At 37.7% G+C, this 121,896-nt stretch overlaps 17 protein-coding genes across 24 annotated transcripts in view; 8 read left to right on the top strand and 9 right to left on the bottom strand.

The window, feature by feature from the left end:
• Nucleotides 1–13,474, top strand: part of LOC114522835 (WD repeat-containing protein 49-like) — a 14,374-nt gene extending 900 nt beyond the window's left edge. Inside the window, exons 2-30 of the mRNA XM_028543590.1 lie at nt 23–113; nt 275–487; nt 573–607; nt 1,627–1,696; nt 1,996–2,049; nt 2,179–2,287; nt 2,520–2,607; nt 3,310–3,443; nt 6,554–6,652; nt 7,120–7,222; nt 7,357–7,421; nt 7,759–7,907; nt 8,233–8,370; nt 8,487–8,582; nt 8,676–8,744; nt 9,075–9,170; nt 9,264–9,379; nt 9,497–9,569; nt 9,640–9,810; nt 9,908–10,024; nt 10,105–10,224; nt 10,543–10,603; nt 10,776–10,913; nt 11,088–11,239; nt 11,348–11,419; nt 11,530–11,668; nt 11,802–11,923; nt 12,254–12,398; nt 12,967–13,474. Of these exons, the coding sequence (XP_028399391.1) occupies nt 23–113; nt 275–487; nt 573–607; nt 1,627–1,696; nt 1,996–2,049; nt 2,179–2,287; nt 2,520–2,607; nt 3,310–3,443; nt 6,554–6,652; nt 7,120–7,222; nt 7,357–7,421; nt 7,759–7,907; nt 8,233–8,370; nt 8,487–8,582; nt 8,676–8,744; nt 9,075–9,170; nt 9,264–9,379; nt 9,497–9,569; nt 9,640–9,810; nt 9,908–10,024; nt 10,105–10,224; nt 10,543–10,603; nt 10,776–10,913; nt 11,088–11,239; nt 11,348–11,419; nt 11,530–11,668; nt 11,802–11,923; nt 12,254–12,398; nt 12,967–13,199 (3,268 nt within the window). The 3' untranslated portion in view covers nt 13,200–13,474. The remainder of the gene's footprint in view (nt 1–22; nt 114–274; nt 488–572; nt 608–1,626; nt 1,697–1,995; nt 2,050–2,178; nt 2,288–2,519; nt 2,608–3,309; nt 3,444–6,553; nt 6,653–7,119; nt 7,223–7,356; nt 7,422–7,758; nt 7,908–8,232; nt 8,371–8,486; nt 8,583–8,675; nt 8,745–9,074; nt 9,171–9,263; nt 9,380–9,496; nt 9,570–9,639; nt 9,811–9,907; nt 10,025–10,104; nt 10,225–10,542; nt 10,604–10,775; nt 10,914–11,087; nt 11,240–11,347; nt 11,420–11,529; nt 11,669–11,801; nt 11,924–12,253; nt 12,399–12,966) is intronic.
• A 5,758-nt stretch (nt 13,475–19,232) lies between these two features.
• LOC114522861 (solute carrier family 25 member 44-like) lies at nt 19,233–20,863 on the top strand. The gene is made up of 2 exons (XM_028543630.1): nt 19,233–20,383; nt 20,647–20,863. The coding sequence occupies exons 1-2, from the start codon at nt 19,673–19,675 to the stop codon at nt 20,848–20,850; spliced, it is 915 nt and encodes a 304-aa protein (XP_028399431.1). The 5' UTR covers nt 19,233–19,672; the 3' UTR covers nt 20,851–20,863.
• A 347-nt stretch (nt 20,864–21,210) lies between these two features.
• On the bottom strand, nt 21,211–22,498 carry LOC114522862 (U6 snRNA-associated Sm-like protein LSm7). The gene is made up of 4 exons (XM_028543631.1): nt 22,477–22,498; nt 22,263–22,353; nt 21,832–21,903; nt 21,211–21,742 (listed from the first exon to the last, which is right to left on the bottom strand). Exons 1-4 carry the CDS (start codon nt 22,483–22,485, stop codon nt 21,606–21,608), a joined length of 309 nt encoding a protein of 102 aa, XP_028399432.1. The 5' UTR covers nt 22,486–22,498; the 3' UTR covers nt 21,211–21,605.
• A 216-nt stretch (nt 22,499–22,714) lies between these two features.
• Nucleotides 22,715–24,413, top strand: LOC114522936. The gene is made up of 4 exons (XM_028543721.1): nt 22,715–22,918; nt 23,737–23,860; nt 23,942–24,019; nt 24,109–24,413. The coding sequence occupies exons 1-4, from the start codon at nt 22,854–22,856 to the stop codon at nt 24,151–24,153; spliced, it is 312 nt and encodes a 103-aa protein (XP_028399522.1). The 5' UTR covers nt 22,715–22,853; the 3' UTR covers nt 24,154–24,413.
• Nucleotides 24,414–24,485: 72 nt separating this feature from the next.
• Nucleotides 24,486–27,342, bottom strand: LOC114522935 (tripartite motif containing 13-like). The gene is made up of 4 exons (XM_028543720.1): nt 27,261–27,342; nt 26,687–26,879; nt 25,737–26,384; nt 24,486–25,339 (listed from the first exon to the last, which is right to left on the bottom strand). Exons 2-4 carry the CDS (start codon nt 26,870–26,872, stop codon nt 24,533–24,535), a joined length of 1,641 nt encoding a protein of 546 aa, XP_028399521.1. The 5' UTR covers nt 26,873–26,879; nt 27,261–27,342; the 3' UTR covers nt 24,486–24,532.
• Nucleotides 27,343–42,669: 15,327 nt separating this feature from the next.
• LOC114522934 (tripartite motif-containing protein 3-like) lies at nt 42,670–46,295 on the bottom strand. Its single transcript, XM_028543719.1, has 4 exons — nt 46,206–46,295; nt 45,071–45,282; nt 44,141–44,755; nt 42,670–43,822 (listed from the first exon to the last, which is right to left on the bottom strand). Exons 2-4 carry the CDS (start codon nt 45,260–45,262, stop codon nt 42,950–42,952), a joined length of 1,680 nt encoding a protein of 559 aa, XP_028399520.1. The 5' UTR covers nt 45,263–45,282; nt 46,206–46,295; the 3' UTR covers nt 42,670–42,949.
• Nucleotides 46,296–46,771: 476 nt separating this feature from the next.
• Nucleotides 46,772–52,075, bottom strand: LOC114522868 (putative tripartite motif-containing protein 75). Its single transcript, XM_028543636.1, has 4 exons — nt 51,889–52,075; nt 49,636–49,824; nt 48,643–49,272; nt 46,772–48,214 (listed from the first exon to the last, which is right to left on the bottom strand). The coding sequence occupies exons 2-4, from the start codon at nt 49,819–49,821 to the stop codon at nt 47,417–47,419; spliced, it is 1,614 nt and encodes a 537-aa protein (XP_028399437.1). The 5' UTR covers nt 49,822–49,824; nt 51,889–52,075; the 3' UTR covers nt 46,772–47,416.
• Nucleotides 52,076–52,450: 375 nt separating this feature from the next.
• LOC114522877 (chromatin target of PRMT1 protein-like) lies at nt 52,451–54,099 on the top strand. Of its 2 annotated transcripts, none has more exons than XM_028543651.1 (3): nt 52,451–52,579; nt 53,073–53,146; nt 53,244–54,099. In XM_028543651.1, exons 2-3 carry the CDS (start codon nt 53,082–53,084, stop codon nt 53,860–53,862), a joined length of 684 nt encoding a protein of 227 aa, XP_028399452.1. In that variant the 5' UTR covers nt 52,451–52,579; nt 53,073–53,081; the 3' UTR covers nt 53,863–54,099. The 2 variants fall into 2 exon arrangements, with proteins under 2 accessions (XP_028399452.1, XP_028399451.1); XM_028543650.1 differs by having other exon boundaries at nt 52,451–52,575.
• A 643-nt stretch (nt 54,100–54,742) lies between these two features.
• LOC114522884 (thioredoxin-like protein 1) lies at nt 54,743–57,156 on the top strand. Its single transcript, XM_028543659.1, has 9 exons — nt 54,743–54,854; nt 55,191–55,287; nt 55,365–55,532; nt 55,620–55,745; nt 55,831–55,900; nt 56,090–56,183; nt 56,315–56,393; nt 56,486–56,590; nt 56,966–57,156. Exons 1-9 carry the CDS (start codon nt 54,748–54,750, stop codon nt 56,996–56,998), a joined length of 879 nt encoding a protein of 292 aa, XP_028399460.1. The 5' UTR covers nt 54,743–54,747; the 3' UTR covers nt 56,999–57,156.
• A 2,480-nt stretch (nt 57,157–59,636) lies between these two features.
• On the bottom strand, nt 59,637–63,151 carry LOC114522873. Its single transcript, XM_028543645.1, has 3 exons — nt 62,842–63,151; nt 61,780–61,884; nt 59,637–61,090 (listed from the first exon to the last, which is right to left on the bottom strand). Exons 1-3 carry the CDS (start codon nt 62,851–62,853, stop codon nt 60,563–60,565), a joined length of 645 nt encoding a protein of 214 aa, XP_028399446.1. The 5' UTR covers nt 62,854–63,151; the 3' UTR covers nt 59,637–60,562.
• A 1,032-nt stretch (nt 63,152–64,183) lies between these two features.
• LOC114522882 lies at nt 64,184–70,250 on the bottom strand. Of its 4 annotated transcripts, none has more exons than XR_003686955.1 (3): nt 69,681–70,250; nt 65,247–65,471; nt 64,184–64,942 (listed from the first exon to the last, which is right to left on the bottom strand). XR_003686955.1 is itself a non-coding variant. In XM_028543656.1 (3 exons), the coding sequence occupies exons 1-3, from the start codon at nt 69,420–69,422 to the stop codon at nt 64,415–64,417; spliced, it is 606 nt and encodes a 201-aa protein (XP_028399457.1). In that variant the 5' UTR covers nt 69,423–70,250; the 3' UTR covers nt 64,184–64,414. The 4 variants fall into 4 exon arrangements, 2 of the variants coding, with proteins under 2 accessions (XP_028399457.1, XP_028399456.1); XR_003686954.1 differs by lacking the exon at nt 69,681–70,250 and adding an exon at nt 66,649–66,780; XM_028543656.1 differs by having other exon boundaries at nt 64,184–64,812; nt 65,378–65,471; nt 69,309–70,250.
• Nucleotides 70,251–72,535: 2,285 nt separating this feature from the next.
• LOC114522957 (putative beta-lactamase HcpE) lies at nt 72,536–79,300 on the top strand. Of its 2 annotated transcripts, none has more exons than XM_028543741.1 (3): nt 72,536–72,754; nt 73,344–73,433; nt 77,233–79,300. In XM_028543741.1, the coding sequence occupies exon 3, from the start codon at nt 77,266–77,268 to the stop codon at nt 78,961–78,963; it is 1,698 nt and encodes a 565-aa protein (XP_028399542.1). In that variant the 5' UTR covers nt 72,536–72,754; nt 73,344–73,433; nt 77,233–77,265; the 3' UTR covers nt 78,964–79,300. The 2 variants fall into 2 exon arrangements, with proteins under 2 accessions (XP_028399542.1, XP_028399543.1); XM_028543742.1 differs by lacking the exon at nt 72,536–72,754 and adding an exon at nt 72,822–73,007.
• Nucleotides 79,221–85,076, bottom strand: LOC114522959 (protein arginine N-methyltransferase 3-like). 3 transcript variants are annotated; one of them, XM_028543745.1, is made up of 19 exons: nt 84,986–85,076; nt 84,537–84,740; nt 84,366–84,415; nt 84,142–84,244; nt 82,658–82,714; nt 82,478–82,514; nt 82,286–82,363; nt 82,101–82,145; nt 81,912–82,011; nt 81,556–81,743; nt 81,243–81,315; nt 81,131–81,157; nt 80,923–81,001; nt 80,603–80,692; nt 80,214–80,311; nt 79,989–80,075; nt 79,717–79,767; nt 79,529–79,616; nt 79,221–79,441 (listed from the first exon to the last, which is right to left on the bottom strand). In XM_028543745.1, exons 2-19 carry the CDS (start codon nt 84,691–84,693, stop codon nt 79,314–79,316), a joined length of 1,536 nt encoding a protein of 511 aa, XP_028399546.1. In that variant the 5' UTR covers nt 84,694–84,740; nt 84,986–85,076; the 3' UTR covers nt 79,221–79,313. The 3 variants fall into 3 exon arrangements, with proteins under 3 accessions (XP_028399546.1, XP_028399544.1, XP_028399545.1); XM_028543743.1 differs by having other exon boundaries at nt 84,537–84,754; XM_028543744.1 differs by having other exon boundaries at nt 84,537–84,701; nt 84,986–85,072.
• Nucleotides 85,046–92,368, top strand: LOC114522961 (ankyrin repeat and MYND domain-containing protein 2-like). The gene is made up of 12 exons (XM_028543748.1): nt 85,046–85,204; nt 85,280–85,344; nt 87,342–87,449; nt 87,538–87,568; nt 87,968–88,066; nt 88,481–88,555; nt 88,663–88,748; nt 89,223–89,440; nt 90,193–90,328; nt 90,501–90,556; nt 90,654–90,726; nt 91,727–92,368. Exons 1-12 carry the CDS (start codon nt 85,147–85,149, stop codon nt 91,826–91,828), a joined length of 1,107 nt encoding a protein of 368 aa, XP_028399549.1. The 5' UTR covers nt 85,046–85,146; the 3' UTR covers nt 91,829–92,368.
• Nucleotides 92,369–94,080: 1,712 nt separating this feature from the next.
• LOC114522960 (cytoplasmic polyadenylation element-binding protein 1-like) lies at nt 94,081–105,313 on the top strand. The gene is made up of 10 exons (XM_028543747.1): nt 94,081–94,280; nt 94,979–95,063; nt 95,207–95,364; nt 96,554–96,938; nt 97,423–97,539; nt 98,198–98,287; nt 99,557–99,684; nt 100,860–101,058; nt 102,380–102,474; nt 103,043–105,313. The coding sequence occupies exons 1-10, from the start codon at nt 94,266–94,268 to the stop codon at nt 103,253–103,255; spliced, it is 1,485 nt and encodes a 494-aa protein (XP_028399548.1). The 5' UTR covers nt 94,081–94,265; the 3' UTR covers nt 103,256–105,313.
• A 441-nt stretch (nt 105,314–105,754) lies between these two features.
• LOC114522896 (lisH domain-containing protein FOPNL-like) lies at nt 105,755–108,271 on the bottom strand. Its single transcript, XM_028543675.1, has 6 exons — nt 108,235–108,271; nt 107,908–107,996; nt 107,555–107,663; nt 107,392–107,476; nt 107,106–107,218; nt 105,755–105,986 (listed from the first exon to the last, which is right to left on the bottom strand). Exons 1-6 carry the CDS (start codon nt 108,260–108,262, stop codon nt 105,925–105,927), a joined length of 486 nt encoding a protein of 161 aa, XP_028399476.1. The 5' UTR covers nt 108,263–108,271; the 3' UTR covers nt 105,755–105,924.
• An 881-nt stretch (nt 108,272–109,152) lies between these two features.
• Nucleotides 109,153–121,547, bottom strand: LOC114522901 (DNA-binding protein Rfx5-like). The gene is made up of 12 exons (XM_028543679.1): nt 121,150–121,547; nt 114,328–114,361; nt 113,771–113,865; nt 113,437–113,493; nt 113,061–113,252; nt 112,860–112,950; nt 112,401–112,627; nt 112,040–112,244; nt 111,326–111,836; nt 110,815–110,940; nt 110,359–110,575; nt 109,153–110,029 (listed from the first exon to the last, which is right to left on the bottom strand). Exons 1-12 carry the CDS (start codon nt 121,251–121,253, stop codon nt 109,336–109,338), a joined length of 2,553 nt encoding a protein of 850 aa, XP_028399480.1. The 5' UTR covers nt 121,254–121,547; the 3' UTR covers nt 109,153–109,335.
• Nucleotides 121,548–121,896: the final 349 nt, after the last annotated feature.

The raw sequence follows: 121,896 nt of genomic DNA on the forward strand, positions 1-121,896 counted from the left end.
TTATTAATTGTTTATTTTCTAGAAATAAGGCCAATGTAACAAGCTTTGGCAAATTGAAATTGCTTAGCAGATTAACTATAAAGGAACTCAGAAGAATACAAAAATCATTCCCTGTATGTTCATATGCAATTCTATATTCATCAGTTTAATATATTAAATTTATGAAAATGCTCATGTTAACTGGGATTTTGCAAACAGAATGAGTAAGGCATCCCCTGCTCCATTCTCCAACTCCAGTAACCACCTTAGTTACATAGTCCCTTCCATTTGCAAGATAACTCTGCTGGATACGGTGGAACCAAAACGAGACGTGGAACAATTTTGTGAGCTGTTGTCTGGCATTGTGAGCGATGGAAGTGAGGCTGAATATCGGGAGCTGTTTGACATCATTGATACGGATAAAGAGGGCTTTGTGGACTGGGATAAGTTTTGCTCTCACATGCAACGTGACTATCAGGAGAAAGATGACAGACTGAAAACTACCCAGGTTGGTTGGTGAATGGAAAATATTCAATGCAAAGAAGTGTGATCTGAATCAGAAATATCTGCACTGATTTCTTGCTTTGTTCTAGGTTCCACAGTGGAGGGAAATGAAATATATCAATAGGTAATTTGATGTAAAAATTGTTTGCAATTCATCCACTCATGAATCATATTGAAAATTGCCATTGAAGTTGTTCCAAGTCTTTAGCAAGAAGATAAACACTCTAAGTCAATTTTTTTAAATTATTAGATTTTTTACATAAATCTTTTTATATTTAGCCTTAAGTCTTAAAATTTCAACAACAAATAGCATTTTTCAACAGCTTCACATTTATATATAGCACAATGTCAATGCCAAGAGTCTTGTAAAGAGCATGTTTCTCCGCAAAACAAACACGCCAGCGTACTGTATGTATATAAAATTTTGAGAAATTAATAAGTGTTAAAAGCACATTACAAAACAAACACTGTATTTTGTAAATCTATCATTAAACCAGGCACAGATTCAAAAACAAATCACCTGTTTTTGGGCCGCAATGGTTTCCATTTTGGTCTTGAAGCTAGATGACCATTGACATGTTTTCGATTCCTTTTTCGGCTTTGAATTTTCACATTCGCTACAAATGCATAACTCACTTGCACTTGGTGGGACAGACGTTTTGGAATGCCAATGATAAAAAACAGTTGTAAAAACTATTCGAAATTATCGAAAATTGAAACTTTAACTTGTTGAAACGTCGTCAACACGTTTTGCAAGCCGTGAACATTACGCTTTTATGAATTCGCTTTTTTTGTCGATCCACGTCTTTTTTGGGCGCCGTTCTGACTCGCCAGCCTTTTCTTCTTGCCGCCATTCGCGCCACGGCGCCACTCGTGCCTTCTTGGCGCCACTCGTGCCTTCTAGGCGCCATGTACGCTTTTTGGCGCCATTTAAGCATATTATTTTATCCACGCTATTACTAAAGTCTATAGCAGGAAAAAGCATGCATACTAAATAACTAAAATCACTAGAATTTCAAAGTTTGGTTGTGGATGCGAATAAATAGCCCGAGAAAGAATATACTGAATAATATAGCCATGTAAACCTTTAAAATTTTGTGCACCATCGCATTTTCTTTCATTGAATTTTCTCAAACCTTTTAGTCCACATAAGGAGAGTATTCAAAAGATAACAATGTTAATGAATCCCCCGAGATATGTCACCGTTAGTAAGGTAAGTTAGGTAGGTCAAACAGTCGAACCTGCGCTTAAGATCTTCCTTAGGAAATTAATTGGGAGTTTCCACTGGTAGTAACAATGTCTAATGTACATAATCAAGTCTTTGTGTTCAACTGCTGCCCCATGCAAACGTATCATTGAAATACATAGAACACATAAGAAGTTTAATTGTAATAAATTCAGCTTGCCCGGTTGGTGATTCAGAGTGGCAACATCACATATACATTCAATATACACACCTGAGTCTAGCTTTGCATTATCACTATAATAAAATCATTTTATACCTTATACCAGGAGGGTGTCGCTGTTATTTGGAACCTAAATATGAAACCATTTAGAACAAACCGGGTGAGTACTAGCAAGGTGGTGGTCGAGTTTGATGTTGCTTCACAACCGTTTCATTACATTTCTTCGACGCTTTTACCTAATCTTTAAGGTAATGAAAATTTAGTAGTTGAAGAACGATTGTTTTTCCAGGTTGCCACAGAACAAGATGAAGTCAAGCAAAGAGATCTGTGGATCACTGATTTCATTCCAATGCAGAACACTTATAAGTTGGTGCTAGCTTTAACGAGCAAAGAAATTGGTAAGCGTTAGTGCTATAATATTGTTTCATCATCCCTTTTGCGTTCAACGTATCTGAAATCCTAAATCATGTTGCCATTTCTATCCACGCAGGCAGTGTGCATGTTTAGTTTAGGCAATTTTCCCCCGAGACTTGTATGATGTGCCTGTTGTTTTCAACTTGGACTGATTTGTAGGTACGAGAAGATTGGAAATATAACAATAATAAATCTACTATTTTCCGTTCATTTCAGCAATTTATGATTTGAGTTCGAAGTCGGAGTTTCTATGTCAATATCGGATACGTGGCTTGAAATCCACTCCAATCTCGTTGAATTTCTGGTGAGTTTTCTCTTCATAATTTTGGCTGCATGTTTACATGTGCAAAACTCCCTAGCCTGCAACGCAGACTATATATTGGGGTATATATAGTCTGTGTTGCAGGCTAAAAACTCCCCGGCTAAGGTCGAGCTGTAACAAACCTTATTCCCAAGGCATTTTCGTTTTTGTCCGAGCTGTAACGTTTTTTTTGTCGCAATAATGTGACTGTTCGTCCCAGAAGATTTGACACTGAACTATATATTAGTTGATCGCACTGTATTGTGCCTAACGAAGGGCCTGGTATTGTATTACAGAGTAACTTTTTACATCGATAAATTCAAATTTATGACCGTGGCTAGAGACTTAATTGTGTGTGTATATGTGTGTGGAGGGTGTATATTCATATATTCGCTTAAGCCCGACTGATTTTATTTTACGCTATAGTTCCTACGGTATATAAACATGAATATATGAATATATGCAATCATGTGTAGGACATGTGTGTGTGTGTGTGTGTGTATGTGTGGAGCTGAAAGGGCCGAGGTAACCCCCATATCCCTATAGGAAGCGAGAGATTGGCGATCATTCTGTCACCGCGAGTGATGACTTCACTGCCCATTATTTCAAGTTTCGACAACTTTGTCCTGACAGTGTTCCACCTTAACTATCATAAAAGGAATCCAATTAAACAACGGTGTTGATTTTGTTAACATAACTCTATAGGTCTAATCCTGAGCAACCGAACGAGTCGATTCTGGTATTTGGTGACGTGGCCGGCTGTGTTCATGCTCTGATATTTTGTGAATCTACCATATCTTTGTTTGACCGACCATCTCAGGCTAATGCCAACCAACAAGGTATGATTTTGGGTTCATGAAAGTTAATCTTAAATCTTCCCTCCTATGTTGTATATCTCTACTTCTGTAATAGATTAGATAGTGCTTCGTCTTAGAATACCGCGTTAAAAATCAATTTTCTTAAAAAACCAAAGTCTTACCGTGTAAAAATATTTTAAATCACCTCGTGAGTAACAGAAACAAGAACAAGCTAGCATATAGTTACGCGATCAGTTAAAATACAAAGCTCGACTAATATGAATTCTTGCAGGTAAAAAACAGTTATACAAACGCATTCGATAAAAACCATGAACATATCAAATTAAGTATATATATGATCTCGGGCAAACCTTCCTGAGAATGATATACTGTATATTCTATTTCTGTGAACTAAATGTGTTCGACAAATACAAATATGGACTGACTTCCACAATGAAATTGATGGAATGAATCAAGTATTTTTTTCCTGTCGTTTTATTTGACCCCGTCAAAATCGTCCACATTTAAGCAGTCATTTCAGTTATTTGTTTGTGACTAATTGCGATCGACCTGTATAGAATTATACCCAAAAAATATAACAACAAAGCAATTTTTTCCCGTTTTTATTTTGAAGGTAAATCAGTTATATTCATTAATCAATTAAACGCGTTATCATTGAATGTATATATGCTGTGATCATTAAGTATATCTTGAGTCTAAATCAGATGAAGTCTACACTAGATATTTGGAGTTTCCTTTGTATTTTCGATTACTGAAAAAACGTAGTCCATTAAAACAGTTCGGATCGTTTTAAAAATGGGCATAAACCTTCCAAGATATGTGATTGGGGCTGCAACTCCAGACGCAAAATTTTCCATTGACCCAAGCATGTACCTTGGCTGTACGATCTCCTCGTGACCAGCTGACGGTCGCTCTACCAGTCCCAGATCCAATACTTAGGCCTCCTGAGCTGTGATCACGCGCACTTAAGGTGACATACTTGGCATTGGAGGGTACAGGGTAGTAGAAATCTCGCTTCTTTCCCCAAACACCGTCGCTTTTGATATTCCCTTCGCCTATTGGTGTACTCCTTGCTTGTACTTGGATGGTCCCCACGATGTAGAGCAGCAAAACCACGGCAATGATAGACTTCTCAACCATTTTTCCAGACGATGCACAAAATTGATGGAAAATTTCTTCGATATAACTTGACTGATTCTTTTGCAGACTCACTGTAGCCAAAGATGACCAAACAATTGAACGAAAAAATCTTACCGGTTCTTAAGTAAGCGTGCATTGCGCATTTCGTGAACAACATGCAGTACATTGCTAAAACGGAACACGAATATAGGTAATTCACAAAAGAATCGGAAATCCTTTTCATCCCGTGTTCCTTCCTTAAATAAATATTTGTGTTATTCATTGCATTTCCAGAATACCGCTCGGGAACGTGCACGAATACAAACCTAGGATTAGGACTTGATGTCGGTCAATGTTGTAGGTTGGGGTTTTTAGATATTATGTAGTAAAACTTATAAGGATCTTTTATATAATAAGGGCTGCAGCGGTTCTTTACTCCAGTCGGTCTGCGGTAAGCGTCAAGATATTTGTATTGCCAGTTACTGTATGTCTTGACACTATAATGTTGTCTGTGACTCAGTATCAAGAAAAGCAATATTGGAAATAATGCTTGCTGTCCAGCTCGCTAACCAAACATTTCCAAACTTTTAGAGCGTTCCAAATTTTAAAAGTCGATTGATGATAGCAATACCGTAGTCCCTCGCTAACTCGAACTCCCAAGGGGAAAGAAAAATTGTTCGAGTTACCGGGGTTCGAGTTAACCAGAGTTGGTGTCAGATTACGTTTAATATAAGTAATACAATAAGGTATAAAATCCAATCGAATCATTCTTCAAGAGATATGCTACCAATATGAATGGTCACCGAGATTGGACGACGTTTTAAAATTAAAAAGAACGAAAGAATACAAAAGGAACTAAAAAAGCTAGATCAATAACGGTGTGGCACTACAGGAGATCTTTTAAAATTTAAAATCAATTATACATTTATACACGGATTAACTTGTTGTTATTTCGATAGTTTCCAGTTGTCAAAATGCTACTGATCTTCTCACATTTTAAAGTTTGCTGATCTATATGATTCGAAACCAAAGTTCGAGTTAATTAACCAGATATATTTGATCAAGGGAAAACAAAATTTGTTCGAATTAGCGGGGAGTTCGAGTACTTTAAGCGAGTTCGAGTTAAGCGCGGAGTAAATTACTAAAAACACTGTCAAATTCAGGGGGAATTGGATTTAGTTCGAGTTAAGCGAGTTCGAGTTAGCGGGGGACTACTGTTCTAGTTAAATTTCAGGGCGTTCAGTAATTGGTGGAGGGGGTGTGGAGCTGTCACAGTCACATCCAGTTAAATCAATGCAGTCGGTCTCAAACTGATTGTGAAAATACCATGACCGTGGTTGATTCACAGAGGCCGCTAGCTAATTAAACTTTAGCCCCATTTACACTACACTGGATTTATTGGCACGGCACGGCTAAAATGGGTACCCGTGCCCACTTCATCCGTGCCCGGCCTTCGTTTTGGTAGCCTGAGCACTAGCAAATTTGGGCACGGGTACCCATTTTAGCCGTGCCGTGCCGATAAATTGACTGTAGTGTAAACGGGGCTTTTACTTCATGTTGCGAGCGAAATTAGAGTACCGCCACAGTCATTTGGACTCTTGTGTTTAAACCGCTTCTTGTGAGAGGGAGGCCGAATCAAACCATATGTCACTGAACTATTTCACCATAGTTTTTGAGACAGCCCAGGTATATTTGTATATGCATGTCGATCGCAATTCGCGCCTGTATTCACCTTTCGCTCAAATTCATTTATTGTGAGATCTCAATTGCGGTGATTTAGTACATTAAGTACCTCTAGTTAAGACAAGTTCGATATGCAACTCTTGAAATGATCACTTACCCCATTTTTTCCCTCCCCCGTCTGAGACACTTTTTGAGGAGGTCACTGCCGTTAGGCAGATGATGTTTGGTCGTCTTTTTTATTCAATTCCGTGGCTCCTATTTATCGCCCTGCAACTACAGAAATCATCTGCGTAAACAGCGCCCATGCAACTAGTGTTAAATCATTTTAGACATCACCTTAATTGTGGACATCGACGATATCGTCAAGGGTCATTATAAAAACTGCCGCTATGCCTACCATAATGGACACACGGAATGGACCAGGCAAGGTAAACGAAATCTCAGGCAAGGCAACGTTTAGTGAGAAGTCTAGTCTATATGCAAATGAAATTGGAAAGAATTTGACAATCCTTCCTCTTTGTAATTTCTCATATCTTAATATAATATACTTTTCCTTAATTTATATTTCCCATTTTAAGAAATTAAATTAACACAGCGTATCCTTACGACCTTCACAAGAAACCTTGATTAAAAACATGCCATGCTAGGGTTTCGACAGGACGAAAAATTGCCCGTATTTGTTTGTTTTATTACTGCTCATGCAAGGAATTCTGACCACTAAATACCCCATACATATAGGCAACGAAACTTGCTTGACGAAGTTTCGTGCATGAAAGGAACGTGCGAGGATAGATATCTTCGTCCGCGTGTGTGTGTGTGGATATACAGAAGCAGGTACAGAGAGAGATTCGTTCATGATGGAGGTGCTCATAAGTCGTCTTATTTTACTTGACAGTGATGTACACGAGTTTGTTGGATTGTTTTATATCATGTGCGACGAACTACAAGAACGCTCTTGTCTTGGGATGGATGGAGAAGACTAAATGCACTATGAGAACGTATGGCTCATATCTTTTGAATTCTCCCAGAAAATCATATATTCCCGTCTACCAGATCAGCACCTGCCTGCAATACTGTAAATCATTGAGGATATCTCAGTTTGATTTTCATCTTTTAACTTTTATATTTCCAGGACCGTGTTCAAAATCTCACAAGGTGTTAACGCTTTTGATTACAACGAAAAATTGAACCTAATAGGTACTGTAGCCCCGTTTACACTACACTCAATTTATTGGTACGGCACGGCTCGAATTGGTACCCGTGCCTATACCATCCGTGCCCGGCCTTTGTTTTAGTAGCCTGAGCACTAGTAAAATGGGCACTGGTACCCATTTTAGCCGTGCCGTGCCAATAAGTTAAGTGTAGTGTAAACGGGGCTTGTGCTGGGACGTTTTTGCTTTACTGCGAATAATAGCTAACACGATTTGTCTTGTCGGGAGAGGTGTGATGTGTTTCCTCAAGTAGACTGGCACCAAAGCTAATTAGCTATTTCCAGTACGTTGAGTGAGTACATTGATATTTTTCTCCCCGCTAGCCACGGCAGGAGTGAATCATCACGTGCTTCTATGGAATCCCTACGTCATTTCCAAGGCAGTCGGAGTGCTTCGTGGTCACATGCAAAGTGTCGTTGCTGTCAAGTTTATTGAGTCACGTGGACAGACGATCAGCCTTTCCAAGGACAAGGCATGGCTCTAAACATATTTAGTACTTTAAAACTAGGCTTTGCAAATTACAATCCAATGTGCATTTTGTATGATGTTGGCACACAAGAAGCAATTGAATATGTTAATCATGCAGCGATTCACGATCTGTGATGAGTTCTTCTTTGTTTACGGTTTTGAAATTAGCGTTGTCGTTTGGTAAGCCAGTCAGTCGTTGGTTTGTCCGTCAAGCAGCTATTATTAGTAGGCAATCCGGTAGTCCAAAACGGTCGTACAAAATGCTAGTCGTATGTGAGATAATGCATGGCAGGAAACTCTGATGATAGTTTTTTTTCTATAACTCCAAGGTCCTCCGTGTCTGGGATACTCACTTACAAGTCTGTCTCCAACGTCTGTCCGGTGTCTTTCCTAAAGGACCAGAGGTCTCGACTGTGATGTTCTTTGATGAAGAGAGAAGTACCTTATTGACTGCTTTCAATCACCGTGTAAGTCCAATCACGTTAAATCTTCGTTTTGTACGATTTGGTGTTTCACCTGTGCTTCTCTCGAGCAAACTAGAAATTTTACCTTGAAAATTTCACTCTCACTGCTTCCGTCTTAGCTTTCAATGATGGTTATGAAACCAGAGGTGAAGGATCGTATTGTAAGTCACGATCATCCAGTGATTGCTGCGATCTATAACAGGAAATTCAACCAAGTAAGGCACGGTTAATTTTTGTAGTCACTCAATTCCTCCTTTGTTTGGACAAATGGGTCGTCAAGACAATGTTGCTTTTATTTTGTGTCTTAGGTTGTGAGCGCTTGTGTAGGTTCAGTTGTCACAATGTGGATGATTGATACTGGACAGAAGGTTAAACAGGTATGATAGATAACATGGTAATGGCGCTGTGGTATACGGTATTTGTGTGGCATGGTATATAAATATATTATGGTATGGTATGGTATGGTAAATGGTTTTCGTGGAATGATTTGATATATGTTGTGCATAGTATGTGACTATGCATTCTTATGATATTTTATGGTTTTGTACAATATGCATATGTGGTATGGTATGTTATAGTGTTGTGATTTATAAGTGGTGTGGTATGGTTTAGTATGCCTGTATGGTATGTCGAGATGTGGTATACCATTTGCATATGGTATATTGGTATGCTTTGGTATGAACCTATGAATATTTTTACCACTGTAGTTTAAGAATGTCCACGGGGAATCTGAAATAACAACGATAACACAAGATGCCAGTGAAACGAGACTTTTCACAGGAAGTGCAGATGGAACGGTCAAGGTATGCATAAATCATTCAAGTGTTACAGTCACTGCATCTCTTTGGACGTTATTTGTAAATTCCCCACCCCCCCAAAAATTTCCAATCATGTAGATTTGGGATTTCAACGGACATTGCCATCACGTATTAGTGGTTGGAGATGGTCATCCTTGCGACATCACCGAGGTTTTACCCTTAAAACGAATGATCTTAGTTGTTGGCTGGGACAGGTACGTTCAAGTCGATTTCTGCTGTCAACGGGTTCATTGATAATTTTTAAATTTAATTTTATGGACCATTTCAGTCAAACTTTACTACCAAATACTCGGTATTTTCTTTCAACTTAGAACGTTGTGTGTGTTTCGAGACAACCAGCTGACGTCGTACTATGTCCACCCGTCTGATTGGAAAGGACGACAGGTAATTTTAGGGCAAGAGCTTTTTCTCCTAAACTTGCTAAAACCTAACTGGGGTTATTCTCTCTCCTCAGGAGCACCAGGACGACATTCAGTGCATGGCGTTTACTGGACCGCACACCCTCGCCACGGCCAGTTACGATGGGGAACTGGTGCTCTGGAACACGAGTTCTGAACAAGCATTCAGGCATCTCAATTGTAAGGCACGCAAGGCCGCGCGTAACAACAGACGGTTGAGAAGACTGGTAAGATGTTTGAGAGAAATTTGGCGAAGACAATACAGAGGGAAGATACAAAAAAGCTTGTATCTTTTAAAATAAATTTTATCTTTTTCCGTTATAGGAACAAAGTGGTAGTGCATTGCAAAGATCACGTGATACACCCCAGGTTGCCTTGACACCAAATGACGCCATCCGAGATGACGTGTCAAGTGTGTCTGCTACCGCAGAGGATGGTCAGGTAAATTATCAATAGTCACATAGATGAAAACGAAAACTGGTTTTTACTTGGTGAACACATTGTCTTTTTTTCACCTGCAGGATGAAAACGAGGCAAATCTCGGTTACTTTGTGAACAAATTAATATTCCTTGACAACCGTCCACCTTCTTCCGCTCCTGACAAAGATGTAAATCTCGTGTCGTGTGGTGCAAGCGGCTGGGTATGTCTCACTGATCTGTTAATAAAGCTGGATAGCTTTCTTATCATTCACTGACGCTATGTTATTCATCGTCAGACAAAGAAACGGCTTTCATTACTAAGACATTCCTAGTATATTTTATTTCATGCTCTTCCAATATGCATCAAGCGTTCGCTTGGAATGGAAGTTCTCATTTTTTATGGACAGGTTGTAGGACACTTTTACAACATTTTGAGTGATAGTTAAAATCTAAATCAGTCGTTTATCTAATCACAGGTCGCTTTGACGAGTTAGAGCAAGATATCAATTATAAACGCCATTCCTATTTTTGTATGCCAGGTTCGTTTCTGGAACACAAATCGCTATGTGCTTGTTGGCGAGTTCATTGCTCACGAACAAGGTAAGAGTAACCAGGAGTCCGGGCGTTTAACGACGGAATATATCCTAGGGATTACGCGTACGTCAATGTTGTATCAAGGATGACCTGAATAACGTCAGTTTTGTAAATATATTTCCACCAACAATTTGTTGCATCACAGAATCATCTACTAATCTTCTTATATCTTCTACAGCTGGCGCGATCACAATGGCCGTTGATACAAGTTGTCGTTACTTGGCAACGGGCGATGGCGACGGATTTGTCAAAGTTTGGCGCATTTCCGAGTACATCGTTGATATCAACGATGAACTACCTCTAACCAAAAAGCCACGTAAGCCAAGTATTTTTAAGTACGATCGAGGAAGTGAAATATTGAACTCACAATGCTTTATGTATAAACTGTGACCAATGTTTTAGTGGCCTGACATGTACCCCCACCTCTTACCTTGGGGAAATGGGGGAGGGTGACAGCTTAAAATACAAATCATGTCTCAATTGTTTTTAGCTTTGCATAAACAATTTCAACCTCATTTCGACTCCATTACAAGCATCGAGATTCTTGAAAGATTTGACAGAATGTTATTGCTCTCTTCGTCGAGCGATTGCTCCGTTGCATTATGGGATATCCATGGTAGACAACTCGGTGTGTTTGGCCAGGTAATGTCCTCACATCACTCTATACTCATGGATAGATTAAATCTCATATCATGATAAATCTGCCATTGACGTCGTTTAAATGGAAGGTAAATTGTATTTTATACCCAGGAGGAACATTGGAAAATAGACGACTTGCCGATTGATTTACCTGAAAGTGACAATGAGATTGACTCGGCCGAGGTAATAAATATTCACGAAGCACGCGTTGTAAGCGTTGTAGCCATCCCAACCGTTGTAACATTTGAGGCAATTTCGTATATCCAATCTTTTCCGTCCTAAATTTATTCCAGGACGATGATGATGAGTTTGACGTCGTGGACAAGAACGATGCCTTTCATGGAACCAAAGAACATTCAGGTCTCGAGGTAAAAATTCCTGAAACGTGGGACCCAAATTTCACCGTGTCAACTTGGGACCACAGCATATTGGGTAAATATTGTGTCTACAAATGCAAACCTTTGAATTGAATCCAATCCTTCCAACAGCTTGTTCATTAACTTGGAGGACTTTTCAAGAAGTCTGATATGGACATTCTCAGAATTTGCTTTTCTCTCGTCCCCAGGCAAAGCATACAGCGAACCGCGAAAGCAAAAACGTCAGCGTCAGCAACCTCAGACGAGAGAAAATAAACCAATTGATCGTCAACAAGAAAAGCACTGTGTTCCAACTGGATTATCCTACAGTGTAAGTAGAAATAGGATTACTCAATACCAGGATTGATAAAGTTGATAAAGTTCTGTTTACCATTGTGAGGTAAACTTTTAAATTGGTCCCTTTAATGTTTCCAACAACATATCAGTTGTCTATAGATATTCCAACTGTGAGAGTATCCTCGTAACTGTACAATCTCTAGGTATTATGCGACTTCAAAGTCAATCTATTGTAAGTCATGAGTTTTTTCGACGCCAGTTTTTAACGTAGAGTATCGACACTCACAGAGTGGTTTTTAAAAGCTCCATACTTCCTCTCTTAGCCTGCAAGAAGGCTTAACGCTGATTATTTGTTAAATTGTAGACTTTGGAAACGAAAGAGCTGTCATCGGTTCAAAGTCTTAATAAACCTGACTTTGTCAGCAATCCCTCGAAATATTTCAGTGACGACTTTATGAGCAGCCGAAGAGGGTCACCGATTGTTGATGTTACACAACCTATTACTGAAAGTAAGCCACTAAGATTCCACTACCAGGTACCCCCTGGGGGCGGTTGTTCGAAAGGTGTTTAGCTTAAACGGTGGATAAGCAAAAGGTTAAAAATACTCTCATAGATTTTGTGAATGACTGAACCTGCATCATGCATTAAATATGTACTTCCATATTTTAGCTCATTTGTCCAATAAATAGATAATTTTGTTTTCCATTTTTAACTTATGCACCGTTTAAGCCAAATGCCTTCCAAACAACCGGCCCCAGGCGAGTAAAATCGTTTGCCGTTAGTCGGAGTAAAATACTGCACGACCTGGCACTTTGCAATGCATGGGTGGTAAATTTGTCCGCTGTAAGACGGAATTTAGTTGGAGATACCTGCGTGCCTCAAACAACGGTGAAATAAGTATTGCCATAATTTGCTAACGCTTTGCGTGTTGTAACTGTTTTTCTTTGTGAGTTGTAACAAGGGGCGATTATATGACAGTACTTCCCCCATATTCCAAATGAGTTTATGATATAAACAACACAAAACCAGTTTATTTTCACAAGTAACCTTTCTCAATTTTCTACTCTGTTTTTTCAGCTATAAGCATGCGTTATGACGAGAAAAACTTGTTCCCAAAATACATCCTCGAGATGGAAGCGAAGATGAAAGCAACACACGCGATAGCCTCGCGTGGGTCGCGCGCGAACACACGTGCAGGTGCGAGTACTCGATCCAAGCCCTCGCCTTCGCAAGATGCTGGAAAAACAGTACATTTTAAACCTCAAAGAAGGAAGCTATCACCACACACGGAAACACCCATCGAAGATTGAGAAACATAAAGTTTCTCCGAAACTCAGAAATTGTTTAACTGTACATATGAATATGGTATTATAATCTCCACGGTATAAGAAATATATACAGTGGGCCTACACAAGTTTGTACGTATAGATGTTCGTAATATAATACATAGATTAACTTATTTTTATTGGACATACATAGCACCATTTCCAACATCTAAAATATGTCACCTGCTCATCATAATTATTATAATTTATGCTGAATTTGGTATTTTACCGCAGAATAAAGATTGCGGGCGTTTGCATAATTTTGGCATTCCATTCTCGATTTTGTAGCGTCGAAACTCTCAAGTTCTGCATATTTTTGCAATCATTTTAATGTCGAATTTTCTTTGAAATTTGTGGTTTAAATTTGCTTTTAAACCAAAATACGAGATAAACAACGTTCTGGCAAAACGCTAGGTGAGTTTTAGAATGTATTTTCGCTGCAATTTGGTTGTTCTTTGCGACGTATAGCGCATAAATATGAATCTAGCTTTTTGTTTATCTAATTTTGGTACATATTTCTTAACGTATGTAAGTTGCAACACTCTTTGAAGTTAGGAACGTTGTTTTTTATCAGTCTTAACTTCTATACAGTCCTAATGTTGTGGGAGATTTTAAGATATCGTCTTTAAGGTTTTAATTTCTGTGGGTTTCTACACTAAAGAAACTTCGTAGGCCTACTGTTCAAACATGTATTGTGGTCAATACGAATGCATCTTTAATTCATAGATGTGATAACTCTGATGTGATTTGATAGTCCTTTGTTATACATTTTATTAACACTGTGTTTTAGGGCACACAGTTTTGTAGTCAGCTAAAACAACATATATTGGCAAAATTTAACACTGAATTTTCAAAAACCTACGATTTATATATTTGATCGCTGTTGTGAAATTAATTGCCTCACAATTGCCGTAATTAGCGCAAGTAATCTTTACCGAGTTATTTCTTTATGTTTTATAGTCTTACATATAAAATGAAGTTTTACTTGGCTCTAACAGTCTTCTCACTAGTTGTCTATGAAGGTAAATGACCATTTTTTTTAAATTTTTGAAATTATTATTAAAATTATTTGAAGTGGTCTCAATTTCCTATACCAGCAGATGTAGGTACATTAACTCTTGTGTTGAATAAACATATATTTGTTTGTTTAGGGCTGGCACTCAGTTGCTATACATGTGTGAATGGAAGGTTAGACGAGTGTCTGAAAAGCAACCAGACTTGTGTTAAAGGTATGGATAAATGTTTTAGCATGCAAAAAGAAGCATTAGATGGTGGCTATCGTTACACCAAAATGTGCGCCGATGAATGGTATTGTGAACGAAATGATGCAGCATGCGATGACCTGGACGAACCAGAATATAGTTACATGGAATGCAATGTTGGCTGTTGTACAGACCACCTCTGCAATGGTGCAGAAGGTAACCTATTTCGATACTCGTTATGGTTAATACCGGCCATACTGGTTGCTGGGTACCAACTACTACAATTTGTTTAACATTGAGTTTCGTAAATAGCTGTTGTTGGAAAGAAATGTTATGTGACTGACAAAATCAGATAGTTGTTCAGATTTATATCATTCGTAAGAACTGCTTGTATCAATTATATATTTGTACAGTTAGAATAACGTTAGATGCACACTTAGTTTTGTATCTGTATAAATGTATTGAGCTAACTCATTCAATTTAACATTTATCGCTACGTAGACATATTGAGTAAAAAATACTGGAATCAATTTTCCTAAAGGATTTGTGAAAAGGAAAATGTAATAGGAGTGTTTCAATGGCCATTGAAAGAAAACATTGGTGCATAAGATGCCTGATTTTTGAGGCATTTATATGAATTGCATGTGATATGTGAATCTTCAATGGATATCACAGAAATACAACTTAATCATACACTAAATGAGAGTTCAACACTGAACTCTGAGTAAGTTGAAAAAAAACTATCCTAAAAGCCTAAAGATAGAGTGATGTCTTCAGTTAGAATATGAAATGGACAAAAATGAATTTTTGCAACATTTTAGAAGACTTTCTCATTTGTGGATTACCGTATCTTATTATTACTATTACAGTACTGCTTCACTTGTTAATATCATAATTTGAAACTGGATTATAATATAATTTTGTAACATTTTAAGAAGGGGGTGTCACTGGCAGTGTTTTTTTTTCATTTATAACAATTTATATTAGCTTTCCACAAGTTATTTATATCCGGCAAATATTCACAAAACATCTGCTATGCGGCAATATTTTCAAAACATCTGCTGGTATTGTTCTAAAAGAGTTGGATCACTTGGATATCATAAGATTCCTACCAGGTTTTTCCCGCGAACAGGGGAGGGCCTGGGACGAGTTGCGTCACGAGTTGCACATCTACGTCATAAAAAATGTCATGATCAATAAACCTAATAAGTCCTCACGCTGACACCAACTTTTTCGTCATTTCGACACCTGGCACAGACTTGACGAAGACCAAATCGAGCAACGTGCACAAAATTCGTAAAAACTACATTTCAACAACCAACCAAAATATACACTTACAACTGTGACTACGTTTCTAGTGTCAATCAAAAATTTTGTTTTTACTAGTATTTATAAATTCGTGCAATTTAGTGTGATCTCTAAGATTGATTGTTTTGTTATCAAAAGCTATTACGAATATAAAATCACCTCGGACAATTCAATATACGCTTGTTTTGTTTGAAAGTCGCCAAGGTTTTGTGCTAAATGAACATATAATGAGTAAATACATAACAATTCACGAGTAATTTTACTATTATCGATACACTCCATTACGGTTACTTGCGTGTAGAAAACTGGTAAACATTGGTAGTTAAGGTCAAAAGTAAAAATGCGACGCATTGAGCAAAATCTCGGCGAGAAACGCGTGCTCTTGGGATCTCTTGACAGGAAAAACAACTTGAGGCTCGCTTATCAAAGACTCAACCTCGAAGAGAAAGCGTTTATTTCGTCGACACAATTTAATCGAAGGCAGTTGTTGAGCAGGCAAACTAAACTCCGTCAATTGCAAAGTCGCGAACAAGCAGCCAACAAAGGTTCGAGTCTCGAAACACGAATAAAAACAAGTACAAGCTTTCCTGGATTAACCAGGACGAATGAGGGTGCGAGTCGCGGATATTTTAACAGCTTAACACAGCCATATTCCAGAAATGTATTACCAAGTGTGGCAAAGCCGGGAAATAGGGAGAATAATTCGCTCGGGAAAGATAGTCATGGCAAGCAAGGAAGGCTGCATTCCAGCCAAAGGCACTCATTCGGACATAACAAAGTGTCCGATCATTCCGATGGGGCCCTCGATGATATTCCAACTGAGAAACGATGTGAAACAAATGTTCAGTCAGGACAGAAAGAAATGAAAGTTGAGAAGACTGTAAAATCGGGCCAAGCCGGGGTAAATGTTGACGATATTCTTGCGTATTCTTCAAGATACAGAAGGAAAGCCGAAAAATCTCCGGGGAAAAGTTCCACAGACCATGAGGACGGTGTTAGCACTGGAAGCATCGTTGAAAAACAAGCTTTTTGGAAGGGCGATTTTGAACTTTCCACATCGATCGATACGGACTCATTTAACACAACAAGGAGCGACGAACGCGAAAATATGAACTCGATCAAACACAACCAAAGTTTTGAGAAGAATTTTAGCGACGTGAAAAACCGTCCAGGTTATAAAACTAACGACAGCAGTCTGCGTTTATCGTCGGAGAAGATCGAGACCGGCAAAGAATCTGGGCCAGGTGGAAATGTAACGAGAGTAGCGTCTTTCAACAATGGCAAACAGTTATCGAGAGATGATTATCTGAAGGAGTCAAATAGTTTATCCGAGATTCAGTTGATCGCGTTCTCTTCAACTTTGGAGGACCACCCAGTTCAAAAAACCTCTGGTCTAGATGATGATTCCTCGGGCGTTGTTGCTTCAGAATGCACCAGTGGCCAGGTAATTCCACTAGTCTCGCGAACTCCTTCGTGGCACCTGACCGAAGCCCTTCCGGCATTGGGAAGAATTCGACGCGGTAGTTTTTGCGACGTGAAAACTTTCACCTCGGGAAAAGTTTTGGATCTGCTCTCCTCATGCGAGATTCCAGGCGCCGAGAAGAAAAACAGCAAGAACTTGTTGGACGTCGAGGATGAAAACTTGAAGTATTGCAGGTATCTGAGGTCTGTGACACCCGAAGGGGCTGTCGGTGAAGACGGGGATTTGTTGGACATACCTTTAAAGTATCGTCCTTCGAAGAATATTATCATCGGACACACTAAAGTTAGCCCACAGTTTAAGGACTGAGGAAACATGGTAGTCGCTGACACTTGTAGTTGTGAATTTTTTTTACTTTTGAAAATTATATTTTGCTTTTTGTGTATTGGGCCCACCTACACGCAAGGTCGCAAATGTGATAATAATTCAATGTTCAGTAAATCCCAAATACACGAATTTAGTCCTTGAGATTAGGTTAGGATTAGACTTAAACTATCAATCATAAACCTAATCCTAACCCTAATCTTAGGAATTCCTAAATTCGTGTATTTTGGATTTACTGAACACGGAATTATAATCCCAGAATCAACAAAGTGAACAAACGTGGTCCGCCATCTAGGGTGGCGTGAGCGTGTTGAGCTGTCTGAGCATTGAACTTTCAATGATTCTAAGACCAATTACGGCGAATCCTTTAAGTCTTTAAAATTACAACAGGTAATGTAAGACCCATTACAACATTATCCGTCGCATCATAGGTGTGTTAGTTGCAAAAGCTATGAACTATGTTTATGGCAACATTATTTTGCAAAGGCGAAATCCGCGCCATTCTCAGTTGCACGATTGGATTAAAGCGTAAGATCTCGTATAGCCGAAAGAGAAAAAAGTCCGGTACTACAACCAGATACGGCCTTCTACCATTTTCATTTGGGTTTGGGACAAAAGTTAGAATTTTACAAGTCTCTTTAGGGCATGCAACCTCAGTTAAGGTAACCTTCAACATTCGCAAAGTCTCCACCTATAACCAGTTTCAATGGATAAAAATGAAATAAAGAAATTTCAGGAAGCAGTTATACAATATATATAATATAATCAATAGTAATACAACAGGTATGTAATACTTCTTTTTTAAATATAATGACATTGGGAATCTAGGCAAAAGTCAGTAGCATTCCATTTAATGGTATGAAACCATAATTATGTCATATAAAAGTTCTTTGTTAACATTGTTCTGTGGCATTTATCATTCAAGTCACAGTTTTCAATTCCGTTGATTGTCATTTACTAGCACTCTTGTATTTTTCCTTCAGTTGATTTATTGTTTTATCTGAGAGTTCTTTTAAAGCTCCTGGTGTTTCATGTAAGCCATGAAAGATTTTTTTCACCCCTTTATTCCAGGTCTCTTTGAAAACATCAGGCCTTGATTGCTTAAACAGAAGTAATGAAAACATTAGTAAAAGAAACTGGGGTCTAAACCCACCAAACCCTGGGTAGCATATAGGGCATTTAACTATACAGTTTGGTAGCAATGTTACTATCTTCTCATTCAAAGACTGCTGGAAACCTGAGCCTGCTGTAATGGGAAGGATTGCTGTACTTTTTAAAGGAATTGGTCCAGGCCTTATTTTGGGAAATATTGCAGTTTTCAAGGAAGTATCACTTGGATCTTTACTTGGAGACACACTCAGGTACCCAGCAATAACCGTATTTACACTAGTATACATGCTTTATAGTCGGCCAGTCCTGTGCATCTGATATTGTACCTCTTGATTGCTTGGTATGTATGCAGTCATAAAATCTTTCTCCTCTGCAAATCTTGCCATATGAGGTGGTCTCCATGGACCGTGTGTTATTCGTATTGTTACGTAAACTAAGCTTCCCGCAACGGCTGATTTCACCAGAAACTTCACTACTCGACCTGCCATTTTGTTTTTACTTTACTACATTCCATCCTTTACGTGGCGTTAACATCCTTATTCCTATTGAATTCCCGCAATATCCGAACACAAATTCCTCAGGAATAGATTTCCTTTGGGAAGAGAAACAAGCTTTAATACGACAAAGAACCTTCTGTGACCTTTGGGGGAGGGGGTTTACTTTATTGTTTGTGTCTAGAACAGGTTTAGAATGACAGAATTCTGGCCTAAACGAGATTAGTGGATTAGTGGAAAATGCTTTTAATTTTCACACATAATTTTCTTGGAAAATTCCTCACGTGAGGAAGTAAGGTTCAAAGGTTGGCTTCGTCCTTAGTCTCCTGCTCTTACTAAATGCTTATTTATGTTCATATTTACGAAAAAATGCCAGCGTAGCGGACTGGTTGTTTATTTCGTTTTTATTTATGTATACCGAAGGCAAAAATAATATATTTTGCTAGCATGAATAATTATTTACCACGAAAAATCGACATAACCTACAACATAACGATGTTTTGAAGATTTATGAACATTTAAAACCGCCGTAAAATCGAAATGCCAGAACCGGTGAAGATTATCGAGTGGCAACATTTGGACAAGAAGAAATTCTATGTCTTTGGACCGACTTTGTTTTTCGGCATACGAGCTGTGCTGTACCCACCGAATTTGATTAAAACAAGACTACAAGTCCAGAGGAAGCGCTCCATGTACAAAGGAACCTTCGATGCCTTTAGGAATATTGTTAAACAGGAAGGCATTCGCGGTTTGTATAAAGGCTATTTGGTTAGTAATTTTTCTTTGCTCTCCGGACAATGCTACATCACAACCTATGAGTTATTGCGGCAAAAAACTTCATATTACACCGATAATCTGGCCCTTCGTGGCTTTTTCGCCGGAGCATGCGCATCCATTGTCGGTCAGACCATTATGGTCCCGGTTGATATAATTTCACAGTTTCTTATGGTACAAGGGCAAGGACAGTGCTCAAGTACTTACAAACCAAAGGGTGCTGGGATGGTTGTCAAGCAAATTTGGGAGAATCAAGGTATAAGAGGGTTCTATAGGGGATATGGAATATCGTTGATGACCTATGCTCCGACTAGCGGTGTATGGTGGGCCTCGTACGGTCAATATCTTGGCATTGTGGGTAGCTTGGTGCCAAATGGCACAGCACCTATTGTGGTGCAAGGAATCGCAGGACCATTGGCTGGACTAACTGCTGCCACAGCAGTCAATCCATTAGATGTGTTACGAACTCGATTACAGGTAAGCTGTAAAAAGTATCAAATTATAAGAAAACTAATTTTGACAGAGACTTGTGATGATTCATTGTAACCTATTCACTGCTAATGATATATCAAGTAAAACATACAATATGCATCTATTTGAAAGTAAAGTTTGCCTGGTGATGAACAGAATGTCAAAGTATTTTAAGTTTGCTTACTGGCATACAAATTCTATTCTTTTTCTGTTCATTTTCTTTGATAATTCCACATCTGGCACTCTTTCAATTTTAAATGTATGTTTAGGTTGGAGGAGGAAGCTCAGTTGTGGCTGTACTAAAAGATCTTCTTCGAGAAGAGGGTTTCATCATGGGATTGAGCAAAGGTCTTACTGCAAGAATTACAACAATGATGCCGTCAAGCTTTTTAATTACACTAGGATACGAAACAATTAAAAGATTAAGCTTAAGAAGTGATCTTGTGGAATCGGGGGAATTTAAGATTAGGTGATGATGCACACAATGGGATAATTTAGGGTAATATAATCAATTTGTACACACCAGTTTGTAATATACCAAATAATTTTAATGCTGTATTAGTCTATATTTTTCTGAGGTACACATACAAATGTAAATAATTCCTCTTTTCAACAAGCAATGTTTGTGACAAGCTTGTCAACAATTTGTAAAAATAATTTAATTTTATTAAATTGCTATACAAGGATGTCACTCATAAATTGTTGACTAAAATGACAATAACTGGTGGTTAAAATACTGTAGCAACTTCCTCATTTATTTTATGCTACCAAACACATTGAATTGAGGCAATTCTGCTACTGAAGAATTGAGGTTTTAGAGAATGTTGAATTATTAGCCAAAATATATTTACAATAATTGATTTATAACATGTCTGTGTTATTTTATTGCATATACAGTAGTAATATTCACTGAGGAAGAGTTGCAATGATCATGTTTTTCTCAACCAATAAGTTTGATTAACACAACAGTTAGTTGGTAGTATGCACACAACAGCAAATGAAGAGAATTTTCCACCATGCTGAATTTTTCTACTTCCTGCGCGACAAAAAGTAGAAAAATTCTATGGCTATAACGCTGATTAGATGAAAAAATCCAGTTCCTTCAAATACTTCAGTCTATGATGAAGTATAGTCTACATATGCACAACAACATTGGATCTTTTTACACCAAATGTTAAAAGATTAAGAAATATTTGAGTGTCTCTTGTTGCATTGCAATCTGTTTGTGCTACTCTTGTTGCAAAAATGGATTTGCAATTGCTTCCATTCCATCCACTGGACAAACAAGCACCACCGAAGTTCCTCTGCAGACAACAAGTCCTAGCGGTCGAGTATCATCGGATAGCTTGAATGGATCATCAGGATCTGCAAAAGAATATCTGACTTAAAGTTTTTGCACTATGTGTGTCATTGTGTGAGGACAGTGAGGTACAGACATGTATTCTTATCTTCACCTCGCAAATATTCTGTTGTTCCATCCAACACAAGGTTAAGCAATGGGTCGAACCCCTTCAGCACACCAGTGGCTATAAAAGGAAAATAAAGAACATTAAGATGCAATAATGTCTACGTAGTTATGTTGCTGTAACTCAGCACAGCAGCCATCATTTTTCTTCTTAAAATATGTTCAGTGGTTTAAGCCAGTCAAGTCATTTTAAACATTGGTCAGTGTTTTTGACAGCCTTTTTTTGCTGAGACAGCCCCTAGAAATTCTTTATTTGTCTCAGAAGTTTATCACGTTCGAATCAGAATTTCATTATTTCAACCCTCTAAAAGTTATGCTGACATCAGCAAAAATTATCTGCGTGAAAATTGCAGAATGTTGAACGTTACAAATATAAATAGACAGTCTGTTAGGACTACTTTATCATCGTTTAAAACGTACCTTCTCGCCCCCCTTGGAACTTTACGCGAATTGGTTTATCCAAAAACTTTGATAAATCAAAAATACTCTCTTTCTTCTTCTTATCACCTCCCTATTTTAAAAATAACATTTATCAACTCAACCAGTCAGTTAAAATTTCTAAGAAATCGCGTATTTTCACGGATTTTAGGATGATTTTGTACAAAATTGTTCAAAATTCGCAAAACGTGCTTACCGTCGCCATATTGGATTTTGGAGTGGAGCTTAGTCTCCCATCATGCTCGGTTGTATTTCCACTCTGAAATCTAAAACTTTTTTGTCAATTGCTTTCTAAACTTTCAAATCATTCTTTAAAGATCACAGGGTTTCTTTCCTGGATTTCCATAGCTCAAACCAGTAATTTAAATATGGAACCAATCATGCCGCTAAGTCTTATTTCACTCAATTCTGTTGATCTATTCGTCCTTTTTATAAAAAGTTCTTAAATGAAAGTTCTCTATATCGAAAGTGGAAGTGTTGGTGACCTTGGGGGGATGACCTTTGTATGCAGAGCTCGTGACAAAAAGCTATGACGCCGAATGTAAACAGAAACTTTTAAAAATTGTCTTTGCCATGGAAATGTTTCAAAAGAAGTGGCTTAGAAAAGAAATTGAACTAAATCAAAGACACGAGGATATGTAAGTTGAACTGAATCAAGTGCTTTATATTTACGTTATTCCAATAAAGATTTGGACATCAAATCGTAAAATTTCATAGTAGATTACTAGATTTACTAGAACTCGTATTAAAAATCAATGAAGCCATTCATATCTATAGGGGTGATAGGGCGAGCTATTTTGAGGGCCTTTTGGACTTTCTTAACACAGAATTTCATGGCAAATGTTCCATCGCGTTTCTAGCTATTTTGAAGGCTTTTCAACTTTGTAACACAATATTTTATGGAAAAAATTTTCATAAGAAAGAATCTCTGGATTGTTTCAATTTTCGTTTTGGAAATATTGTTTAATATATTTTAAAGACATTGGAGGATTTAATTGTTACAGCTAAATCGGGTGCTCTGATCCCTGCAATTTTGCGACGTTGCTGTGAATATTGCAATATATTTATTTGCTGGTTAATTGCCTAAACAAGTTCTACTGGAAGTTGCAAGTTACAAGTTGTCATTCTCATAGGGACCTCGTTGATTTCGATATTTTCATTTTATATTTTTGCTGCCAAGAATAGTTCACTATATTAGTTCTTTGGCAGTGAAAATGATCTGTGGAAATATTAAAATCAACAAATTTGCCATGAAATTGCAAGCTTGCGACTTGTAGGTTCCAGAATCCATGATTATTGCAATACTTTTTGCAATGTTGCATAATTGTGGGACATAGATAATGAATACACAGCAAGCTCTAACAACCATCAGTTGTTAATGAGGCATAGTGCAATAAATAGCCAATTTTGACAAAATAAGACATGGTACTTATCATGAAACCTGTTTTTTGTTCAGATTAGCAGAACGAGAGGAATTATTGAGTCAGAACAAAATCCAGCTTTATAATCATGGAGATAAACTTAAAAAACTTTCAAACGATTTGGAAATGGCAAGAAAAAGAAACAATAAATTGAGAGAAGTATGTTCCCCTGTGGATTTTGCATTACATGTTCAAAATTAAATGTTGATGTCAAAATTAAACAAATGTATATTTTTTTAGGAAATAGAGCTGTTTGAAAAAGACATGCAAACTCAGCAAAAACAACATGGGGTCAATTCAGAGTTGGAAGTTTTGAAAGTCAGTTAAATTGCAGTTTTCCTTAGTTTAAACATTAACGATTTATTGTCCTAGCCATTACCAATCTGTTGTTGTTTTCCAATCTTCAGGCAAGGTATTGGGAAATGGTCATGAGGGAATTGTCATCACTGTGAAAAGTTAAGCAGTGAACATTATGTGGAAATTGCTACCATATCTCTGGTGATCAAAGGAAGCAAGCTGATTGCTATTACCTTAAAATAGGTTGGTTTACAGTATATACAGCATAACATCCGAGGGATAATACTACAGCTTATAGCTAGTTAGGGTTACGAGACATTGCAAAATCAATTTATTATCAATTTCTCCAAAAACAAGTCAAACATGAGTCTATACATATATAGCTAGGTCATTATAAGGAATACAAATCAAACAATTTACATTAAAGAGATATCTACATGTTAACTCCATTGTTTTCACAGACTATTGGTTAAGTATCTCTAATCTGCTTTAAATAAAATGGTGCACATACCTATAAATTCATGTTGCATTCATTTACAATATACAACATGACTCTACACATTCTGTCAAGTGTCCATCAATGCTCACAATAGTGATTTTACTACAACTAACTATGTTTGATGGGGGCAGAAGGAAGTATGGATGAACTTCATAGTTGTGAGGATTGTCAAATCCTATTGTATCAGGTTGGTAGCCATCTGGTGAAACAGACAACTTTCTGGCACTGCAGTCCAACTCCACCAGTACATTTGTTTCTGTACTAGTACTGGTTAATGCTGAATCATACGTAACAACCTTACCACGACCTTTGAAGCCAACGCATATACCAATGCTTAAACCATCAGGACAACCAACCACTTTAATTTTCCATGAATGTTTTCCCATTCTGAAGCCTGGATTTCCAATAATGGCTTCGTTTTTTGAGCTTTTTGTTTTCACACCAAATCCATTGTCCTCAAATGTAACAAAGGGATTGTTCATTCTAGCCAAGTTTTTGATGTAAAGCTTTGCAACGACTGGCTTCTCAATGCCAACTTGTTCACCAGGTGCATTTGGTACAACAGGCCTTGGAGAGGCAGTACTGTAATTACGATGTAATTTATTTGATGGGCCTGGCTCATTTGCTGGAATAGGAGATGTTGACGTTGCATGTCCTGCATGTTTTGATGTTGGCCTCTCTTCTCTGACCAGCTTTTCCTCTTCTGCAGCAGAGCTTTCATCACACAACACAACATTTCCGAAATTTGAAATGACATCATTCATTAGCGAGTCCGTTGCTTGAAATAGTAAAGCACGGACATCAACATGTGACACCAACTCCTGAGGTTCAGTTAGAAACATCTGTTGCAAATGAAATAAATATTTGCCATCATTAGTCACAAGCTTTAGTTTTTTAGGCCTAGAGATGAAAAGCTTGTTTAAAATATGTTTTTGAAGTTTTATGGGAATGGATTGTGTGGTGTTATACAACTGGTGGACTGAAAAAATATCAATATACTTTTTCACGAAGCCATTATCAAATATCTGCTTCCACTTCCAAATTTTTCAGCAATTTCCAGAGTGATATTAGGTCTTTTAGTATGAGCAAATATGAGTGATAAGCTATGAATGCTGAGATCTATATGTGCCCTTATGTGAACATTCGTAACTTATCAACTTGTTCACTGCTACCAAAAGAAAAAACTTGCACATAGGTGCAGCAAAGATTACAAGGAAGGAGGCCTTACTATATCCTTACCTTAACTTGTATGTATTTTTGTAAAAATAGTGCAGAGTCATTGACGTCAATAATTTTGTTACAAAATTCAATTGTGTTTTCAATTTTGGCTTGTTCTATACGGACACGATCTACCTCCGAAGCCACACAATCATCATTTTTCAACTGCATATCAACTACTTGGTTGGTTAATGCATCTCGTCTCTTTTCGAGATTTTCAATTTGCTTTCCAAAAGTTTCCAATATTTCATTTGTGACACTTGCACTGTTAAGGGATTGTTTCTCTCTCATATCTTCAAGAACGACACCATGTTTTATGACAGAGGGCAACTGTTCTTCCTTTTTCCGCACAAATTCTTTGATGTTTTCTCTGAACTCTTTTGCGACCACGTCAATACTTTCATATAAATGCTGGGTGCAAGTACCCCACTTTGAAATGCACTCAAAACATATCAATTTAAAGCAATTTTGACAGAACAGTTCACATTCTTTTCCTGTATGATCCTTGCAAGTAGTTTGATTAGCTAAACAAGCTTGGGTTGCATCCGTTGGAGAATTCTCAGACAGACCTTCATCATTTGGAACAGCACAGGTCATGGAGTTAAACACATCAACTATTTCGTTTAGCTGAAAGTTTCGATTCAAGTTGGAGACATCACCATCTGGAACCTGGAATGGATAATATGATATATTAGTAGCTTTAATACTCATACCACTAAAGTTAATCTGAGTGTCTGTCTACTGCAGCATGCTATATAAACTATTGGTATGCCGATCCACCAACAATTGTAGCAACCTTGCACTGAAGGCTATGTGCACAATTGCAATTTCAGAACTGAGGCCAGAATAGGCCAGGACAGAATAGGCCAATCAGAGTTGGGTATTTCTGTGTTTTAACTAGGTTTTAACTATGCAAAGTGTAGTTAATTTGTTTTATACAACCGGCCCCTGATTTGTGGTAACAGCCATACCTCAAAGTCTTCCCTGCAATGTGGGCATGTCAGCTTTGCTTGAGGTGTCACCAAACCTTGTAAACATTCCTTGCAGTAGGAATGGACACAAGGCAGTGCTCTTGCATCCCGAAAAGGTCCCAGACATATTGAACATGTCACCAACTCGGCGAGATCTGAGACGGGACTTGATGGTTTTTCAGCCATATGAAATCTGAAAAGAGAAGCATTTGAGTTTTGGGAGTGCATTTCTGTAACGTCTTATTATACTTGTATCTTAATGGAAATAGGTCTGAAGGATTACACTTGAAATATTCTTTAAAGAACTACGCCAAATCTAAGCATAATAACTTGTAAATATTGTTGCGTAAACGAATACAGAAACGATATAAAGTCGCTATAAGATTTGGGAGAGATGACGTAATCGACAACACAACATGTTCCATCATGACTTGTTTGAAAATCATATCGTAGATCAAAACGTTCAAATCTCAGAGTGTTTATAGTTCCACTAGCAATTCGAAATTATAAAGAATACCTATCTTATTAGTTGTTCTTTGTATATATATATATACATGCATCATCAAGTACCTACCTTTGCCAAGCGACCAAATTTATAGGTCATAATTTCGCGTATCGTTTTATTATAATATTGAAATATGGGGATCTATGTGCGGGGGGGAAAGTCCACTGTTTGGGGTGAAGGCCGTGAAGCACTGTGGTCAAACTATGAGCAGACTACCAAAACGCCTCATTACTCCGCCTGCGTATGCGCAGCGGAGTCTTAAAATGCCATGGTCTTTTTGCGTCCGCTGTCCATAAGGACTGCGGAACGCTTAGTCATCACGCAGAGGCTAGACGGGGTTTATGGCAAATTATAAATGCAAAATATCTGAGCATGCGCGAAACGGATGGGGGAACCGCAGGCGCCCTAAAAACGTCATATGCTCACGTGATGACCGCAATTTCCGGTACGATCTGATCTGCTAATTTTGTCGACAAGTTCTGAGCAAACTGCCAAAGACAAGTTCGCAAAATTCGATTTGATTTGGCCGTTTTTTGCTGGTAAACGTCGCCCTACTTCATCTCATTCAAGGTACGCTAACCAGTTTCACCTTAGGCTTAGCTGTATTTATCTATAAATGTGTTGACCTTGAGGGCCGAGGCTTGTCTCAAAGTCGACGAGGTGACATGCAGTTTGTTAAGCACGCTTTTTGTTTTGTCTTTTAGTGCGATTCTCGTCGAGTCATCGCAGCAACAAACTCACTGGGGCCTTGTGTCTGCACTGACTCGTTTGTCAGGCAATTGCGTGTTGTATCGCAATCGAAAAATCTATAAACTAAACGGGGCCTTGTGTCTGCACTGACTCGTTTGTCAGGCAATTGCGTGTTGTATCGCAATCGAAAAAGCCATAAACTGGGACCTTGTGTCCGCAAAAAAATTGCTAAAAACTTGCTAAAAACTTGCTAAAAACTTGCTAAAAACTTGCTACAAAATTGCCAAAAAGTATACAAAAATATTCATCTGAAACTGGATAACAAATCAAACAAAAGACAGTCTGCACAAAACTACTGACAGTCACGTGACATCATACTAGACATGGGAGTGTCAATTGAACAATATCGAGCAAGAGTTGGTTCTCATGCAAACTTTGTGAGACAAAGAGAAGTGTCCAGACGTCTGACAGGTACTTTCTGGAACACAATGTTGATGATGTTTTATTTAAATGTATTTTACTTCCCAACATTAAAGCAAATAAATGAACAATACAGTAGATCAAATGAACCAGTAATTTGGTTTATCAAAATGGTCTGTTATCACCAAGTGTATGTGCCTGGTTTACTAAGATTGTCAAATGATGTGGAAACAAACCCAGGACCTACAGTATATGACATTGTTGATGCAACAAAAACTGTGTGTGCTGATTTTAGCCAAGGTTGTGAAGTCAGATTTGGACAAAATGCAGGAAAGCAATGTGTTGCTATGTCCTTGACTGCAATAATCTTCAGCCAAATACAAGATGTTACAACCTGGGATACAGAATTATTAAACACAATTTTAATTAATGGCAATGACCTTTATACATGTATATCCAATTCAGTGAATAAAGACTTGTTGCTATTGACTGATGTGCCTGAAATGGTTTCTGTTAATGACATAATCTATAATTTACAATACAGTGAGTCATATGCTGGTGATGTATTCATGGCATGCAATAGTCGACCATATTTCACACTTCTAAGTGCATTAAATAACATATTCCTATTTTCTGAGCTAACATACAGTTTTGCCCTGCTTACTATTGGTTGCAATACTGTGGCAATATTGAAAGTTGCAGATGGGTCTTTTAGAATCTTTGATTCTCATGCTAGAAATTTGTTTGGTGTTCCTAATGAATTTGGAAAATGTATTTTAATCACAATTAACAATATTCAAGATCTAGTTGTATATTTTCAGACTCTTTCACCTGGAGGTGTTACACCATTTGAGGTCAAAGGTGTTCAGTTTACTTCAATGTGCTCACTTCATAGTGAACATGTAAGAAGGGGAAACCCCGGGTTAAACAACCCTGCAACAAATGATGAAATGTCAAAAAAACAAAAGTATGCTAAACATAAACAAGTAGGTGAAAGTAGTGAGGCAAGAGAAAAAAGGTTATCAAGCCAAAGGGCATATAATAAACGTAAAAGAGAAAATGAAACAAATGAACAGAGAGAGAAAAGATTAGCGGCAAAAAAAATGTACAGGGAATATAAACAGAAGAATGAAACTGTAGAAGAAAGAGAGAACAGGCTTGGAGCAAGAAGACAGTATCAAAAATGTAAAAAGAACAATGAAACTGTTGAACAAAGAGAGACTAGGCTTGCAGCACAGAGAGAACAACGAAGGAAACAGAAGCAGAAAAATAGGCGAAATAATAAAAAATGTCATCATGTTGACATTAGTGATTTGATAACACAATTCCACAAAACTGTGTCAGAAGGGCCATTATATATTTGTACATGTTGTGATCAATCATGGTACAAGCACAGTGTTCAACGTGCAAATAACCTGCGACTGAACAATATCAACATGTCTAATCATTTACAAGGAAAGTTAAGTGTTAATGGTGAAGAATGGATTTGTAGATCATGTAATGACTATCTACGTAGAAATAAAGTACCTCCATGCGCAGTGTCAAATGGGATGAAATTTCCTGCCATACCTGAGTTTTTTGATCTAAATGAATTAGAATGTAGACTTGTGGCTCCAAGGTTGGCATTTCAAAAAATTATGCAAGCACCAAGAGGTAAACAATTCAAGATTAATGGTAATGTGGTGAATGTGCCAGCTGATGTGACAAATACTGTCAATATGTTGCCTAGGTTACCTCATGACACAGGTACAATTAAAATTAATTTGAAAAGGCGTTTACAATACAAAAGTTCAGCATTATCTTTAAATGTGAGACCGCAAAAAGTTTTACAGGCAGCTGCGTGGCTTGCAAACAACAGCACCCTGTATAAGGAACAAGGCATAACTTTAGATTCTAATTGGGCAAAGCACTATGCAGATAGTCTACAAAATACTTGTCCAAGTGATGGCAGCCACAATACACAAGATAGTGACACTAATAAAACAAACAATGATAACTGAGGGAGAAGCAGAAATACCTGCTGGAGTAACTGATAGTATGCTTACTGCCACAGATTTTCTTAGTGACCATGAAAGGGAAGGTTTATAGTATTGCACCTGGGGAAGGCAACAGACCAATGAGCATATTTAGAGACCAATATTGTGAAGAACTGGCATATCCTGGTATTTTCCTAGGCCAAAAACGACCAAGCGATAAAGACAGATTAGTCAGTGCATATTACAGTGAAATATGTAAATCTGAATTAAGACGGTCAGACCGCAGGGCTGCTATGTGTGTAGAAAATATATTCTTTAAAACCAAAAAGCTCCAAATGAAAATTCTGTTAGGAAAATCCCAAATTGCATTGAGAAAATGTAAATCTGGCAATCAAGCCATAACAGCAGGTCAATTGAAGCAAAGAGGAAGCCTAGAGAACCTTATCCACCATGATGAAGGTTACAAATTTTTGAGAGGATTACGAGGTTCACCACCCTATTTTGAAAAAGCAAAAAAAGATTTATTTGCAATGATTCGCCAACTGGGTCCCGCAACATTGTTTTGTAGCTTCTCGTCTGCTGAAACTAAGTGGAACCATTTATTAAGAATACTTGGCAAACTGGTTGACCACAAAAACTACAGTGATGATGAACTTGACAATTTAGAGTGGAATGATAAATGCAGGTTAATTCAAAGTGACCCTGTAACATGTGCTAGACACTTTGACTTCCAATTTAATACATTCTTAAGACAATTTCTGATTAGCAGCACTGCACCTTTAGGAAAAATCAAAGATTGGTTTTATAGAGTTGAATATCAACAACGGGGGTCACCTCATATACATATGTTGATATGGCTTGAAAATGCACCAGTGTTTGGAGTCAGTGAGGATAAGGATGTAGCTGCATTTATCGACCAAATTATCACATGCCGGAAACCTGATTATGACCCAGGACTGCTTGATTTAGTTAATCGACAGATGCATAGACACTCCCATACATGTAAGAAGAATAACAAAAATGTTTGTAGATTTAATTATCCTCAGCCACCTATGAGGTCAACTTCAATATTACACCCACTTGAAGACACATTTTCTGAAAATCACAAAAAATCTCTTAAGCAACAATGGAAGGATATTACGACAAAACTCAATGATTTGAAAGATGGACAAGATGTGACATTTGGAGTTTCTCCAAGAATTGAGTATCACAGAAGAAAATTACCTTTTGGCTTTACGTTCATCGCTGAATTGTCCCACAATATTTTTAAAAAGAGAACCAAATGAACTAAGGGTTAATAATTACAACCCAGCATGCCTTAAAGCATGGAGAGCCAATATGGACATCCAGTTTGTCCTTGATGTATATGCTTGTGCCATGTATATTGTGTCCTACATTTCTAAAGCACAGAAAGGTATGAGTGAGTTATTGCGCAAAGCATGTGAAGAAGCAAGAGAAGGCAATGCTAGTATAAAGCAACAAGTACGAGACATTGGTAACAAATTCCTTAACAGTGTTGAGATCAGTGCTCAAGAAGCAGTTTATGTCACCTTACAATTACCAATGAGAAAAGCTTCTCGTAGTGTGATTTTATTCCCACTTCACCTCCAGAAGAAAGAGTTCACCTGTTGAAACCATTGAGTGAAATTGAGCATATGGAGGATGACTCAGAAGAAATTCATGCAGGGGGTCTTTTAAAACGATATGTTGAACGACCACACTCAGTTGAAAATGTTACTCTAGCTGACTGGGCAGCTTGGTATGATTCTTGTGGCTCAAAACCATATAAACCAAAAAAATCATCTAAACTTGATATTGATTGTCTACCAGAAGAAACATTAGATGATGAGAATAATGATGATGAGTTATGTGATGATATTAACATAGAAGTATTGAAAGGCAGCAATAAACCTAAGAAAAGACAAACAGCTCGAATCATCAGAAGTGCATGGTTTAACAAAGAAGCTCACCCAGAGAAACATTATCGTGAATTAATTATGCTTTTCACCCACTGGCGAAATGAAGATACAGATTTAATGAGAAACTACTCTTCCTATGAAGATCATTATTTAGCCAGAGTTGATGAAATAGCTGAACAAATGAGTCAATATGCGGTCTGCGGGGATGATTTAAATGACATTCAAAGCAGGTTAAATGAAAATGATGATGATGATGAGTTTTGTAACATTGCACCAGTTACGCAGCATAATGAACTGCAAGATCAAAATGAAGGTGATGTTGATTTACACCCTGATCTAAATGAACAATATGATTTATCAGGTGATCTTGGTATTCCATCAACCTCAGTAACTAGTGAGCCACTTGTGTTGAATGAAATGCAGGATGATGAATACAGAACAATGGTACAATCATTGAATAAAGAGCAAAAAGAATTCTTTTATCATGCTTTAAATCTCATTAAAACATCAGATAAGCCATTTTATTGTTTCTTAAGTGGTGGAGGAGGAGTTGGAAAATCTCATCTAACAAGATCAGTTTATCAAGCTGCTCTCAAATTCTATAACACACGTGCTGGGCAAGATTTCCATCAAGTTAAAATACTTTTATTAGCTCCAACTGGTAAAGCTGCATACCTTATTAATGGCAACACAATACATAGCACCCTGGCAATACCAGCTAGCCAATCACTTAAACATTATAAACCATTGGATTCAAGCCGATTGAATACATTACGGACTCAATTAGGTGGAGTCAACTAATATTACTTGATGAAATTTCAATGGTTGGAAATAACATGTTTACAGTGCAGATAAACAATCGCTTAAAAGACATCAAAGGTAGCAAGGAAGATTTCGGAGGCGTTTCATAATTGCAATTGGCGACTTGTTTCAATTACCACCTGTATTTGACGGTTACATTTTTAATGATATCCAAAATTCAGAATATAGCATACTGTCACCTAATCTGTGGAATAAACACTTTAAAATGTTTGAATTAACTGAGATTATGAGACAAAGAGAAAGCAAAGCATTTGCAGAAATTTTAAACCGATTAAGGGAAGGGAATCATACAGAAGATGATATTGCAAAGATAAAAGAAAGATGTGTAACTGAGGCTGACTGTCCACCAGATGCTCCTCGACTGTATATCAGAAATGACAATGTTGATGAGTACAACCAAGAAGTTTATGACAGAGCTACTGGCAACAAATATAGCATAAAGGCACAAGATAGTGTTATTGGAGCAAACACTGCGGAATTAAGAGACAAAATTTTGAATCAAGTAATGAAAATGACTTTGCGAAACACTAAACAGCTTGCCAGAAACTTACAACTCGCTGAAGGTTTAAGAACAGAGATGGTCTTGAATGTAAGAACTGATGATGGTCTCACAAATGGAGCTGGTAATATTATTAAATTAATACAGTTGCATCAAGCTAACAGACCATCTGGTATAGTATGGGCTGAGTTTGATCATGAAGATGTTGGCAAAAAAACCAGACAGGAAAACAGACACCTTTATGTGCAAGGTATTGAACGTTCATGGACACCAATCAAACCTGTTACAGCTCAATTTGCTGTTGGTAGAAATAAGGCTGCTCAAGTTGTGAGGAAACAGTTTCCATTAAGATTAGCTGCTGCAAAAACTATACATAAAAGCCAAGGAAGTACTATGTCTGAAATTGTTGTTAATCTCGACACAAAGAGAGCATTCTCGCATATCCATTATGTTGCACTGAGTAGAGTAACCTCATTAGATGGTTTATATGTCACTGACCTGTGTGAGAATAAAATAGCAGTCGATGCCAAAGTTGTTGCTGAGATGACAAAACGAACAGATAAATCTTTGAAACTCTGTTACACCCCATTTTATAACCTTGACCAATCTGCCTTGAAGATCTGTCATTTAAACGCGCGTTCTCTGCATAAACACATTAATGATGTCCGTAAAGACTTTAATTACTGTAATGTTGATATAGCAGTATTTACAGAAACGCGATTTAGTCCATTTGATGAGGATGAAATGTACACAATAGATGGCTTCGAACTATTCCGAAATGACGCCATGTTTAATCAACGCACAAACACAAGAGGCTATGGAGGTACAGCAGTGTACAGCAAAGTACCATATGTTCCAGGATATCCCTATTGTCACAACATGAATGGTATCGAGTTCACAGTGATCAAGGTTGCCAGCAGAGCTGATACTACCATCATTGCAGTTTATCGTTCACCAAAAGTTCCTATCAGAGACTTATGCTTAGCTTTGACAACCATTTTGAATGAGCATGCATCACTACAGAATATTGTGATCGGAGATTTCAATGTCAACTGGTTAGTGGACACAGAACGACAACCGCTCTACAACGTCATGGTAAGAGACAATGCTCATAGACAGTTGATATGTGATGTTACAACAGACAATCAAACGCTAATTGATCAAATATTTACAAATATTTCCGAGTCTGAAACAGAATCAGGTATTCTTGAAACATATTTTAGTGACCATAAGGCAATCTGGGTTTCCCACAAACCAAGGTATTAGACTTTAGACAATTATAATTACTGTTATGTAATACGTCTAATATATTCAAGACATATTACTTTTGCAAAAAAACAATGCAAACAACTTAAAAGTGAACTTAGTTATGAAATCATACAAACTATGCTATGCTATGAGAATATACAGTATAATATGTTAATTGTTATTTGGAATAGAGATTTTGGATCATTTTGATCATTGCAGTTCATATAAACAAACATAACAGAAATAATATACACAGCTCTTACTAAATTTATTGTAGTTTCATGAGTTACTTGTATGTATGCGATAATTAATGCAAAACTGTGATAAGTGCAGCCATACAGCCATATACTACACCTTATATTACATGGTGGTGGTTAATGGAGGGGGGTTAGTTTTCAAAAAAGCCAATAACTTTCTATGTTGTTGGTTTCATTTGTAAAACAAACATGCTCTCCCCTTCCATTAGCCACCAAAACCTTGCATGCATGACTACAATAGGACTAGGCCCAATTCTTGAAAATGATGTAAAATATTGTACACTCTGATATGCCCCGTCATTTTCAAGAGTTAACAGTAACAATGATTTTAGTAATATAATTCTATCCCAATTCTGTTATATGATCATATCAATAGTAACAAAATAATAACTGAAAAGCTCCTGCCATGTCTGGTTGTTGCATGTATTCCAAGAAATAATTAAGGTTTGTATACTGTCCTATGGTATTACTTGCATTAATTTACCAAGTACATCATTATTCATTGTTACTATGTTGTAGTTCTTCCATCTAGCATGCCTATTATTAACAATAATCTGTAATTCTGTTGTTTTTTCAGGATTAAAATCATTGGCCATTGAAATCTTGCCTGAGAGTCGAATGAAAATATGTACAACCCATGTACTGCACATCCAAAATTGACCATACTGGTATAACTAGCTTCTGTACTGGAGAGTCAACATCAATTATTATACTGACATACAATTCAATAATGGGTCCCATGGAGAGAAGTTTGTTAAAGACATGCTACAGGGATTATTCTATCCATTGGTGAGACTAAAGTACATTATATGCTTGACAATATCATTATACTGTACTTATACTGGATTAGTCATCAACTGCTATGCACTATGGGTGTGGTGGACCAATACACAAAATCATTACAACTGGTACCTACTGTAGTCTGCAGTATATTGCTGGTTCATGCACCCTGGCCCAACTCCTTCACGCTAGGAACTCATGGTATGTGGGCACTGGTGTGCATGCAACTGAACCTCCAACAACAATGATTGTACCAGCTTTAGCAATCAGCACAGGAAAAGCCTGGATTGTCACACAACAATGACATTGGACATTTTATTGAATATATATAAGCACTTGGAAGCTTGACTTGGAATATGGGATTTTATTTCTGAATGGATTTCAAAATAATGAAGATAACCATGCCATTGGCTTATTCTACTTGATTATTTTCATTTATCTGATGATGGTCTTCTACTGGAAACATCACCTGTTTATAACATCACTCCTCTTTCACCTTTGGTTGGAACACTCTCCATGCACCACGATGTTTTGGACAAGTCAATGAAGTCATGTTCAAGCAACAGTGTGGAAGCTATAGTACTTTGAAATGTGTAATCCATCTTCGATCGATATCTTCAAATGGAAAACATTGACTCTCAAAGCAGATGGACGAAGAGTATAAATTCAAGACATATTACCACACACCAGACTGACACTCATGAGACTAATTATTTATTACCTCTAATATAGTACTCATGTAATATTTTAGCTTAAGTAATTCACAATGCATAGATCCCATAGCATTCATTTTCTTAAACAATGCATTCATTGCATCATTATGTGCATCCATAGATCATAAAACATTTTGCTACTGTCAAACAGAAACACATCAACAAAAAATATTATTTTCATCTTTATTTAATGTTTAATATCAACCATTCATTACCTTTATGTAACAATAACTATTAACAAATTGCAAAGTATAAGTTATTAGCTAACTAAAACTTATTGAATAACTAGTAATTTTAATATTTGTGACTACAAATTCCATGTGATGAATCAAGTTGTGCCTATACTGTATACAGTAATATTGTCATACCAAGTCAATATAGAAACGAAAACACAACTTACAGTACCTATTATTACTTTCCATGGTGCAACTCTTTTTCATGAACAAAAAACGTGTTTACATAATATTAACAAAACCGTCCCTACGCCAGGCAAATCTAAGACCCTAGGCTACCCTCATTGACAATACCACCTTTTCTTCTACAGAAACAGTGAATTTCACTCTATCAATTAACAACAGGGTTTCGGTTATCATATCTTCAGACAACTTTTTAACACTTTCTTTTACGTTGTAATCATCTTTCTCAGAGACTGACTTAAACATCTCATCTATGACTGCTTCAGAACAGAAAAATCTACCCTTGATTTCTCCTTCCTCTGCTATAATAACATTTGCTGTAACAACTGACACCAAACTTCCGCTAAGCATACTTAATTTACAACATTTACACTTTATGAACTTATCACTGCAATGAACCAACTTACTTTTACAATTTACGCATAAAAACGCTTTATTAACTTCTACGCCCACAATGTTGCCAACAAATAAACTGGTTTCTTTCTCATTCGGCACAAGCTCCATTGCTGCCTTCACGATCTCCTCCTCTATACTCATCTTTTCATCGGGCAATTCTACTATGGTAGAACCAGTGTTAGTATTCAGACATTTGCTTCTATACAAGGCAACTTTGACATCTTTGAACTTGTGCACTTTTTCCACGATAACATGGGCAATAAGATCTTCCCACACCGTCAATTCAATTGACCCAGACGCATCTGCCACTACCAGATCGCATTTTCTTAGCTTCTTTCCATACGCATTCGAGAAAATAGTTGTCACTTCTGACTTGTGCAGAACAACAGCTTTCAGTGAAACCACTTCTCCTTCTTTTCCTTCCTCCAAAATACTCGCAACGTCAAGAAACTTCGAATTATGGTCCTTCCACGGGAAGGAAACATTCTTGGCATCTTCGACTTTCGAATACTTTTCCAACTTGTACTCCGTTCCCTCTGCAAACTTTCGTTTTTGTGGACTGACTTGTACTAACCGCACTGGCGACTTGTCATCTTCCTTGCGTTTGAGGTTGTTTCTTTTCTCGGGAGAAAAGCACACCACGCGTCGGCTTTCGTCCCTCTCTTGCACGACAAAATGGAAGTACCTTCCAGCAGTTTTAGCTGGCATTGCCAGATCGGAAACCCGATGGACGAAGCCTTCTACATCCACTTTTTTAGCTGCCATGTTGATAAAGCACGTGCAATTTGCAAAAAAAAACAGCCGAAGGCCGAATCGCGAAAAATCGTCCCAGTGTCCTAACACGGCCGCGCGGCCGGAAATAGGTCATGTTTCAGGGCCATAATATATCATCGCGCATGTGACGAAAACGTCTCATGTGGAACCAAATATTTCCACTAGGATTTCCACTAGGCGAAAATTTTCGACCGAAGTTGGTTTCTATTGTCAAAATTCAATAGATCATAAATTAGTTCCACTTGAATGCTTCTGAGACAAAGGAAATTTTCGTTTCGATCGAAAAATTTCGCCTAGTGGAAATCTGCCTTTATATAGGTCTCTCCGTTGTGCGCCCAACGTCTGAAATTGTATCCCTTTGATATTAACTCTACTTCTGCTCCTTATCCATTAGGCCGGCCTTACACGGTCCCACTTTTCGCTCAATATACAATTATAATAGAATATCCGAAAAAAAATTATAATCTATAGACACTCAACGGACTCAGCACCAGAAGGCCAAGAACCTTTAGCTCGACAAGCCTAACATTGCACGCCTCATCAAATATTGTAAACTAGAGGAACTTTCTCATTAAATATTCGATCTAGTTACGCAGGGACGTATCCAGCCCGAAATGAGTAGGGTACAACTGACTTTTAACAATAAACCAGACAAAGTAGTACAATGCGGTGCCCCTTGCTGAGGCCTGTTGCCTGATGGCTTCACTACAGTTTTAATATGCAGCTATGTTGCCCACAATGTGGTTGTGAACGTTCATATACCATGGGCTCACCATGAAAATCAAATTTTCCTATTAATAATTGTCAGTTTTTCCTGTATCGCCAATAGACGGTTCATACATACTCTACTTGTGAAAAAGAAATGAAAAAGATGGCGATATTTATGGCACAGAATTATAGCGACATTTAACCAGAATGCATTGCGAGCATCTGCCTGTATGCCTGTTGCTGTAGTTTAATAATCATTTATATTTAATAAAGGGAAAGGTCACTTTTTCTATTGGGAATTTAATAATTAAATATTACTGCATATAAAATTTGGTGTATTGATGACATGATCAGTACAAGAGTATGAGAAGCAAAAATTTTAATTTCATACAGTAAAACACATTTCAACTTTACTATAAGCCACGTCCTTAATTAGTGCGAATGCAGTAATTATTTACAATGAAAAAAATAGTTGATAAAAAATAATACCTGTAATATGAACTGCTGAAAATAACGGGCAGAATCAACCTATTATTAAATATTACCCTCATCAGATGATTTTACTCACTGCCAGGAAAACTGTCAGTGAAATGTGAACTATGTACAAACAATAGTAGACTATTAGTAACAGCATACATGATATGCATCACAGGTGGTTAATACATGTAGGAATTGATGATATGATTCCCCAAATTAAAGTCTACTATATGAGAAAACAATGATTATAGTGACTATTGTGGCTATACTAGGAGGTTTAAGTGCAGGGGTTTGTGCTTTGCCTCATAACTCCTACAATAAGGACCTGTGTACTGTATTTAAATCAGGATTTATACTTCTTGGGAATGTATAGTGTCACCATAATGATAATACAGTAGTATATAATAATTCATTTTAAATTAGAATCAGTATGATATGTATTCCTATTTCTAACAAAAAATTATTACAGTTTAACAGAAAACATTACCAGAATATTGGATGAAATTGTTAAAATGACATTATAAGTCTAGTACAAACAAAAATTTGTCGCATGAAATTCTTCATTTACTTGTCTATTTGTATAATCTTCAGCAATATCACTTTCATCATCATGCTTGTCGACGTTCAATGCACGATGCCGATGGACACTTCTGCAGCCGATCGCTGTAATCTGTAGGCGTACAAAACTTGATTGCCCAAAGACAAACTAATTGCATTACACATAAGCGAAATCAGAGCTTTTTTGGCCGCAAAAATGAACTTTCCAAAATAGTGGTTTGTTTACGTGCACTGGTTCAGAAGCATGTATTTCAGCACGAAAGCAACGATTCCATATCCCCGAGTGCTTCCTCTATCTCTTATTGTACATCTACGATCCTCCAGATTCCCCCCAAAATCCGAGCCCACGGTAACTGGTCTGATCAAAATCCGAGCCCACGGTAGACGTCTGATGCGTTGTAACTTATACAATTTTGCATGTGCAAGCGGTAAATACCTATCGAAGTTGGTCGGACGGACGGACGAACGAACGAACGAACAAAAACCGAGCAATTATAATGCGGTGCTAGGGCACCGCAATTACAGAAAAATCCGTAGATAATCTTTCATTGTGAATGCCTGATTCAAAACAGACTTTGCACGCGTGATTTAATAATTAAAATATCACTATGCATTCCTATAACTTCCCACTACTGAGAAACGTTTTATTTCCTTATTAATTTCTCGCCCAATTCACAACAAAATTCAACCAAAATCTAATCAACTCTTCACACAATGTTAACCATTTACTTACGAGAAAACGAATTCCTCGCGGAACAGCGGGCGCATGTACGCATTGCGGACCTATTTTTTCCTTTTAGTAGTCGTAGTAGTCGTAGTTTTGGGCGACAGAAGTTGGCATTTCTACAGGTAACCCAAAACATTTTGACCGAGAAGCCCTGGGTTACACGGATGAATTATGTACATCAATATGTACATCAGTTGGCATTTAGGGAGGTTTTGGGTTGATTTTGTGCAATGTTTATTTTTCTTCGTGGCCTTGTGCCTCGTGTTTGAATCGAGGTTCCTTCGTTGTGAAAAATTGAAAAATATGAATGTCGAATTGAAAGAGCTTTCAGAACCATGTTCAACAACTACAAGGGTAAGTTATTAAGATTTAGATTGTATTCATATGCTGTGGCGGTAATTGCATATTAGTATACCCAAGATTTTCTGTTTTATAGTTGATTTAGTGATTCACGTTGACGTAGTGTTTTAATACAAACTAGGTATATACAAAGTACTGTTTGCTCTCAGAAATTAACATACTACAAGTTTAGCGACCCTGCATGTTTAAGAATTCGATATTTCTATTTACTAGAGTCTATTTTAAAGCCTGTTTTATAAAATGCCTCAATTCGGCAATGAATTTTTATATGAAACATGTTTCTTTGCAATTGGTTTCACAGAATCAAAAATGGCCAAGTTGTGTCGTACTTCAGATTACACCAAGATATTCTTTTATCACAAATATAAATGTATAAATTATTACAAAGCCTGGTCGAATTGTAATCAGGACCCAAAATTTTGACAGTCCAGTCTACTGTCTTCATCAGGGGTGATCTAAAGCTGGAATTGAAGCTTCTTAAATAACCAAGGGATGATGTCACCTGCCAATGAGATGCATATATTCCTTTGGCAAATCGCCACCGTCATCCTTATTCAGAGCATGATTACTCATCTTTATATTCCACGCTTCTACGCAAAGTCTTTGACCATATCGATTGTTAGTGGTAATTACTTTAGAGTTTTTCCTTGGCAGAGCACCTGTGTGACATGAAACACAAGATTGCATGGGAAAACTCTAAAGTAATTACCACTAACAATTGATACATGGTCGAAGACTTTGCGTAAAAGCGTGGCATATGAATATGAGTAATCATGCTCTGAATAGGGACGACAGTGCCCATTTGCCAGAGGAATATATGCATCTTATTGGCAGGTGACATCATCCCTTGGGTATGATGTCAGATCACCCCTGATAAAGACAGTAGACTGGACTGTCGAAACGTTAAGTCCTGATTACAATTTGACCAGGCTTTGTGATCATTTATATAAACCAGAGTAGCGAGTGATAACAGGGTTAAAAGGGGTTTCTATCACAGGATTGATTTGCCAAACTTATAAAACCCTATTTTTGTTCTAATTTCCAGGTTTTGGTGCTCATTTGCAGGAAGTTGCAAAAAAAAATTTATGTCCCTGAGTGTGAATTCCATGAATGCACATTTGAATACCAAGTCACATTCGAATACCAAGTCACATTTGTATACCAAGTCACATTTGAATACCAATTTAAGTCACCTTTGAATGCCAACTTAACTTTGAATGCCAACAATGAAGTTACAATGAATAAAGTTATATTAATTAATGAAGTTACATCTGTAAACAAAGTTAAGCAACTGAATGAAGTTACATCATTATAATAAAATAAAGTTACATCAATGAATAAAGATGCATCAATCAATGAATAATTTCATATTAATGAATACAAAATGTATAACAAAAAATCCCAAAAGTATGACAGACAACAGTACAAAAAGCAAAATCACCTCATTTTGTGACCTTTTGTCACCTGTAGTTTCTTCACCTGCAGGCGGAGTAACGCCTTGAGCAGGCGTCTTGTTTGTGTTGAAATGGTTGAAAGCGTAAAAAACCGATTGTTCCCCCCCTTATACATGGATGGGGGTGGCCGTGGGGGGGTTTATGGGAACGAGGAGGAGTCTGTACATGTTTTTTCTATCTAAAAATTCTAAAAATAATATAATGGATCCAGATTCTTAAGATTTAGTGTGCACCAGGCCTAAATCAAACAAAACTTTATATATAAACTTTATAAGACTGATAATGACTCCGTGTAATAACTTCTGTACAGAAGATGAATTATATATATACTTTTCAATAAATTGTATATTTTTGTCACATTCGTACATTATTTTTGTTATTTCTTTCATACATTATATATTTTTTTGAAATATTTTGTCGGATATTACATATTAGGATCGTGAAGTTTTTAGGGTTTGTAGCAATCAGTTAAGAAAGAAAGTTTTTCCACCCAAGATGGAAGACTACCTATATACAAAACGTTATAGCTATTATACATTCAGTTGTAATTTTTCATGTAGATTATTATACTTGATGAACTTCAACTCCATCAATATTTAAAATGGTGATTTTACTGACGGCATATCTGCCAGGCGAGGGTAGATTGAAGTACGGATAAATCTCGTAGTTTTCAGGATTGTCGAATCTGAGTACATCTGGTTGTCGTTGGACTGGTTCGCCTGATTCCAGTTGATAGGGCAAAGCATCAGGTAAAATTGACAATTCTCCCGAATCACAGTCCAATTCAACAAATACATCTCTCTCCATACGTGGTTTTGTGAATCCCAAGTCGTACGTGTAAGCCAAATTTCCGCGCCTGTAACGACCGAGACAAATACCAACACTTATACCGTCTGGAAAGTTAGTGACTCTGACCTTCCAGGAACGCTTGCCACTCCTGTAACCAGGCTTTCCGATAACTGCTACATTTTTCAGGCTTCTTGTTCTCACGCTAAATCCACCATCCTCGAATGTAACGTCATGGCCGGGCGTAGCTTTGCAGTAAAACTTCCAGACGGCGGGTCTGACGATGTTTCTTTGTGTTTTACGGCCTCTACCATCTTTGTTGCGTGTAAGTCGTGAATCGAGGGACCACTCACCGACAGCCGGACGCAGAACGCTGGATGATGGTTCATCATAAGGGCTTGGTTCATGAGAAGGACCTGGTACATGTGAAAGACCCGGACAGACTGGTTTTCTAGAGTTGGACTCTCTCTGCCTCTCTGGTCTCTCTGCCCCATTCATTTCTTTCTCTCCCAGTGCAAAGCCTTCTCCAAAAGAAAGAACGCTGCCAAAATTTGAAATCACGTCCGCCAACAGGGAGTCCGTGTCGTTCAAGAAATTGCAAACCCCCACCTCAATGTGGTCGGCCAATTCCTGCGGTTCTGCTTGAAAAATCTGGTGGGTTTAAATGGTGATAAAATTAATAAGAAGTTTTTTTTATTTTTGAATTGGATTTGTTTGACTACAGTAAGTACTAGTTTGGAGACTCGATCGTAATGAATAGCAAAATAACTCATTTTAATGAGTTACCATTATTAAGATATGGGTAATCATGCGACGCATGGCTAGTGCAATTTAGGATTGCTAAAAGTACTAGTGGAAATTGAATTGAATGGAGAATTTTTCACCTTCCTGTGGTATTTTTTTATACCATTTTAAATGTCATTTCGTGTCTATTCCTCAAGTAATTCAACATCTGAATTCACAAGTTACCTTGTCCTGAATTCCTGAGGCGGTTTGCAGAAAAAGAACGGGGTCTTTTATGTCAAGGATCTTGCGACAAAACTTGATTGTATTTTCAATCTTCTTTTTTTCCAACTGAACGCGTTCTTCCTCAGAAGATAGATTATTCTCATTTTGCCACTGGATATCAAACGCTTCTTGTTCCAGAGCCATTTTTCTGTTCTCCAAATGCTCAATATGTTGCGAAAAAATTTGTGATATTTGTCGGGCAACTTCCGAAGCGTTTCTTGTTTGCTTTGCTTTCAGTTCACCAAGAAGCTCAGTGCGTCGTCCTACAGTAAACAGCAACTTTTCGTTCTTTTCCAGGAGACTTTTCACGTTTCTGCGAGATCTTTTCAAAGCACCACCAATGCTTTCATACTCATGCTGGGTACATGTGCCAGCGTTTGTAATGCACTTAGAGCAGATGTGCTTCTGGCATTTTTTGCAAAACAATTCGCAGGCTTTATCTGGGTGATTCTTGCAGATTGTATCAAACTCGGGTTCTGGCTCGCTCGCAGCCGCTTCTTTAGCCGCTTTTAAATTTTCGACTAAGTCGGCCACCAGGTAGTTGCGTGTCAGCCTGGAAACATCGCCGTTTGGAACCTTGAAATGAAAATTTTGAAAACGGTACTTCCATTTGACTGTATGTTGGTATCATTGACTTCATTGTGGAAAAGGTGAAAATTACGAATGGATGCAATCCATGCATCCATTTTGATACAGAGATTATATATCTTCGACTAAATTTATGATTCAATTATCCCATGCGGTTTTATTTTATATTTAATGTATTTATATACGCGATATTATTCCCATGATTTTAAATCTACTGAGGCCTTAGCTAAATTTTAATGCAAAGACCATTTGCATTATGTGATGATTTAGTGAAATATGACAGAAAAGATGCCTTTGTCATACCCGTACTTCCAACCTGCATGTTGGACAATTGAGCATCCATCCTCGATGTGATACCAGACTTTTTAAACATTCCGTGCAGTAAGTATGACCACAAGGCAACGATCTCGCTTCTTCCATGTCCTCCAGACATACCGGGCATCTTACTAACCGATCGAGTTCGATGGCAGTGCTTGATGATGGTCTGACGGCCATAATATATAGCCTAACCAGATCTAGAATTCAATAAATATTTGCGGGGTTTACATCTGACATAACAATTGTATTAACCTTACCACGAACTTTTAACATTGTGTGGCATTAGGCAGAGTAGATTTCTAACGAGAGGCACTTCATGCATCTAACCAAAATTCAATACAAATTTTTCAGTTTGGCAATCATCATAACCCCCTTCCATCAAACATTGTGTGGCATTAGACATATATAACCAACTTGTACAACTGACAAGTTGGTGGACAGGTTATGGCTAGTATATTAACATACATGCACTTTTTACAAGAACTTAAAAAATTACCGAGTATATACCTATACAGTATTTCCAAGAAGTACGCATAATAATGCAACAGTATTATAAGTATTATAAGTATAATGTTTATTATCCAGTTCGATTGATATCGATTATCGATAATCCTATTTCTGTGTACATGCAATAAGTTATAGAGCTCATACTTTGAACCCGAACTGAAATCTCAACAATCCAACATATAGTAAGTAGTTAGTCGCAACGCAAGCCGCAAGATTATAGGTAAAAGGTGCGGACGCCATTAATATATTATTGAGTGTTGTGACAATTGACATTGCTGCAATCGATATATAAACACTGTTTTGCATATACCGGAAACAAAGAACATAAACTTTAGTTTATAGAATAAGTCTGCTTGAAGCACGTCGGCCAAGTAATACCAGTGAAGAAATAGTATGGATGTAGGGTGACATTGACGCTCAGTAAAGAACATCGTGCGACTTTAAAGATACAGTATGGGTATGCAATTAAGTAAATAATCAATCGCAGGCGGAAGTATACACAGAATTGCGATATCAAATTAGCTGGTATAACTTACACCAGATGTGAAGTTTTCGCTGTCGTATTTTCCTTAGTGTACAAACTAACTATTGCAATAATTTACGAAGTTCTTACTTTGACGTTAAGGCTTCAAATCCAGCGATCCAATAATGTACCTGTCTGAGGACATGCATACCAACCTTTTGACTCACTTCAACATCAGATTGCGTGATGACGTCATGGGACAGACACGGGTTCAGATGCTAAGACGAGGAATGGCGAAAATGTCTTTAAATGATTTCGCAATCAAAGATGGCTGCCTTGTTATAATAGAATTATATAAGGCACGAGACAAAATTTGAAATTAAAACAACTTCCATCTTACATATTGCAGTTGCGGACTTCGATTTAAGACGGACAGAAACTCGTATCATTCGACACCGTTTCCATTTCATTTTTACATAGCTCAAAATCATACCTCAAAGCAACGCAAACGCGTAAGTCAGCAAAAAACACAAGGCGATTGGCTGGCGATTCATGCCGGAGCGAGGCTCCCTGGCTCAACGTAATTATGGAAAGGTATATACTGCCACGCACAAAAGGGACACACAGCGCAAGAAGAAATGCATGGTATAGTCGTATAGAGCAATAATTTAACGAGTCTCGGGAAAACGAAAATACTTTTTTTAATATTGTGGTAATCTGTTGTTAGTACACTACATAATGAATAGTTTAGTATAACTTTAATTATTTAATCCTTTAATTTCTACTTTATGAACGGATTGTATAAGTGATGATTTCTAAGCTGTTACGTTTAGAATAAAGTCTGTATTAATATTGAAACTAGGTTTTACTCTCACAAGCTTTGTGCAAAGATTTAATGCACACTTCTTTATGCATGAAAAAATTCCTCATTTTGAACAGTAAATGCAGAAATCAGCCTTTACACGTGTCAATTCGATCAATTTAGCTGGCCTAGCCGTGTCAATTAAATCACGGCCTTTTAATAAACATATAGTTTGACTCAAACACCAGCACTCTCTGGTACAATATATATACCATTGTTACTGTCCATACAAAACCTTTACCTACTAGCAGACACTATACTACAAGAAAAAATCCTCAGAAGAACAACATCTTCTATAAACCCTACAGATGAGATTTAGATCGAGAATTGAAACAAGCTTACAGTCACATTGTTTACGACTTTGTTATTGCATCATGCGACCGGCTTTCGTAAAAAATCACCGACTGAAACTTGCTATCTTGTTCTTAAGATCAATTCGTTGGTTCTTCGAAGTAGTTTTTTGATAATTCAGTTTTAGGTTTTCACTTTTTTTCAATTTTCATTGCATGGAGCACTGCGGTTCGTTCTCCCGCGGTTGGCCCACGACGGGAGCGCCATCAATACTTAGGATGGAAATTTTGCTGAAATGGTGTTTTCCGGGTGGAGGTAGATAGAAATAAGGGTACACTTCGCGGCGATGGGGATTGTCGAATCCGACCACATCCCGTGTTTGTTCCCTGCCATCGTGAGAAACGGATACTCGCTTGGCGTCACAATCCAACTCCACACGAATGCCAAGTGCCGTATTTAAAGGTGTTAACTGTGAATCATACGTCACAACGATACCACAACCATTCTCACCAACACAAACACCGAGGCTGATGCCATGCGCAAACCCAACAGCTTTGATTTTCCAAGAATGTTTCCCCCATAGAAAACCCGGCTTTCCTATAATTGCTGCATTTCTTTCACTCGTTGTTTTCACGCTTGTTCCACAATTCTCGAATGTAACAACCGGGCTAGCGTTGCCTCTGGCTCTGTTATACAACGTCCCTGACCAGATACCAGTCCTGTTAACACTCGTATGCCCCATGTACACATCCGCTCCCAACGGTCCATGCTCGTTCCCACCGCCTTGTCTCCTACCACGACGTCTGGATCGGTTTTTTTGTGATTTTTTTGGTGCCATCGGACTTTCTTCCTCGACATCGTCGCATTCGTCGCGAGTTACGACCTTTCCAAAACTCGAGATGGCTTCGGTTAAACACGAGTCGGTCGCTTGGTAGAGCAGATTATCCAATTCCACTTCCGTCACAAAATTAACTTCCGTTTCAAATTCATCGGAGTCAGCTTGGAACTAAATATAATATGGTAAAAACTTATTAAATATTATTAATGATGCATGCATGGGGGGAAACTGATTGAATACGTGAAGTAATTATCGAATGGATGCATGAGCTGAGGGCAATCTCTGACTGATCCCTGTCAATAAAGATTGTAAATAACATTAGAGGGGGGATTGGTATCGAAAACATTAGTCGAAAAAGGGAGCGCGGCTATTGGGGGGCAAAATTGAGTCCCGGATGCTTAGCCAAGCGCGTATTGGTTACATCAATGCCTTCTAGCAACCACGTTAGAGGCAACTGGAATCAGTATAAAAATTTTCCCATGCGTTGTTTGAGGCCGCTTTGCCGGTTTTTAAGGGAAAACAGTGTTTTTTTTTAACTAGTTTTATTACTTATAGATCTATAATTGGTGCGAACAAGGTAATTATAGTATACAAACCTCAGGGTACCTCTGTAGGAATAGTACCGGGTTATCTATTTCCAGAGTTTTACGGCAACATTCAATTGAACTTTGAATTTTAGCTTGCTTTAATTGAAATTGATTGACTTCAGATGAAAGGCCATCGTCGTTTTTTCGCTGCAAGTCAGATGCTTGCTTCAGCAATGCTTCTTGTCGGTTTTTCAACTTTTTCATATGCTTGGCAAAAGAATCGTTTATCTGTTGAGAAACATCAAGGACTTTTCTTGATTCAATCGCTTTCATCTGTTTAAGAGTATCCAGATGATTCTTCACGCCTGACATCAATTCTTCTTTTTCATGCAGTAATTCTTCGACGTGTTCTCGCTTATACGCTGCTGCTTTGTCGATGGTTACGTGTACATGAAAATGCAAACAGCTGCAAACGGACCAGATCAAGTTGCATTCACGGCAAATAAATTTGAAACATAAAAGGCAGAATAATTCACATTCCTTTCCCGGGTGATTTGTGCAGAGTTGAGCCCTGCTGGTTCTGTCTACAATTGCAGGTGCTGGTGCAGGAGCCTCGCCACCCTTTTTGGAGTTTAGCACATCAATGATGTTATTCACGTAGAAATTAGGATTCAGTTTGGAAGCATCACCGTTCGGGACCTAAAAGTACAAAATCCGGTACAGAATCCTGGTCAAATATCTGAAGGTCTTTTTATCCGATCCAATTCTATTTTATTCAATTCACTTCTGAGTTCTGATGGATGTTTTATAGTCTGTTACAATGTATATGGGCAGCAAATCAACTCAAGCCAATGCATTACTGCATTACTGATCAATAACAGACTTCATTCAATAAGAGAGTCAAGTGAATTAGTGAATTTGACTATCATATAATTCGTATGAAAAGATTCGTTAAAACCGGGCCATCTTTAGACATTTAGTCATTATCAGACATTGTTCATGCAGAGTTTGAAATGAGAATACCTATAGTTACAGCATAATGAAATCATAGATCAAACATACTTTGACTTTTTTCCTGCAGTGTGGGCATGTTAAATCTCCTCTAGGTGTAACCAGACTTTGTAAACATTCCTTGCAGAAGGTATGGAGACACGGCAGTGCTCTTGCATCCCTAATATTTTCCAGACATATTGAACACGTCACCAGTTCCGCAAGTTCGGAAGCAGAGTTTGATGGTTTTTCAGCCATAATCTAAACCGAGAATGTTAAAAATGGTATAAGCCGGCAAAATTTGGTAACCGGCAAGGAAAAGTGTACTACGAAAAAATTGCTTGTTTTGAATATTCATGCGGTTCTCTGGCAGATTGTCTTGGAGAACGTAGTATCTTCCTGGGACTACAATAGTTCGGCTTTAAACCGGTCAACGTAGACTTAGTAACTATACTTGTGAAATCACTGCATATATAGCATATGCACAGTGAACTCCATATAAAGAGTGGAACGATCACTGGCGCGGTTGTCTGATAGAGCTATTTGGTCATCAAGGTCTATTCTCATTTTGAACACTATTCACGGAATTTTATTTTTTGTCTCGGGATATACTAGGACAAAAAATAAAATTCTCAAACTTTTCTATTGTTTTTTGAAGAATGTACTGGTGCCCATTTCAGTTTAATATAATCAGAATCAAATTGGCTTAAAAGATGGCGACCAAGTTATCGTTTCAGATCACAGACAGTGTTCATGAACATGCATCTTTGAACAACTCTATGGCATGTTTGCCCCTAAACAAAAGCCGAACCCTTTTTGTCTTTATTTCACGCGAATCTTAAATCACAAGTTAGCGAAAAAAAGAACCAGCTCGGCTCAATATGAACACCGTTTGTTTTTACTGCGTCGCGCACTGCGCGAACGCAGTCTTAAATTGCCGTCGGTGTTTTTTTTTTTTTTTTTTGTTTTTTACGTTTTCGACCCGGTCTACCTGGCCGCGCAGGCCAACTAAGATACTCGTATTTTAAACTCGTTTGATTTCGTATCGAAATATTTTCGTGCTAAACACACTTCAAATAGTAATCTAAGCTTAGTAACTCCCACAAAAGAAATATTTCACCGAAACAAAAAATTGAAAAAGTTTGTTGTCGCCGGGATTCGAACTCGGGTCGTGCGAACCAAAAGCAGGAAGCTGCATGCACGATACACGTCATATAAAATAACACGTACACGAGTCGCTGTGCATGGCCGATAGCGCAGGAAATCTAGACGTCTGTCTTTCGAGAAAAATTCAGAAAATACGTTCAGGTAATTATAATGCAGGATTCTTGACTTATCTTGTTTAATATGCTCACTCTGCATACACCAGCACACACTGATCATGGTAAACCTACACTAAAACGGGTTTACAGACAACGATCACATGAATCATGAAAGCCTTGTATGCCATGAAAGCCTTGTATGCTATGAAAGCCTTGTATGCCATTCTATGCCATTTTTCAATCAAACTGCACTTTCCTTTCAAAGGTAAAAACGGCCAGACCGATCCTACTGAATTTCAGTACAAACTGGTTCCCAGTGTACATGATTCCAAACTCAGCCTTATTCACGTATATCGTTAGCTACATATGCCATTATGCCTAGCACCAATAATGCAGTTTTACCCGTATATTCTGAACGAAGTGCTCTATTTACTAGAAAACCTAAGAAAGAAACATTTTTCTAAAGGAATAAATATTGACAGGAAATGGGGCACAGTTGCATGCAACGATTGGCGCGACGCAGTAACCGCCAGAATTGGCGTCTTGTTTAACATAAAACCCGGCCTTTTTTCCCCGGGATTCAATACGATTAACACCCTGAGAATTCCCGGATTTTGAATAATAGGACCCGGATACGGTATTTTGATTTGTATCCGCGTGTAATTTAACAGGTGGCCAAAACAAATACGGGAAGCCGTGATCAAAGGTAATAAAGTAGTAGTTTTGACGATATGGTTTTAATGTCATGCAATGTCACTGAGTTACCGCAAAAATCAGACGCAAAAGTGCACACCATTAATGCACGATATAGATATATTGTTGGGAATTTATAAATTTTATAAAGCAATTAACTTAAAGCCGATCAGCGTTGATATGTTTGTGAACGTGGACAATCTTCCTCAATTATTACCTCGTACACCTTTCATACATCGTTACTAAGCTATAGCTCAGTAAGCTATAGCTATGGCAGGCAAGTCGTCTACCCAAACATGCCGCTATATATATTATAATGTAGCCATTATGTATGGACGACTTTTGTTACGAACAAATTAATAAGCCTTACCTCTAAGTCTATAAGTAATAAGTCCTAGTGATCAGCCATTATTTCAATTTCATCTCAGTCCGATCTGACGGGCCGATGTTCGGTTCAGTTTCGATATTTCAAAGCGGAGAAGGTATTAAAGCTTCTCATAGCTTCCCTAGGGGACGTCGCTGAACGAGGCTGTCTCAGCTATCTCAAAGTTCTCGGGTGCTAGGGTATTCAGTGACGTTCTCGACGTCATGATCTGCTCTAGTGCTCTTACCCAGGACTTCAGCTGGTCTTGTCATGGCGACTGTTTAGACAGTGTTAGAACCGGAAACCATCATGCCAAAAGTAGTTTTTTTGTGCACATATCTTGATTTTGGTGTCATTTTTGTAGCCGCTATTAATGCGCGTCCCTGTCTGTAAAACCCAGTCATGAATAGTAGTTATTATATCGACCGGCTATAATTTATGCTGTGTTCAGTGATCCGGTTGCTCCCGTTCGCGGGCTAATGCAGTGGGTTAATCACTGAGCTATATATACTTAATGAATGACCTAATGACGCGCCATAAAAAACTGCGTCCTGGTAACTAGTAAACTTTGGCGTCTGTTTTGAAGGTCGGGAAGAAAGCTCGTTTGTAATTTTAGTTGTATTTCTTTTTTAATCTCTATCGATCGGCATTGATAGAAGTACAGAAACTCCTCAAGACGTTGCAGAAACGCAAGTAGGTGAGCATAATATTGTATCGCTGGGGTTATTTTCTAAATGAACTGTGTATAGACTCGACATTTTAGCTTAAGAAGCTGTCATGAATTTATTAACCATTTTACATAGCACTATTGTTAGCTGAATGCAATACCTGTAAACTGCAACAAATAGAGGACGAATCCAATTAAAAGTTTGAATTACACATGAATATTGCAAGTACATTGCAAGTGTGGAACACAGGGTGATTTGTGTCAAGAAATGTCGACAAATTGTCGATGATTCTTGCAGATATAATATAAAATTGTTGATCATCTGATTTTAAAATCTCACTCGTATTTTGTTGCATGTATTGTTTAATAGTTTATTTAAATAATTTGGTCGACATGTGGTTCTCAATTCTCATAAACTGTGGTTATATATAATCACAAAACTCTATCATTTAAGTAAACATTTACTGCATAAGTGTATTTATGAACTATATTCGTAAAACTTAGTAAAATATTTATTTATTAGGAATTCAAGATGAATGTTGCTGTTCCTGGAAAAATTGTTCTTAAAAGTTCAACCTCAAAAACACTTAGTGACCGGTGAGTAGAGCCACAATCAATATAATTTCCATCAAACTTCGCTATTAAACTCTAAGCTGCTGTGATTCATTGCTTTCTGTTTCAATATTTCCTATAGTTTTGGTGAAATTGCCAAGTCAAGTGTGGTGGAAAATGTTCGGAATAAACAACGTGCTGAGAATGTTGCCAGCCAAAAAAACAGACGTCTCGCTGCACAGATGACGAAACGAATGGGAATTGAAGAACAGTCATCGGCAAAAGGAACTGTAAAGAGCCGTCTCACTATACCCATTGCAAATCGCTTGGGTACAAAGCGAGGAGGTCAAGTACGTGGACGTGGGGGAGTTAAAGTGCGGGGGCAAAGAGGTGGAGTTAGAGGTGTAGGATCAAGAGGACGTGGCCAGACCAGAGGAGGAAGAGGCGGTTCAGTTGCTCGTGGAGGAGGCAGAACCACACGAGGAGGTAGTGGTTCCTTAAGAGGTCGTGGTTCAATGCGAGGTCGTGGTTTAGGGCGAGGGGGTCGTGGAGGACAATCTACAAGAGGAAGAGGCAGGCCTGCAAGCAGCCAACGAGGAGCCGGTCGCACTCGGGGAGGTCGTGGTGGCCGTGGCCGTGGTGGCATGAGTAAGAAACAACCAACTAAAGAACAATTGGACACTGAACTTGATAAATATATGTCAAAAACAAAGTCTGTTTTGAACTCACAGCTGGATGAATACATGAAGGGAAGTGATTAACATGAATCAAACAGTGATTATGAAGTTACAAATCTGCTCTTGCCTGGACAAGTTTTAATATGTAAATAAACAAGACTTTTCTACACAAAAATAGTTTGACTACACCCACGAAAAAGAAAACACATCCAAACACCACATGAATGAAGAGCAGACAAGTTGTTGGTGAAAATGTTACTCTAAGAAAAAACACTGATTTTTGTTATTGCCAGTCAGTATTATTTAGTCAGACAAACTTGATCCATTGTGTCACAATTTATGTAATTTAACATCAAGTTCATGTTGTCCTAACACTTTGAATTATTCAAATATTTTGGGGTAGGAATTTTAAACCATATGACCATAAATTGACAAAATCATGCCAGACAATCCATGTCCACTTGGAAACTATTTCAGTGAAGATAATGTAATATATAACCAGTTTCAAAAAAAGTGGTATGGTCCATAAAAAAGATCAATCAGGACTAATTTACAGTGCATAAATTTTGCTGGGAATCAGCATTTTCTAAAAATGGCTCGGGCACAGAATAGACATTGGATTTCTATTCTGTTTCCCAAGGCCATCCGCAAAAATTACCGCTATTTTTAACGCCTTCAGTGCCACCCACAGTGCCACAGTGTCTGGCTGGTACAACCGGCACTTTGTACCTAGTACGCTATCGCAACCAATATCAGAATTTTCGGCAGGTGGTACCAGCCTGATGGCATTGGGTTTTTTTGCGGAGACATCAAAGGAACCGATGTAAATGCCTTCTGGCTAACTCTTCAGCGATTTCTGGTATAGATGTTGGATGTTTCTGTCAGTGGTTCTGTGCCAGTTCACTGTTCTGTGCCAGTGACACTGAGCTCGACTATAATTCCGCGACTGGACAACTTCCTTTTTTCAAGATGGCGTCCTCAGGTGGAGTTAGGATGATTGAAAGTGATTCAAGATTTCGTATTGAATTAACAGGAGCTAAAGGAACTTTGATAATAGCAAACTTTAAAGCATCATGGTTGGTATATTTCGTTTTAGCTTTAAAATATTACTAGGTTACGTCGAGGGAAGACGGATGGTTGCGAATTGCGTTGTCAATTGATATTTCATATTTGAAAAGTTTTTATTTTTTATAAGTCTGTTAGAGTAATTACGCTAAAATACAAAACCTTCAGACAAAATATCCCCACTATTAATTCCTCAATTTCTAAAAAAGCAAGTGTTATCTTTATTTGCACCATCTTTAAAAGACTTTAATGTTTAACTTTTACACCTTTAAGTTGTTAAGCAGACTTTGCATTTTAGAATATTAAAACGTATAACTGTGTAGACTCATCCTGTAACCATTTTCAAGGTGTGGTCCATGTCAAATGATTGCTCCAAAATTTCAAGAGCTCAGTTTAAAATATACTTCAGCAATTTTTCTTGAAGTGGATGTAGATGCTTGCAAGGTGATTCTTTTATTGTCTTCCTTAAGCGTTGTGTATGTGATGTAAAAATGTATGATTTATAGTTTTTTTTCATGTAGGAAACAAGTAACCAGTACAGCATCTCAGGTACACCAACCTTTATTCTTTTCCGGTCTGGAGTGAAGTTGGATCAGATACAAGGAAGCGATGCAAAAGCATTAGAGGATAAAATAAAGAAATGGATGGGAGACTATGAAGAAATCAGTGGGACTGTCCCAAAAGGATATGTAGGTTTTGGTGGCCTCTTGTTTCTGTCATTTTGTATTTGAGATATGGATCAGGTTTTGCTAAATAACAAACTATCCAACTCATAGATGGACCTGTCATCTTTGATCAACAAAGCCCAATGTGAATGTCTGAATGAAAGTGACGATCATACTTTGAAGAACATCTTTCAGAAAGGAAAAAGTTTATATTTAGAAAGTGATTGTGATGAGCAGGTACTATATCTTGATATACCTTTCTCCAATGAGATTTATTCAAATTGATGCCACACAAAAAATGCATTTTTGTGAAACATTTTAGATGTTGATCTCAATATCATTTAATCAACCTGTGAAACTTCATTCCTTAAGGCTGTATGCCCCAGATGATGGTATGTGCCTGAAATTTTTACATGCAATTCATTAAGTGATTAAATAAAAGAAAATGATTAAAAATGATTAAATAAAAGCAAACAATGCAAATTTAATAGCATTAGATTTTTAATCTCATATATGTCAGCCTATTATGTAATTTTTGCATTTTCTAATGTCATGTAAGTAAATTTAATTACCATGCACAGGAACGGCACCCAAAACCATCAAAATATTTAGTAACCTCACCAGAACACTTGGATTTGACGAGGCTGAAAAAACTGCTGCAGTGCAAGAATTGAGGCAAGTGAAACACTTGAACCTCGCTGCTTTACTATTACTTTGGTTAAAAACTTTTGCATATATATTTTTAAAGATGACCAATTTGCATAGATTCCTAATGCTTATAGTCTTCTGTGCAATTATATTTGTAGACTCGCTTCAGGTGATGTTTTAGAAGATGTACTAATTCCCTTGAAATTTGTCAAATTTCAGTATGTGCAATCTGTCACTGTGAGTATACAAGATTTCAAAGACTAATGAAAAAGCCTTTCTAGTCTGTATTCTAATATTAAAAGTTCGAAATACCATTTAATGTCCACTAGCTGTTTGTACAAGACAATCAGGGGGGTGAGGAGACCTCAATAATTAACTCACTTTCATTCATTGGCACAACCTTGGAAGCTACAAATATGAGTGATTTCAAGAGGGTAAGATGAAGTACTATAGGACTTTTTATGTAAACATATAACCTCGAAGTTTTTTCCACCAAATTCACATGCAAAGAATAATGCTCAGGTAAGTTTTAGCTTGTTCTTAATCTTTAAGATGGAGTTTTGGTGTATTGGTCAAGAATAAGCTTAGCCCTGGTTTTTGATTGGCTAGCAAAAAATGGCAGCTGATGCATATGATTGGTTTATATTTTATCACATGATTTAATTTCTATTCTTACTATAAAAGCATGTGCCCCGCTATTTTGATGTTTTTTACACACTGTTTTTTACTTCGAAATCTGTGATATATTTCTAAGTCAAACGAATCAATCTATCTATACAACGCATCTTGAATTTTTAATTTTTCCAAAGGTTGCTGGGAAAGAAGGAGAGGCTCACGGGTAATCGTCTACGGTACAGATGGCCATCGTCAGGATTTTTCAGAAAAAATATTACTTCACTTAGGACAATTTTAAGATGATGAAAAACATTCCTACCTCCATGTCATATAGAAACTGTATGCCACACACGAAAATTAAATCTGAAAGAAAATATTGCGTATTTTTAGAGCTTGAGAGAATCTGAGAAATTAATGTTTTTGTGCCCGCGCGGGCGAAACGGGCATAATGGAGAATCGGCTTAAGTTAACTCAGGTCTCAGGGTTAAAATTCCTAATCAAGAGTTAAATTTTCAACCTCGGTTAATTTGCGTTGCAAAACGTAACAACTTCCGGTAAAAAGGTACATTATGTAGCATTTTACATGAAGTATTCAAGATTTAGGCATTCTGATTGGCTTAGCCAGAAAAATGTAAAAAAATGCTGATTAGTCTAAAACGAAATTGACCTTTGTTCTGTAATCCCAGCTACTCGCTATGATGCCTTTTGCGTAATGTCTCCCACACACCAACAAATTATTCGTCCCTTTTTTGTTTTCACTAACGGATAACTTTGTCACGGATTACCTTTTTCGAATATTTAGAAACGATACAACGTTTGCGAGTTATGTCTTCAAAATCTTTGCAAAACATTTTTTTGTAAAGTTCATGTCCCATGCAGTGTGCGTGGGCAAACAAGGGAAACACCAAACATGACTAAAATTGTTGTTACGCAAGCAAATGAGGCAGATAAAGGTCGAATACTTTCGTCGAATCTTACACAGCCAATGCCTACTTCCATATGCTTGCTGGAATTCATTGCCTTTTCTACAGTTAGCTACCAGTCGAAGAATAATATTTGGGTCCGAGTGAATCAGTTTTATCAGTGCACATTAATTGGGAAGTACATAAACAATCGTTTCTACAGTGTGATATATTCCCTCGAAAGCCAGTAAATTGAACAGGCGAAGGGCAGAACCTTCAAAATAATGGTATTTTGGGAAGCGATTGAACTTCTTGTCGCAATAAGTGTCCTCGGGTACATCCAAACGAAGGTCAGTTGCCTGAGATGTCGGAGAGATCAGAACAATGGCCAAGCTGACGGCGAATATGTTATAATTGATAATATGCCTACCTTTCACAGCCAAGTACTTTTGAAGAAAAGTTTGCAGACAGCTTTCGCAATAAAAGGTGCAGCGTTGCTATTGGGACTACTTGCGATAGTTTTTCTTCAGGTTGGTTATGACGTGAGCCTCGTTCTAATGTCATCAAGAAGAAAAGTGAGATCAAATTTGAATGTTTTGATGTTGGGATTATACCTACTAGAATACTTTAACCTAAACAGTTCAGCATCTACGGGAGCCGGCATGGTTCTGATGGTTGCCTTCAAAATACTTATTATAGAGCGGAGCTTATCCCTTCAAAATATAGAGGAATGGTTGAAGTGGGAATGGCCGTTTAAAGGTTACTTGTGGTTCATTACTTACTGCGTTGGGTGTTTCATACTAATTATCAGAGCTAGGTATGGTCTTTATTTCCGTAATTCTCGATTGGAAGTCATTCAATTGGTTACAGTCAGATTCACATTGAATTATTGCCTGTGTCAGGTTATCAGATTTTACCTCGCTCGTCCAGCTTTGTCTCTGCTAGGTATTGAAATCAAAGAGAACAAAGAAATTGTGCGATCGTTTGTGTTACTGATTGCACCATTTTTGCCTGGATTTGTATCTTCAACTTTTTGCGCATACCATGCTTTTAAGAGTACATGTAGATACACCACTGAAGAGTGTAGTTTTGTCTTCATTCATGTGAGCCGTGGCATATTCTTGGTGTTCTATGGTATCCTACAAGCCGATTTCACGAGTATGTGGCTTTTAATTGTACATTCTCTGTTACGGGGTGTGGGTGGAGTGGTTGGCGGTCCAGCCTTGACATACCTCTTCAACCCTGGAGCGTTTGAACGGCAAATTGAGTTCAATCAACGACGCTTCAAGGCAAACACTGAAATCCAAGATATGCTGCTTGCCTGTGTAATGACCATCCTAAGCCAAGCTTTTGTTGCGTTGTGCCGAATAACAAACTGTGAGGTTTCACCCCAGGATGTCATTATCGACGCGCTTGTCAGGATTGCAGTCCGACTAGCCATAGAATTATTTTTTAGTTGTGTTAAAATCTATGTTCTGTGTCGTTTGTATAATCTGCCAGTTTTCCAAGTCTGGAAGAGGTACTGGATATATCACTTGCTAGTTTACGTCATCACTCTCCTGGCAGTATCATGTATGTACGCAACCCTTATTGATGCGTATAAAATACAAATACCATTAGACGGACATTACAAAAATGAAAACTGTACTTCATCCGAACTATTCGGAACGATATATTTCTAAGCTAGAAAATGGTCGCATGCAGTAATCTAGTCACCGAATGCACAAGTAGTTTCTAACTTTTATGTAATAATAACAAACGTTCAAGTAATAATAATATAAGAGGACGTTTCACGCGAGTTTGCGTGTGCAACGTCAGCGTGTAGATTGCAGAAAGGTGTATCGTCCTATATATAAATTCCTAATGTATGAAATCCGGGGGTGCAACCGCAAGTATATATTTCGGGGTGTCTTTAAATAAGAATCCACATAATTTCATAAAAAATTATAATTACTTTAAATTTATTTGGAAAAGCAACAAAAAGCTATAGTCACTGACCAGTGACTATATCAATTCAAAGACCTATTTGAGACTATCAATTCAATTAAAATTTTGACCAATGAGAATGCAAGAAAATCAAAAGTCACCTCGAAATTTATACTAAAATAATTTTTTCGAGAATACATTTTTGATCGGGTAGAAAATGGTGATATAACCTTATGCATAATGACGTATCAAGCCGTGACGCCTGCAGGGAATTCTGGTTTTAGTAGTCACGGCGAAATCTTCAAGCTTCAAAATTTCCCGCTGTGACTACTAAGACCAGAATTCCCTGCAGGTGTCACAGCTTGTTAAGCAAATATTTTATAACCTCAAAGCCTGTTTCTCATTTTTTTGGGTAAATTAGGTTTACACTGACAATTGTACATAATCATTATACTATTATTATTATATACAACGCGGCCAATTCTCGCGCCTGGTTTAATGGTTTTCCTAGTAGGTCGTAAATTATCGGCGATGTTCCACGATCCATTGTCGGTGCATAGTCGATGAAGCAAATAACCTTAGGATAGACAGAGCCTTGATAGGTGCAAATTCGGTTCAGTAAAGGTTTTTTCATCCTGGGATGTCTAACTTATATTCAGTGGCGTCGCCAGATTGAAAGGAAAACGGGGGGGAGGGGCATTTGGAGTCAAAAAGAAGTGTCTTTTTGGGGGAGGGGTAAGATTTTATTATAAGTGAAGCGAACACCGCATCAATCTAGAAACTGCTTACGTAACATGAAAAGATCCGGGGAAGGGATCACTGGATTGGAAATATCAAAGTTTTCTTTTTGACCATTTGAAGGATTTTATTCTAGCTATTTTTGTCGCGTTGTCATACAAATGCGCTTATAAAATACCCCGTAAATGTTAAAAGGTGCAAAATTCTTTTTACACGGTGTACGCTTTAGGCACAGAATGTACCATTAACATTAATCCCCGACCCTGGTGCGTTAAAATCTTTCCAATTCACAGCGTTGATAGCTGCAACACCACCTGCCGTCAAGAACAGAAAAATAACTGCGACTACCAATGCACGTCCTTCAAGTTTAAAGCAGTATTTGTCATCTTCATTACAGCAATTACAGCAATTACAGCAAGTTGACATCTTTAAACACTTCGAGATTGGACCCAGAAGGGGAGCTACGATAGAAAATATTCCGGCTGCAATTCCCCAACCATCATCTGCTATTTTTTTGTCAGCGGATATTCTAAGATTCCAGCGAAGACCAGCTAATGGCATCTCTTCGACGATACAAACGACAATCGACAAAATCACCGGATGGAAAATCTTCACTTTGCACTTACTCAGCAATGAATTTATCGTTTCAATAAGAAATAGTATTGTTCCAAAAAAGGCAAATACGAACATGGCTATGAGCGCCATTTTTGTACCACCATGAACTTCCGTCTTTTCTTCGCACATATCTTCAATCTTGAAAGGTGATATAGAGTACATTTACACGTTGCCTCTGTCAGGTGACCACTAATTAATTAACGAATGTTTTTTCTATTTTCATAAAGTATTAAGGCCGGCGCACACTAGAGCTACGTGCTTAGCGAAAAGTCATCGTGGCCATTGGCGTGCATTAAGCCAGTTGCTCTCGTGTGCGGGCGACTTTTCCGGCAACTTTGGTCATTCGTGCCAAAAATCACATGACTTTTAAGCACATATAGCTCTAGTGTGCGCGGGCCTTTAGGTTAAGGTTTAAAAGCCCGGTTCTCATCACCAGCAGTCGGCGATGAATAGCCCATTTGCATTATAGACTACTTTTTGATCTATGCAAGGAAATGCAATCAAATCACCACAGCTGAAACGAGCGTACTGAAATTAGTAGAAATGCGAAGTTTGGCCGCGAAACGTTGTAAAATGTGGAAAATACAGCCTTGCAAAGTTTGCAAATTTGTATACTTTTTCATGATAAACGAAAATTGTTACCATTTTTGGCCTGAATGTGTCGCTTCAGCCATCGCCAGCGGTCTGCAGTAACCTATGAGAACCAGTCTTTCTAAGAGCTTTGTTATAAAGACGTCAAACGTGGAAAGCCTAGCTGCATGATGTTGCACGAAGTTTGATTGGCCCCACAGGAATCAATGGCATTTGGAATGATTGGAATTCCATACCTTTTTCGCTCTCTCGTGATAAACCATCCAATCGCTAAGGCAGTCAAAGAAACCAATCAATGAAAGTAGCGAAATAAGAAATGCACAATCCTCGCAACAAAAAACCTACAAATTATAAAGAGAGGTGTAATCAGAAGATAAACTTTATAATTGTTGTGATAATGATGCTTTGTTCAAGGTTTTCGCTGGCACGCTACGATTTCTTCCCTTTTATAAATATAGTGTAATCTCATGGTTGCATGCATTTATTACTACCTCGGATCGATAAACACGAGGTCATAATTTCTGCTTGGTTGGTCTTGTCGAGTTCGACTTTACTGTGGGTGGGATATTTAGTCTAACATTTAAAACTATATGATGCCCCGTTTACACTATTCCAGATTGCTTCCGGTGTGAGTCAAATTTTAAAAATCAACTGTCAGCGATCGAAATAAATATACCAAATCTATCAAACTAATAAGCATTTGCTACTAACCATTGCCCTTTAAAGGCAAACGAAGGTATCGTGACAAGCGGATTAACCGGGCATAGCGTAAACGGGCCTTAAGCCCTCCGCACACGAGAGCTTTTAGCTGAGCTACAGTCTCTCGTTTTTCGTCAACTCAGCTGGTTGCTCTTGTGCGGCGAGACAATGAGGCAATCATATTATTACAATACTTCACAAGAGTTCCTCTCCCACTGAAACACAACTTGTAGTATACTAGTATTGAACGAATTCATATGACAACATGCATGTAGTTGGAATATATATAGTTACAGGTAATTCAAATTGCATGCTTAGGCGTTCCTATCAAACAAAAAATAATGAAAAAAACCCAAAATATTGAAAATGAAATTTACTTTTAAACTGCGTAAAACTTTGCATGTTCATAAATAGCAACGTTCGACGTTTAAAATTTTTTCAAAATCGCGACTTGAATTCGAATATTAATTCTATGTAAACTGAGAGGCATTGAATAAAGCACTACACTACAGACGAACAGTGTTTGCACGCGGCTCTGAGCTACGGAAAACAGCTCAGAAAACGGATTGAATTAATAGAAAGTACATACGTATACTAACCCAACAGGCCATCGTAAGATAACTGAGAGTGCGAAGTCGGACTGATTGCTTGAGTATTGAGTAATATAATCCCTTTCGCTTTTTTATTTACCTTTCGTCTTAGATACACGCACTTCAAGCGTAGCTTGAGTCTTGTGGTTTAACGGTCGTATCTGCCGGTTTTCACTTAGCTAGCTATATATAAGATCGACTGGCAAGATTAATCCGAGTCAATATTGTCGGTAACAGCACAATTTGCGGTAGAGATGGGCCGATACCAATATACTAACCGATACTGAGTAAAGTATCCCATACTTCTGTTTCCAAGACTTCTGTTTCCAAGAAAAAGTATCGGCACGTCACTTCAGTGGGCACTTCCGATCCCTATGAGCCTGCGGTGTTCTGTCAGTGGTAAACTATTAATTAATAATTATTTACAATAATTAATTACAATTAATAATTATTATTTACAATTTTAGGTTTCTAATTTAACTCTCATATTTACTTCCAGTAAAGAACGATATTCCTGGGGTCCGCAACTGCAAAACCTGTAACTAATACTATACATACAAAGTTTAGCATATAGTTTCTTTACTTATTTCGGATAGGGAATTTCTATAAATTCCTAGAGGCGATTTATTTGGGACATTGGCTACGTTGCAGTTTTATTTTTATTTCGGCTAGAATGGCTACAAGTTGATTTTTCTCCCCACCGCTTGTTATGTGCATGTAGTTAATGAGTTAATATCACAGTTGGGAACACATTTATAAAAAAAAAACAAGCAGATAGAAAGCAGATTTCTCAATCGTCTCAAAACGGTTTTTAATAGCTTCAATTTCACATACAACACATCGTCCAGTGTTAAGTATTTTACCTCAAAACTCAAAGGACAACAGTGTCTCGACTTCGAACTCTGTCAAACTCAAAGCTGTGGCGATGGGACATCTGTAATATACACCTAAACCGTGAATATTTGTGTTCACCGCTGCAGAAAACACCTGCTTAGTGGGTTAACTTTCAAATCCAAATAAGTACGTAGGTTGCTACCACAAACAATCAAACATTCCCAAGAAAAATTTCTAGAAATCGAGCAATTCGGCAGATAAATCCAATAAACCTATACCACCACAAAAAAGTGATTTTTTTTTGTAGACAGCAGGAATTATTTGATTAATAATTCCTGCTCACCATTCATACCAAAAATTTGAGGCTTGGTTTTCCGTACCGTGTTTATCATGCAGAAGGTACATTTTCGGTCAATGGACGGTGCATAGTTTTGCAATCCTATAAGGTTAGGATTTGAAATATTCATTACATCGATCACAACTTTCACTATATTAAATTTTATATAGGTTAAAATTATTTCAGTATTGTATTTCCGAATCGAAACTGTATTCTACTAACATTAAAATAGATGACAAAGATAAGAATAGTCTATTTGTAGCTATATGCAATTACGTATTGTTCTACTGAATTTTTTATCTTAAGTTCACTGACAAGACTATGAAAGATTTCTATTCGAATGATTAATCCATTTTATGATTTTGAAGATGTATAAACTATACATATACTCTAATGGCTACGAAGAAGCATTTACTCTTGGACGCACAATTCAGCACCAGGGGCTTCAAAATTTGCCCAGTTGAGAATGTTGATAGTTACAACAACCAAGACCATCAAGACGAGAAAAGTCACACCGAACCACCCGCTTGTTCCAGAGCACAGATCGTCACAGCAAGTTTCGTCTTTCTCACCAGAACAGCAAGAGGACTTGGACTTGCAGCAATCAGACATTTTACAACATTTATAGATAGGACCAAGCAAAGGGGCTGTCATACCCCCAATGCTGGACGCAATACCCCAACCATCTGCCATTTTATTGTTAGCCGACGTTTTGAGATTCCAGCGAAGAACAGCTAATGGCAACTCTTCGAAGAGACAAACAATAATAGACAGAAACACTGGATGCATAATCTTTTGCTTGCACAAACCTAGGAAGAAATTTATCGTTTCTAAACTGATTAGTATTGTTCCAAATATGGCAAATGCCAACATAGCTTTGAGTGCATGTTTCGTGCTGCTATGAATTTCCGTGCTTGCTTCTTTACAGATGTCTTCAATCTTAAAAATTAACAAGATATAAAAGATTACACAAAGAACAATTATGTATTTCGTAATCATAATATCATATGCATGACCATACTCATAAGTCATAACCTTATCATTCGATTCAGATGGCGATGTACATTTTACCAGAATGCATCATGCGGTTGAACGACTGAAGTTAGTGAACGTCATTCCTAATGTCATTATTTTTCACTCTTTCAAGGAAATGTATTATTCATTATTCCCCTTCCATAATAGAATTTTTCGATCGAACGTTATAGCAACTGAAATAATTCATAATATAGAGAAGTTACCCTACCTGACTATCTCTTTCACAATATAGCTTCCAATCGCTAACGCAATCAAAAATACCATAAGCTACGAGCGCAACTGACAAAACGATCCTTGGAATAGAGTACTTCCAACCAGGATGTGTTGTCACCGACTCACCTTCGTTAGAATGATGAGGGTCGGTAACGCTCAAAAGATTTTGTTTTGAAGAAGTCCGCCTCGGGAAAGAGAAACTCACTGACGCCATGATATACTGTGAAAGATAAAATTAGTATTTTGTAGTTTCTTTAAAAACTCAATAATAAAACATAAGCATTTTATCCTATGTAATCAACCATAAGAAGTTACCGCAGAAATTGGTAAAATTGAAAAATACCTTGCCGCAATTCTCAATACTAAGGCATCAAACTTGGTGAGAAAAAAGATTTATAGATGCTACACAAAATATGTCTTGCACAAAAGATTTAAAGTTTGCACACGGCAAAAACGAATCATCTGAATTAATAACCTTAGCTTGTGTATACTTTACGCCTCAAAATGGCCATTTCATAGCCTGCATGGCAGACGGTCCCTAAATTCGGGCAAGGTGACGACGGCGAAAGACCGCCTGCCGGGTTTGACTTAGCCATTTCACAGCTGTCAGTTGTATATGATAAGCTGTCAAAAGATTGCATTTATGCGTATTCGGAAAAAACCCCGAACTTTTTAAAGTTATTGAATAGCGATACAGAAATACACAATGTGAACCAGTGATCAGATTTTCGGGTTAAAACTTCATAAACACAAATTTCTTCGGTGTTTATGAAATCAACCATAAGTCACATATGGTGGCTTTATACGTGCAAAGTACCATAAATACGAATTAGGATGGCACATTATACAATTTGTCACATTCATTAGGATTCTTTATATAATGTTTCATACTAATTAGCATTTGTATACATCGAGCGAATTAATTCGTCGGCAACAGTGTGGCTAGCAACAGTGTAGCCTTTGAAGTGAGCCTCGCGTTTGAAATATGATAAGTCGCTCCTTCTCGCGTTTTAAATACAACATAGAAGTTAATAATATAGCAGCTTGATTTTTTGTTGGAGAATTAATTTTCTTGGCAAATATAAATTTCTTTCACTAAAGGCGAGAGTCGAGAAGATAGGGTTTAACGCCGGGACCGAGAACCTTGCATTGAGAATAAATTTCCGTGGAGAAAATAGCATATCCTCGAATCCTCAAAGAAATATTTGAAAAAATGTTAAGGAAGTAATTCGAACAACTTTATTTTATTTTTGCTTTAACTTTGATGTCCTTTATTCATCGTGCACATTATGACTTTTCACTTTATGACTTTGCCATGTTGTACAATAACGCCAAAAAAATATCATGCAGATAAAATTACTGTAGAAAACAGAAGGCAATGTGCTGAGACAGCTTACCTTATTCAGTATGCTGAAGCTGACGACGGTCAAATGTGATAAACTATAACCACCAATTGCTAAATGCACAAACTACGCTTCCAATTCGCAGTGAAGCGGGAATTAATTTAGCAGCAGGAGATGCTGCATGGGCTGCCATATAAGGCCTTCGCGACAAACAAAGATGCCACGTGCTTCCTAGAATTGTTTTCCCCGCAATATTGTCCCGTTATGTAAATTTCGAGTTATTATAACTATTCATTTCTTTAGAAATTTATTGTTTTCGCAATCAATGAACACAAAAATATTAGCATAGCAGGACAAATCGTCAGGCTGGCTACGCTACTAAATGCGAAAACGTCGAAAAATATAATCAGTCTGCGCAGAAAGTAGAAACACAATGGTACTTTTAATTTGTTCTTCAAATAATGTCAATGGTTTATTTGATGGTCGTATTCAAATATTTTATGCAATACTCATGTTCACGATTTTGATATAGAAAAGCTTTGCAGCTTATAAGTGCGTGCATGGAGGAACCAGACACTTGGGCCCCATGCATCATTTAAATTTATTTAAATAATTCATTATTAATTCATCAGCATTTTAGCCTATGAAATCAACCATAAGAAGTCACATATGATGGCTTTACACGTGGACTGGCAAAGTACCATGAATAGTAATTAGGATGGCACATTATATAATATGTCAGGTACATTAGTATTCTTTATATAATGTTTCATCCTACTAAGCTAATTAGCATTTTATACATGGAACAAATTTATTGGTCGACAACAATACGGCGTATTTGAAGTAATTTAAAACACACGAAGGAGTGTTTTTTAAAATTTAAAACACACGAAGGAGTGTTTTATCATATTTAAAACACACAGAGGAGTGTTTTATCATATTTAAAACACACGAAGGAGTGTTTTATCATATTTAAAACACACGAAGGAGTGTTTTATCATATTTAAAACACACGAAGGAGTGTTTTATCATATTTCAAACACACGAAGGAGTGTTTTATCATATTTAAAACACACGAAGGAGTGTTTTATCATATTTAAAAAAGGAGTGTTTTGTCATATTTAAAACACACGAAGGAGTGTTTTATCATATTTAAAACACACGAAGGAGTGTTTTATCATATTTAAAACACACGAAGGAGTGTTTTATCATATTTAAAACACACGAAGGAGTGTTTTATCATATTTAAAACACACGAAGGAGTGTTTTGTCATATTTAACTCATTCCCATCCGGTCTGATTAATTTAGGACTTAGAAGTCCTACTTTTTTAATGTCTAATAACTCCGCGAATGCGCGAGCAAAAAACACAAAAATACCACCAAATTATAGCTTGAGAAAAGTACTATAACCCCATCGTTTCTGTTATAATCCGGAAATTAATAAATATTTCTGTTAACCTGACACCGCCGTGCAGCTGTCAAAATCATATCAAATTACAAAGTGATGACAACCGGAAATATAGCTCGCCTTTGGAATTTCGTTTTTTTCTTCGTTATTTTTCATCCTTTCGTATTTTAACCGTTATAGATAAACTAGAAATGCTTTATTTATCTTTTCTGATAGTTTTTAAGTCAGGATGGGCAGAAAAACTCGAAAAATATCGATTTTTCTGATTTGTTATTGTTTGTAGCGAGACCTGAGCGAGACGCGTTGCTCAGCGCACGCACATGCGGTTGTCGCGTGAGGTGAAAGGTGTCAAAAACTCAATGATGCCTACCCCCTAGGGGTAAAATAAGCCCGGAAATCGATTTCTGGGGTAAAATTGTCCCTAGAAGACATATATTCGGCCTTTTTGGAGCGAAATTTTTCCGATTTTTTGTCAAATTTTCGCCAATATGGTGATAATTATATGCAAATTTTCGGGTTTTCCGTTTGTAAACACGTTTGTTGGAAATACCACTACAAATCGCCAAAACGACTGTATTTCAAGCAAAATAGATGGAAATATTGATCACAATGTAAGCTACAAACATTTGGAGGTTTTTAGGCGAGATTTCTGGAAGGCTTTGCGTATTTTCGCTTCTCCAAAATTCAATTTCAAAAGTACAAGATCGGCAATTAATATCTTGGCTTATAGGAAAGCTATTGAAATGAACTAAACTTATACAAATAGATAAATGTTTTAGCTTTAAGATAATACAATTTCTAGTTGATTTGATAAAATACTTGCAGATAAAATCGAAATTATCTGCGTGCGTCGTTTACGACCGGACGGCAACACACGAAGGAGTGTTTTGTCATATTTCAAACACACGAAGGAGTGTTTTATCATATTTAAAACACACGAAGGAGTGTTTTATCATATTTAAAACACACGAAGGAGTGTTTTGTCATATTTAAAACACACGAAAGAGTGTTTTGTCATATTTAAAACACACGAAGGAGTGTTTTATTTTTATCATATTTAAAACACACGAAGGAGTGTTTTATCATATTTAAAACACACGAAGGAGTGTTTTATCATATTTAAAACGCTCGGAAGCGCCTCGCTTTTTACATATGATAAAACGCTTCTTCTCCCGTTTTAAATACTACTAAACATTGGTTGTATAAAACTTTTTAACGAGATTTTGAGTAGTTAAATGGTAGTTAACTCGAAACAAGCAATTCTGATCCATACTATATAAAGTTGAATACATTCACCATTCATACCTGAAAAATTTGAAGCTTGGTTTTCCGTACCGTGTTTATCGTGCAGAAGGTATGCTTTCGGTCAATGGACGCATAATTTTGCAAGCCTACAGGGCTGGGATTTGAAACATTCATTACATCGATCACAACTTTCACTACATTCAATTTTATATTCGTTAAAAATTATTTCAGTATTGTATTTCCGAATCGAAACTGTATTCTACTAACATTAAAATAGATGACAAAGATAAGAATAGTCTATTTGTAGCTATATGCAATTACGTATTGTTCTACTGAATTTTTTATCTTAAGTTCACTGGCAAGACTATGAGAGATTTCTATTTGAATGATTGATCCATTTCAGTTATGATTTTAAAGATGCATAAACTATACCTATACTCCAACGTCCACGAAGAAGCATTTACTCTTGGACTGCTTGGACGCACAATTCAGCACCAGGGGCTTCAACATCTGCCCAGTTGAGAATGTTGATAATTACAACAACACCAACCATCAAGACGAGGCAAGTCGCACCGAACCCCCTGCTTTCCCCAGAGCACAGCTCGTCACAGCAAGTTTCCCTGGGTACGAGGTTGCGAGTTTCGTCGTCCTCATCACTGTCAAAGGAGTTGCAGCAATCTGTCATTTTATAACACTTATAGATAGGACCAAGCAAAGGGGCTGTCATGGTCCCAATGCTGGACACAATGCTCCAAATATCTACCATTTCATTGTTAGCCGACGTTTTAAGATTCTAGCGAAGACCAGCTAATGGCAACTCTTCGAAGAGACAAACAATAATAGACAAAAACACTGGATGCATAATCTTTTGCTTGCACGAACCAAGAAAGAAATTTATCATTTCTAAACTGGCTAGTATCGTTCCAAATATGGCAAATGCCAACATAGCTTTGAGTGCATGTTTCGTGCTGCTGTGAATTTCCGTGTTTGCTTCTTTACAGATGTCTTAAACAAACAAGATAATTTATAACAGATTACACAAAGAACAATTATGTATTTCGTAATCATATGACCATACTCATAACCTTATCATTCGATGCAGATGGCGGATGTACATTTTACCAGAATGCATCATGCCCTTATTAAATGATTGAAGTTCCTGTTGTTATTATTTTTTACTCTTTCAAGGAAATATGCTAATGCTAATTATGCTACTCATTATTCCGCTCCCATTCCAGAATTTTTCGATCGAACATTATAGCTACTAAAATAGTCCATGATACACAGAGGTTATCGTACCTGGCTATTTCTTTCAAAATATAGTTTCCAATCACTAACGCAATCACCAACACTATAAGCTACTAATCCAAGAATAATCATAAAACAGCACTCGCAAGAAGCCATATCTCCGGTGAGAATGATGAGAGGCGGCAATGTTTAAAAGACCTTGTTCTCGGAAGGAGTCTGTCTCGGGAAAGAGAAATTCTTGTATTACATGATATGTAATATCATGTAATTATAATATTATAAAAGTTGCGAAAAACCTCGTTCCGCAAATCAACATCGTAACCGACATAGCTTGGTTTGGGGCGAACTGATCTGGTGTTGTTTACTCGCTTCATCACGCTGTTATACTTGTTCATTCAGACTGTTATGTATCGCGTAGCGGAAATATGTCATAGTTTTATAGTTTCTTCTCCTAGCAAACCATATAAAAGTCTGAGCACAAATAGACAATTCATGCATTATTCATAAGGGGCGCTAGCCTGAATAGCATCATTGCTTAAAAAACGAAATTAAAGAAGTTACATGAAAAGAAACACAAATCAAAAGAAAAGAGAACCGTTACGATAGAAAGAATAAAGAATTGCCAAGAAATCGACAGATAAGTTGACTATCTCAGCTCATATTCGCCGGAAAATGGCATAAAAAGGCTTAAAATGCATGCTGTAATGAGTCAATAATATAGCTAGAAGAACTATATATAGTATAGAGCTTTTTTAATTACTGATGTAAATCAAAGCTAGAATCTTTAAATTGGTTTGATATGCAGTCTAGTTTCAACAATATCCCTAAATCCTTGTAAACCTGGCCGGAAGACTCGAATGTTTATTTCATTAAACTTAGAGCATGCAGGGGCATCGTTTTGTAAAAATGATTTAAAGTCAAAATTGTTAACTATACAAACCACCTAACCCGAATAGTCCATAAAGGATTGACGAACCTAGAGCACAAGGTTATGAATAAATTGCTCTGATGAACTTCGTATTCAATGTTCTACAGGGTGCCCCCAAAAAAACGAAAACTATTGAAATCACTCATTGTTAAAATTTGAATGCCGTGCTCACGAATTTCAGCCCGTGGGGATTTAATGCAAGTTATAAAATGCTAAATGCTTTGTGTTGCTAGAGAAAGGGGACATGTCGAAGGTCATGGTCCTTGAGATGCACATTTAAATATTGTTATCCATATTTGTAAATTGTAAATATTGTTAATAAATATCATTTTTGCGAACAGGCAAATTTTACTGCAACATATACGCATGCGTAAAAATAAGTATGGTAAACATTTATACACCTGTGTGTCCCAACAGAGTGCTTAGGCATTCAAACTCTAACAATTGCATTGTTATGGGTGATTTCAATAGTTTTCGTTTTTTTTGGGACACCCTGTATTCGAAATTTGTTAGTTAATTGTTTGTATAAACAATGGACTTTCTGGGGGGATAAGATCCTTTTCTCATAGGGGGATGGAAGAGGGGTTTGCCATGACTTACAACCAACCCTTTAGAAACCCCCAAAATATGCATTATTGCATAGACTGAGAATGTTTTTTGTCCATGTCTGCCACCCTTCCGGACCTCCTCCACACTCCTCTTCTCTATCAATATGACATTGACTAAATCATTATATTGTCTACCGTGTTGGGTTCTGGAGAGTTTTCGACCTGTCACGCAAATGGCGACTGGCATTTCGGTTCTTTTGCGCACACTGTTTCAACAAAAATTACCTCGAAAATTAAATCTGGCTTTTAGCCACAAGCCAAGTGGGCGATAAATCTTCTGTGTAGCTGTTTCACAAGGAAGTTTTGTATCGCACAAAGAGCGGTGAAAACGAATGTCTCCCCCTTACCTTCTTTCACACTCAATGTGCACTTGACATTATCGGACCTTACAGGAAAAACGCAGGAAATATCTAAATGTTTTGTATATTGTGCTCCCATGTAGCGCTGCATAATATCTGTGTTGTGAAACGTTACAAATTGAGCTTAACGTTTCCTTTTCGGCATTTTGTTCGGATTACAGACCTCTAGGGGCGCCAGGCCTACTTACCTATTGAAATCTAATTCAATCTCACCATTGTTCGCTGCTAATACTTTTCAATAAGGTATTTTTAGCGTGTTTTGAAGCCATTCAAGTGGAATAAGCATTTGTGTTATGTTAAAGATCTTGCGATTTACAATATAAAGAGTCGTTTTAGAAAAAGCAACATTATTGCGAGCCACAGGTCAGTATATATGTTACATTTCGTTAAGAGAACGTGGTCGAATTTTCTGCCCAAATAGCCAAATGTTTGCATAAGTTTTTTAATGTCCACAAGCTTCGATCGGGCGAGTAATTTTGTTTATAAAGGCAAATTTATAAATAGTGATGGACCTTTGTAAATTTATATGTACAATATATCTGAGCAATTTTTAAAACGGCACGCACATGATCCTTTAAGAAGATCGAAAGAGTAAAGCCAATGGTAACCCAAGTTGGTATGCTATTTTCCGAACATTCCGTGCTGTACAAAATCTTTAAGCTTAGATATTGTTTACATTATAGTTAAATACAGGTTAGATTGTTCAAAGATAAACCGCGATTTGAGTTCGTCTCCGTCTTTGTAATTTGGTTGTCTTAAAAAAACATAAAGAAACATAGTGTGGTATACATTCTTTACCAACTTATGTTATATAATTTACAAGAAGGATTTAAGTAAACGTAAAATATTATTGGTCATAAGTGTTATAAGCAAGATACTGATTTAAAACACGTAAACTAATTGAGCAACATTGTCCTCGTAATGTTTACATAATTAACGCTTGTTCATTTAGTGCGAAAAGTTGCGACATTCAACTTGGACGAATGTGAACGTGGAGAAACCATCCACCGACATTGAAGTGAAAATCGAGCCGTGAACTAACGTGAGTAAAGTGTTTACATAAAATTATGTTGCATTAGCATATGCACTCCAAATTGCATCTAGTTAAGAGATATTATTCAGGACGTCTACCTCTAAAGTATAGATTAAATCTTTAGACTTTGTTGAAAAGGATTACACGATTATCAACGACTCGTGGTTTTTTTCACGGTTACAACGTTGCGGTTTTTTGATCCAATTTGGATCCATGATATTTAAGCGGTAGTTACGTGTAATCCTCATCGGAGGTAATCACTAACCCACAGGTATTCACTATTAACATTGAAGAAATTCTAGAATACACCGGCCGACACGACGCGGCCTTCTAAAATGCATTGTGATACTGTAATGACTAATACGCCGGTAGAATCAAAGGATTGGGGACAAAAGTAAAATCAGAAAAATCAGAGAAACTTGCAAATGAAATTGCGATATTGGAGGACTGTCCACATATTAAAGACAACTTAGACAAGCCTTGGGATGACATACATTCCTGACTATTTCAGTGAACATTCTTTCCAGTCTGAGTTTCTCGGTTAGTTCGGAAATTGTTTTTGCCCCTGCGACTTCAACGAGCCAAATTCATATGACGTATGCACTAGCCCAAGCCTTTCGCGAATGAGGAAAAAATTTACATCCGTTCAGTTTTTAGTATAGATCAGGGCCTTACAGCAAAATGTGACACGCAATCCTTTACCAGAACTGAGTGAGAGGGAGTAATAGATACAGTCATACTGGCACTGATTTAAACCCAACTTAATTAGTCCTAAGTTGGAAAACAACTGTATGAGAGTGATCATTGAACTAAAAGAGCTATGTATAGGTCATGTCCCAAAATCTTATCTTTCTAAATCGAGTTGACACTTAACTTGTAACTCTCTTGGTAAGGACATTGGGCGTCAGTAGGACTAGTCAACTGCTCATCGCTTGGTTCCACATAGATAAACTGGTATTATTCCCTTGAATTTATCAACACAACAATCTCTCGCAGGACCAGAGATGGTCTTCATGCGAAAGGGATGTTTGATCCTTTCCCCATATGCAGACGTCTCGCACATCTATATAGGGCTTGAAAATTACCGTGGGAATGGAAGGGTACGGGGGATTGCACCCTCCCGACCACGACCACTAGTCGCCATCTGATCCCCACCATTGATGTGAATTTTGGTCTCAGTGAACTATTTCACAGTGGAAGATCATGGGACATGGGTTGATCACAGAGAACACCGTGAGCAGATCTTATCGATAGTCCATAAACTGACAGAACCGCCTCCCAAATCAAGAAATACCTAAAGTAGCGCTTATCAGGCAACGCTTTTAGAGCAATATTGCTCTCGTGTTTTGTTAAGGAGGGTCGGGGTAGAATTCAGACATGACTACAATATTGCACTACCAGGTTGAGAGTCGTCTTGAGAATCATCTTATCGTTGCTCCTGTTAGAGTCAACAAGTTCCTTTTCCCGTAAAAAATCGACAAAAGACTAACGGTCGGTGGCAACTAAGGCATTATTTCTTTTTCGATTTCACCACTTCATGCATGTCTGCTGTAAACATTATGCCTTAAAGGCGCGGGCAAAACTCATGCAGTTTGCACGGTTAAAATGCCCTGATCAAGTATAAAAAAGTGGAGATGAACCAATTTTGGGAACTTATCTGTAGTCTGTACCATTCAGTGAAATCACGTTACGTTTAGCCCACATTAAGTCACATCATGGGCTATAGTGTTGTCGTGGACTCCTGCTATTGAAGCTAGGGCTAGGCTATGATGTGTGTGTAGCTAATATATCACAGTCGAGGAGTGTTTATATACCAGTATATTGGATAAAGCTGAGCATTGCAAAACAATAAGTTCCAGGTAGACTAGACAGGCTAGTATAAATGGCAACCGTTAGCATTCAGCTGGGCCTATAGCAACATTACGATGAGTTTGTGAAAGGTTAGATAGGCCTCACAAAAGAAAGCAACGCAAAGCAGTAATTGCTAGACCTAACTAGATACATTAGTAACATTAGTAGCTGATACCGAGTAACAGCCAGCACTCAGCCAGAAACTTTCAGGCTTTCAGGAGGCAGTGTGGGAACAAAGACTAGTAATTAACATACTCTGTAAGAAAAAATAGAAAACACTTGATAAAGCAGTGAATACTTTAAAGATATTAGGGAGCTTTGACTTCGGCACCCTCTACGGCAACCCGATTCGTCATATTGACGTGTTTTTGACATCGTGCTGACGCCATAGAGTCGCAGCGGTATCGAGAAAACTTCCTATAGTCCCGTATATACGTGATTTAAAAAGCAATATCAGTTGATATTTTTTCTTCTTTTTTTAATAAAGTATTGGAGAAAACTGTTTTTCATGTTGTTTTTCATGGGCGTGACTTTGTTCATGCATGTGAATTTTTCGAATTGGTATCCTTACTATCCTAAATATTTCAGAATTATTTTAGCCGAGGTTTATCAGGTTAGAAAATTGCAAAATCTTGGCCGAAAGAAAGAAAAAAGTACCAACTGATAATAACGGTCGGTAGTATGACCTGAACTATCACCGCTACAAGTGTAGGATGATAAATTATTTACTTATATACTTGAGGTCTTCAATCCTCTTGAGATTAAATGCATTAAGTGAGTTGTAACTGAATCTATCCTTTTTCGATGTGTCAGCTTCTGGAGTGCAACTTTTCAGATAGTTTAGAGCGATGACGTCATTGTTCCGTGGCCGGGAAGGTTTTGGGAATCGCCTTTCATTTCTATTTACGAGCGTTGGCCTTGACGATGCTCCCTTGGCGAAAGCAGCTAATCAGTTTTATTGGAATGTGTATAATTACGCCGCTGTGAAGTCATGCAGTTTAGATCATAGCAGACATTTCCGATCTAGGATCGGTCGACTCGACGCCACTACCTCAAATTATGCGTGAAATAACTGACAAGAATTTAAGGTTATAATCCCATATTGACGTAAAAAGTCTACTAGTATTAAATAGCAGAAACCTTTTAATCAGGCATGGGCCCGTTGTATAAACTCTTAGTCTTATAAACCACATTATGAGTGGTTTTATCGTAGTTAACAAAATACACAGTTTCGATTCCATTTCCGGGTAATTAATTTTCTAACTAAACAATATACCTGATGGAGTGATGTTGGGGATACTTTGGTGATGTTGACGTTCAGTTAGCGTTAGAAAAGAGTTTTCACACCGTAGCCAGCTGGCTCTAGCCTTTAATATCGTTCAGAAGTCGTAGAAGAACTTTTTGAAAAATAGCGGTGCTGTTTAGAAGTTGGGAAATTTGAAATTACAATTTGCAACAAATTGCAAGTGCTTCGTCAAAATAGTTGCGTTTTAGATAACTGTTATCAGTCGATCTTGCAATAGTTGTAAATGACTTGTAACAACCCTTCGGGCAAACGTGCACTTAGCACCTTTTTAACCTCCGAACCCCCGTACAATAATGCGGTTTCCGCTGTCACATCCTACAACACAATTTATCATCGATAAAGATCTGATATCATACAGCGACTTTTCCTTCATTGAAGAAGGGTAAAATTTGGCAATTTGTATAATGTAGACGATTCTGCTTTAGAACAATTAAGTCATAGAATCATCGCGAATGATTTCAATGATAAGTTGTTTTGTCACTAATTGTAGCGCCTCATTGCTTCAAAATTAATCTGATATGATTTTTATAGCGTTGTGATGATAAATTGTATGTATTTATTGTGGTCACGCTGTCGCCATTTTTTTACGGTTTCCCTTTTAGTCATATTTGAATCATTTTATGATTTGTTAATCGATTTGTTTGTCTTTAGACAACAAAAACCGCGCCGTCTCTTCTCAGGAAAATGGGCCAACAACGTTCCAGGCCGCTCTACGATAGTGTCATCCCGGATGAACAGTCGCCAAATACGATCGTCAACGGCAACTCTATCGAGGCCTATACATTTGAGTCAGAGAAACGTGATAAAAAGGAGAAAAGTTCCGCCCGGGGTAAAGAGCACGTTCCGTTATTGGACTTGAACTTCTCGTCGAAACGAAGTTCGGAGAGTTCCGCGAGCTCGATAATGTCCGACGACAGTTTACGCGACGACACTTTTAGACATATGCTAGAACCGCTGTACGAAAAGGCCGTGGGCTACTACCGCGAAAAAGCCGAACAGAAGGATCCGTTCGGAGCTTATTATATTGGCCTGGCCTTCGAAAATGGTTTCGGGTCGTATGCAAAAAATCTCAAGGAAGCCATTCGATGGTATCAAAAGTCGTCCGACAGCGGTTTTGTGCTCGCCGAACATGCTGTTCAGCGGTTGTCTCCCGGAGGTAGCGACGACGAGACGAAAACCGTAGGGGTCGAATCCCGGACCAGTCTTTTACTCCGAGCGGCATTACAAGGTCACAAGCAAGGCGTGGTTCGGTTGAGATTGTTGTGTAACCAGGAAGATGCCGCGTTGGGATTTTTGAAGACAAAACGAACTCAGATTGAGCGCAAACTGGCTACGGAAACTGAGGAGAGCGCTATCGCTGAGTTGCTAAGCAACCTCGCGTTCTTGACATTGTTTCTAGAACCGAGCAGGGAAAATTATGATGACGTCATTGAATTATTCACACGTGCCGCTGACCTCGGTAGCTACGACGCGTCGTATTCGGTTGGAAAGTTGTACTTGAACGGAGTGGGAAAGATGTTAGTGCCAAATGAACAGCTTGCCGTCAAGTATCTTACCATCGGTGCTGACCACGGTCACCTGATGGCTCAAATTGAGTTGGCAAAGCGCTTTCTTACGAAATCTTCCGGTCTCGTCGGAAATGAGAAATTTGAAGCGAAAGCTTATCGTTACTTTAAAGAAGCCGCTGACCAAGGCAGTGCCGAAGGCTGGCTCAACATTGCTCACCAGTACTTATATGGAGAAGTTATAGAAACTGACCTCAACAAGGCAATGGAATGTCTGGAGCGAGCTGCTGTCACAGTGGATTACACTGACAACGGGCGCAGCAACAGCCGAGCGTTGTGTATCTTGGGTAGGATCTATCGCTACGGTATGGGCGAGGTGTCTACGGATTTGGGCAAAGCAATTGGTTATTTTACCGAATCGGCCAATCGGAAGTTCCCCAATGCTTGTTTAGAACTTGGCAAGCTTTATGCACGTGGCAAGGGCGTGGCCAAAGATTTGGCACGTGCGAGAGCCTTGCTTGAAAGTGTACACGCCTTCTCAGAAAGTCAGTACCAGTTGGGAAAGTTACACGAAGCAATGGACGATCCCAACACTGCTGATCAGTATTACAGGCAGGCGATGAAAGGGTACTCACGTGATGTGGCGAAACATCACGATTACACGATCGGATTGTATCGTATCGCGAAGATGCACGAAAGTGGCCGAGGCACGTCGAAGGATTTGTCCAAAGCGAAAGCGTTCTATTATCGTGCTGCGACTTCGGCCGAGAAGACTTATATTTTATGGTGGAAGAGCTACGGGGAAAAGGCAATGAAAAGGCTGCCTAATCTCCCGCAGGCGAATATAAAGGGCAATAACGTGCCCGCAAGTGCCTGAGCAGGAATATAGTTCGGATAAAAGCTGAAAATGTTTTGGTCAAAAACATTGTTTCCCAATGTTTTAAAGATGCATGGCAGAGATATTTGTAATTATATTGAAATTTCGATTCCTCCCCAAGTGTAACCATGATGTCAAAGGACAATAACGTAGTTTTATAACGAGTTTTATAAAGTTTCATATGCTCTCATTAAACGATGACAATCACAGACTAACGCAGGGAATAACTACGGATGACTATAGTTTATCAACCTTAGTATAGTTCCATTTGATGAGAGCTTTCGTTAGGATTGAAAATATGATCCATACTATTCAACAAATAAAGCTAACACATTGATAGAGATCTAGAGTTATTGTAAAGTATATTTATTGATCATAAGTTGTTTGGAAATATTATCGCGTATTTCTAGTACAATGTCTAAGCTTCGTGGGTCTTTCCTGTTCTTTCTACACTGAAGAGTACCATCAATGAGTTCATCTAGAGAAATTCAGTTCAATCATAAGGTAGGACTGTCTCATACGGAAAGAAATGGCGCAATGGGCAAAAAATTAGACATTTAAATACCTTTTCGCAGGGCCAAAGGGCTCTCTAAGTAAAATAGAGTTTGTTTCCAGTGAGTTGGAGGACTTGTTGGATGTGTACTAAATGATATCTAGAAACAGAACAACAATTCTTAGAACGTAAAGGTATTCATTTCCACAAACAGATTGGAGTACAGAAATTTTGAATGATCTTGACTTGTATTTTTTTACCTTTTCAGTGCAATTTTCCTCGAACATAATATCAAAATACCCGACAATTATCTATGAAAAATGATTAAATTCAATATATTTTATGCGGGATGTTTTATGGAATATCAAAAGCGGCGAAATTCTGCAACTTAGAAAACAAAACCTGGATGCAAAAGATTTACAGACATGCGGGTTAAATTGATATCTTCGAAATCAGTTATCTTATTTATATATTGGGTTTTTGCCCTAGAAGAACGGGTAAAAAATGAAGAAAAACGTTCCAGAAAACGTACATTTAGATTACCATCTCTCAGAGCCTGTAGCTGAAAATCGCTTTTAAAATCCAACGATTCGGTTGTAACTTTGTTTACATTGATTTCCTAGAGAAATTCAATTTTAAGAAGTTCAGTACTTTTATAAGATAAATAGGTTACTTTCTGGTACCAAAACGATAGGTTTTAATAAGTATTAAGTATATCGATAAGTTATTGAGCAAGAAAATGCACATGACGACTAACTTTTAGGACACAGTTACTCGTCACGATTGTATTAGGATCAACAATGTCCACAACGGGTTCTGAGAGAACTAAATTCTTCATACACGACATCTTCACACCTGGAAAATTTGCGAGAATGAGAAGTCATTCACTATATGAACCGAACGATACTATCGTCGATACAAAACTGTATGTGATGAAAAATGAAGAACACGGGGGTCAAATCATATGTGAGGTGGTGAACAATGATAGCAAAGAAAAGTAAAGGAAGCAAGTCTTATATAGTATGGACACTTTGAAACGAATGAAGACTTCAGTCACGAGAAGTTGCGAGGTTCGTGGATTTGAGTGATACAAGATAAATTATCACAAGAGATGCTAAGAGAGTGTTGAATAAATTTCATTTCTACCATAAACGTCTTCCCAAAAGGTAATTTTATCTTCCATTCTTTTCTTATCCTCGACACCAACAATACTCATCGTACATATATCAGGATAGACTGGAAACATTGTATAAAATACATAGATTGATTGCATAAGTTGATTGCATAATCTAACACGAGACGGGCTTGATACAACCAGCCCCAGAACTCATTTTTCTATTGACTGACTGCAATGACCCAGGTTCTTATAAATCATTACTAAACTGAAATAATCTTTTTGAGTTGGGTTAAACTTTCTCTTTACACTTCCTAAACCGAAACTTTTATGTTTCACCGATTTTTCCTACCTTTACCATCGGGAGCCATCCATTTGTCCCTTGCGAATAGGACAGTATCCAGCATCGATTCGAACAACAGAAAATATCCCTACAATTGGAGCCAACTTTAGAGAGTTTTGACCAGGAAACAGCGGAAATAAATCAGTTCCAAAAAATTATGATTGTCCCAATGGAAACAAATGGGAGTGGAAAAGAATTGTGGTTTCTTCAAACTTACCATCCACTCGGATATTATAATGTCGACCTAGCAAAAGAAGAAGATTTTGGTTAATTAACTCTTTCAGGTATGTTCAACTCATAACAAAAATAACTTCATTGCACCTTCATACCTTTTCAACGTCCAAATTTATATCCTCAACCTTTCCTCTTCTTAATGTCACGATATTGTCAAGCTTGTTTTCTCTAAATGAATAAAAAAAATATTCCAAAAATGTTCTTACTTCTCGTTTTAAAATGTTTCATTTCTCTCTTGTTAGACTGACAAAGATTGGAAACGACTTCAAAAGATTCTTGAAGAAGTAATATATAATCTCACAACCAAGGCATGACTTTTCTGGAATCCAAAAGCCGACAGATGTAAGAATTCTTGATTCAATATCTACAGGTGAGATTACCACAGCAATCATATATACGTTCGTATACCTGACAATATCCATGGCGTGATACACAATTGACGATTTATCAATACCAAAGACCTTTCTAGCTCCAGATTGCGCGGCAAATATCGATAATATCCCGGAACCACAACCGACATCCAACACAACTTTGCCTTCAAACAAATGTCTGTTTTTGTGCGTGAAGTTTTTGTAACTTAATGTTCGAACTTTATCCTGAAAAGATGGAACCCAAGTTTAGTTTAGTTTAGTCGTCCTCCACAGGATTGTACAGCAAAGAAGATATACATGCAGGCAAAGGTTGTGTTCTGCTATAGTCTGACCTTTTTCCCAGAAGCGTATGGAAAATTGTTTTTACCATAATCGACTACACATTAATCTAACCTTCAACATTTCTTCGTGAATGGAATAATGGGAGTAGCTACTGAAGTACGGGTCTTCCTCGTCATCTAATACCACTTTGCTGCGGGCAGCTTCGTCCAGGCTAGACAGGGTATCAGAGAATAGAATATGCTGTTTTCAAATGCATCGTAATATTCAACATATATATATGATTGAAATCTACAGTCTCACCGGTTTTGCTGTTCATTTCCAAGGACGAGTTCATGAACTCCAGCCCTAAACAGCGAAGAAAGCAATGATGATATAGTAAGGAGGTGAAGACCCCGCGGGTCAGGATCGATTGTTCAATGGATCAGAGGTCAGTTGTACAAGACTATACGTGTAAAAGGTCTTGCTGGAAGATGAGAGATGATCACCTCATCGCTTCGAGGTCGGCTAGAGCTTGTTGTAAAGCCGACTCAGCCATACTTGCTCTTTCCAGTGCTATTTGTAACCTATATAATAAAAATAGTAATAATAATAATGATAATAACGCTGCGAAGAGTTCAAAATGTGACAAATAATTGACTCGAATTGTACTTAAAACTAATGAAATCTGTCATGTCAACCTATTATTTGTCACTTCGTTGTTATGGTCCAAGCTACCTAAAAAAACCCAAAAATATAATTTATCGATTCACCCAACAATTTATCTCAATTTTGTTCTTCATGAACGTTTCAGCTTTGCCAACAGTTAAAATATTGAATTGAAGGGTCAACTTAACCACTTTAGAAACACTAAACTTTACCATTTTGAAGGTATTTTTCATCAACTTCCTCCTCGTCAGAATCAAAATCCTCAATATCTAAAAATTTTTTTGATAAACCTCGAATCAAATGAAGAACCCATGAGTTGTACTAAGGGTGAATGCGCCTGTGCAGAAAACTTGGACTCATATACTAAAATATAATTAATTCACGTCGCTTTAACACCGCTTTAAATTCATTAACTTTCAGTCTCAAGGGAAATTATAGCCTGCGAATACAGCACCGTGGAATAAGCGTATAAATAGATTCTGTATTCGCAGGCTAGGGAAATTAATTTTCTAGCGTTACGGAATGTACACAAATGTGGCGAGTGTTGCAAGACTAATAGTACTCTCATGGGGAGAATAATAGACTATTTAGGCTTGTAGTTGAGAATTTATGCGGCATTTTATTCATACAAGAACATTGAATTTTGAGTGCAAATATAGGGCAATAAAGAGATCCCCTCAGCCTGATACAGTGGACGTTTGTGCTAATGAAGTTTAGCTGAAAAATGTTTGTACTTGGAACAAAATGTATAGGGTACAAGTGTGTTGATATGTCGGTAAACAAAAGACCACCAGAAAAGTTCTTTAATTTTTCTTTAATTAATATTTCAATTCTCAGACGTTGAGAGAAAACTTGCACCTTATATTTCTGACAATTTTTCGAAGATCTCAACATGATTTTTTACAAAATAGACATAAAATTTTGGCAAGATTTTGGGGGGACATGGTATGGCGGGTCAAGTTTGGAAGATTTCGGCGGGAACTTGGGACTTTGCAAGTTTATGGCGGGAAATGGGAACGAAATGGCGCGCGGCGCGAGCTTGGCAGGTCTCACATTTTCCAAGATCAATGCAAGAATATAATAGGATCTCTTTGGAAAACCTTCGGAAAATATTTCAATGCTTTACTAAAGGTAACGAGTTCGTATTTTTTGAAAACAACTGATTCGATTTATTTGTAGGAAAATTAAATAAAATGTTCGAAAATAAATAAACGAGATATATTTCATCGTTAAATCATCGTTTGAAATAGCCTTTAGTATCACCTTATGTAATTTGAAATTTATGTAGTCGAATAGCGCCGTAGAAAGGGTTAAGGGTTTATTAAATTGTTTAACTCGGAAGATTTTCGCTTGTGTTTCATTACTATGTTTTTAACTTTATATTAAATAACGGTTTATATTGCTAAATACGTACTACCTTCTGATAAAGATGCCAGTGTAAAGATTTAAAAGTGCGGTGCAGTCCATAATATGAACAAACGCTTTGTTTACATTTTAAATAATTATATTTCTTAGAATATCAAGAGAGGTCAGAGTAATTAACACTATTTAGTTTACAACACTATGGAGTTTATGTTCAGAAAAAAAAATAAGCATGCTAAATTTCAGCAATTTTGAATCCAGTAGCCTACCCATTGTCATGAGCAGAAATGATACCCCTCTTTAATGAAGGTACTAACAGTTAAATAATTTTTACCATATTGCAGTAATGGATCATCCACAACTACAGGCTGAAGATATCTGTCATCTTCCCATGGAAATGGAGATGTATGTTCAAACAAGCTCTTTGGGTTTGGTTTCTAATAAAGAAACATTCTAAAGTACTGTACATATGTTACCATATAGCAGCTGTAGGTTTCACAAATATTGTTCATGATGACTTTTCAAAAATGCGTTTGATACTATTTTTATGCACATTACCTCAGTTCTCACAAAATTTATCATCTTCACATAACCATAAAAATCCAAGCCTACATTGAAATCATAAAACCCTATTAACTTTCACAAAAATCCACATGTGCCAACTAACTCATTAACTTTGTGTTAGATTAGAATCTAGCCATTTCTAGAAAAAAATGTGAGCTAGCTTACCAAACTTTTGCTTTACATGAGCAATATCAAATTGATGGTTCACATTACAATGTTCCCACAATTCACTTGTACTTTGAAAAGAACCATCGCAGAACAGACATTTGACGTCTTGGGCATCATTCATTGGCTCTTCCCAACAATCATCATCACTATCCATTTGTGAGTCTTAAGAGTGGTGGGTTGCGTTGAGAACTAGTAGCTTATCTGGATGGGCAAACCTAAGTGCATGAGTGTTGGCCAATCAGACTTGCTACCCTGTGTGAGAAAAGGGCCAGTAGGGGAAGCTGCCCAATGCATGGTTAAGGTGCCCCCCCCCAACCATGATGGTTAAGGTGTCCCTTCTAAAATTCACTTAAGTCAAACTGAAATTAAAAGTGTGACTGGCTGCATTTAAAAGTTAAAACACAAAAGTATGTTTTTGTCATATGCTGTACAATTCGTTCCCTCACCTTGCGTGTTCTGAACTCGTTCCGCACGAAATGTTCACATGTAACAACACTAACAAGAGCCTAGCTTGCGAGTTGAATTCAAAATTGCTACAAAAAATCGGAAGTTGTCGTTTCGTTATCGGCAACTTTCGGCAAGAGAATGTTTTTGAAAAGGAAAGAAAATGGCGGCGGAATTGAATGAAATGGTTCGAAAACAGCTGCTGGAAAACATCAACCAAGGTTAGATTTTACATGAAGGCCATAGATTTGCGAACGAAAAGATTTATAACTTTGCTTTGATTTGAATAATTGTAGGAAATATCGAAGAAGTTCGCCGTATATTAGATCTCGGGCAGATAAAAGTTGACAGTTTGGACGAGGTACTGTACTGTATCTGTATGCATGTTGAAATCAGATAAATCTGTATGTCCAATGATATGAATAAATTTACTCTTAGAAATATATGCATTGCGCTATCCTTTCTTTTATTTTCTTAAACTCATGTCCGAACACGAAAATTGATGAGTCAATGGGTCAAAGAGATTTTGTGGCATCTGTCTGTCAGATTGCTATCTTTGCTATCTTTGCTAAATGGCGCGCCGGGGTTTATTTTTCCAGAAAAAAATGCGCGTCTTACGGATAAAATTTCAATGATTTATGGACTTACAAGGGATATGCTTTCAGCATTTTTGTAGGGGGCAGAGTAAGATAGATAGGTTTATGGTCGTTTCGTACTCTTGTCATTTCGTACTTCTGCCGTTTCGTACCCAGGCCTGGTCGTTTCGTACCCAGACATGGTCGTTTCGTACCCAGACATGGTCGTTTCGTACCCAGACATGGTCGTTTCGTACCCAGACAAGGTCGTTTCGTACCCAGACAAGGTCGTTTCGAACTTTACACAGGAGGGACTTAATGAGCTAGCTTTGCAAAAACAAGAAGACGAATATATTTTATTTAAGCTCATTTCAACTGCCGAAAAATATATCCGTGATCTGTCCGTTTATTTTTTACTTATACAACTGAACACTAACTATTAACACAAAGATCTTTGTACACCGGGTTACATTAAAGGATCCGCCTCACTTTTCCTTCAGAAACTAACTGAATGTTAAGTTCTACAAGCAAGGCTTCCTTATGAAATAGCTCAATTAGCCTGTAGAACGGTATTCCACGACGACCAAAATACATTCAACTTTAGCAGCACTTTCTAGCCTCCCAACACGTGTCGCACTTGTCAGCCGTTGGAGCGCGTTTTGGAAATCAAAGACATCGCCAACAGTCCAACACGCGTACAAGACGAACACAGATAATCTTCGGTTAGGTCTTGTAAAATTTTTAAATCTCTCGGAGACAGGTTCTCACAACAAGAATGGTACCACATGCATTCGGCATCCTTCGCAAAAGATCGAATTGTCATTGCATTGCAGACTGCAAGTACCACATGGCCATTTGCGCTTAAGTGTGCGTGTAGACTTTCGGACCATTTTCAAAACGATAAATTTGAACTGCCGAATGAAGAACTTAAATGTTGCAATACAGAGTTTCAAGTCAACAAAGAAAGTGGTTATTATCAACGCTTTTAATAAAAACTGAACTGATTGCAATAAAAGCAGTCATATAGCGTTTGAGTACGAAACAACTAAAATCGGGGTACGAAACGACCATCAATTAGAGTACGAAACGACCAGGGATATGGGTACGAAATGACAAGAGTACGAAACGACCTGACACCAGATAGATAAGTTAGGTAAGCAGACTAAGTTAGATACAGCAATTTTTATAGTTTTGCTTTATAATACAATAGTGCCAAAAAGCACCATAGTGCTTTTACATCAGCGTCCGCACGCTTTGCTTTTGCTCACCCTAAAATCATGCGCGGAATATCTTCAGCGCGCATGACAACGATAGCAATCTGGTCAGACTTCTGGTAACATCACCTAAGGCATATTCTGAGCATTTGACACCTTACTCTATTCCTGGGTTGGAAATTGACCGTAATTTGCACAGCCATTTGGGACTTTGAGGTCAGGCATTTAATGCTGACTTTTTTGCCTGTCTTAATTTCTCTGGGTTTCTCTTCTTTTTGCTTATTTCATTAAGAATTTGTAAAGTAAATTTCAAATTCGACTGATGAAAATGCCTCTTTGACAGCCAGTTAGATCAGTAGTTGACCATGCACCCATGTTTTTAATGTGCACCCAGGGTAATTCATAAACTATGACTCCTGTTTCATTGCTTCCCTCTTCTCTGACCTAAATAATCACGAGAAATGAGGATGTTTGCCCTGGGTAGCTGGGCTTGCATGTTAAATTGTGGTTTCAACCCTTTGCAAGAGATAGCAAACATTTCAAAGTTCTTTTATCTTTTTTCCCAACAGGATGGCATGACACCACTAATGCAAGCAGCATACAAAGGAAAACATGAAATTTGTCAATTACTAATAGATAAAGGAGCAAATGTCAACTGTTCAAAACATGAACACAAGGTATTTTTTTCAACTAAAAAAAGTTTACCTGATGTGATACTCAAATTCTGTTTTCAATTTTGATGGGTTTCATCCTTGATTTTTTTAGTACACTCCACTGATGTTTGCTTGTTTATCAGGTAACACAAAATGATTTGGAGTTGAAATCATTGAATTGTTTCTCTTTTACAAGAACCATCTGCAAATACTGAAATATAATTGCAAAAAATTACCAAGAAGTTTTCACACAATATCATTCTAAATTTTTATGGTGACTTTATTTTATGTCCATCTGGTTTCTGGGATAATGGAATATTCCCATGTTGGCCCAATACTGTATGGTACTTAGCTTACATAAGAAATAACAACTTTTGTCAACTTTGTCATCGACCTTTTCTCTCACCCTGTGATGTTGCCTGTGATATCCTCTCACTCTCCGTGTCCCAACCAACAACCCCCACCCAGTCTTCAGGGCATTGCATATTTTGTTCACTTCTGATGCAGCAACCTAATCAATTTTTTGCTGTGTATTTGTTCAGGTTCATTGGAAGCAACAAAGGTTCTCCTCGAGGCTGGGGCAGATAAAACAGCACAGAATAACATAAACAGAACAGCATCTCAATTAGGAGCATTTACAGGTAATTTTTTATATGATATTTTCTCTAAAGCAGGAAAGTGCCTCTATCAGAGAGACAGACTTGGTATAATGTGAAATTTAATTTCATTCAATAAGTCATTTCTAAAGGGTAAACAATCTTAATTTTTTAGTTGTATGGCAGGCTCATTTACACTTTTCGATTTTATGTGTGATTTTCTTCTTTTAATAGATGTGAATGAGTTAGTTATGGATAATTAGTTATGAATGCACCAATGTATTAGAGTTCTTTTTTGAACATCAGTAACTAATTCACTCGTTCACATCTATCAAAAGAAGAAAATCACACATAAAATTGCAGCAAAAATTGTAAGTGTATGAACAAGGCTTACACGATCCAAATTCAACTGTTCCCAACTTCAACCAAAAAAATTTGAATTGTATTGTATCTTGTCAGGTCGACATGAATGTGTTAGCCTAATCAACAATTTTATATCAATGGCGGATTTAGAATCTTATACAAAAGTTCCAGGTATACTCATTTGATGTGAAAAAATTGTAACAGATCTTTAGTTATGAAATAAGTATTGCTGCTTACGATTTCCATCAACTTTTCTCTCAAATCACCCTTAAATGCAGATAATGAAACTTCACCAAAGCTTGATCCTAAACTGTTGGAACCTCTGCAAAAATACATCCTTAACAACAATTTAAGTCCTGTTAGGGTAAGTTGACGTACTGTGTTGAGTTTTGGACATTTTGATAATAACTGGTAAACAAGAAAACTTGTGTGCAATGAATTTCTTTAACTTTGAGTAGGCATCTCTTTGAGATGGATAATTTCTTTGAGATGGATAATTTCTTTGAGATGTATCATTTCTTTGAGATGGATCATGTCTTTGAGATGGATCATCCCTTTGAGATGGATCATTTCTTTGAGATGGATCATCTCTCAGAGATGGATCATTTCTTTGAGATGGATCATTTCTTTGAGATGGATCATCTCTTTGAAATGGATCATTTCTTTGAGATGGATCATCTCTCGGAGATGGATCAGTACTTTGAGATGGATCATTTCTTTGAGATGGATCATTTCTTTGAGATGGATCATTTCTTTGAGATGGATAATTTCTTTGAGATGAATCTCATCTCCTTAAGTTCAGTTTTTGGCATTTAACAACGCCTCTGTCATTTCTCAGTTAGTATTATATCTGAAAGAAAATATGGTGTTGGTCGAGGAGTACAAGTCAGTCGTAAAAATACTACATTTAAAATGCGAGTCGTCTTTAAAAGATCCTGATAAGTCGAGTGAAGTTATGTCGATGAAGTTGCACTATCTCGGCTGTGTCTTGCAACATTCCGGGAGATGGCATCTTGGCATTCAGGGACAGAATGGAATTGATGGATTTTTGAAGTAGTACGTATTACAGACGCTGAGGTTTTACAAATGTCAGGGCTATAATATACAATCATCAATGGCTCATGCACACCTTTACAATCTAGCTATATTCTTTCCTGGCAGCAAAATTCCAAGACTACATGATCTGTGTCATCTGTGTACGTAATGACAGATTATAGTGAGTTTAAGATGCACCAAATCTACGACGCGTAATACTGTTTAAGTAATACTGCTCTATTGTAATTATCGCTACTGTGGTTTTAATAAATAAAAGTAATCACAACACAAAGATTAGGGTCGTGAAAGTTAATCTTTGTGTGGTGATTACTTTCATTCATTAAAACCAGAGTAGCGATAATTACGATAGAGCAGTATTACTTAAACAGGATTACGCGTCGTAGATTTGGTGCATCTTAAACTCACTATATATTTGTCATTATGGATTATATACCTGGTTGCCGTGAACTCATTAACTTCAATACTACTCTAATTTCCACAGTTTCCCAATTTTCCGATGAAAATTACAGACTCTTTGATAAACGACGTCAGAGCTGTATGTAAAACAAAGTAATACTGGTTTCCTAACACTGCTAGCAGTTTTCATTTCACGTCCGCGTCGTAGATTTCGTGTATCTTAAAACTCGCTGATGTCTATGTCTTACTCCTAAAGCGTCTTTAACATAAGTGTTTCTATAAGTTGCAGATTTTGGCGGTAAAAATCATTCGAATGATGTGCTATTCTCGTCAATTCCACCTTTCCTTTTTTGCAGTTTAATCAAAGGTCGTCCCAGTGATGGTTTTCCATTGGGAACGGAAGATTTTATCAGGCAGGCAATTCGCGAGTATAGTTTTCCAGAAACAACCATATTACGACAGCTGGTCACATCGATAGCCCCTGTTAATAAGGTAATAACCGGAATCACCAGACTCTTGAAAATCTCCTCGTCTGCTATTTTATTATTTCATTTCTAACTCATCAATTTTTTTATCTCCTCGTCTGCTATTTTATTATTTCATTTCTAACTCATCATTTTTTTATCTCCTCGTCTGCTATTTTATCATTTTATTTCTAACCCAGGGTGATCAACCAACAGCTTTGACGTGTTTAACCCAAGTTATTAATGGCATTCAAAGGTGCGAAATTTGCTGGGGTTTTATTATTCACAACAGTCCGTATATAGTTAGATATTTTCTGTGCTCTGATTGCAAATTTCACTTTCCACTCTGACAGTATCCAACATACCAATATATGTGGGACTTGCTCTCAACCAAACGCTGAAAAACGATGCTCAGCTTGCAAAACGGTAAAGAATGAATGCTAAAGTTTAACTTAGGGATGGATCCAGCCTGATTTTGTGTGTGTGTGTGTGTAGGAGGGGGGGGGTGTGCTCTACGTGTCAGTCGGTAAGGTCTTTGCAGATGTTGTGGTATTAGACAACTTGGACTTTTGACTGACATTGTCAGTCTGGGCATTGCATGACTACAATGAGCATTGTATATGCAAACGAGCGAATAGTTATGAATGCTCTATGTATGTACACATGTAGGTGCCCATATTTGAACATCGGAACTTATCCACTCGATCACATCTATCGAAAGAAGAAAATCGCACTTAAGATCACAGCAATAATCGCCCGTGTGAATTCGCCGTAAACTCTTCATTTCGGCATCTCAGTCGGCAATTTGATTCAAATACGAGTAAAAATAGACAAATAGACTTAGTTGTAACGTCTTTTAAATGTGCCCAAACTGCCTAATATAGGCATGGAAACTGCTGGAGATATCTAACTATAGATGTCTCGACTTCGTAACTCCAGTTTTCGGAAGGTCTTTCGTGTCTATTTTAGGCTGTTTTTATACCAAGCCCATTTAACGAGAAGTTATCCGCGATTATATTGTCATGCGCGCTGCTCCTTGACCTTGATATTTTTAGGCCGCTTTTTTTGGAAGTGAAGTTGGCTTTATTGGAATTCTGCCATATAGTCAAGCAGAGGTTCTTGTCTGTCTTCCTCTTCCGTCTTGTCGGCTTGAATGGCGTATAATACCAGAAAAGCCACTTCAAACTAGGATACTCATCGCTTTAACAACAAAATATAACCAAGGCTATAGCAAACAAAATCTCGTGAAATTTTGCCTTTCATCAATCAACGTATTTCGCTTATCTACAAAACAACTTGCTTGTGCATGCATTTTCTCTGAATTCGACATTCTTTATGCGTACGCAGATGGTTGTTATTTATTTGGCAAACAAAGAAGAATCAGTCCGTTTCAAGGCCAAATATATGAATTTTTCCCTATTTCCAGGTCACGTATTGCAATACGATTTGTCAAAAACTCCATTGGTTCACCCACAAGAAACACTGCAAGCTCGCCACCTCTAAAGACAATGAAAATAAAAACAGCTAAGATAAATAATTTTTTTTATTAACGAAATATATATATTATATAGATGAATAGCAGTATTGTATTATTGTGCAAATTTAACAGCAGTTCCTCTCAGGTTAATGGTATTATAGGTAGGGAAAGTTTATTGTAAACGAGGTAAGTGCAAATATAGGCCATTGTAGAATACGCCAACTTTAATGAACACTGGCCTGTTGTACAAAACGGCAGTTTTAAAACAGTTGTAAAATCACTATCCATTGGATAGCATCACTACCAGCCTTCGTACAACCGACCTCAGTAAATTTTGGCTAATCCGTGATATTATGTAAAATAGCTGATTAGCATTATGAAAGTATAAGTATTATTTTCATTTCGCGATATCAGCAAAGAAGCTTACTACTTTACCATATTGTAAATTCTGAAAGAAATGTGAATCCTATATCTGGTTCAAATGCACCGGATGAAATGAGCAGACGCACAAGGAACATACGCATGCGCATTTCGATAATTATGTTCATTTTCGGTTCTCACGGTCAAATAAGCACAAACATTTGAAAATTTCCGTTTTTGTTATACTTATGCTTGTGCTTATATCCTCGCTTATATCACTCTGGTTCACACGTGAATTTTCTTCTGTTTATATATTTGTGTGTATGTGCTTATTTCCTCGTGTAAACCAGCCTTAAACGTGTAACACCACTCTGACTTCTTAAGAAGACTTCTTTAAGCATCATTCTCGCGCATCCAAAACGGGCCGGTGTCTGTAATCGATAAGAATTCGGCGGTCAGTTCTCTCACCTTGTAATGAATAAGAATTTAAAAGCATTTAAAATGTTCCGTACGTTTTCGTGCGTATAAAAAATGTGTAAGTGGAAAGCAGCCTTAAGTTAAGAGCAAGCCCATTTCGGTATTTCTGATCCCATCGCAGTTGTCAATGAAAAATGAAAATCTGGTATGGCTTCATCGTACGTCGCTCAGCGCGTCGTAAATCTTGAAAAACAAAACCAACATACTTCGTCTCTGAAAATTTTATTGTTTCAATGTGCTGTTCTTGTTATGGTAAAGTTTGCAAAATCATCCGAGGTTAAGAATAGTAAAATCGAAATTATCGAATAGTAAACAACTTTGCGCATATGGCTTGTAGGAAAACAGTGTCTTATAAGGGAAACTCGACATCGAAATTGATTTGATTTAATATGGCTTGTTTTTATTTTGGGATTTTCACGATAATACGATGGTGATTACCTTTGTGCTTTTCCCGTGAATTGTTAATGCTTTGAGAATGATGAATTGGTACTTTCGATGTGACAGGAACAAGCAAACATGCACAGCGAACCACTTGCTCATCGTCAACAAACTCGCGCACCGAAAACGATGCTATTTGCAAAGACGGGGATAAAATTCCAACCGACTGAAAATGCTAAATACACTTTAAATCTTAAAAAAATATACGTAATAATTCAACCGCAATTCTCCGCCTCGCTCTAAACTGGTTTATCTCAAGAGGTCATATCTCTTTCACAGAAACATTCGGTACGCCGAAATACGTGAAAGTTCTAATAGACAATCATTCATGCACGTGTCTTTCAAGCCTTGATTGCTACCGAATTAAGCTGGCGCCCCACAATACACGTCATGTGTGTTCCACGGAACAGGATTTTACATGTTACTTGTGTACGAACATATAAAAACTGCGCTATCAAATATACCCGACTCTTTAATCTGACTTACCTGCATTTCTGTGGGTATTCTTAGAAAGTTATTTCGACCGAAGTGCGTCTGACGCAAGCTAAACAGGTATATACGAGTGCGCCTTGTTTTGCACTGATGATCAATTTTGAATATCGCATTTTAAAAATTGTACCGGAAGATTGTTGACATAAACGTTGCCCGAATTAGCTCGCGCGTACGTGTTGCGCATTTGGCCAAAACAGCTGCTGATATTTTTACTTTTGCGCGTTTGATGCAAAAATAAACATTGCAGGTAATGGCCAGTGTGTGTATTTAACGTACAATGTCCAATTTTCGTTTTCTGTTGTAGTTTCGGCAATTTGAGAGCACCCATTGTTTGATTGGAGAGCAGGGAAACGATACCAAAAATTGAAATTTACATTTTGCAGTAAGAGTACGAATTTGGAATTGACCTACCTCCTCACTTCCTGTTAGTCATATCGACATCGGTGATTGGCTTTCGCGAACAAAGTTCTTGAATATTGACCAATGACACGCACTTATCTTGCCAAAACAAAGTAGATTTTTTCACACGTGGGATTTATCGCCAGACTGGTTTACTTGCTAAGCTGGTGGTGTTATATAAAGTGTGAGGAATATCGTGGCTTAAATCATGAGAAAGCCTTGGATTCAAACAAGGCTCAGAGACGAGGTACATTGAAACAACTTCGATAATTTACACTTATCTTGGCTCGGCATTAGTAAAGGTTAAACTTCCTATACCATCATGGCATTTATTAAGGTGAGTCACTCGTGACCGTGATTTATATACTGTGTTTACTTGCACTGTTTGTCTGGATAACTCGTTTAAGAATTGTTGTGGATTACTTTAGCTCTGAGTACATAATCTTTACGCTATACAAGCCATTTCTACAGGCTTGTTTGTCGCTTTGAAGGGACTTTACGGCGCTCGTTATAAATAAACGAACAAGAATCGTCACACGTAATATCCTGTCCATAGAGGGTCTTTGCATGTTCGTTTGTACAATTATATTCGCTTTTTCACTGTCAAATTTTATTGTATTGTTGATGACATTTAACAGAACCGCAATTCGTAGGTTTTAGAATGACAAGAAATATAGCTTTAAGGGTTCTTTCAAGTCTGCGTCTGTTTGAAATGTTTGGTCTAAGCAAATAATATATATTCTGTATACATTTACGGACGATTTAAAGCATGCAATCAATTATCCGTTTGCTGAAGTAGCACTGTGTAAGTTCTGAAGAACGAGATTTACAATGAAATGTCATGTCGTATTTTTAGATATATTAACAATTAATTCCTATTGAAACAAACGTCTTTGTCGCATTGCCAAAAGCAAACCGAAAGAGTCCATAAAGCGAAAATATGGATAATTTTCGTTTTGTTCCGCTTTAATTTTCTTTCAAATTTTCCGTTCACTTTGTTTATATTTTATTATCTACGGGTGGTCTTCGTTTTAGACCGACTCTGATGATTCAGGTGTGGACATGTTCACGAACATAAATGCGCTTCTCGAACAAGGATCCGAAACGTCCAAGAGACCAGGTATGTAGGACGATTTTTAGTTCGATGAAATGATGCTTATAATGCATTTTTAACGCAGGAGAGAAAAGTACATAAAAAAGTTTTGCTTCGGCTTGTCCGGAACACCTTGTGACCTTTTAACCTCGCAATTAACGCTCTTTTAGATATTCTAAATGCAAACTGTGGATTTTCGAGCCCCTTTGCTCCGGGTTCGTTTTCAAGTCCTCAACCAAGTAATGGCTGGTCATCGTTTCCTCCGACGCCGACCAGTTCGAGATCTTGCAGTCCTGTTGAAGACGAGCTTCGTCTCGAAGCTATCATGGTATGTTTGATTCATATTTTGCCTGTGTATATTTTGTAAATAATTATAATAGTCGCTAATAGCCGAGAACAATGAAAACTTGCATGTAACTAATTTACCTTTGTTATTAATTTTCCACTGCGCGTACAAATGCAAAACTTCCTTCCCCTTGTTTTTATAAAGGAAGTCGCTTCTTTTTTTTCCCTTTAATGTATTTTGCTCTCTGTCAAAAGATGGTTTTTCGAAAGATTGCAGCAACTTATTAAAAAAGAGTAGAATTTCTGAAAAGGTTTTAAATACGAAGTATGTTTTGTGTATAAATGTTGGTTCAAGTACACCAATATCGCTAGTGTTGAATAAATGAATAATAAATAAATACAAATATAGTCTTGTTGACTGTTCGGTTTAGATTGAAAATATAAAGTTTACCCCTGTGCGTTTTATCGAGGTTTAACAGCAACTATAAGAACAATATTTTTGTTGTGGAGCATTCGGCCGGCTTTTCGACAGTAAAAAAGTGAAAGCGATCGCAATGACGCGATACGGTCAAGACGATGTGTTTGGGGTAAATATTCCACATTTTTCAACGCTTCGCTAAATTTTTAGTTAATATTGGCCTTTTCTACGTATGCTAAACAGATGAAGTGGGGTCTTGGTGAACAAAAAATTGTATCTTTAAGCAAATCGCCAAGCTTTTTTCCGTACATTTATAATAAGATATCAGTGTTAGTTCGTTGACCGGACCGCGTTAATCTGCCAATGAAGGTCATTATGGCCTTTTTTGTGTGCCATTACAGACTGTCTGAATGCCTTTATTTGTGTTATGTCTCTCATTTCCGTAAACACTCTCTCATTATATATTATACACTTGTGTTTAGACATCCCCACCTCTAATTATATATTATGCACTTGTGTTTAGACACCCCCACTTCCCATTTATCGGAGGGGGTGACCCTGATCTGAGCCTATTCACTGGATTCAGTGACGGATTTTGAGGTCACAATTTTTTTAACCCAATCAGATTAATAAATCTGAACAAATCTGGATAAATTTTTATCTGGAAAAAAGTATTTTTTAACAGCTGCTATGCTAGTTTTTTAAAGGTGGAGACTTCTTACACCCCTTTATATTTCCTAGAATACTTATCCCTACTTCACTATAGATAGAGGATAGTTTAGTTGAAGTCTTCTCATCTCATTTTTTTTCACAGGGTAGAAATCTAATATCCAGGATGAATTGCCCGACAGCATGTCAATCCATGGGTGGATGGATTACCCCTCCTGGCAGCTTACCTCCAACACCACCCACCTTCTCCCCACTCTCACCGGCCTCTGCAGAGTTGGACCACTCCATGGTGTTCGGCTTTCCCGGCTCGTTCATTCCTCGTCACACTGTGATGCCTTCCACCCACCAATGCCAACACCTTGAGGAACAGCAGCAGTCGTTGGGCAGCCCCGAGAATGGTCCATTGTCTCCAATGTCTACTGCAAACCTGCTGATGGACAGACGATGGGGGTTCACACCAAACTCTAACACAGGAATTTCTCCAATGCAGCAGGATATAAGACAAGCCATTCTCCAACAGGCTGCTGCTTGTAAGTTTGTTTTTAAAATTAACTTGTTGTACAAGTACCTTGGGGTTTGGGTGCCTTGGGGTTTGGGTGCCTTGGGGTTTGGGTGTCTTGGAATGTGGGTGCCTTTGGGTGTGGGTACCTTGGAATGTGGGTACCTTGGGGTGTGTGTACTTTGGAATGTGGGTTCTTGTGGTGTGTGTACCTTGGAATGTGGGTACCTTGGGGTGTGTGTAGCTTGGAATGTGGGTACCTTGGAGTGTGTGTACCTTGGAATGTGGGTACCTTGGGGTGTGTGTACCTTGGAATGTGGGTACCTTGGGGTGTGGGGTTACCTTGGGGTGTGGGTAAACTAGAAGGTAACCTTATTCTACCAGAACATCTTATCTAAAAAACTCCCAGAAAAAAGCCCTGCTATATAGCAGTTTTGTTTCCCCAACTGCTTGCATTTTATGATGGTATACACCTGCAGTTTAAACCACTGACAAGCCAACCATTTATGCTTCAGCAACCAGCAACGAAGTGACATACACCTGGAGTGGACAGCTTCCTCCTCGTCACTACAAGAACCCAACATACTCTACAAAGGTGTTTCTAGGAGGTGTTCCTTGGGATATAACAGAAAGTATGTATTACTAGGCTACGAAATAAGTTATAACAAATTAATGATAGTGTACATTAATAGAAATTATAAAGCCGTGTTTAAAACCCTAAAATGTAAGTCAGCACAGTCAAGTCAGTTAAACTAATATGCAGAAATTTGTTGTTTAAACTATAAAAACCACTATAAACCAAGGTAAACGTGTGCCCACAAACTCCATATTCAAGCGTGTTTCAAAAAAGTCTTTATCTTGTATTGTTTTGACTGCTTGTTCCCATGATCCTAGGAGAAATTTCTCTAGCAAATATATTATTTCAGCTCAGACCTCCGTCGTAAATTGATAGTGTCAGTGAAAGGAAATCAATCGCCTGAAAATTATATCTTGCATGTTACCCAGCATCGTTTCATCTCGCAGCGTTTAAAGTAGTCTGCACTGAGTGCTTAAGCAAAAAAAGTTGAGGAAAATATTTTACGTGAGAGTAGCAGTAAGCAGTTCTTTTAGTGAACAATTAACTGACATTAAACATTAAATTATCATAATGTTATGCGGCGAAAAAGATCTTTTCGACTCATGGCCAAATTCTATAATTTACTGCAAACCCAGCGTATTAAATTCGGCGCTGGCTTTGCCCATGTCTCTCGGATTGCTGACGCTATAGACTTGATATTGTGTGTTTTTTAGGTACTCTTATTCAGTCGTTCAAACCATTTGGCAATGTCCGCATTGAATGGCCGGGAAAAGAAGGAAGACATGCTGTTAACCCTCCCAAAGGTGAATAAATTCTCTCGTGTATTCCATGAAGTTGCATGCATGTAGGCCGAACGATTCCTTTTTCCCCTGATCTCAATAATTCTTATGCCACTGGCACTGACACGATGGATGCGGCGTCACATCCTGGCGCCAGATAAATAATTCAAATACGGCTTTTCCTTTTTTGGCCCACGTAAACACCGTCTCAAATCAACGTCAAAACTGTAAATATTTAAAGAAACGCAAACCTATCGATGAAAGTAAACCGTCTTGCGTAAGTTGTGTATAATAAATTAGCCGAACTCATTGTCCTAAGTAGTTGCCACCAGTTTTGCCTTCTTGAACATGTCAAAATACAAAATGATCGTGTGTAGCTATGATGACTCAGGAGAATTTACATTGCTGTGGTGCTTTACTCTCGCCCTGTCTCCGAGTTGTCTAAACACGTTTGTATATATGTTGCCTTTGAAAAGAAACATGTGAAGAGATTGTTTTTGTATACATTTTAGTCCTTATTTGTTTAGTTAAGTTTTAAATAATAGGAAATCGGTTAAAAACATTTATAATTTCTCGTGAATTGACTTCGAAGAAGGCATGCTTGAGAACGTAGTCGTAGAAGCTGCAAAATGATGAGCAACTTATCCTCAGATATTTCTATTCTCGTTTATGGAAATTTGTAGCACACATTTCACGGCTTTTATACTTCATGAAGCATTCATCGACCGAGGGCGGTTTCCACTAGACGGAACTTTTTTAACGAACGAAAATTTTCGCTTCATTTTCTCTTCAATCCGTCAGTAGCGGGTTTTGCAGAGTTGCAAACCGAGTTCAACGTTCCTCCGGGTAGGATTTCAAGTTTTGAAAACTTTCCTCAAAATGACGTCAGGTGCCAAGCAGCGTTATGTAATATTGCATGGTTTTTTGGTACATAATATACATGCATGTGATTAATTCGAGTGAACATTCGGCTTTGAACCTTTCTCGCAAACCTCATTTAAAGTAAACGTTACGGGTGATACCCGTGTGCCCACAGATTTTTTGCCAGTCCAGCGGATTGCCTTGACCGGGCACAATTGAAAAGAAAATGTGGCGAAAATCATCTTTCGATCAAAAAATTCCTTTACGTAGTGAATTTACTTCACGAGTTCGGCCACTCATAATCACGTGCCTGTCCTTTGCGTTTCCTTTATATAATATAAATTCCCTAAAGGCCAAACCAATGGGGTGACCTATTCTTTTTATCCTGGTACATCTTATGCTGAAATGTTCATTGTTCTACACGATTTATAGGTTACGTGTATCTGGTGTTCGACTCTGAAAAATCCATCAAAGCGTTACTCTCGTCTTGTACCCAAGATTGCAGTAATGGAGGCGATTGGTACTTTCAATTGTCTAGCAGGCGCATCCGATGCAAGGAAGTAAGTGCTCCATCATGTCTACTTACATTTCCTGCACTCATTCTCGATTTTCAGCAGTGAACTGTAATAAAACCTGGAACGCTAACTCCTATGGTTCAGCGTGATATTAGGCTGAAGCCAAAAATTGAGGCAGCAAAAACTGAGTTGTTGACTCTGTTTCTCGTTCGATTTTTATAAAAATTAGCAAATGATTGTATTTTACATAGTTCTACGTAGGTAATCACTCTCTACATCTGTCTCAAACGTTTAAAATCTTAAAAAACTACCTTCAAGTTTGGCTTCAAAGATGGCGGCCAAGTTAGCGTTCCAGGTTTTATTACAGCTCACTGATATTGAGGCTCAAAAGTCCATGTTTTTACCAACGCTCCAACCTTCTTGCTTTTGAGTTAACAACAGAGAATGTTACATTACAATCCCCTCCCCCACCCCTATACAGCAAGATTTGTACATCAACGTTATCTCGGTCTTGTTCAATAATAGGATCATCCATATTAGGATTATCGTCTAACGGCCGGTTGTTCAAAAGCCGGTCGGCGGCTTGACCCTGCTGGATCACTGCTAATCCACAACTCAAACTTTCCATCAGTTTATTAGTATATTAAGTTGAGTAGATTGTTCCAGAAATTCTTCCCCAGGTTCAAAAGAGATTTCATTTTCCGAATTATCGAACAGAGCAACCACCATAAATATTCATCAACAAAATATAATAAAATATAAACCAGGCTTAGCGCGCTATTTGAGATTTAAAAAAATTACCCCAGATGTAAACATCGACTTGTACGGCACTCATACGGAAGAAACTAAGTCGCTAGTTTCGTACAATGAAACAGTTTCGTTCGGGAAAAACTTTCGTATGTCCTCGCTTAAAAGCGACCAGGGACCGGTCGTCAAAAGACCAAAGCTCTACATGAAATTGTGAGGCGAAATCGCCCCCACCTAATACTACGATTCACACGAGCGATTTTCGCTGTGATTTAAGGTGCGATTTCTGACAGATGTGATCGAGTGGATAAGTTACGGACGTTCAAATAAGGGCACTTATGGACAGAACTTTCATATAACTATTCCCTCGTTTCCATCTGTTACAAAATCGCACTAAAAATTGCTGCACAAAAAATACAAGGGTGAACGGACTTTAATTGTCGAGTTTGTTTTTTTTCGTCCATCGTGTTAAGGTTCAGGTGATCCCGTGGGTGTTGGTCGACAGCAATTACGTTTGCGGCCGTTACCAGAAGCTTGATCCAAGTAAGACTGTGTTTGTTGGAGGCTTACATGGAATGCTTAATGCCGAGGGTCTCGCCCACATCATGCAAGATCTCTTTGGCGGTGTCGTGTACGCGGGAATTGATACAGATAAACATAAGTATCCAATAGGTAGGTGCTGTTGACCATATTGAAAAAGCTCGCCTTGTGTCGATCAAAAATATAATTCTTTGGGAATCGGTTTTGATAGCAATAAAAAAATGTATTTTCATGTAGCATTAATGGAGTATAAATTGACTATATTCACCCGACGAACTTTTGTGTCAGCAAGGTGAAGTTTTCTCATAACATGTGAAATTTTCTTGCCGTCATAGCTCTGATTATGACTTTGCATATAAAGAAGAACTCGCCAATAACTTTGGAAAAAATTCAAATCGTCACACATGTTGTGACCTTTTTTATCGTGGTGAATTCCACCCGGATGTATTTACCGTTTTCTGTCTTAGTCTTTGTGGTATCCGTGCATGAGCATGGAACGAAATCGATTCTAGATCTTACGTAAATCCACTTTCCACAAAATTACCTCGTTTTTATGTGAAACACTAACTCGTGTTTCGTGCTCAATACGGTTGAAAATCACCCCATTCGGGATTAGGATTTTTGCAAGTAACAAACTAGGGCCACTCGGCTAGGAAAACATAGGAATATCTTTCTTTATCTTGCCTTGTCATAAATAACATGTTATTAGGGGCTAAAGGGAACTAGTCGCTACGGTCTTTTCCGTTTAAACCTGATAATTAATTCTGCGTAAATTCACTCAAATATACAAGGCAGCAGCAAGTTAGAATGTTCAACATTTCGAAAAGTTAAAAATGAAAGAATATGGGGTCAGAAACGAGACAAATCATTTTAAATACATCAGCGTAAATCTTATAAAAAAGTGTTTGGTGTTTGTGAATTCAAGGGGGCGTTTAAAAATTCCTTGTGAATGTGTAGTGAAGATTACCAATGCTCCTTGAGGCTATTTTTTTGTTTTTCAAAATTTAGTTGCATTGTGTCTGTGCTAGTTTAAATTGTGCCAACATTTAACGAGAACCCTGCAAATTGATCCATCTACGAATTGAGAACACTTTATATCTGCGAACGCTTTTAACATTTTTAATTTGAATGTTTATCGGAAAAACCTGAGATTCAATTCTGCTATAAATGCTTTTCCTTCTGCCAAACGCGTTCTTCCTCGCTTTCTTCAAGGACACGAGTCTTGAGGGAATCAATCTAAAGCCGGTTTACACTGGCGAATTTATTGGCGCGAACAGATGAAAAGTAGGAAGCGATCCCACTTTTTTCGCGGCGAATTCTTTCGCAAACCAATCACATCACCGGATTTCAGATATCGCTTCGCGTCGCGCGAATAAATTTGCCTAGTGAAACACGGGCTTAAATCCTGCAATTTTATTCGACGCGCGAATTCATAGCTTTTATTCTCATTTAGGTTCAGGTCGTGTGACGTTTAACAATCACAAAAGTTACATGAAAGCTGTTTGTGCTGGCTTCATAGAGTTAAAGACGCCGAAATTCACAAAGAAAGTAAGGAATTGCAATGAACTAAAATCCTTTCAACCTTAATTAATATATAAGATTAATAATGAGGCGAATGGAGCCTCGGGTATTTTGTCTCTTACAGTCGCTTAGCATGCACGGAAATGCCTTAAATAATATTTTAAATAATAATATTAAACTCTCGCCCGCTAGGCTAGGATTTGTGGATGAAGGGAAGAATTTTGGTGTGTATTTGTTTTAACGTCTCAACACTTCGGGCTATCAATTATTTTTATCACGTAAAAACGTCATTGGCGTCAGCTATTGTTGGGTTACAATATAATCTTGGAATTTGTTACTTAGAACTTGCCGTTCACAATTATGGCAAAGACCAAAAAATTGAGTCTTTAAATATCGCAAGTGCTTTAAAATAATAGTTTTACCAAAATCCTATTGAGCACATTTTGCGTGCCTAAGGCATTGTTGACTCGGAAATACAAGATTCTGATTGGCCCATTCTATCACCATTCTAATTACATTTTTATACAACCAGCCTCTGATCTTTATGCTTCTGCTGAATGGACATCTAACGAAGCGCTTATTCTTAATCTCGCAGGTTCAAGTCGATCCTTATCTAGAAGATTCAATATGCGGTACCTGTCACACGAACCCAGGCCCATATTTTTGTCGCGAGCTGTCTTGCTTCAAATACTATTGCCGCTCATGTTGGCAATGGCATCATTCTATCGAAGGATTACGTCATCACAAACCCAAGACTCGTACCAGTAAAACCGCGTCGAGCACTACGATTGGCCTGTTTGGATTCTGAACTTGTGTCCGGCTGAAGAAGACGACAGATGTGTACCCTCGTGTACTCGACCATTCTGAAAAGGTGGGTCTGTGATTTCCCGGCAACACTCCTGATTATCCCCTGATGTATGTGAATATCAACCGTAAATGTTCTTAGATATCCCATCGTCTTGATTGAGTGCATTATTACTGATTGCTTTGACGTGTTTTTATTTACGTGTGTCACTTTTCGTCGTGAAGCGTGCGTGACCGTTTGATTTTGCGTGCGGGCTGTGCGGGCTGTATTGCCCATCGTTAAAACACGTGACTCGTACCAACACATGTTAATTCTACTATTTTCTTCTGGCTAAAGATCGTATTTGGCTGAACTTATTTTACATACGAGCAATCATTTGCAAAATTTAAAACTGAAACGTTTTGAAATATGCACGCTTTTCAATTTTTCTCTTCCGAGAAATGACGCAATCTGAAGAACACGCAATGCAATTTGATATATTTTTAGTTCTATTTTTGTATCCTTTTTTGTGGGATCTCGACCGTTTCCAAAGTTTGGAAGCCGTCTTTGTTTATTTTGGTGAATATTATAGTTTTCTTAAAGTTAGCAAGACTTTTCATTTTCTTTTTAACTTTCCTAATAATTAAATTATATTTGTGCGTGATATATCTTCCGCGTGTGGGACGTCATATAATACAAATATAGCGTCCCATTTTTAGCAGTTTTGCATGGAATGACAGAACCTTGTCTGTCGTTCGAGAGTTTTGTTAAATAGTTTGTAATTTTTTATACTATATTCACTTACTGCTATCTTTTGACAAGCATGTTTTGATGTGAAAAAAAACCTGGAAAAAATATTCTAAAAAAACTCTGATATTATATAGTGTTTTAAAGATTACGCGTGACTTTTAAAGATTTGAACATTGTTATTTATATTTCTATTTAGAGTCTGAATAATTTATTGTTATTAACTAATATATTAACTTGAGTGAGTGGCCATGATGGTAGAAGTTGATTATTATCAAGTCGAAAATTCATCGAAGTTGAGTGCATGTTATTAGAGTAATCATGGAGCATCTCAAAACGATATTCGATTGTATTTCCGCCGTGGGAACAGAAAAAAGTGGGATATTACAGTTTCAAAAAATTGTAGTTTTCGCGTTTAAAAAAAATTAACAAAACCTCAGAATTGCCTGTTATTAATAATATTCCTGACCAAACAAGATACGCTAAGTTGCAATACTCCATTTAATGTTTATCTAATTTTTGATAGACAATTCCCAATTATTGATTTATTCACTCAAAGCGGTTAAAGTTTTCTTACAGCGACTGGCTTAGTATCGTTAATACAATATCCTGATATTAGGATATTGTGCATGTAGCAAGATCGTATATTCCCTATTGTATTTCCGTATTTTCTCCCTTTTCGCTATTCAATTCGGTATGACATTATTCTTAGCTTTTATTTTCCAATTGAAAAGTGTCGAAATATATCATCTTTCGTTCAAAGCTAAAGAGCATAGGTAATTTTTGGTAATTTTGACATGAAATAAAAATAGTTTTTTCTGTATGCAACAAAACCTGTTAAAAGTAATTCAAAGCATTATATAAATGCGGTTTCCATTTTAGTGCAAATTATCTTCGATCGGTTTTTTCCGGTTTTTGAAATGGGTTAAATTAAATGAAACTAATGCATAATTAAATGTGATTGATTTTACTGATCTAAAATTACCTGGATACGGCAACGATAGCCATAAAAGTAATGAATTCCTGGAGACAAATTGAAGAGAATTAATTCATCGCAAAGTCCAAGAAAAAGAAGCTTTATCCAGTGTAATTTTAAGATCAGCGGACTGACTACCTGTTTCAAAAGAACCGTTGCAAAAAATCGATCGAAATTGAAATCGCCTGTATTACGTCATAGCCACTCACTTAGAAATAGTAATTTTGAGTATATTGTAGTGTGTACAATGAAAATAAGTAAAAATTGAAACTGAGCGATATTTTATAAGAACTTATTCATTTCGAGTTCTTCTCGAGTACAAGATATAAACTGATATCATAGAAGCAAAATAAAACATTAAAAACTCTTTTTGTGTTGTTTTTGGTAGTGAAAGGAAGATAGTTTGCAGAGCCCAGCTACCTATTAGCCCAGTTGTATAAAAAGGTATAGTGAGCTTTTATGTCTAGCATCAGATCAGAATCGCCTGATAGTTCTTAACAGTTTTAAACCGGCTCTTGGAGAGGGTAGAAACTCCGCAACCGTAGGTATTGAAAATCGAGGAACACCATGAGCTAACATGGCGCTGGGCAACTGGACTATGCATAGAGATCAGCGTTTTGCACCCGATATCACAGCTTTACATGTTCATACCCTTGTCCAGGCTCCACCATTTCCCCCAGATTTACGCATGTTTAACAAACATTTCTACACACTTTCTATTTTGCCAGTCTTAAGCAATTTGTTTTAATATGCATTAAAATACGGTGGATGAGTAATTTATTTATCTAAATATATTTTGCACAGTTGAATAAATACAGTGGGGATATACCAGATTCACATCAATTTTTCATTACATGCAAAGCTTTGCTTCGTTTTTGACGGATTTCGAGCACGACAAATTGTGAATATTTTCCTAAGCATGTTATATTGGTCCAGGCTTACAAGGTCTATGCCACTCGAACGGATCATGTCACCTTTTTCCACTGGTTATACTGATCGAAGCTGGTTTACGAGGGTGATGGTCTTCGTTATCTAAAAATGATAAAACCTTTTGTCGAATGTGGTATATAACAACTGCCTAAAATAGGCAAACCAGTTGACCCGAGGAAAGCTGACTTCTGAAATGAAATTGATGTTGAGCACAAGATTTCATGCGCCTAATACTAAAAATTCAATTTTACGCACTGTTGTTTGCGCACTGAAATATGCACAGTGCAGAGCCTTTCAAATCAGAACAATGGAAATAATTGCGCACGGTAGCCTCTTGGGAGATGCCCTATCATGCATAAACTAAACGGAGACAAAAGACGTCTTCAAAGCCCCAGAGAAAGCTTTTCTTCTGTGTTTATGCAAATCTCGCTTTCATAGCGAAGCTGGAAGCTTAATGACTTCTGCTAAAAGTTGTTCGAGCGTAGACAGTAACATCATGTAGAGCAATAAACAGCCAAAGAGGCATCGAATTCGTTTTTCTATTGCAATAAGCGAACAAAAGTCGATGCAGGTGAGATGGATTACATACCAGGAATCGATACACGCCATCTGAATTTAATATATATCGAGGTAGAACAAGAAAAGGTAAATCGACGGCTGAGATAATCGCATTGCTCAACAAGGTCATGAAGGAATTATCTCGAACGAGACGAAACATAACTTTGTGAATGAAGACTTCACAAGAGCTTTACTATAATTCTTGTTTTTCATCAACACAAAATGCAAAGAACGTGGCCGTGTTGCAGGTATTTTCACCATTTAAATTTTGTTCAAATTATCATCAGTCGAGCATGATTTAACTGCTCCAAACATATAGTCTTTGATGAAAGACACACATCTTTGTTGTCGAGACGCAAAGAAGTAAGCCAGCTCTGTTTTATACCAAACCATGCGAAATCGAACAACTATCACAAAAAATTTCACTATTGCTGCAGAGCGAAACGCGATAATAAACGATGAATCATTGAATGTCCTTTATCGAGTCGATAAAGTATATTCAGAAAGTACATACAATTTACAGTTTGATCTACGAAAAACGATGTGAATATCGCCCCAGCAGACTAAAGTTCTGAGTTAGGATGGGACTTGCAAATTTTGCAAACTTTTACAATCCTAAAACTGCTTATAGTTTTTGGTCATTTGTAAATATTTTATACTTACAATCTGATTTGGGGTAAATGTCGTCGCTATGGTTAACCCGAGCTGTTGGTTGAAACTCGTTTCTCGAGCGATTTCCCTTCATGAAATGAGCCAACATTCCGTACAACAAAGGCCTGCGGAAAGAAACACCGGCAAAGTGAAAGAGCTGAGTTCGCTATATAGAAAATGCTAAGCGATAATGCACGACTTCGCGATAGCTTTTAATTAGAGTAGGACGAAGAAGAGCTTGGTAAATTTTTAGACGTGGGAATTGTCTGTGCAACAACTATAATTCTCTACAACTTACACTGAAGTAGTCCCATTATCTTCGGTTATATTTAGTTCTTTTGCGAGAAATTGATGATCCAGCGGTTCTTTTGGCTGTCCACTTTCTTTGTTTAAAAAAATAATTTTGTAATGGCCAAAAAGTGAAACTTCTAAAGCAAGCACATATACACCTTGTCTCTCACCTGTCATCAAAACTGACAATGTGTATTTATATTTGTTGAACTCTAAGTACTCGCGGATTAATTCATTCATTAACATGTTCTCGTTTGAAAGACTGGGCTTCTCTTCGTTCTGAATAAATTTCAAGAAAAAATAGCTTTCCTTTCGAAAATGAGCTACAATGTTTATATAGTTATAACGTATGGTCTTTAATCGACCAACTTCGGTTACATTTACATTTACAGGAAAATGGTGATAAGCACTGGATAAGCAAGGCTACCAATAGAGTATAATACATTTATCTCTACAATATTAACACAGTATTCGCATTCACACTTAACACGAAATGCCAGCATTTTATCTGGTAAAAACTTGCCTGGTCATCCAAAGCATTGAAGACTTCTGCCCTGATTCTAGCTTTTATTTGACCAAGAACACCACGATGTTCGAGAGTCTCCTTTAAAACTATTAACATGTGAACGTCAAAAATACAGAAAAGGCCAAAGCGCAATTGGTCGCTAATGTGAGTAATGTCTACCTCTACCTACTTGAATTGTACTCCACTAAAGCGATTTGAAATAAATAAATTGCACACTAACATAAAATAATATTGGGACATAGAGATTCATTTATCTAGACCTGGTATAGTGGTATTCCATTTTAGCATAAAATAGAAAAAAGATACAAACGATCAATCATTTACCGTCTTTCAAGTCCTCTGCAGTCGCCATCTTGAAACGTTTTAGAGATTATTACAGACGATATACTTCATGTTACTTCGTTATTAAGCATTGCTACACCCTCAATCGGTCAGGCGCATTGTGTAGCATTTTGACAGGTTATGCAGGCTATATTTTGCGATAGTAAAATTTTTTTGTGGGAGGAAAAGGTGGGGCTACCAGTCTGCTTTCCAAAATGCAACAAAACTTTAAATAGATAAATCTTTATTATAAAGGGTTACTTTCATGTCTGTACAAAAATCTGATGGCTCCACACAAGAGCTTCTAAATGAAAGATCTATGAAGATCCATAAATTAGTTACGCATTTACAAAAGATATTACACGTCAAGGGTATAGAGGACTCGGGAAGGCTTAGATCCCATTTCGTCGTTGCTTGTCGCTACCCGAACGACAAGTGGTGGATGAGAAGGAGTTTCATATCTCTGCGATCAGTGTAGAAGACTAATTTACCTAACCCACACAAAAGAAAAGCTAAACTTTATAGACGATTTTCCATCTACCAATTACCACTTTGGGGAGCAACAGATAACGACCAAATGGATACTATCCTTAGTTACTAAGCTTTGCAACTATTGATATTTGCAAAATTAGCGTAAATACAGTTTCCTAAACCGTTATTTTGACATTGTTCCAAATGTCATGATAGATCTTATCCCGTTACGATTTTCACGATGCTTTGCCCGGCGCAAAATACACTTGCTGACTTGCAAAGCAATCTGCTGGTGTCTGATGTTAGAGAATGTCGGGAAACTTCGTAATAGGATTAAATGTCTACTCATCATCAGGGATGTCTCTGGACAGCTTGTGTCGTGATTCTCAAAGAGATCAAGTATTTCTTTTCAACTCTACCCTGAATACCCATAATGCCCTCTTTATCAAACGGGCTCATACACATTGATGATAGACATCTCTGGTGAATTTAATACGACACATGGAATCTGTAAGTCAAATCATGCTTAGATTGGCCTGAAAGGGAGATCCGTTCTTAAGAGCGGCAAGCTAGGTTGGACAGAATGGTGTACCGCGGCTTTGCACTGTGTTACTTCATGCTACTCGACATTTTTCACAGGCAGCTATCCAACGTTACGGGTTGCGCAGACGCATTCCACGGAGTTGTATATGTGTTCGAGTCGCCAAATAAAGCCGATTCATCCACAAGTATATCGAAGTCACCGCTGGAGGCCTCTATCGCGATTTCGTCTAAATTCAAACCTGCCAACGGATCACCAGAAAGTTCTGCTAATATTTGTGGCTTGTTTTGCTGAAATGTACATGAAGTGGATGTCCCCCAAGTGGAAACATTCTCAAGTTCAACCATTAAATTTCGCTTCGCAGCGAAACCCGCTAACGCGTTTGCGTTCGCACCATTGCGGGCTCCGCTGTTATTGTTTGAATCTCCGTGGAGGACGCGGTTCCTAAGCTGCTTGAGCCCGTCTACAGGACCGCTGGTATTTGTCATGTTTGCGTTTGCCATGCGCGGTGCCACGAATTGGTGGCGTCCGTCCGTCTGTGGTGTCAGCGGCTGAATGCTGCTCGTGTTCATGCGCGGTAGAAGGTTTTGAGGTAATGGTGGTACTGAATGACTGCGATTGTTATTTTGTACACCAGCTGCGCCGTTGCTTAACTGGTTACACAGCGCTGCCAACTCTTGTTCTGTCGGCAGATGCTCAAGAAAGTTCTGTGGGGTTGATTGATCATGTGTTGACGTCATAGTTGCTGTAGTTTGCTGGAAACGACAATCGGAGGTCGACGTGTTGCTAAAAAGATTGTAAAAATGATTACCGTCTATGTCGGTTCACACTTATCACACCTTGACAGATGCAAATGTCTAGATTTGAAAATCCGTTACTTATTGACTCGATCACATCTATTGAAAGATCGAAAAGTCGGGCAAAAAATCGTAGCAAAAACCGTCTGAGCTGGCATTAAGCTATGTATCATCTTTGATAGAATTATTTTAGCTCTCCTACTCTTTAAGACATTCAATTTAGTTTGATATACAAATAACGATGGCATACTCCAAAATGGCATTTTATAGCGATATCCTAAAAAATACAATTCTAAGATACCAAACAGCGATTCTTACCCGAAAGGAAACGATGTCAAATCGCGCGGTTGGTGCGAGAGAGCCTGCGTGATAATAGATTGAGGTTGGAAACTGACGGAACATGACGACGGTAAAGATTGTTGCCTGGCTACGGGTTGTCTAGACGTGTTTGATCTTGGGGCGCGAGGAGATATGGGTACTCTTGCTTGATTGGAATTTTGGGTCAAGACTGGCATTGACGATGCCGGATTTAAAGCTAAACGGAAAAAAGCGATTACATTATCACCGTCATTGCATGTATACAGAGAGAGAGTATGTTATACACAAAAACAAGTATGTACGTTTTTACCAATGCTATTATCTTTACCATCAAGACTTACTTTAATGCGATATATTCTTTTTACACCAGAGTGGAGTGGTGAAGACAATAGCACAAGGAAGAACCCGCATAAGAGCTAATGCAGTAATTTTCAATCAGTGTAATTCATAACTTACCGGGACGTTTATTTACACGAGGAGATATCATTGGTTGAGAAAATGAATTCGTTTGATGGTCGGACGTATTCGACGGTGGATCTTTCAAAGCGATACGTGGCTGCTTGCAGGGCGAACCGGGCGTATCTAAAATGAAAGAGAAGATCTTCATTTGTTCGTCTTGTTTGTTTCATGAGATGATTTACATGATGAGAGACAGGTTACAGCGGTTTCTGCGCGTCGGTTCTGCCCATAACATTGGGGAACCCCATGATTTAGAAATTTTCCAAATTTCGGGTGTTTTGAATTTCATGGAAAATAAACTCAATCTCTTATTCATTTAGAAATGAAGTGAAATAAAATATTCCGATATTCGAGATTTCGACAGGACAGAATATTTTAAGAGATACAGTAATGCAATATGTAAACAAAGCGTTTGTTTACATTAGCGACCGCGAGACTGACCGTAACCTAGCTTTAAAAAAATATTGTATGAAAAACTGATTCATAATCGAGAACCAAGTGCACGTACCTTTTACTGGTGTTGTACTCAGACAAACAGTCGATTTATTTTGATGATTATTCCATTCACTGCTCAATCCCGGATGAGTTGCTGTGGGTCTTTTCAGCATAGGTGGACTAGCTTCACCCCCCGGCAATGAGACTTTATTATCCGCAGTCCCATTCGTAATAGGAGTGAAAACAAAGCGGGTCACCTCTCCGTTCGGAGTGTGTCGAGGGGTTGTGCTGATAGGACTTGGGGTGATGGTTCCACTACGGGGGGGGTGAGGGGCACTACGTTTTGGGGACTTCGTGTTGTAGGGAGAGAGCAAACCTGGGCTGGCTAAAGACGGCGTGACTGGGCTCAAGGTGGTCGACGGGGGGAGATGACCTAAGCTTTTTTGAGGGGTTTGATTATAAATAACTGGAGTACTTGGCATCGGTGGGTTCTGGAGGTTGGGAACTATCGTAAGTTTAGGAGAAAGTTGAAGTTGAGGTTTGGATTGAATGAGGAGCCCATTGGCGAGTGCGAGGTGGGTTCCCTAAGAGAAAAACGATGATTTTACTCTCTAAAAAATTCATGGGTTAACAAAACGTTAAGGCAAGGTTGTCTATGAGAAATTTCAGATTTCAGAAATCATGTCGTACGTCAAGATGCCAGACGTTCCCCACTATAATGATTTAAAACTATATGCTGAATATCTCTAAATTGAACCCATTCATTCCATGATTTATTTATATTTACCTTTTGAGTTTGAGGTAAAATTGGCGTGAATTGCTTTCCCGTGGGTGTCGAAGGATGAAGCAGTAGATTCAGTTGATGTGCTTGTTGTTGTTTATGCTGTTGTCTTTGCTGAATCTTTCGCTGTAGCTGTTGTTGCGTTTGTTTACGTTTCTGGCTTATTAAAGATTGCTCGTCGGGGTTACATTTGCGATTGCTTAGTGTCAACCTGAAATTAGAAAAGGTTTGAAAAAATGGTTAACTTACCATCAGCATCTTACACAGGATAAATTCTGATGGTATTTTTGGTATGTTACCTTTCTTCGTATAAAAAAATTGGATTATCAGATATCTGATATAAAAAATGAATTCATTCGTATCTTACTTTTTGTAAGATCCTAAAGGTTCATTGCTAGACATGACGACGAAGGCAGCCATTGACTTGCTGGATACGTAACTCCCTCCAACCAGGAACCTGCCCAGTTCTACGAGAGTGTTGAATACACGACCCAACAGCTTGTTGGCCCATTCGCATACCAAGTCGCAAGCAGCTACTAGTGTTTGATCATCGCCTATCTTTTCACCATTAGGGCACGAGGTGCCACCATTACCCTAGAGATTTGCAAAATAGAAATTTTGTAATAATACATGAATGTAATATTTCCACGAGTCGTTTAATGCATGGCGAGGTTCAGATTTGACTTCCATGCACTACTACCACGGCTATATTTTTCGCTGAACTATCGCGCTTGTGATTGGAGGAAGAGAGGCCGTGTGCTTTAGTAATGATGGTTAAGTTTACAGGAAATAATTTTATATAATTTTTGTGGTGATCGTGTCTTACCATACTCTTGTCTCCTGGTACTGGTGCGACAAGGTTTGGCAATTGTGGTGACTTCACAATTCTCTTCTTCTGAATTCCACTATAACAATATCTATCCGTAAGTTAAGAAAAAGTGCAAGTAAAATGCTTGCCAATATTTTACATGTTTCCAATACTTGCCAATATTTTACAATGCTCACGATAGAATTTTGGAAAGGATACTTTGAGTTCCCTCTCGTTCCAAGGCGCCTCGCTTTCACGTTAGGAAAAACACATTTGATGATCTTGCCAAAATCTGGAGCACTGAGCACGCGCACTGCATTCACGCTCTCGCAGTGGGCTCTGTACTCGTCATAGACTTCGTGCTTCGGTAAAGTTGAATTGTTTTCACATTCTTCCAAATGACAACGAATCCTAGGCAAATATAACGTTATTTACACGAAGATAGTTTCACTCCGTCCTTCACCTCTTCCCTTGCAATCCCTTTTATCCCTAGCATTCCTTTGTATCAATCCTTCTTTCCTCTTTCCTTTGTTCCTTTCGTTCTCCTATTCTACTCTTTCTACCACAGTCCTCCCATTCACAACCACATACTTACCAATGGAAAGCTTGGGTTTGTTCAGCTCTGGTCGTCGACAAGGGTATGGCGTGAGGACTGCAAAAAAAAAATAACTAACTTCTACTTTCTGTTGATTCATTTTTTTCCAACGAGCACAATCCATATTGAAATGCTTCTAAAAATGCTGTTGCAATTTTCCATGCAATGATGTTGCAAAACAAGTCGCATCAAGCGTTGCCAAAGCAGAAGTCAATTCTACTTCGTGCAACGCTGGATGTAACCCGTCTACTCATGATTCACTGCACGAAAAATTGCGCCGTGTAACAGTGAAACCATGCACACAAAACTCAAAGTCAAGATAATTGCGACTCACTCTTTTTCATCTTTGCTCTTGTCTCGATGTGTACTTCCCGGCAACTTCAGATAAAGAAGTAACTTCTCCGTATCAGACCATAGTTGGACATCCTCCTAGAGAAAGAGCATTTGATAAGACCTCACTTCATTCATTGTGAAACTACTCATAACCTGCTTATTCAATAATACATGCAGTAGTACGATAATCAATTCACAGGAGGAGTTTGAGGAAGGTTTCGAGAATAAGATGTAGAATCCCCTACTATAGGGGTCACGAAGGGCCATCCTTATCTCATTCGAGGAACTCTATATCCTATAGAGCATGCGTAATCACGCTCTACCCGTCCAAGAGAATAGCTACTTTCAACACAGACTAAATCCATTAGGGATAATTGTTGTTAATGAATTTAGTAAATCACTGATAATTCAATTGAATTTGATGAATTTCAAACACAATGGGATAAAGCGCGTGGAAATACTGAAAGCTGATTGGCCATATGAAAGTAGCTATTCTTTAATCATTAATCATAATTATACACATGTTACTGGGATACGGAATTTATGAGAAAAACGTACCAAAATCTTTTCAATTTTTTTCTTAATATCCTCTCTATAAAACAATGAAGTAAAAATAAAAATATTAGACAAAATACAACAATTTAGCAGGCCATTAGAATCAAGACACGCTTTTATGAGATGTTGGAACACTTGTATAAACATTAGCTAAACTTCACAAGGTCGCGTCTTATTAAGTGGAAACACAGATCCTAATCGAGGTTGTACCGTTGTACATTTTCCAACATTTTCCACAATGAATGAAGCGCCACTTACGGACAGGATTTTGGCAATTTACTGACACAGGTGCATCTTACATTAATCGCTATCTATTTTTCTTCAATATTCATTTACGCCGCTGAACAGTCCGGGGCGGTTAGGATCAGACATGACTCGGTTAACCCGAAATGCCAAATGTTTCTCTTAGCATGTATAATATATTCTTTCATTCCAGACAATCAAATAACAAAATAACTTCAATCATGCAGCACGCGTCTTCGGGCAAACCGTCGGTTTGCGGTTTAATAAAATAACAATATTAAAGTCTGGCTAACGTCTGGTTAATCTGTGAAAAAAATGGTTGACCTGTGATATCTGTCGGCAAATGCATAAAAGTATTTATGAAAGAACTGTAGCTATGCATGGTTCTACTTTGTTGCTTCTAGGCTAACCATAGGTTGGTTCCATGGAGTACGCGCTATCATCTAGTTTTTCGAAAGCAAGTAATTGAAGGGAGTTCGAATCATCCTCACTTGAAGTTAAGATTTCAGCTGAGTTTCATGGCTCGATTTTATCGCTTCAAAAGTATATTTCAAGGTAGTTAGCCGATTTCTAAACTGTTTTGTAACGCCAATTTCTACTTTTCAATGAGCAAAAAATATGGCGTACTCATTCAATTTATTTTTAATGTAAAGTGGAGAAATTCCACCGTCTTTTTTCTTATCATGTAAATGGTTTTGTACTGATAGCAGAGACCTATAATCTTTCGTATATTTCATATCTGTAATCGTATTTTTTGTTCCTTCGAACGATCCCAAAATGCACCGCGAGAAGGCTATTTGCCACGTGTCTGACCACAGGTGACAGGGCAGTCTCCGGCGATGAAAAGGCTAGTGCGCATGGCGTCAAAAGGCCGAGGTGAATGGATCTCATCCAAACTCCCTAGCCCCCAAATAGCAAGGATCATGCAGGATGCAAATTGTCGTCGTGTTTTACCATATCGTTAATCTCAATTAAGGTGGCCATACAAGTGCCCGGCTATAATGAAACAGATGGCCGACACAAGGCTTGCTCTACAACAACAACAACTAAAATTGGTCAACACACGCATAAGCGAATATTTATATATGTAATTATCTTTCTATCACAGCGGTTAATCATGCACTAATTTGAATTGATTAAAGTTATATTGGTTCAGCTTGCTTCTGTATAAAAGTCCGCAAACAATAATAAATTGATTTGAATAACATCAAACCCACGAAAATGAAGTAATTGATGATATTGGCCTGCTAGCTGCGAGGTTGTTTTGAAGGTGGAGTCCTAATTGATATGTAAATTTTGAATAAAAACTAATCGAGCAAAACGTTCAGTGTGTTTACATTCGGTTTCCACCGTAGTTTCTCCGCTTTCTAATTGCTGGTTTTAGTTTTGAATTTGATGAATAATCAGTTTGTTTTAGCAGTCGGCTAGAGGGCAACGCACTCGCTAAGCTAAATTCAGTTCAAAATATTTACCCAAATATATATATATATTCCCAACAAAAAGTACTCAATATTAAGTCTGTATAAAAGACTGTCGGAATACCGATAACCAAAGATCTAACCGGTTTTCGACGCTAAACTAAGCTTTATTACTGGACTGTCAACGACCACCCAAAACCGATCAAAAGCGATTTGTGGCCTAGGCCGAAATCCAAGATGGAGAGCAAGTTTGGCACTCCATTACTGAGATATATTATATAGCTCAGTGGCACTCTATACTCCTCTAACTATTATACCATATCGCTGTAGTTCTCCCCCACCCCTCCACGAAGGTTGGGGCGTGAAGCAAACTACCCCCTCTGCTCTATTTACTTACGTACATGCACTCAGACTGGACAATTTTATCGAAAGAAAGAAGAGGACTGATGTTTTTTGCTATCAGTTTCTTCAATCTCCAAATGCGTGTATTCGGTATGATGCAATATAAATAATATTTTATATATTCCGGTGATTTTAAATGGTCGAAAGATATCTTATTCAGAAATGACATTATGCATAGAAATTACTGCGCTGTTAATCTCAATCAAATTATATGATAGTTTAAAAAAATGATGTGCGTACAACAGACGTGACCGATCTTCACCATTCATTTTACGGTTTCAAATCCATTATTTGTAACTCAAAAGCCGAGAAACTAACCAGGCGAGCTTACAGGAAAAGCTGAGATCTGTTTAGAGATCTTTCTTGCACTCGTGACGCTAAGACTGGCTATATCACCGCAGAAATCTTGTTTAAAGACAACTCTTTGAGTTCTTTTCCCAATTAAAGGGAGAAGAGAACTTGAAAATGTCAAGTAATATTAACTTGAAGAGATGTGAGACGTTTCCCAGACCCGTCCTTCAAAGAAAAATCCTATTCGAAGTTCTCATTGCCATGGGAACTGAGTGTACACAAAGTATATACACAAATCTCATTCATGCACCCGCATTTCACATGCACGTCACGCGCATTTGTTGTAATATTTTATACCGTGAGATCTAGTTTGCAACTTTCGACCAAACTATAAGGAACTATGGAAAATTTGGGTGCATGGATTTTCATTGTCGTCCACGCATCTAAATGAAAATCGTCGCGTTTCGTTGCAAGTCGAAACGTGAAATTTTGTGTTGTGGTTAGAACCTAAGAACTGTGCTAAACCTAATTTGATATCGCACGCCAGCATGCTTGCGCCAAATTTCTCAGTAAAATTTCTAATTTCTGAGGTTAAAGCACAGATTTCCTAGGAATTCCACTTAAAAATTAATAAACTTAGCATCAAATGTGGTATAACAACTGCCTAAAATAGACAAAACACTTCTCGACGTTTCGACCTGAGGGCCTTCGTCAGGAGATTTGGTATGATCAGTTATCAGAGAGTTATCATACTAACTCTCCTCACGAAGGCCCTCAGGTCGAAACGTCGAGAAGTGTTTTGTCTATTTTAGGCAGTTGTTATACCACATTTGATGCTAAGTTGTTTGAAGACGCTGCCACGCTGCTCCCTGCTTATATTGGAAGCTAAAAAATAATAGTGAAACAATTCTAGAACTCATCAATTATTTTTCATTTGATTTTTTCGCGAACTTCATGACCAAGAGCTTCAACTATTGAAATTTTAGCTGGACGATTTTCCCAGAGTATATAGACGAAAAGCGTGCGGAATGGAACGATTAGTCAGAAATCAGAATGCGAAACTAATAATTCCTCTTTGCCAATTTAAACCGTTTGGCGATGATCCCAGTTGGCTTTGTAGTAGAGATGTTAAGACACCCCCATTGGCGTTCAACATTTTTATATTTCACGTGTTTACATGTTCATATTGATACAAATTTTGTTTGAATCAAAACCTCCAAAAAGGTTTGAATGAAAAAATACACAAACATAAATGAATTTCATTCAGTGTAAAAGCTACCTTATACCCCGAAGTCCAGAACAGCGAGTACTGTAACATCTCTAGTTTCCTATTTTATTCTTTTGCAATGTAACATTCATATACGTATACATATGTTGTTCTTTTATTTTACCAAAGAATTATTGCTATTTAATGCCCTTGGACTCAAAGTTAATTCGTATAACATTCTGAAAGCACTTTTATAAACAGTTTCGCAAGACATGCCGAATAATACATTTATCAAAGTTGCTCTAAAATCGTGAGGTTTGGGGGCGAAAATTTAAAGATCGTATCATTACAATATGAAAGATAAAATTAATAAGAAATCAATGCGATTAAAAAATATATATAATATTCTGGTTTCATGCTGTGTGTTTCATGCACGAAGAAACAGACAAACTTTATATGATATGGAGAGGATTTTGTATTTTTGTTTTCAAATAACAATCTTATTAAACGGGCCAACATAATTTAAGCAACTACATAAATGACAGAAAAATTTAATCATTTTCTTATATATAAATTAACGATAATGCCGTATATCATACAGTATAAATTATGTATAATATTTAAGTAGATTTTTCAAAACGTTTTAAAATATTATTTATCATTACATTTAATTCGTAATACAAGCCCAGAGAGGACAGAACTATCATTTTTCGTAATACAAGCCCAGAAAGAAAAGAAATATCTCAAAACAGCTCTTAATATACAGCCCGAAGGCTTCCAAGGATTTGAACGCACAAAATTAATCGTAAACTGTGGAAGAAACAAACTCACTTATGACATGTCATTCAGCTTGTTGAAAGAAAGATAAAAGGCGAGAGTGAAATTAACTTTTTTCGGTATAAAACGGCAGTTAATTTAAAGTTTTGCCGAGGAAACGCTTTGTCTCTTGGGAGCATATTTAAAAGGCGAACTAAATTATTGCAATTTCCCACGCATAAATTACCATACGGCAGAAGGTGAACACATGGCTGGACAATGAGGGACTCGTTTGATGCAGAATGAAAGACAAACACTTCAGGGTAAATGAGTTTTTACACAAAAGGCATAGCATCTGTGATGATAACTGCAAATTGAGCGAACGCGTTGCAATTACTCTGACAACATTGGAAACTGAATAACATGCTGCGCTTGTGTGCATGACATTCAACATTTGATATATTAAAAACTGTACATTTAAAACAGCAAACTGTCTGTATCAGAGAATTAAACAATCGTCGAGAATAGTTTGGCAAATCCAACGAAACTTTAATAAAGATTGAACGCCGATAAAATGACGAGCCAGTCATTTATTAGTCGAAATTGACAGGATTTATTTATGTTTAAAATTAACGTCTGAATGGAGCAAAACAAAATCACAGAGAAAAAGCATATATATGAAAGTACTTAGTATTATTATTTCATTGATATAACATAACTGGCTCTCTCATAACTGACATAACGTATTAATTTGTGACGTGTTATTTCGTTGTTAGGAACAGCTTTTAAATAAATGTCGCGTGTCCAACGACATTGAGTTGAATAGAAACTTAAGACTAAAGGAAATTTGTCGAGGACTATTTTATTGTGATTGCATGCAATGCGTGCACTTGTTTTATTAAATGAATAAATTAGACCTAAATGAATTATGTGCACATGTTAACTCCCACACAAACTGTAGATGGGGGGAAATGTGCAAAGCAGAAGATAAATCGTACTGCTTCGAAAATTGGAAAATTGTAACATTATACAAGAATTTGTAACATTTAGAATACTAATTTGAAGACGTTTGGAACGTTTGCAAAAGGTTCTAGAATTCTGGAAATTTTGTAACGCAAAGGTTTTCCGCACTAAATCTAATTCTCTCCGGTAGCCAAGGGGAAGAAAAGAACTAGGTATATACACACATGTGGCGACTTCGCGAGCTACTAGAGCATGTAAATTGTTGATTGAAAATTTTTTCCCGAACACAAGATAGTAATAATGCAGCGGATGTGCCTATGAATTTTTTTACTGACATGCATATGTCTATACTGTAATAGATCGGAAACATTGTCCAATGTTATATAGGTAGCTGAAATTCATGATTAATGTACCACTGCTGCCAACTGCTTCCAAGCAACAGCAATATAGGAAAGCAAACAGTGATTTTCATATCATATCGAGACGATAACATTTACGGCTAAACGCGTGATTATCCTAAATGCACAGTTGTTTTAAATTAGACCACCCTGTTTAGATCAACAGGCATGTAAAAGATGCAAAAATTGTACAAAGTAAATTTTTGAACTTTCGAATATACACCATGTCATTCGATCAATGCGGAATTGGGGTTTAAGTTACATATTTAACGAAGGTGCAGCGCGAGCGGGGTAGCGGAAAATCATCGGAAATGCAGGTCAAAGTTTATCCATGAGACAACCAGCAAATATTGACGCCTCGCGAAATCGATCTTTCCGAGTCGGTATAGAGCCACATACGTAAACATCTCTTGTAGATTTCTATATCTGTTAATGGCGATAGACGGTTACGTGTGATTTATTATAAACTTTACAGGTAGATTTCAGATTTCAATCTAGTAATTTATTGTGTGGATTGATGCTAGATTCAATATCGCAATCTGATTTTTGATAAAAAAAACACTTGGCGAGGAAATAAGTCTAATATGGTTTGCACATTTTCTGATATTTCCTAGCAAATAAATAGGAATTAAAATATTACAGACAAAAGCGTGGAGCACCGCATCTCCAAAGCAAAAAGTCAATCCAATTGAGTGCATGAAAGATCAAATAATCGATGTATGAAATTGTACTCTATACACATCACACTTGATACCGATGCTCCTCGCTTATAGGTCGAAATTAGCAATGGTAAAATAAAAGTCATTATAGAAATTTTTATTCCCTTGCATTAAAGTAAGGTGACATATTTACACCGGAATTGCTTTATGATAGATTAGTATTTGGGCACCGTATATATTAGATGTGTGTGCAAGTCAGGCATCCAATTACAGGAGTTTATTATTTTTCGCTATTTTATTTATTTAATGCATCTTTTGGATACAATTAGGTAAACTATGTAAGAGGCAACCTTTTACCGTGCACCACTGTAATGGGCCAGCGCTGGCTGGCGAGAATCCTGATATTCAAGGCTGCCGAAAAATGCTATAAATAGCCCGGGATTTTATTGGTATTTGTAAAATGAACTCAATGTAAACTCTGGTCTTACCTTACGGTGCGAAGAAGCGACTCCTCGATCGATTTCGGATTTTCGTCGGCATTATCCTCGCTGTCTTGGGTTCGGTTGGGTAGATCGCCTTCGTTCGAAATCATTTAGATAGCTTCGTGGAGATGTTTGGGCGCTATACTCGGGTTCTCGGGAGTAAAATTTTAGAGGATTGTTAAAGTGTTTGGGGTATTAACAGAGTGATGTCGACTTCCTTTAGGCAACCGATGAACCATATACAAGTACCTATCTCTTTAAACAGTCGCGTGAAGCCATGTCGTATTTCTAAAGGTCTCGCGTCTACCTCGGCTATGCCAACCCGGCGATAGTGTAACAGAATTTGTGATGCCAAGGTTGCGACAATGACCCATCGCATAACTGATAGCAATTACACGACCCGACACACCACATGGTCCAAACAATTACAGGCGAGCATGCGTTGATTTGCATAACAGAACCGACCAATCGCAACCTCTCGCTATTGTGTAATTCACGTTCAATTTGTATATATTATGTACTTTGCATGAGTATAGATTAAACCTCTCGGGGACACGAAACTGGCTACTCCTATAGCTGTTTCGGCCGATACGTAGGAATAGGTCTCGCTCGAGTCATGGTTTACATTTTCTTCAACAAACAAAAAACGGTTGGAACAGCCGAGTGGGCTGGAACGGCTTTTTTCCTTGCAATTTTCTTTGGCGGCGAATGAAGTTTTCGTGTAATAGTGCCAGTGGCGAATTTTGTATACCG

Source organism: Dendronephthya gigantea, unplaced genomic scaffold, assembly GCF_004324835.1.
Source record: "Dendronephthya gigantea isolate DGI-Jeju-01 unplaced genomic scaffold, DenGig_1.0 000024F, whole genome shotgun sequence".
In the NCBI taxonomy this organism is placed as follows: Eukaryota; Metazoa; Cnidaria; class Anthozoa; order Malacalcyonacea; family Nephtheidae; genus Dendronephthya; species Dendronephthya gigantea.

Bases quoted from the DNA above. Each gene is read 5' to 3' on its own strand.
- LOC114522861 (XM_028543630.1), top strand. From the start codon at position 19,673: ATGCCAGAACCGGTGAAGATTATCGAGTGGCAACATTTGGACAAGAAG. The intron at 20,384-20,646 runs GTAAGCTGTAAA...ATGTATGTTTAG, and splicing joins TGTTACGAACTCGATTACAG to GTTGGAGGAGGAAGCTCAGT.
- LOC114522862 (XM_028543631.1), bottom strand. The intron at 21,904-22,262 runs GTACGTTTTAAA...TTCCTTTTATAG, and splicing joins GTTCCAAGGGGGGCGAGAAG to CCACTGGTGTGCTGAAGGGG. The intron at 21,743-21,831 runs GTGAAGATAAGA...ATTCTTTTGCAG, and splicing joins AACAACAGAATATTTGCGAG to ATCCTGATGATCCATTCAAG.
- LOC114522936 (XM_028543721.1), top strand. From the start codon at position 22,854: ATGGAAATGTTTCAAAAGAAGTGGCTTAGAAAAGAAATTGAACTAAAT. The intron at 22,919-23,736 runs GTAAGTTGAACT...TTTTTTGTTCAG, and splicing joins AATCAAAGACACGAGGATAT to ATTAGCAGAACGAGAGGAAT. The intron at 23,861-23,941 runs GTATGTTCCCCT...ATATTTTTTTAG, and splicing joins GAAACAATAAATTGAGAGAA to GAAATAGAGCTGTTTGAAAA.
- LOC114522935 (XM_028543720.1), bottom strand. From the start codon at position 26,872: ATGGCTGAAAAACCATCAAGTCCCGTCTCAGATCTCGCCGAGTTGGTG. The intron at 26,385-26,686 runs GTATGGCTGTTA...TATCCATTCCAG, and splicing joins ATTGCAGGGAAGACTTTGAG to GTTCCAGATGGTGATGTCTC. The intron at 25,340-25,736 runs GTAAGGATATAG...CATTTGCAACAG, and splicing joins AAAAATACATACAAGTTAAG to ATGTTTCTAACTGAACCTCA.
- LOC114522934 (XM_028543719.1), bottom strand. From the start codon at position 45,262: ATGGCCGTCAGACCATCATCAAGCACTGCCATCGAACTCGATCGGTTA. The intron at 44,756-45,070 runs GTATGACAAAGG...TTTCATTTCAAG, and splicing joins CATGCAGGTTGGAAGTACGG to GTTCCAAACGGCGATGTTTC. The intron at 43,823-44,140 runs GTAACTTGTGAA...TAAACCCACCAG, and splicing joins CCTCAGGAATTCAGGACAAG to ATTTTTCAAGCAGAACCGCA.
- LOC114522868 (XM_028543636.1), bottom strand. From the start codon at position 49,821: ATGGCTGAAAAACCATCAAACTCTGCTTCCGAACTTGCGGAACTGGTG. The intron at 49,273-49,635 runs GTATGTTTGATC...TTGTACTTTTAG, and splicing joins ACTGCAGGAAAAAAGTCAAA to GTCCCGAACGGTGATGCTTC. The intron at 48,215-48,642 runs GTTTGTATACTA...TATTATATTTAG, and splicing joins TCCTACAGAGGTACCCTGAG to TTCCAAGCTGACTCCGATGA.
- LOC114522877 (XM_028543651.1), top strand. From the start codon at position 53,082: ATGAATGTTGCTGTTCCTGGAAAAATTGTTCTTAAAAGTTCAACCTCA. The intron at 53,147-53,243 runs GTGAGTAGAGCC...TATTTCCTATAG, and splicing joins TCAAAAACACTTAGTGACCG to TTTTGGTGAAATTGCCAAGT.
- LOC114522884 (XM_028543659.1), top strand. From the start codon at position 54,748: ATGGCGTCCTCAGGTGGAGTTAGGATGATTGAAAGTGATTCAAGATTT. The intron at 55,288-55,364 runs GTGATTCTTTTA...TTTTTCATGTAG, and splicing joins TGGATGTAGATGCTTGCAAG to GAAACAAGTAACCAGTACAG. The intron at 56,591-56,965 runs GTAAGATGAAGT...ATTTTTCCAAAG, and splicing joins ATATGAGTGATTTCAAGAGG to GTTGCTGGGAAAGAAGGAGA.
- LOC114522873 (XM_028543645.1), bottom strand. The intron at 61,091-61,779 runs GTATGGAATTCC...TCACCTTTCAAG, and splicing joins ATCACGAGAGAGCGAAAAAG to ATTGAAGATATGTGCGAAGA.
- LOC114522882 (XM_028543655.1), bottom strand. From the start codon at position 69,422: ATGAATGTTTCAAATCCCAGCCCTGTAGGCTTGCAAAATTATGCGTCC. The intron at 65,472-69,308 runs GTATGAATGGTG...TATCTTTCACAG, and splicing joins CCAAGCTTCAAATTTTTCAG to TATATCATGGCGTCAGTGAG. The intron at 64,943-65,246 runs GTAGGGTAACTT...TTAATTTTTAAG, and splicing joins ATTGTGAAAGAGATAGTCAG to ATTGAAGACATCTGTAAAGA.
- LOC114522957 (XM_028543741.1), top strand. From the start codon at position 77,266: ATGGGCCAACAACGTTCCAGGCCGCTCTACGATAGTGTCATCCCGGAT.
- LOC114522959 (XM_028543745.1), bottom strand. From the start codon at position 84,693: ATGGATAGTGATGATGATTGTTGGGAAGAGCCAATGAATGATGCCCAA. The intron at 81,002-81,130 runs GTAAGTTTGAAG...CTCCAATTGTAG, and splicing joins TTATAATATCCGAGTGGATG to GGATATTTTCTGTTGTTCGA. The intron at 80,693-80,922 runs GTAGGAAAAATC...CAATGTTTCCAG, and splicing joins GATGGCTCCCGATGGTAAAG to TCTATCCTGATATATGTACG.
- LOC114522961 (XM_028543748.1), top strand. From the start codon at position 85,147: ATGGCGGCGGAATTGAATGAAATGGTTCGAAAACAGCTGCTGGAAAAC. The intron at 89,441-90,192 runs GTACGTATTACA...CCTTTTTTGCAG, and splicing joins ATTGATGGATTTTTGAAGTA to TTTAATCAAAGGTCGTCCCA. The intron at 90,557-90,653 runs GTGCGAAATTTG...CCACTCTGACAG, and splicing joins GTTATTAATGGCATTCAAAG to TATCCAACATACCAATATAT.
- LOC114522960 (XM_028543747.1), top strand. The intron at 98,288-99,556 runs GTGAATAAATTC...CACGATTTATAG, and splicing joins TGCTGTTAACCCTCCCAAAG to GTTACGTGTATCTGGTGTTC. The intron at 99,685-100,859 runs GTAAGTGCTCCA...CATCGTGTTAAG, and splicing joins GGCGCATCCGATGCAAGGAA to GTTCAGGTGATCCCGTGGGT.
- LOC114522896 (XM_028543675.1), bottom strand. From the start codon at position 108,262: ATGGCGACTGCAGAGGACTTGAAAGACG. The intron at 107,664-107,907 runs GCAAGTTTTTAC...AAATTTATTCAG, and splicing joins TCAATGCTTTGGATGACCAG to AACGAAGAGAAGCCCAGTCT. The intron at 107,477-107,554 runs GTGAGAGACAAG...TTTTAAACAAAG, and splicing joins ATTGTCAGTTTTGATGACAG to AAAGTGGACAGCCAAAAGAA.
- LOC114522901 (XM_028543679.1), bottom strand. From the start codon at position 121,253: ATGATTTCGAACGAAGGCGATCTACCCAACCGAACCCAAGACAGCGAG. The intron at 112,951-113,060 runs GTATCCTTTCCA...ACTTACGGATAG, and splicing joins GGAACGAGAGGGAACTCAAA to ATATTGTTATAGTGGAATTC. The intron at 112,245-112,400 runs GTAAGATACGAA...TTCTAATTTCAG, and splicing joins CCTTTAGGATCTTACAAAAA to GTTGACACTAAGCAATCGCA.